The sequence below is a fragment of the Stegostoma tigrinum genome, chromosome 18, assembly GCF_030684315.1.
Source record: "Stegostoma tigrinum isolate sSteTig4 chromosome 18, sSteTig4.hap1, whole genome shotgun sequence".
NCBI lineage: Eukaryota > Metazoa > Chordata > Chondrichthyes > Orectolobiformes > Stegostomatidae > Stegostoma > Stegostoma tigrinum.
This window is the reverse complement of record NC_081371.1, coordinates 59252213-59396391: the sequence shown is the minus strand read 5'-3', so window position 1 is coordinate 59396391 and position 144179 is coordinate 59252213. Positions and strand designations below refer to the sequence as shown.

At 44.0% G+C, this 144179-nt stretch overlaps 3 protein-coding genes across 6 annotated transcripts; 1 reads left to right on the top strand and 2 right to left on the bottom strand.

Moving 5' to 3' along the window:
* Window positions 1–8293: 8293 nt before the first annotated feature.
* On the top strand, window positions 8294–31452 carry arl1 (ADP-ribosylation factor-like 1). Its single transcript, XM_059652574.1, has 6 exons — window positions 8294–8513; window positions 15601–15738; window positions 22373–22454; window positions 23757–23868; window positions 25441–25619; window positions 28606–31452. The coding sequence occupies exons 1-6, from the start codon at window positions 8510–8512 to the stop codon at window positions 28634–28636; spliced, it is 546 nt and encodes a 181-aa protein (XP_059508557.1). The 5' UTR covers window positions 8294–8509; the 3' UTR covers window positions 28637–31452.
* Window positions 31453–43554: 12102 nt separating this feature from the next.
* On the bottom strand, window positions 43555–120935 carry LOC125461130 (serine/threonine-protein kinase 38-like). Of its 4 annotated transcripts, XM_048549556.2 has the most exons (15): window positions 96503–96763; window positions 83572–83903; window positions 72069–72208; window positions 62276–62327; window positions 61187–61309; window positions 59319–59402; window positions 58225–58348; window positions 54772–54926; window positions 53522–53624; window positions 53357–53418; window positions 52543–52660; window positions 51133–51256; window positions 48512–48607; window positions 46019–46110; window positions 43555–43768 (listed from the first exon to the last, which is right to left on the bottom strand). In XM_048549556.2, exons 3-15 carry the CDS (start codon window positions 72200–72202, stop codon window positions 43641–43643), a joined length of 1395 nt encoding a protein of 464 aa, XP_048405513.1. In that variant the 5' UTR covers window positions 72203–72208; window positions 83572–83903; window positions 96503–96763; the 3' UTR covers window positions 43555–43640. The 4 variants fall into 4 exon arrangements, with proteins under 4 accessions (XP_048405513.1, XP_048405514.1, XP_048405515.1 ...); XM_048549557.2 differs by lacking the exons at window positions 83572–83903; window positions 96503–96763 and adding an exon at window positions 120862–120935; XM_048549558.2 differs by lacking the exons at window positions 83572–83903; window positions 96503–96763 and adding an exon at window positions 63018–63403 and having other exon boundaries at window positions 72069–72181.
* Window positions 120936–121945: 1010 nt separating this feature from the next.
* med21 (mediator complex subunit 21) lies at window positions 121946–143155 on the bottom strand. The gene is made up of 4 exons (XM_048549354.1): window positions 143054–143155; window positions 139847–139961; window positions 138058–138158; window positions 121946–123243 (listed from the first exon to the last, which is right to left on the bottom strand). The coding sequence occupies exons 1-4, from the start codon at window positions 143093–143095 to the stop codon at window positions 123067–123069; spliced, it is 435 nt and encodes a 144-aa protein (XP_048405311.1). The 5' UTR covers window positions 143096–143155; the 3' UTR covers window positions 121946–123066.
* Window positions 143156–144179: the final 1024 nt, after the last annotated feature.

The window sequence follows — 144179 nt, the reverse complement described above, 5'->3', positions numbered from 1 at the left end:
ATAGGTGGAGATGAGTTCGGTGGGGCAGGAACAGGCTGAGACAATGGGTCGACCAGGGCAGGCAGGTTTGTAGATTTTGGGAAGGAGATAGAAACGGGCCAAGCGGGGTTGGGGAATAATAAGGTTGGTTGATGTGAGCAATGTGGGTGTCGGAGCCATGTTCTTGAAAGAAGACAAAGAGAAGAGAGAAAGACCTATTGGGTATTTTTCTAGAAAGGTGAACATTTGTCAACAGAAATATTTCATAATTAAGAAGGAGACCTTACATTTGGTATTGGTGTTACACCTTCTCAATGTTATGTTGCCTGAAACGTATCTGAGACAATTGACAAGTGATCATAATCCCTCAAAGTTTTCTGAAAAAAACTGAAGATAAAAGTAGCAGACTGTTTAGTTGGAGTTTACTGTCACAGCCATTCAATTTGAAAAAAGGATGAGAGAATGTATTTGTCCATGTGTTTGTCAGGACTTTGATGAAAGAAAACAGATGTGTTCATCGACAGTAATAAACTGACTGAAATCAACTGTAGCATTGAATGTTTGCATGTTTAGAGTCAATGTAATGTACATGTGTTGTAATGTACTAATAACACTAAAGGGTTTTAAAATGGAGTAATCTTTGTATTTTGATGGTTAATTTTTTAAAGGGGAAGGAGTGATGATATTGCAGCTTTAAGAGGTGTATTTTTTCCTTTGTTTTGAAGAGAGGTTTTGAGCCACAACCTCTGAGTTATCTCTTCCAAGCCAGTAAAGTAAACAGCTTGGGAGGCCAATTGTTTCAGAGACAATGGGAACTGCAGATGCTGGAGAATCTGAGATAACAAAGTGTGGAGCTGGATGAACTCGTCAGCTGTTGTGCTCCTAAGATGCTGCTTGGCCTGCTGCGTTCATCCAGCTCCGCACTTTGTTATCTTAGCTTAGGAGGCCTTGTATTTTTTTTAAGTTGGAACAATAGAAGCAACAAGAACAGGCTGATTCAGGCTCCCACAGAACCAGGATATTAGTTTATATTTCAGTCATTGTTGGGGTTTAGAAGCTGGCTGGAGAAGCTGTTGTACCTCTTTCATGTACAACTAAAAGCTTGGGCTCTGTCTTTCTGCTTTGCTTTTGCAAATGCTGTGTTTGTGGGATGTTACTATATTGGAACAGTAGCTGTTTAGCAGTTAAATAATTTATTACCCTGTCAAGCTTTCTAATAGAGTTACAGCTTTACCAGTACATCTTTCTTTTGTTTGTATTTTATATCTAGGGTCAGAATGAAGTGTGTTTTGCTTACAACCAAGCAGTGTAACCAATTGAATTACATCTGGTACACAGCACCTTATACTTGCCTTTAAATGAGAAAAAAGTGAGGGTCAAGGCAATCTCCTCAGTATGTTTGAAGGGATTTTGGTCTGGTCCATAACAGGTTAGGTTGTAAAGGGAACTTACAATCTGTGGCAGCAAACAAGACTCTGAAATAATATCAAAAACAAAGTTGCTGGGAAAGCTCAGCAGGTCTGACGGCATTATGAAGGAGAAAACAGAGTTAACGTTTCGGGTCCGGTGACCCTTCCTCAGAACTGATGGTGGCTGTGAAAACATCAGTTTATATGCCATAAAAAGGGAGGAGGATGGGGTAGGGAGTAAACTATAGATTAGAGCCTAAAGAGAGAGAAGAGCAGTTGGACAGACAAAGAGTTGCTAACGATCAGGCTGGAAGGGTGAACAGTCGTTAATGGGGACTGTTAGTGACTAACAACAGGGGGTGTGTAATGGCAGGCCATGTGGTAACAAGGCCTGGTGTGTGGGGTAGGGGGCTGGGACACGGGAGAATTTAGATCCTAAAATTATTGAATCAATATTCAGTCTGGAGGGCTGTAGGGTCCCCAAGTGGAAAATGAGGTGCTGTCTTCCAGCTTGCATTGAGGTTCGTTGGAACACTGCAGCAAACCGGAAACAGAGATGTTGGCCAGGGAGCAGGGTTGTGCATTGAAGTGGCAGGCAACAGGCTGTTCAGGGTCTTTTTTTGCAGGCAAAACTCTGAAATAGTACATTGCCTCCCTGGTGCCAGGGTCAGGGATGTAACAGAGTAGCTGCAGGGCATTCTGAAGTGGGAGGGTGAGTTGCCGGCTGTCGTGGTACATGTCAGTGTCAATGACATGGGTGAAAAAAAGAAATGAGGTCCTGCAACAGGATTTGAGAGAGTTAGGTAGTAGATTAAAGAGAAAGACTATTAAATTTGTACCCTCCGGATTACTTCCAGAGGTACATGTTACTGAGTACAGGGATAGGAAGATAGGTCAGATGAACACTTGGCTAAAGGGATGATGTATGATGGAGAGCTTTAGATTTTTGGAGCACTGGGATAGTTTCTGGAATAGTGAGACCTGCACAAGCTCTATGGGTTGACCTGAACTCGAATGGATCCTTGCTGGGAGATTTGCTCGTGCTGCTGGGGAGGTTTTAAACTAATTCGGTCAGAGGATGGGGCACAGTGGAGAAGTTGGGAGCACGGTCCAATCAGATGTAGGAGGAATGTTACGACAGTCCAGTAGGTGGAGAAAGAGTGGGCAGGATCAAGCACATGGGAGAACAGGAAAGATATATTGCATTTATTTGAATGTAGGGAGTGTGACTGGTAAAGTGGATTCGCTACAACATTGAGCAGCCCGTGGGAATATGATACAATCACAAAGATATGTTGAAGAAAGGACAGGGTTGGCAGCTCAATATTCCAGGGTGTAGGTGTTTTAGGTGTGACAGGGGCTTGCTGAAGCAAGAGAAATGGGGGCATTGCATTATCGATAGGAATCTATCCCTGCATTAATGTAGGAGGCTGTCCCAGACGGGTCTTCAAATGAGGCCATCTGGGTAAGGCTTAAAAATAGAAAAAGGGGCAATCACTTTGCTCAGATCATACTACAGGCCTCCCAACAGCCAGTGGAGATAGAGGAGCAGATATGTAAGTCACAGAAAGGTATGGGAGGAATAGGGTTATAGTTGTAGGGAATTCCATCTTTGCTAACCTTCTTTGGGATCACCTGAGTGTGTAAGGATTAGATGAAGTGGAATTTTGAAAGTGCATCCAGGAGAGGTTTTGTGCCAGTAGAGAATCTGACTAGATATGGGGCAGTGCTGGACCAAATCCGAGGGAATTAGGCTGGTGATGTGGTTGAAGTTTCAGTGGGTGAGTTTGCTGGGAATAGTGAGCATAACCCTGTAAGTTTCAAAGTCATTTTGGAAAGCCATAAGGATAGTGCAGAAGTTAAGTGTCTAAATCTGGGGAAGGCATCAGACAGGGCGTGGGAAATATAGACTGGGAACAGCTACTTGCAGGTGAGTCTCCATTTGGAAAGTGAGAGTCTTTTTAAAAGCAATGGAATGAGATTTGAGGGCCAGCATGTTCCTCTAAGTGTGAAGGGTAAGTGCAGCAAATCCAGGGAACCCTGGATGTCAAGGGATATCAAGAGTTTTCTATAGGAAAGGAAGGATGTATATGTCAGGGACAGTGCATTAAAAACAGTGGAGGCTCTTCAAAAGTATAGAGAGTGTAGGGGATTGCTTCAAAAGGAAATTAGGGCAAAGAGGGGCCATGAAATATCTTTGGCAGATAGTAGTGTCAAGGAAAATCCCAAGGCATTTTATAAGAATATGAAGAGTAAGAGGATTACCAGGGAAAGAGTGCGGCCTATTAGAGACCAAAGTGGTGACCTGTGTATGGAGCCAAAGGATGTGGGTGAGGTATTAAATTAATATTCCTCATTCATATTCACAGAGGAGAAAGATATTGTAGTCAGGGATTTCAGTTGGGATGGTGGGGTTCTAGAATACACGAAGATTAATACGGAGGAGGTATTAGATGTTTTAATGGACAGACAGGTGCATGAATCCCCAGAGTTAACGTTTCAGGTCCGGTGACCCTTCCTCAAGTCTGTGGAAGGGACACCGGACCCGAAACATTAACTCTGTTTTCTCCTCCACAGAACGGCCAGACCTGCAGAGCTTTTCCAGCAAATTTGTTTTTGTTCCTGATTTACAGCATCCGCAGTTCTTTTGGTTCTTATAACTCCCCAGAGCTGGGTAAGATGCAAGGGAGGAAACTTCTGGGGTCATGGTGGAGATACTTAATACTTTGTTGGGGACCGGTAAAGTGTCAGGTGACTAGAGGACAGCTGATATGGGTCCTTGTTCAGGCAAGGAGTTGGGATAGGCTGGTAATTACAGAGCAGTTAGTCTGACATCACTTGACAGGAAATTTTCCTGGTTCATAGAATCTCTACAGTGTGGAAACAGGCCCTTCAGCCCAACAAGTCCACACCAACCCTCAGAGCATCCCACCCAGACCCATCCCACTAATCTACACATCCCTGGACACTACAGGCAATTTAGCATGGCCAACTCACCTAGCCAGCCTGCACATCTGCAGGAGGAAACCCACACAGACACGGGGAGAATGTGCAAACTCCACACAGACAGTCGCCCAAACCTGGGATCAAACCCAGGTCCCTGGTTCTGTGATGCAACAGCGCCAACAAGTGAACCACCATGCTGCCTGTTTTTTTTCTGAGAATTGAAACAAGTTGCCAATTTGGGTTGGAAAAGGTTGGAAAATATGCTGAAGGACAGGATTAATCTATACTTAGAAACCATGAGGTGGAGGTGCCAGTCTTGGACTGGGGTGGACAAAGTCAGAAGTCACACAACAAAAGGTTATAGGTCAACAGATTCATTTAAAATCACAAGCTTTCGAAGCGCTGCTCCTTCATCAGGTGAATGTGCAACGCTCTGAAAACTTGTGACTTCAAATAAACCGGTTGAACTATAACCTAAGATAATAAAATGTGAGGCTGGATGAACACAGCAGGCCAAGCAGCATCTCAGGAGCACAAAAGCTGACGTTTCGGGCCTGGACCCTTCATCAGAGAGGGGGATGGGGGGAGGGAACTGGAATAAATAGGGAGAGAGGGGGAGGCGGACCGAAGATGGAGAGCAAAGAAGATAGGTGGAGAGGGTGTAGGTGGGGAGGTAGGGAGGGGATAGGTCAGTCCAGGGAAGACGGACAGGTCAAGGAGGTGGGATGAGGTTAGTAGGTAGCTGGGGGTGCGGCTGGGGGTGGGAGGAAGGGATGGGTGAGAGGAAGAACCGGTTAGGGAGGCAGAGACAGGTTGGACTGGTTTTGGGATGCAGTGGGTGGGGGGGAAGAGCTGGGCTGGTTGTGTGGTGCAGTGGGGGGAGGGGATGAACTGGGCTGGTTTAGGGATGCAGTGGGGGAAGGGGAGATTTTGAAACTGGTGAAGTCCACATTGATACCATATGGCTGCAGGGTTCCCAGGCGGAATATGAGTTGCTGTTCCTGCAACCTTCGGGTGGCATCATTGTGGCAGTGCAGGAGGCCCATGATGGACATGTCATCAAGAGAATGGGAGGGGGAGTGGAAATGGTTTGCGACTGGGAGGTGCAGTTGTTTGTTGCGAACTGAGCGGAGGTGTTCTGCAAAGCGGTCCCCAAGCCTCCGCTTGGTTTCCCCAATGTAGAGAAAGCCGCACCGGGTACAGTGGATGCAGTATACCACATTGGCAGATGTGCAGGTGAACCTCTGCTTAATGTGGAATGTCATCTTGGGGCCTGGGATGGGGGTGAGGGAGGAGGTGTGGGGACAAGTGTAGCATTTCCTGCGGTTGCAGGGGAAGGTGCCGGGTGTGGTGGGGTTGGAGGGCAGTGTGGAGCGAACAAGGGAGTCACGGAGAGAGTGGTCTCTCCGGAAAGCAGACAGGGGTGGGGATGGAAAAATGTCTTGGGTGGTGGGGTCGGATTGTAAATGGCGGAAGTGTCGGAGGATTCCGCATGGAGATGGCCTCAAGGCCCTCCGCTTCTTCCTGTCCCGCAGGCCCGACCAGGCCCCCTCCACCGACACTCTCATCCGCCTAGCGGAACTCGTCCTCACACTCAACAACTTCTCTTTTGACTCCTCCCACTTCCTACAGACTAAGGGGGTGGCCATGGGCACCCGCATGGGCCCCAGCTATGCCTGCCTCTTTGTAGGTTACGTGGAACAGTCCATCTTCCGCACCTACACAGGCCCCAAACCCCACCTCTTCCTCCGGTACATTGATGACTGTATCGGCGCCGCCTCTTGCTCCCCAGAGGAGCTCGAACAGTTCATCCACTTCACCAACACCTTCCACCCCAACCTTCAGTTCACCTGGGCCATCTCCAGCACATCCCTCACCTTCCTGGACCTCTCAGTCTCCATCTCAGGCAACCAGCTTGTAACTGATGTCCATTTCAAGCCCACCGACTCCCACAGCTACCTAGAATACACCTCCTCCCACCCACCCTCCTGCAAAAACTCCATCCCCTATTCCCAATTCCTCCGCCTCCGCCGCATCTGCTCCCACGATAAGACATTCCACTCCCGCACATCCCAGATGTCCAAGTTCTTTAAGGACCGCAACTTCCCCCCCACGGTGATTGAGAACGCCCTTGACCGCGTCTCCCGCATTTCCCGCGACACATCCCTCACACCCCGCCCCCGCCACAACCGCCCCAAGAGGATCCCCCTCGTTCTCACACACCACCCTACCAACCTCCGGATACAACGCATTATCCTCCGACACTTCCGCCATTTACAATCCGACCCCACCACCCAAGACATTTTTCCATCCCCACCCCTGTCTGCTTTCCGGAGAGACCACTCTCTCCGTGACTCCCTTGTTCGCTCCACACTGCCCTCCAACCCCACCACACCCGGCACCTTCCCCTGCAACCGCAGGAAATGCTACACTTGTCCCCACACCTCCTCCCTCACCCCCATCCCAGGCCCCAAGATGACATTCCACATTAAGCAGAGGTTCACCTGCACATCTGCCAATGTGGTATACTGCATCCACTGTACCCGGTGCGGCTTTCTCTACATTGGGGAAACCAAGCGGAGGCTTGGGGACCGCTTTGCAGAACACCTCCGCTCAGTTCGCAACAAACAACTGCACCTCCCAGTCGCAAACCATTTCCACTCCCCCTCCCATTCTCTTGATGACATGTCCATCATGGGCCTCCTGCACTGCCACAATGATGCCACCCGAAGGTTGCAGGAACAGCAACTCATATTCCGCCTGGGAACCCTGCAGCCATATGGTATCAATGTGGACTTCACCAGTTTCAAAATCTCCCCTTCCCCCACTGCATCCCTAAACCAGCCCAGTTCATCCCCTCCCCCCACTGCACCACACAACCAGCCCAGCTCTTTCCCCCCCACCCACTGCATCCCAAAACCAGTCCAACCTGTCTCTGCCTCCCTAACCGGTTCTTCCTCTCACCCATCCCTTCCTCCCACCCCCAGCCGCACCCCCAGCTACCTACTAACCTCATCCCACCTCCTTGACCTGTCCGTCTTCCCTGGACTGACCTATCCCCTCCCTACCTCCCCACCTACACCCTCTCCACCTATCTTCTTTGCTCTCCATCTTCGGTCCGCCTCCCCCTCTCTCCCTATTTATTCCAGTTCCCTCCCCCCATCCCCCTCTCTGATGAAGGGTCTAGGCCCGAAACGTCAGCTTTTGTGCTCCTGAGATGCTGCTTGGCCTGCTGTGTTCATCCAGCCTCACATTTTATTATCTTGGAATCTCCAGCATCTGCAGTTCCCATTATCTCTGAACTATAACCTGGTGTTGTGTGACTCAGTACTTGGAAAAGCAGGGATTGATCAGAGATGGTCAACACTGAGTTGTCAAAGCGAGACCCTATCTGACTTGTTTAATTGAATTTTATTTTTTTAAATGGCTATGTATATTGATGAGGATCGTGGAATTGATGTGGTTTATGTGGAATTTGGATAAGGCCTTTGAGACGGTCCCACATGGAAGACTGGTCCAAAGGGTAAGATCCCATGGGATCCAAGGCAGGTCGGCAAAGTGGATCCAAAATTGGGCTTTCAAATAGGAGGCAAAGAGTGATGGTGGGGGAATGTTTTTTGTGGCTGGATGCCTGTGATCAGCGGTGTACCACAGGGATCAGTGATGGGACCCTTGCTGTTATGTACAGTGACAACTTGTGTGTGAATATATAAGAATTAATTAGTAAGATTGCAGGTATAAGTAATAACTAATCTTTGCATTTGTAAATAAAATAAGGCGGACTAAATTATTTCTTCCAACACCTGCTTCTAATTAATCCACAGGTACCTGGAACTGGAGCAACGCCACTGACTTTCTGCTTGTTCGGCCGCTGGCGGTGAAGCAGCGCCCTCTCCGTCTGGAGGACGGCATCGCGCGGGTCGCGTGGCACGCAGCCGCGGCGAATCGGCCGATGACGGTTGAATCTTGATGAAGAGCTGATTTTTCGCCAGTGTCGGGCACGAGGTAAATGGCTGGTATTTAAGCGGAGTCCGGGGGGTGGAAAAGGTTGCTTATTTTTCGCGGATTCCGAGGCGCGAATCTGCGGCGTCAGGAAACGGGCATTAGGCCTCAGGCTCTACCGGGGAGTGCGCGCGCAGCCTGGGGACGACGGCCACGTCGGAGCAAACAGCGAGATGGGTTAGTGAGAGATTTATTTAAATTATATAAAATGTACAGGGATGGGTATAAATATACAATGAATCGGTGAAGTGAGAAACGTGTCGGTGAGTGGTAGCTGTATAAAATATACGGTGTTTCCAGGGGTATACCTGATATACAGGGGGTAGGGAGGGAAATGTCAGTGAGAAACTTGTATAAAATATACAGTGGGATTTTATGTATCGAGGGGAAATGTGTCAGTGAGAAACTTGTATAAAATATACAGTGGGATTTTATATATCGAGGGGAAATGTGTCAGTGAGAAACTTGTATAAAATATACAGTGGGATTTTATATATCGAGGGGAAATGTGTCAGTGAGAAACTTGTATAAAATATACAGTGGGATTTTATATATCGAGGGGAAATGTGTCAGTGAGAAACTTGTATAAAATATACAGTGGGATTTTATATATCGAGGGGAAATGTGTCAGTGAGAAACTTGTATAAAATATACAGTGGGATTTTATATATCGAGGGGAAATGTGTCAGTGAGAAACTTGTATAAAATATACAGTGGGATTTTATATATCGAGGGGAAATGTGTCAGTGAGAAACTTGTATAAAATATACAGTGGGATTTTATATATCGAGGGGAAATGTGTCAGTGAGAAACTTGTATAAAATATACAGTGGGATTTTATATATCGAGGGGAAATGTGTCAGTGAGAAACTTGTATAAAATATACAGTGGGATTTTATGTATCGAGGGGAAATGTGTCAGTGAGAAACTTGTATAAAATATACAGTGGGATTTTATGTATCGAGGGGAAATGTGTCAGTGAGAAACTTGTATAAAATATACAGTGGGATTTTATGTATCGAGGGGAAATGTGTCAGTGAGAAACTTGTATAAAATATACAGTGGGATTTTATATATCGAGGGGAAATGTGTCAGTGAGAAACCTGTATAAAATATACAGTGGGATTTTATATATCGAGGGGAAATGTGTCAGTGAGAAACTTGTATAAAATATACAGTGGGATTTTATGTATCGAGGGGAAATGTGTCAGTGAGAAACTTGTATAAAATATACAGTGGGATTTTATATATCGAGGGGAAATGTGTCAGTGAGAAACTTGTATAAAATATACAGTGGGATTTTATATATCGAGGGGAAATGTGTCAGTGAGAAACCTGTATAAAATATACAGTGGGATTTTATATATCGAGGGGAAATGTGTCAGTGAGAAACCTGTATAAAATATACAGTGGGATTTTATATATCGAGGGGAAATGTGTCAGTGAGAAACTTGTATAAAATATACAGTGGGATTTTATATATCGAGGGGAAATGTGTCAGTGAGAAACTTGTATAAAATATACAGTGGGATTTTATATATCGAGGGGAAATGTGTCAGTGAGAAACTTGTATAAAATATTCTCCATCTACAGTATGTATTGGGGGGTTGTTTGTTCAGGCTGGAGGCCTGGGAGCAGTGCTCTGTCACAAGGTTTGGTGCTGGGGCCACTGTTGTCCCAAATCTTTTTACATAAATACATTGGGTGAGAAGGTAGGGACCATGGTTGGTATGTTCATGGAAGACATCAGAGTTGGTACCATAGAGTTGTACGGCAAGGAATCAGACCCATTGGCCCAACTAGTCCATTAGTCTAGACCCACTTGCTAGATGTGATAATGGGAACTGCAGGTGCTAGAGAATCCAAGATAACAAGGTGTAGAGCTGGATGAACACAGCAGGCCAAGCAGCATCTCAGGAGCACAAAAGCTGATGTTTCGGGCCTAGACCCTTCTGCCTTCTTCATCCTGTCTGCTTGTGACTCCACCTTCAAGGAACTATGCCCTTGTGCGGTCTCTTTGGCACTACTCTTCATGACCTCACCATTAAATGTATAAGCAACAGTATTTAACAAGCAAAAACAAAGTTGCTGGAAAAGCTCAGTAGGCCTGGCAGTATCTGTGGAGGAGGAAAAAAGTTAATGTTTTGCATCTGGTGACCCTTCCTCAGAACTCTTACAGCATCTGCAGTTCTTTTGGTTCTTTATTTAGTATTTAAGAAGTACCTGGATGCGCACATAATCAGGAAGGGAATGGGGGATATGGATCCTGTAAGTGAAGACTCTTCTAGTATGGAAGAGTAAAATGTGTTGGTGCAGGCTTAGTGGGCTGAAGGGCCTATTCCTGTGCTGTATTGTTCTTTGTTCTAAATCCTGCCCTGATTTGCCTTGCCAAAATGCAACACCTCTTATTTATCTAAATAAAACTCTTATCTGCTGCTCATGAGCCCAATTGATCAAGGACTTGTCATACTCTGATATAACCACTTTTGCTGCCCACTATACCACTAATGTTAGTGTCATATGCAAACTTACTAACAATATCTCCTACGTTCACCTTGAAATCATTCATATAAATGATAAAAAGCAGTGGACCCAGCACCAGTTCATGTGGCATACTGCTGGTGACAGGCCTCCAGTCTGAAACCCCCCACCACCCCAATCCTCTGCCTCTTACCTTACAACCAATTTTGTATCCAGTTTTAAAAAACAAAAGAACTGTGGATGTTGTATATCGGGACCAAAAACTAAAGTTGCTGGAAAAGCTCAGCAGGTCTGGCAGGATCTGAACAGAAAATCAGAGTTAAGGTTTTGGGCTCAGTGTTTTGAGGAAGGACATCAGACCTGAAACATTAACTCTGATTTTCTCTTTGCAGATGCTGCAAAACCTGAGCTTTTCTAGCAACTTCTAGTTTTGTTCTTGTATCCAGTTTATACTGTTAATGGTAGGGCCCTGGGGAGTATTATGGAATAGAGATACCTGGGGCCCAGGTACAGTTTCTTGAAAAATCATGTTGCAAGTTGAAAGAGTGATGAAAGTGTTTGGTATGCCTGTTTTTTTTTATTGGTCAAAACTTTGAGTACAGGAGTTGGGATGCCATGTTCAAGATGTTAACTGCACATTGAGTACTGCATGCAGTTCTGGTCACCCTGCCATAGAAAGGATATTGTCAAACTGGAAAGGGTGCTAACAATTTTTTTTACAAGGCTGTTACTGAGATTGCAAGTTTTTATTTCATGGGGAAGGGCAGGATAGGCTGGGACTTAGCTCCCTGGAGCTTTGGTGTCTGAGGGATGACCTTATAGAAGCTTCTAAAATCATGAGGGTCATAGATCAGGTGAAGTGCCAGGTCTTCTTCCCTGCATAGGGGAGTCCAAGACTAGAGCACATAGATTTCAGGTGAGAGGGGAAAGATTTAAAAGGGACCTGAGGGGGTAGCTCTTGCTTGCTTTCTGTCAGGGTGGTGAGTATGTGAACTGAGCTGCCAAGGGAAGTGGTCGAGGCAACTACGAGTACAACATCTAAAAGACAGGTACATGGATATGAAAAGTTTAGATGGATATGGGCCAAATACAGCCTGATGGGGCTGGTTCAGTTTAGGTAACCTGGTTGGCATGGAAAAGTAGGGCCAAAGGGTCTGTTTCTATGCTCTGACTGTATGCAGGAGGATATCGTAATATACAAGATACAGAGAAATGTATCAGTGGGTGTTAGCTGTATAAAATCCCCTAAAGAGATGGGGGAGGGATAGTTATTTTAAATACTCTTCTTCCCTTGTAGCAGAGAGGGGATTATGGAATGGTGGGAGGGGTAGGGGGAGTATGGAGGTGGGAGGGAGAACTGAAAAGTATGGGGGAGGGGGAGTAAAGATGGAGAGAAACTGTGAGAGGGGTGTTGGGTGTCAGAGGAGCTGGAGAGAGAAGGCAAGAGCAATGTCTTCAGAAAAACCTTGAAATGCTGTTTTCTTTTATCTTTTTAAGTAAACTCATTCATTGGATATGGGCATCCCAGGGAAGCTGTTTTGAATGCCAGGATTTTGATCTGGTGACAGTGAAGGAATGGTAACAGTTTCAAGTTGTTATGATTTTGACTTTAAGCAAGTGTTTGGAGATGATGGTCCAGTGTATCTGTTGGCCTTGTCTGTCTTGGTGTTAGAAGTTGAAGGCTTTGGGAACTTCCACTTGTGCACTATTTTTTTTTTTGCTCCTATAATCTTTACTTTTGTCTCGTGTGATGCATTCTTTTACCTGGAGTCCCCATAAACATTGGTAAATTGATATTCCCTTCAGCCTGTGGAAGTGCTGTGCAGTGTACTAGTGTTACTTAATGTTATAGCTGGATTCCTGAGGTCATTCCAGATTAAGCAAGCATGCACTGAATTAATTTGTCCTTGAATATCCATTGTTCAACTATGATTTTAACAAAATGAAGTTATTTCAAGAGTACAAACCCAGGGAGTCCATAGATATATATTTGCTGTTATGGTCTCTACAAGGTTTTTAGTTTGTGAAACACCAAAATATTATTTTGGTGTATGTGGTAGACTTTTCCTCTTTCATAGGATGTAGACATTGTTGGTATGACTAGTATCTGTTGCTCATCCCTAACCGCACTTCTAATTGATTGGTTCGCTCAGCCAGTTCAGTGGGTACAATACCGAGAGTCTAGGGTCATGTGTAGACCAGTCCTTGGAAATTATTATGGACACTTAGACATACAGCACAGCAGCAGACCTTTCACTCCAGCCAATCCATGCTGAACATAATCCCAAACTAAACTAGTCCCACCTGCCTGCTGCTGGCCCATATCCCTCCAAACTTTTCCTATTCCTGTACCTGTACCAATCCAAATGTCTCAAACGTTTGTAATTGTACTCACATCCTCTACCTTCCTTGAAGTTCATTCCATGTGTGAACCACCATTTTTTTTAAGAAACTCCCCTCCTTTAAATCTCTCTGCTCTCTCCTTTAAGTCCCGTAGTATTGAAATTCCCCCATCCTAGGAAAACAACTTCCATTAAGTCTCTATTCCTTTCATTATTTTATAAACTTGTGTCAGGTTGTCACTCATCAATCACTGTAGGATGGGGTAGTACCTTGGATACATAGATGTAAAGGTGAACTCTCTAGAAGGCAGCTGCAGTGATTGGACTACTAGAAAGGCATCTCCTACTGAGCACCATGGGAAAAGTTTGATGGTTACTGTCAGACTGCACCTCACGGCTGAACAAATTGCACCAAATCCTAGTACAGCTTCAGAACTGCCAGATCTACAATTATGATTTCCTCTGAGAGAGGCCAGTGTAAATGATCTAACAAAGATGCTAAACCATGTGAACAGTAGGGGTCTTGCAGCTTCTTGCAAAAATGAAGCTTCAGGACAAAAAGATGGTAAGGTCAGCAATGATGACATAACATGGGAATCCTTTGCGATCCGCATTGAGGTCAAAATGTTTTGCGCTTTGGCACTGACACAGGCATATTGTTTGCTGTTGTCATATACTTTCAGCTCATCAAGTGTCATCTTGCCTGAGGCCTAACAGGAGCTGATCAGCCCTGCTCATCTCCAATCCCAGTCCTCTGAGTGACTGAGCTGAGGCTTCTGCGCTGACATGCCATACACAGAACAGCCAGGTTAAGCAAATGATTAAACATTTTCACCTGCAAAGAGTTTGGCTCGTTTGTCAGCACCAGGGAGAGAAGCTTCCTTTTCTAAAAGTTGCCTATCTGCCTTCAATCAACATTAAATGCAGCTAATCAAGATTACTGTTTAGTCTAAACTAAAAGAACTGTGGATCCTCTAAATCAGGAACAAAAACAAAGTTATTGGAAAAGTTCAAGTCTGGCAGCATCTGTGGAGGAGAAAACAGTTTACATTTTGGGTCCGGTGACCCTTCCACAGAACTCAGAACAGTTCTGAGGATTAGATTACCTACAGTGTGGAAACAGGCCCTTCGGTCCAACACATCCACTTCGCCCCTTGAAGCATCCCACCCAGACCCATCCCCCTGAACACTACGGGCAATTTAGCATGGCCAATCCACCTAACCTACACAGCTTTGGACTGTGGGAGGAAACCCACGCAGATACAAGGAGAATGTGCAAAGTCCACACACAGTCGTCCGAGGCTGGAATCAAACCTGGGTCCCTGGTGCTGTGAGGCTGCAGTGCTAACCACTGAGCCACCGTGCCGCCCCCGTGTTGCCAGACCCAAAACGTCAACTGTTTTCTCCGTCACAGATGCTGCCAGACCTGCTGAGCTTTTCCAGCAACTTTATTTTTGTTCATCTTTGATCTGAACCTAGTTATCAGGTCAAAGTCTTTTAAAGAGGCAACCTTGTTTTACCGGTCTGTGTTCAGACTAAAACCTGTAGTTCATTGTGTCCTTGTGGTGAATTTTTTTTTCTTTTTGCAACTTCAGACACTTAGAGCTGTAGGTGGTGCTCCAACTGCTTCCAACCCATGGCTTGTTATTGTTTAGCGTTTTAGTAGAGGTGGTGTGCAACTTTGTGGGTACCTGCAGCCCTCGGACAATAGTGATTTGAGAAGATACTCCGCAACACCACCTCAAAGGCAGTAAGATGGGCAACAAATGCTGACTTTGACCACATCTCTCACCACATGACTGAATCAAACAAATTGATGTTAAAGATTCCTTCTGCAAAAGAATCTCACTGCACTCAATAGTAATGCTATCTCTAAAGAAGTTGCTAGACCTGTTGGCCTTCTCCAAAGATTTATTTCAGATATCCAGCATCCACATTAATTTGTTTTTTGTCAGTTGGCATTAAAGTTTTTTGTTTGGTAAACAGCAAATGCTAGAAATACTGAGACAGGTAGTCTCTGGACAGAGATGAGAGTTGATGCTTTAGTTCAATGACATTGTCTTCCTGTTCTTAGGATAAATATCTCCTGCCAAAATTGAGGCAGGAAAGGAGGGGGCAGAGAATGGGGGAAGGATGAAAATAAATGGGTTGAGTTGTGATGAAAGAAGGAAGGCAGGCATGATGAACAGCAAAGTGGTGAAAGCGCAAAACAAAAGGAGGTGGCAGTAGAACAGCTAAAGGAATAAAAGATGTGACGTATCTGAGCTAACTGTAAGTAGTAGTAATGGAAACAATATCGGCAGCTGTTACTCAAATGAATAATAGATTTGATCCGTTAAACTTGAGTGATGATAGAAGTTAGGTACAAATTTTAAATAGCTTTGTTTGCAGAAGAACAGTTATATCTCATCCATGCTAATATTGCTTTTCGATTACTGCAGGTCTGTGGTTTTCCACTTTGTTTTCCGGCTTGTTTGGGTCACGGGAAATGAGAATATTAATCCTGGGTCTGGATGGAGCAGGCAAGACCACAATTCTCTACAAACTGCAAGTTGGTGAAGTTGTCACCACCATTCCCAGTGAGTACTATGTCCTGATTCTATCTTGCCTGTACACACTCTTACCCCCCCCCCAAATCACCCCACTCTCAAAGTGTACATCTACCTGGCTTCCAGTGAAAGTAGATGCAAAGTATAATCCTTGCTTACCAATGTTTGTGTTGCGCCATTATCTTTTCAAATAAGCTTTCACAGTACATAATGATGAAGAAGAATTTGCCTGCGGGTAGTTGCTGCTGCTATAAAACTTTGGTTTTCTAATCTCTGGTTGCTACACCAATGAGGCAGCTGTGCTTAAAATTCCCTCCTATCGCAAAACAAGAGGGAAACCTGGAGGTAAGGCAGAGGTTGCCTGGCCTTTGATAGCTGATCCACCATTTCCAAGCTGCGACTGGAACACCCTGGCCTAAAGTCTAAAATTGTTTGCTGTGTTAATGGAATTTGATTGCTTATTGGGACTTTATCACGTGCCATATCTCCTTGTAAATGGACAAACTAAAAGTAAAAAAAATTGACTTCCAATAGTTTCTGATTTATAATGTTGAAAAACTTCTTCTAGAATTCAACACAAAAGCATGCAAGTTAGAAACAGGAGTAGCATACAGCCTTTTGTGCCTGTTCTGTCATTTTGTTTGCGTTCACAGCTGATCTGACCTCTGCATTTCAATTTATCACTGATAACCTTACACCCTATTGATTTTATTGAGGATCTTTCTGTCTCTGCCTTAAAATATTCAAGAACTTCACTTCCATCATGTATTTTTGGGAAGAGATTTCCCAAAACACTTGATCATTTGAGAAAACATGCTTCTTGTTGGGAATATATTTATGGATAATGGGAATTAGGAAATCAACATCGGGATATCATTGGGTTGCAAAGGATTAATCGTGATTAACTAGAATGATTAAAAGTCAGTGGAATTGACTGGGTTGTCAATGTGGTCTTTATTTTAGAAAGGCAAGTGACTTTGGAAAGCAGTGCCCAGGGTTCTAAAGGGACAAAGGTGGCATTCTATAGTTTTAATTGATAAGCAACCAGACTTGAGATGCCTCAATAGCTATTGCCTAGCAACAGCTTCTTGACTTGAGGAAATAATTTTTTTTCAGCCTTTACCTAGAAGCTGTGAGCAATTGCAGAGAAGTTGCATGGATGCAGTACTATCTGTATGTACAAGCCCAAGCTTGGAGCTGAAAGCATCCTGTTAGAAATAGTTTAAAAAGAACCTGAGTTTCATACATCAAGAGTCCTAACCATTTTTCATCTAAATCAGAAATGTAGTTTCCCATCATTCTGCAACCTTTACTGCCATGAATCTATCCTCCAGGAACTGAGAAATGAGACTTTTTTTGTTTGAACTCTTGTTTTCTCTATTTTTCCTGTTTTCCCACTTATAATTGCCCTGCAGAGCTGTGTATGTATGTCTTTGTTTTAAAGTGTGGATTGGACTAAGTAAATTTGGCTAATTCATGTAGTAGCTTAGTTGATAACCTGTCTGCCATTTCTTTGAAGAATACATTGCCTCTAATGCATGTGTTATTGAATTTATTGAAACTCACTTGTTCTAGTTAATTGTCATAAATAGAGCCAATTTAAGTTTTGATTGAATATGGCAATGCACTTTTTCAATTGTATAGATTGTAGAATAATGCGACTTTGACTTCCAATGTACTCCTCTTAGGCATAACATTTATCTCTGCTTTTAAATGGACAGCCTCTTTGTTTTGAAACAGGAACACTTGGTTGAAGAATCCACCCTGCCAAGACCCCTCAATCTTGTTTCAATTAAACTGCCCATCACTTTTCCAAACTACACCAATACAAATTTAGCATCTCCAGCCTTTCCGCAAAAGACCATGTTTAGCAGGAATGTGTTTGCTCATGGATGTTTTATGTTTGCACATATTTCCCTCTCCAAGGCACTATTTAAACTTTCTGGCTTTCAAAATTTAACTTGATAGAATCATAGAATCCCTACAGTGCAGAAAGAGGTTGTTTTGCCCATCAAAGTGGGTTGGGGGTGGGAGGGGTAACTCTCTCTCCATTCTTGAACTGGGGAGACAGCCTTACAAGTTAGTGGCTGACTCATCGAGAGATGTTAGGAAGCTCTTCTGCACATGAAGGGCGGTAAAGGTTTGGAATTCCCTAACAAATAGCAGATGCTAGATCAGTTGTTAATCTTACCTTTGAACAAAAATTTCAGATTTATGTAAGGAATATGGGCCACCCATCAGCCATAATCTGTTCGAATGGCAAGACACAGGTTCTGTGCTGAATAGCCAACTCATGTTACTGTGGTGAGAAATGCTCCTTGTTTTCACCACTGACTACCCTATGTCTAATTTTAATGTCTTTGTTCTGGATTCCCTGACTGAGGAAAAAGGGCCTCTGAAGTCCTTTTCAATGTGTCATTGGGTGTATTTTATTTAAAGGTAGCTGTTTTAATCTGCACTTGCTGCATACTGCGTGTTCCAAATCTCTCCATTATATTTTGACATGGCAGTAGCTTTCACGGAAAGCGATTTTGTTAAAAAAAAATGCTATTTAACAAGCAGACCACGCAATTTTAAAGGAGTATTTGGTTAGACTTGATATAACAGAGCTCCTGTGTAGTTGTAGTGTCCCTACCTCTGAACCAGGAGACCCAGATTCAAGTCCTACCTGCTCCAGAGGTGTAACATTGATGTTTCTGAGCAGGTTTAATGGGTAGAAAAGCCTTGATACAGTGGAACTCTCTAATCTTTGCACTCTGCATTTCTGTCTGTGTCCTAATTTCCTTCATTAATTGTAACTGTGAGGTGAGTGGTCTAAATCTTAAAGGCCTGAAATTCTATTCCTACACCTCATTGCCTCCCTACTTAGCTCCCTTTTTATTTAAAAAACAAAAAATCCTTAAAACCAAACCCTTAGAATAATGCTAGATAACAAAGTGTGAAGCTGGATGAACACAGCAAGTCAAGCAGCATCTTAGGAGCACAAAAGCTGACGTTCGGGCCCAGACCCTTCATCAGAGAGGGGGATGGGGAGAGGGTTCTGAAATAAATATGGAGAGAGGGGGAGGTGGACCGAAGATGGATAGAGGAGAAGATAGGTGGAGAGGAGCGTATAGGTAGGGAGGGGATAGGTCCGTCTGGGGAGGACGGATAGGTCAAGGAGGCGGGATGAGGTTAGTGGGTGGGAAATGGAGGTGCGGCTTGAGGTGGGAGGAGGGGTTAGGTGAGAGGAAGAACAGGTTAGGGAGGCAGGGACAAGCTGGGCTGGTTTTGGTATGCATTGGGGGAAGGAGATTTTGAAGCTTGTGAAGCCCACGTTTATACCACTGGGCTGCAGGGTTCCAAGCGGAATATGAGTTGCTGTTCCTGCAACCTTCGGGTGGCATTGTGGCACTGCGGGAGGCCCATGATGGACATGTCGTCTAAAGAATGGGAGGGGGAGTGGAAATGGCTTGCGACTGGGAGGTGCAGTTGTCTGTTGCGAACCGAGCAAAGGTGTTCTGCAAAGCGGTCCCCAAGCCTCCGTTTGGTTTCCCCAATGTAGAGGAAGCCACAGTGGGTACAGTATACCACATTGGTAGATGTGCAGGTGAACATCTTTCTGGTTACCTGTCATAATAGCTCCTAATGGCTCAGTGTCCCACTTATTGATCAGCGGTGCTACAAAACAATGGTTTAAAGAGCTATGTCAAAGTAAGTTTTTGTTTATTGCTAAATGTAAATGGTCCTACAAATGGCAACTTGCCGAATCTCTCAAATATGTCCACCACCGTTCTGGAGATGCTGTGCAGGAAGTTCAATATTTCAAAAAGCTTACTAATTTCAGGCTTAATTGCTGTGCCATGTGATATGGATTCCCTGAACAGTACATTTGAATATGTGACTAAAAAGCTGGTATAGGATGGAGGACTTCAGATGTGTGGATCGTTATAAAGTTTTCCAGGGAAGATTCAACCTGCACAGGAAGGTTGGGTTGCACCTAAACTGGAGGCGTGCCACTAGCTGGCAGGGAAGTTTGATAGTACCATTTAGTGGTCTAAACTAGTGTGGTGGGGGGTGGGAACCTGAGCAGCAAGTCAATAAGTATAAAGACTGGGGAAGAGCTTGAGACTAAGACACATCCTTGAGCAAGGGCAAAGAGGTTGCTGAGCTCAGCAGACTTGGAGGCTTGGCCTGTATTTGCTTCAGTGTATGTACAACATGTAAGATGGACGTGGTTGAAAGAGGGGCAGAATTGGGCAGCTTAATGTTTTTTAGATGAAATGGGGGAGGTGAAAGTGGTGGGGGCGTTGCATTACTGGTTATGGAGCATCAAAGCTGTTTAGGGAGGACACCCTGGAGGAATCTTGCAGTAAGGTGCTTTAAGTAGAGCTTGGGAATGGAAGGGTGCAGTCACAATGCTGGGATTGCACTACAGACCTCCCAGCTGCCAGTGTGAGATAGCAGAAGAGGTGTATAATCAGATTCTGGAAAGATGTGAAAATAAGGTGGTTGAGGGCAATTTTAACCTCTGCTTCATATTTACTGGGACTCCCTTAGTGCCAGGTGTATTGATAGGGAGCAATTGTTGGGTGTGCAGCAGGGTGTTTTAAACGGTATGTGGATATCCCAAGGAGGGAGGGGGCCATACAGGACCTGATGGGGAAATGAGTCTGGTTGGGTGATCCAAGTGTCAATAGGAGAGCATTTTTGGAACAGTGACTATAATTCTGTATTTTTTTAGATAATTATGGGTAAGGACAAGAGTGTAACTCAGATGAAGATGTTAAATTGGGGGAAGGCTAACTCAAACCGAATGAAGCAAGAATTGGAGGATGTGAATTGGGAGCAGCTATTTGAGGATACAGAAAGTAGGAAGAAGCTCAAATGGGGAGTTGAGGGCTATGGAATGTCTTTGGTCATCAGGCTTATGGAAAACCCCAAGGCATTTTATACATATATTAGGAACAAGAGGGTAGCTGGGGAAAGAGTAGGCCCACTCTAAAAGGGAGGGGGTTGTGTGGAGTTAGATGTATTCACTGAAGAGAGATGTCAATGTGAGGTTAGAGAAAGGTGTCGGTGTGTGGCCACTCTTGTAGGGGCAGCGTTGGGTGTCTTGGAATGTGTTATGGTTGACACGTCCCCAGGGCCAGGTGGGATCCCATGTTGCTGTGGGGGGTGGGTTCCTGGAATTCACGACCAGTGGAGGTGCTGGAAGCTGGTACATTAAGGGAGGAAATAGCTGGAGCCGCACCGGTTATCTTTGCATTCTCTTTGGCCTTGGGTGACGCTCCAGAGGACTGGAGAATGGCTGATTCGTCATCTTATCATTGAGGGAAAATCAGATAATCCAGGTTGTTGCTGGCTGGTGAGCCTGATGTCACTGGTGGGGAACCTGTTGGAGAAGATACTGGCACAGAATTTATTCATATATGGAAGTAAGTGGACTTGTTATTGATAGGCAGCATGGATTTGTACAGGTTTGTCATGTCTCTCCAACTGGATTGAGTTCTGTAAAGAGGTGACCAGAATGATTGAATGAACATGCAGTGGATGTTGTCTATGTGGACTTTAGTAAGGCATTTGGGAAAGACCCTCATGACATGCAGGTACAAAAGGTAGTCTCGTGGAATTTGGGGTGAGCTGGCTGGATGGATACAAAGCTGCCTTGGTCATGGACTGAGGTGGTGAAAGCGTGCTTTTTTAAATGGCGATCAATAATCAATGTCGTTCCACAGGGTCTGTGCCAGGACCTTTTCGTTTGTAATATATAAATGATCTCGAGGAAAATTTATAGATCTGATCAGTAAGTTCGTGGGTGACACCAATTAGCAGAGCTTCAGATAGTGACGATGACTGTCACAGGGTACAGCAGGATATAGATTGCAGATTTGGGCAGAGAAATAACAGATGGAGTTTAATCCAGGAAAATGAGATGATGCACTTTTAGAAGATCAAATTGAGGTGTGAATTATACGATACATTGGGAGCATAGGCATGCAGATCCCTGAAAGTGGTAACACAAAGTTGATAAGGTGGTCAAGAAGGCATACAGCACACTTGCCTTCATTGGCCAGGCTGTCAAAGTGGTTAACAAATAATGTTGCAGCTGTATAAAACTTGAAGCCACACTTGAAGTATTGCATGCAGTTCTGGTTGCCATTCTCTAGAAGAATGTAGGTTCTTCAGAGGGTTCAGAAGATTTACCAGGATGTTGCCTGGTCTTGAGGGTTTATGACAAATGTCTCAAACGTGTGGTGGGTTCCTGGAATTCACCTCCAGTGGAGGTGCTGGAAGCTGGTACATTAGCAACGATTAAGGCATATCTTGATGGATACATGAACAGGAGGCAAATGGTGGGAGGAAACTGCATATGGGCAGTACGTAGGAATTGGCACAGGCTTGGTGGGCCAGTATGCTGACTGTCAGAGTTGACCAGTTAACTGTTTGTTTGTCTCCACAAATGCTGCCTGATCTGCCAAGTATTTCCAACATTTTGTTTGTATTTCAAGTTTCTAGTTTCTTGCGTTATGTTTATATCTGACAGCTATTTAGCTTCTGTGTTAGCAGAATACAGAAATAAGATGGAAGAAAATGTATTTTAATGGAACAGATGTACCTTTACAATCAAACATAACAATTTATATTAAGTGGCTGAAATGATGTAATTGTTTTTCTTTTACAGCAATTGGCTTCAATGTTGAAACAGTAACCTACAAGAACCTTAAGTTTCAAGTGTGGGATTTGGGTGGACAGACCAGTATTCGGTATGAAAATGCTCACTTTTTGTTATTAACAACATCATCTTCAGTCTGTAAATAAAACCTGATTTTAAAAATGGGCTGCTTTATCTAATGAAACAAATTGCTCGACAGTATGCTACCGCAATGTTAATGTGTTGTTATAGCATGTGATTTCAAGTAGCTGAAAGGGATCGCATATGGGCGTCTAGGCAGCCCTGCCTTGGGGAAACTAGAGATGGACAATAACTGTTGTCCTTGTCAGTGCCACTCGCATCTTGCCCGTGAGCTTTTTAAAAAAAAGGACTGGCTATGAAAAGAAAGTAACCTGATCTTGAAGGTAGCCACTCTGCTGGCAAGTGCTGTTCCACAAGGATTGCTGCTGAGACCACTGTCCACCATTTGTATGGACAGTTAGGTAGGACTTGATATTTTTCAGAATTTGCAGGTGAATTCAAATTGGGAACTTGAAATAGCAGTGGAGCCCAATGATGCAAGAAGATGACAAAGAATTTACTAAATGGGCCAGTATGTTAGCAAACAAACTTCATTATAGATAAGTAGAAGGCAGTATGTTTTTGGTAAAGTGATTTGATCAGTGGGAGAATCAAAATTTATGGGGAAAAGGCAGGAAAGTGGATGTGAGGAATATAGGATCATTTAGCCTGTTGAATGGCAGTGGACGCTTGAGAGCCTGAACAGTCCACTCCTGTTTGTTTCTGTTTCTTATGGTCTTAATGACAAGGCTGTGCATACTCTGAAGATGCTGCGATCAGGATACAAAAGTGGTCACTGTATTTCCAGAGCACTATTCACTAAAAGTAGAGATTGATGTGAAGGTAGGCAATCTTGAAAACAAAACAACTCGTATCAATTTTCTAGGGTATGAAATTAAGTTATATGAAACCATATTTGAAAACTTTATTTTAACCACAGTTGCAGTGTTGTAAACAATCTAGCCTGTGTATTCCAAAAATGTGAGTGAGGCACTAGAGAAGATCCTTTTTCCCCATTTTAAAAATCTGGAAGGACTGAGGTTAAGTATCAGTACAGATTGAACAAGTCAGGACATTTCTGTAGAAAAGACTGAACACTTTAGAATATCCTGAAATTTTGAAAGCTGCTAAACAAATGCAAGTTTTTGTTTAAAAGTGTGTTCTTCTCTCCTTTTTTTCCCCTCCTACCTGGCACAGTTTATGCTGTTTGCATATTACTTGAATGTAACCATTTTACATTTTTTGGGTTTGCACAGTACTTTTAATTTTCAAGTATAAAGTGGTTTCTACTAAGATCAGTTCAGTGTATCAGTATATTCATTCTGTCTTTCAGGCCTTACTGGCGCTGTTATTACTCCAACACCGATGCTGTCATCTATGTAGTAGACAGTTGTGACAGGGACAGAATGGGAATCTCCAAGTCAGAACTTGTTGCCATGTTGGAGGTAAGAAAAGTGTCCTGTGGATTCCTTGAATATTTAATGATTGCTGAACGGACTTTAGACATTGAGATGAATTTGTAGAAGGGCCTTGTGATAATGTGCTTCCTAAACAAAAATGCACAGATGGAAAATCACTAGAGACATGTTAAATGCTGCACTTACACAGGCCACCAAAAGCTGTAACAGGAACATTTGAAGTTAATGCTTTGATGCATTATGCTGAGCGTTTTGTCGATGTGAGTTGACCTGCTTGTGTTTTTTATTTTCAGTGAGGTAATCAATGTCACCCCAGGGTTAATTCTCTGATTTATAATTACAATCCTCTCTTAAAGAGGCAGAGACAAGTAAATTAAGAATCTCTCTCAAAATTCCTTACGCTGAAGTGCTATGTCAGTGTGAGCATTATATTGTGGTGATAGGTTTAACAAGGAGCTTTGATCTGATTGGATAATTCTGTAACTGATTTTCTTGCTGTCAGTTGGAGGTTCATCTGCACTTCTAAAGAGGTGTCACTTTCACATTGTATCTAATTGTACAGAAGTTATTTAAACAGTCGCTCACTTTTTAAAATTGAGCATACTAGTCCTTCAAATAAAGCCATGTCGAAGTTGCCACTTGCATCAAAATGGTGTTCACGTTTTTAGCCTGTAGGGGGAAAAATTACTCCACCCTCAATGTGATGTTGATAGTCCCAGGCCAAGATATTTAATTCTCAGTAAAATCTATTTTTGTAAATCTTAATCTGCCATCATTAAAACTACACCTGAATCTGCCAACTGTCTAGCTGTCTAGACAATTAGCTATCTGCCCTACTGGGAGATCCTTGCCTCCCTTACAGAAGGATGTCAAGATCTTAGAGGATGCAAATAGATTTTCTTGGAATAAACATAGGATGAGGGATTTCAGTAGGAAGCTCACTCGCACGAGAGCTAGAAGGTCACGATTTCAAGTCTCAACCTACTTAGGAGACTTGTTATAATCTAAGTTTAACAAAACCAATTGGGAACGCTCAGCATGTCTAGATGCATCTGGAGAGATAGCAATTAACTTTTCATGTCTAGTGACCCTTTTTCAGAGCTGAATTTATAGGAAAAGGTTGTTTGAGACTCAGCATTGAATTCCATAACTTCAGGGTCTGAGCACCTTCACCCAAAACCTTACCCAACCTCCATACCCCAGGTCCTGCTATCACATGGGCTGCTACAACAACAAATGGTCCCCATTAGCTTTACTCTTATTTAACATAATCTAAATTGGCATGCTGAGTGCCAGTGCTGTGGAGGCTCCGCCATATTGGAGGAGCTGTCTCTGACATGAAATGTTAAAATCAGTACCCAACTGCTGCTCCCACCCCACAAAAAAAAATGTGAATAATATATCTGATGGTAATCTTATAAAGAAGATTAGGACAGCTCTTCCCATTATCCAGGCCAACACTCCCTGAAGTAGTCCAGGACTACTGGCCTTGTTTCACAATCTCTGAAATTTTGTGTGGGTTTAGTCTGCTTCATTTAATCGCCTTTCTATCCTTTACAAACCAACAGCCATTTAGTCAGTGTGTCTGTTTGCTTGCAGGAGGAGGAACTGAAGAAGGCTGTTTTAGTTGTTTTTGCAAATAAGCAGGATATGGAGCAGGCTATGACTCCCACAGATGTGGCCAATTCACTTGGTTTGCCAGCAATGAAGGATCGGAAGTGGCAGATATTCAAGACCTCTGCAACCAAAGGTTATGGACTGGACGAGGCAATGGACTGGTAATTATTGTGGTGATAAATAGGACAACCTTTAAGTAATGCTAGCTCAGCAGGTGGATCTTTTGTCTCTTGACTCCAATGAAGCGTTCAAAATCCAATGTAAGATTTGAGTATACAGTACTGAAGGAGTGCTGCACTGCCTGAACTACTGTCTTTTAATGAAGTGATAAGCTGAGGCTTTGACTTGCTATTATTTAGATTCTTTAGTGTAATATGCATAGCATTTGTATCAATATTAATTGATTTCTCAGACAGAAATCCATGAATCTTTTTTAAGAGGCATGCTTGCAAAGTAGCCACAGCCAGGTCTGAAATATTCAGTGGAGTTTCTGATTTCAGAGGACAGGATGAAAAGACGGGAGTGGCATAGATCTTGTAATGTTTTTTTAATATTAATTGATAGCATTTTGGTATCACTGACTAGGCCAGAATATATTGTTCATCTATAACAGTCCTTGAAAATGCTGTAGTGAGCAGCTGAAGCACATAGATAATGGGTGCAAATCCTCAGTGCAGTTTAGAGGTTGTTCCAAGATACTTGGTATCAGTGAAGGAATGGTCAGTAGTTCTGATTCAGTGGTGTGTAGCTTGAATGGGAACTTGCATGTGGTAGTCCCATTTCTCAGCTGTTCTCTTATAGATTTTTGTGGGCTTGGAAGGTGCTGCCTGAGGAACCTTTAATGATTTGCTACAGTCCATCTTGTAGATGGTACATACTGCTTCTCTGTCAGGGTGGGGGGGACTGAGGGAATGAGTGGTGGTGGTGGCAGTGATATCAGGAGTATGTTGCTTTGTCCACGATGCTGTCAAGCTGCTTGTATTATGCAACTGCACTCATTCAGGCAAATGGTGAGTATTTCACCGCACTCCTGACTCCACACTGTATAAATGTGGACTGGTTTTGGGGAGCCAGGAGTTGAGCTGCTATCTATAGAGTTCTCAGCCTCTGACCTGGACTTCTAGTCCTAGCACTTGTGTAACTGTATCAACGCCAGTATTTATAATGGCTAGTCCAGTTCAATTGCTGTCACTGATAACAACACCCAGGATTTTGATAGGGAGGAGGATAAGGAGGATTTGGTGATGTTGCCATTGAATATCAAGGGATAAAGGTTTGGGTTTTTGTTTGAGATGGCCATTGCCTGGTGCTTTGTGTAGTGCAAATGTTAGTTGCCACTGTTCATCCTAAACCTGGGTGCTGTCGGCCGTTCTGTATTGGGAGACAGATTGCTTTCGTACCTGAGGAATTGTAAATAGCACTGAACATGGTGCAAACATCAATGAAAATCTCCATCTCTAAACTTAGGAAGGAAATACAATTCCTTCTCAACGTTACTGTCTGTGGAGCACCTTTCTGGTGTGGACTGCAGTGGTCCAACAATGTAGCCCAGCAGCAGCACCTTGAAGTATGCTGAATAAATGCTGGCTTCATAAGCATGCCAACATCCTGAGTAGAATGCTTTTTCACACAGCTGTATTGTCTTCTCTGCCAACTTATGGCTTACAGAAGGTTTTATGTTCAAAGTTTGAAATGAACCGTGGGACCAATGAGTAAATGTGCTTTTCATTATTGAATCACTACTGGTGTTAACTCAACTTACAAAAGGTTGTTAAGCCCATCATCAGGCTGTGAATTTTTGTACTTCTCTACTGCAAAAATTTGTGAATCTTTTGTCATTGAATATATTCAAGACTGATTGATTGATTGATTGATTAATATACTAAGGGAGTTTAGAGAGGGGGAGAGAAGGTGGTGCTGACGGAAGGGTTCGTGCATGACTTTGCAGAATACAGAGCAGCTTGAGGGTATGTTCTTGCCTCATCTTCAGATAAAATATAATGTAGCCAACCTTTGATCACTGCTTAAGGGCTTGCATGTCTCTGAATATACGCCATAAGTTTCTGTCTCTGATGGCACAAACACCAGGCAATGACCATCTCCAATAAGAGACAATCTGACTGTCGCCCCTTCAACAATCAGTGGTGTTATCAATCCTGAATTCCCCCACTATCAACATTCTTTTGGGGGGGGGGGGAGTGGTGGTTAGCATTGACCAGAAACTCAACTGGACCTGCCACATAAACAGTGATTACGTAGCAGGTCCGACTAGTATTACTGAAGTGGGTGATTCCTCATTTCCCTGGGTGGGTTAGCTCCAACAACACACAACTTGACAGCATAGAGGACAAATTGCCTGCTTTATTGGCACAACATCCCCTCCCTCCATCACTGACACTCAGTACACAATTGCAAATATCTATAAGATGTTTTGCAGAAATTCACCAAAGCTCATTTTAAACAGCACCTTCCAAACCCACAACTGCTTCTATCTACCTGGACGAGGGCAACAGATACATGAAAACACCAGCCCTTGCAAGTCCCACTCCAAGCCACTCACCACCCTGACTTGGAAATGTATTGCTGTTCCTTCATTGTTGCTGGGTCCAAATCCTGGAATTTCCATCCCTCCCACTTCCAGGGACATTACAGGCTTACCTACAGCAAATGAACTGCAGCAATAAAAGAAGGCAGCTCACCACCACCCTCTCAAGGCCAACTAGGAACAAGCAAATACTGGTCCAGCCAGCATTCCCATGTCCTATGAATAAACTTTACAGAAAACTATCAGAAACCCTGGATAACAATGTTGAGCTGGATCAACACAGCAGGCCAAGCAGCACCTTAGGAGCAGAAAAGCTGACCCCTGCAGGGTCTAGCCCGAAACATCAGCTTTTTCTGCTCCTAAGATGCTGCTTGGCCTGCTGTGTTCATTCAGCTCAACACTGTTATCCAGGATTCTCCTGCATCTGCAGTCCCTATTATCTGTCTATCAAAAACTGTCTGCTTTAGCTGGTGCTTGCTCCATTGCCCTTGGGTGTTAGCACGTGGGCAAGTTGTAAGCTCATACAAATGAACTGGTCCTTATGCCAGGGCCTGTGAAGATAGTGCTTAATAGATTGAATTGGCACTTTTTTCCTTTTTCAGGTTGGTTGAAGCCTTGAAGTGTAGACAGTAAAAACAGCTGACTTTCTTTCTACTGCAAGAGATGCAACAGCTACAGCCACTGTTCCCAGCACCTCCTGAGGTCTTATTATACAAGAGCCACTTGTTCTCAGCGTGCTCCATTTTACTCCAGATTTTGTTTTTGCATTCTCTTTATTTATGTGGGTGTTTTTGTTTTTGGCAATAAATTAACACTTTTAATTAAGAGACTAGTTAAACTGTTAACTTCACTTTCTGGCTGCAGTGAACCTTATCTTTTAGTTGCTTCCATTTAACTTTGATTATACAAACACTAAACATTCCTTTCTTCACATGGAAGCATATTCTTGGGTGTGAGTTATGCTTTGCCTGAGTAATGCCTTTTAAGGTTTCTGAATCTAGCTTTAATATAAAAGTGGGCTGTTAGATTCTTGGCTTTTGAGCTAATTGTATTTAAAGTTGATTTAGAATGGGGTAAGAAATTCTGATATGTTTCCTTTTTAAGCCAGTGGCTTGAGTTCATTCTGTAAATACTTTTGTCTTTGTACAAAGCTACTGATTCACTCACTGGTCATTCTATTCAGGAACTTGTGGAAAAGTTTTTAGGAACTGAATTCTGAGAAGCAGAATGGGGGGGGGGAGGTGAAATGACTGACTATGGAAAGAAGCCATTCAGCCCATTATGCCTATGCTGGCTCTTTTGGACATGGCCAAGAGATGGGTGGCATGCACTAATATTGGTGAACTAATAATCCAGAGATGAGGATTCAGTTCCATTTATGGCAACTGCTGGAATTTACACTTTAATTCTGTGATAGAAAGCTAGTCTTGTAAAGCTTAATGTGAAGTTAGCATTGTTGCAAAACCCTGTCCCTGTCTGGTTCGCAGAAGGAAATCTACCATCCTTGCATGGTCTGGCCAGTATTGCTGTGAGTCAGGAGTTTGTGTTAACTCTTCACTGTCTTTGAAATGGTCAGGGCAAGTCACTCCTTTTTTTTTGAGCAATTGGTGATGGACAACAAATGATGGCCTTGTCACATCCCATGGAAAATTAACCACCACGCCCCCACCCCAGCTCTTTCTCTATGACCCTGCACACTTCCCAATTTGTCAACTATTGACTTGAAGTTCCAAGTTTGTTTCTGTGCTTAGGTAAGATGTAGTACAGAAACCTTTTATTTGATTCAATGTCAAGATGACAAATTTATTCACCACATCTAGCCTGCATTGGCAAGGGTTTAGATTTCTCTCTCCCTCGCTAATTCCTGGCTTTTGATTTTTGGGGACTCCCCCACTCTGAGCCCCACATTCCTGAGATTTAAAGGAGCTTCTTATGGACATAAGAATTAGCAGGAGTAGGTCGCTCACTCCTTGGGACTGTTCCTCCATTCAGGTAAGGTCATGGCTGATTTGATAATTCTGCATTCCCACCTCCCAGTGATGACCTTTTTACCCCAACTCTGCTCACCAAGAATCTCTCTACTGCTGTCCTCAATATCAGAAGACTGCTTTTACTAGCTACGAGGAAGATTTCCAAAGGTGCTTAACCACCTCTGACCTTTGAGGAAATGTTGAGCAAGTTAGGTCCATACCTATTATAGCTCAGAAGAATGAGGTGATCTTACTGAAAGAAACTTCCTGAAGATGCAGGGGTAGGGATATACCCCAGAGATTATGTCTGCTTGTGCAAGAGACTAAAGGAGGGCAGGGGGTGGTTTCTAAGTTTAAGAAAGTGAGGTCTACCTTTAAGGCAGGTATAAATATTTCTTCTTGTAAAGATTGCTACCCTGTACCATTCTCTTCCTCCAGTGGAAAGTGGGTCTTCAAGTTTATTCAAAAGTGATTTTCGAGATTTTTGTTGTCATGAGTTCTGGGAGCGGGTAGATGGGAAAATGGAGTGACAATCTCAACCCAGATAAGCCATGATCGTTTGGAATGGTGGAACAGGCTCAAAGGGCTGAACCACCTACTCCTGCCAAGATCTAATGGCTATGATCAAAGTACCCTGTTGTTTGATTACTAAAAAGAAACTAATTCCTGAGCCATGAAACACCTTATTCACCTATGGCTTTGGTACCTGTCACAAGCTTTTTCATCTCTTTTGGCTACAGCTTGAAAGGATTTTATTTTTTAAGGGGTTAGAATGAAGGGGGTCATCCTCAGATCCTGCTTGCAAGGGGACTTTTTAAAATAATTACAGCAACACCAGTCTCATTCCTACAATTGGAATAAGCATGGTAGGATGCTGACAGTCAACACTTGTATCACCCCAAGCTGATACAGGAACTCACTGACTTAATGTTGGCTCCTCTCCAACATTGCTACCAATTTAAAATTTGCCCCCTTGTTTTTTTAAGTCTCTCCCAGTAATCCATTTATATAAAACTTTTGTTCTACAACCTTCTGCAATCTGTGCTCTGCTGCTTTGTACACAACCAGCTCTACCATTTGGTCACTGTAACATCAGCTCCTTGGGCCTAATTCTGGAAATCCCTCTCTGAAATCTCCTGGCCTTTCTCCTTCCACAGTTCTGAAACCCACAACTGGGCCAATGTTTTGCTGTGTTGTAGGAACTGAGTAGCAAAACAGTTATTAAAAGCATCACAATTTCCCAGACTGCTTCAATTATTCCATCACTGTTCATCAACATTTTTTCAATTCTTCAATTTTACTTTTAAAAATGAATTAAAACTATTTCTGATACTGGTGAGAGCTATCATGTCTTGTTGTCTGTGACCTGTGTAAATAACTGTTGGTTCTGGTTTCCCCAGACTGTACCTTCTTTCAAAAAAAAATCATTTTGTTTTCTTTGGTCTAAGTGATTATAATAAAGCTGATTTTTAAAAACTATTTTTCTTTTATATTTTCCTGGCTTATGGAGCCTGCCTTTGTCCTGACACATTTTCTTTTTTGTCTATAACTAAAGTGCATTTGTACTCCATTCTTTAAAGACAGAAGCGTTGCTTTAAAGATGAGTTGAGATTTTCTGCCTTGCACTCAGCAGGACTAGGATACTAGAAACCAACCAAGTGGGGGGAAAAGGGAACTCATTGGTAATAATGGCCCAACAGTTGGAGATGCAGCAGAAACTAAGTCTCACTCTTAGGTCTCAGACTAGATTTTACACATCTAGTCTATGTGCTATGGTATGTGGCAAAGATTGCCAATCTCCATGACCCCATTCTTCCTTTATTGACTTAAATGTATAATTTTATGTACAAATGCCAGTTGTATTAGTATAAAAGATCTATAATAGTGTATCTCTCACGCTGACGAATCTTAAATTGTCTTCCAGTGTGCTGCTTAGTACAGTCTGGATCATTTAAGTGCTGTCCAATAAAATCACCACTAACCATAATTCTGAGACTTGTGTGCACTGGCTGGTTGTACACAATTGATTCTGCAAATAGTCAATGGACACGTTTGATATGGTCTCAGTCACTGCACCGTACAGATGACTGATCTAATATCTCTGACTCCAACTCCTTTCAGCAATGTTCAGAGTTCTAGGCATTTCCTAAACAAGCTGTTCAGATATCAGTTCCTGATCTCGGGAGCAGGCCAGACCTGAACCCAGGTCTCCTGGCTTAAAGATGGAGACACTACCACTGCACCACGAGCCCTACTATTAGCGCTGCATGTTCCTAGACAGTTGCTTAACAAGTTACTTTCGTCAGAGAAGATGGCACAATTTCTTTTTTAATTTGCAGATGTTGAAAACCAGCTCTAGACCTTTTTATACCCGATGCCATTTTGTAGATTTCTTACACTAGCAACTAGTTTTAGTGCCAAACACTACAGGGTCAGTAGAGAAATAATGGGAACTGCAGATGCTGGAGAATCCAAGATAACAAAGTGTGGAGCTGGATGAACACAGCAGGCCCAGCAGCGTCTCGGGGGCACAAAAGCTTAGAATTGTTTTTTTTAATTCAGGTGCAATCGTTTACTTCCAACCACTGCTTTTCAATCAATTTTGAATTTTGGTTAACTGTATGAAACAAATGACACTTTCCCCACACAAGAGCCTCAGTCCTGATTCTGTTAAAGTGAAGGATCATGTGTTAAGATAAAGTAGGTCAGTAATAGAGATCAGTCATCTTGTCTCAGGAGTATGCTGCCCCTTCCCACCAGTGTTGTTTTCTTTTTCTTTTAAATTCTGTCCTCATTTTGATCCATAACAAAAGTAAAGAACTCGTTTTTGGAAAACCAAGGATTAGTGCATGTTTTTGAAAGTAAGTAACTCAACGCTCGTTGGAAGCAGTGTTTACACAGCTGCCCGCTAGTTGAGTAAAATGTCATTGTCATCTCCTTGGAAATAGTGACTATACATATTGGAATTTAGCACTCTTTGTTTCCAATAGAATATCCACCCTCACAATGGGCTAAGCTTAAATAAGGCTGATTACAAAGGAATATAGGCCATACTGGATGGAGTGGACTGGCAAAGCAGTGTAGAAGCAAAATGGACAGTGTATGGATTTCAGCAAGGTGTTTGATAAGGTTCCCCACAGTAGGCTATTGTACAAAATGTGGAGGAATGGGATTGTGGGAGATATAGCAGTTTGGATCAGAAATTGGCTTGCTGAAGGAAGACAGAGGGTGGTAGTTGATGGGAAATGTTCATCCTGGAGACCAGTTACTAGTGGTGTACTGCAAGGGTCAGTGTTGGGTCCACTGCTGTTTGTCATTTTTATAAATGACCTGGATGAGGGCGTAGAAGGATGGGTTAGTAAATTTGCAGACGACACTAAGGTTGGTGGAGTTGTGGATAGTGACGAAGGATGCTGTAGGTTGCAGAGAGACATAGATAAGCTGCAGAGCTGGGCTGAGAGGTGGCAAATGGAGTTTAATGCAGACAAGTGTGAGGTGATGCACTTTGGTCGGAGTAACCGGAATGCAAAGTACAGGGCTAATGGTAAGATTCTTGGTAGTGTAGATGAGCAGAGAGATCTGTGTCCATGTACACAGATGCTTGAAAGTTGCCACCCAGGTTGACAAGGCTGTTAAGAAGGCATACAGTGTTTTAGCTTTTATTAATAGAGGGATCAAGTTCCGGAACCAAGAGGTTATGCTGCAGCTGTACAAAACTCTGGTGCGGCCACACTTGGAGTATTGCGTACAGTTCTGGTCACCACATTATAAGAAGGATGTGGAAGCTTTGGAAAGGGTGCAGACAAGATTTACTAGGATGTTGCCTGGTATGGAGGGAAGGTCTTATGAGGAAAGGCTGAGGGATTTGAGGCTCTTTTCGTTAGAGAGAAGGAGGTTGAGAGGTGACTTAATTGAGACTTATAAAATAATCAGAGGGTTAGATAGGGTGAGCCTTTTTCCTAGGATGGTGATGGCGAGCATGAAGGGGGCATAGCTTTAAATTGAGGGGTGAAAGATATAGGACAGATGTCAGAGGTAGTTTCTTTACTCCGAGTAGTAAGGTTATGGAACGCTTTGCCTGCAACGATAGTAGATTCGCCATCTTTAGGTACATTTAAGTTGTCATTGGATAAGCATATGGACATACATGGAATAGTGTAGGTTAGATGGGCTTGAGATCAGTATGACCGGTCGGCACAACATCGTGGGCCGAAGGGCCTGTACTGTGCTGTAATGCTCTGTGCTATGATTAATAGCAGACATTTATGAAAATAGTTCATGGCTCACAGCAAAGATGCAGTCCAGTCAGGCAGAAGGATTCTAGGAAGGGGTGAATGAACCATGGATAATCAAGGAAGTTAAGGTTGTTTTTGTTTTTATTGTTCTTAAACCCTACAAACTTAATCTGCGGTCAGAAAACATTCCATATGTGGAATCAGCCTACTGAACATTCAATGCCAGTCTATCTTTGCCTAGATAAAGTTTCAAACTCTGGTTGTAGTATTCCAGCTGTGGTTTGGCCAGTAACTTTTTTGTATAGTTTTAACAAAATCTCATCATTGGTATACTCCATTCCCCTTGAAATTAAGGCCACCATTCCATTTGATTTTTTTTGAGCTGTTAATCTTGGGTGCTAGTACTTTTGAGAATGAGAATTCCCAAATCCCTCAGTACTGCAGCTTCCTCTGGCCTTTCTCCATGTAAATAATATTCAACTCCTCTATCCTTCCTGCCAAAGGGTATTACCTCACATTTCCCTATATTATATTCTGTGATGTGCTTCTGCCCAATCTCACAACCTGTTGATATCGCCCTTCCTTTGTATTGCCCTCTGTGTGCCTTCCCACCTATATCTGTACTGAAATCAAACTTGTTAATGGCTGCAGAACTGGAGCAGAGTTTGAAAATTCTGTCCTTAAAATGAGGTAATAAAATGAGATCCCAAATGCCTGTTTTCAGTTTTGGAAAAAAACATTGTTCAGCAATGTGATGGTTTAAGGGATCTTGCAGTGCTCATGTTGACTGTCTTTAACACTGTTATGATATTGTTTGCACCTCAACACTCATACAGCCAGCTGACAGACTGAGGAATATACGTGATGTGGCGATGCTCCTGTTGGACCAGCCTGGACAAAGAAATTACACAACACCAGGTGCTAGTTTATTAGGTTTATTTTGAAATCACAAGCTTTCAGAGCACTGCTCCTTCATCCAGCGAAGAGTATTATCCAGAAAGGGACTATACTTTCCAGGCTGCTGGACTGTCACTTCTCCAGGGTGAAAGGTAAAGTTTTAAGCCCCTATTTGTAGATTCTCAAAGAATGTGCCAACTTTTAGTTGATATTTAGTAAATTCTGGAGATAAATATCAAAACTACAACTGAAGCAGTTTAGGGAAATGGAGCACAAGCTAATCAATAGCTATTCAATCCATTATCCTGAACAATCATTGTTTATAATCCAGTCAGCATTAGGAAAGGAGATAATGGGAACTGCAGATGCTGGAGATTCCAAGATAATAAAATGTGAGGCTGGATGAACACAGCAGGCCAAGCAGCATCTCAGGAGCACAAAAGCTTGTGCTCCTGAGGTGCTGCTTGGCCTGCTGTGTTCATCCAGCCTCACATTTTATTAGCATTAGGAAAGGTTAGTGTCAGACATCTCGCGTGTCTTGCATCGCATGGTGTATCCAAGTGGTTCTTTTTGGATGTGGTTAAATGTAGTTAAGAGAAGACTCCAGAATAGCAATTTGTTTAAATATGAACATTTACTGGGTAATAATAAAAGATGGAAAAGAAAGGCCCTCCCAATCACGTCCTGCCCATTGGGGGAACGGCTGGCCTGGAGGTTTTGGTTTGTTCCTGGCAGTGTTCAGAATCTTGGCCCAAGGTGGAGTCTGATGACTTGGAATGAAGCTCCTTCCCTTATACAGTGTAACAAACATGCAGTACAGAAAAGCAACTTTTGACTATGTCATCTTCAGCATGTACAGAATTGTTCACAGGACTCATTCAATGCTCCACAGCTTGTGGAATATCATCGCCAATTTTAGTCCTATACACCAAGCCACTTCACACATTTAGCACCACAGCAGCAGACATTAACATGTCATTCAAAGCTTAGTCAGCAAATAGGATTTTAAAAAGCATTTTGCATAATGCAATGTGGAAATTGCTTACTTGTTACCTAGCCATAATTGCTCAAACTCAGATTGCTGCCTGGAGTCACGTAGGCCAGACCAAGTGAAAATGTCAGAATTCCTTCAACTCAATGGCAATAGTGAAGCAGGTGGACTTCTATAACAATCAACATGAGGGAAGGTCATGAAGTGGCTGAAGGTTGCTGGGCCCAGGACACCACCCCCTGACGATCTGGGGTTGTTATGGTGAAGTGGTAGTGTAGCCCTTGGACCAGGAGGCCCGTGTTCAAGTCCCAATAGTTCCACAGGTGTGCAATTTCAGGTTGATTGGAAAATTAGGTTTTAAAAGAGAAACTATGGCTCTTATGTGGTGGTAATGTCCCTACATTTGAGCCAGGGAGGTCCATGTACAAGACCCACCTGCTCCACAGGCGTGTAAATAACATCACAGAGGCAAGACAGCTGAGCTTCAACAACCGCAACCATCTTCCTATGTGCCAGATACAATCCCAATTCTGCTGCTGTTGATGGTCCACAGTGTTTTGTGAATGCCCAGTCTTGAAGTTGTTAGATCTGCTCAGAGTCTCTGCGTTTTAGCACGGTCATAATACCTACCATCATGTTATGTGGTACTATCAACGTGAAGGCATGACTTCGTCTCCACAAGGACTGTGCGATGGTCACTCTTACCAATACGGTCATGGACAGATGCAACTGCAGCTGGCAGATTAGTAACTATGAGGTCAAGTGTGTTTTTCCCTCTTGTTGGTTCCCGCACCACCTGCCGCAGACCCAGTCTAGCAGCTATGTCCTTTAGGATTCAACCAACCTGATCAGTAAGGCAGTAATCCACTCTCGGTGGTTGACCCAAACTCCCACTGTCATTGCTTCCTCCAGGGATGGGATGGGATGGGATGGGATGGGATAAGCAGGAGGAGGTTTTGTTGTCCATGTTTCATCTACTGCAGAGGGTTTCAGAGTCAATGTTCAGAATTACCAAAGCAACACCCTCCTGACTGTGTATAACCTGTGCTGGGTCTGTGGGATAGGACAACATGGTGCACTGTAATGTACAAACTATTAGGCCATTGCATTAAAGGGCAGTAGGGAACCAGCCAGAATTTTGTGACAATGGTTTCATGACAATTAGATTTTTAACACCAGGTTTCACTTGAATTCAAACCCCACCATCTGCCAGGTTGGGATATGAATCCACATCCTCAGAAACATTACTGAGGTCTGTGGATTACCAGGCTAGTGAGAATACCACGATACGATTGCCTTACCTTTGTGACATCCAATCAGTGAGGTATATCTTTCAGAGGCGGTACAAAGTTCAAGATCAAATCCTGCACACTGCAGTTCTCTCCCTCTGATGTACAGCGCTCTGTGAAACTGGGTCCTCATTCGACTACCAGTAAAAACGACCAGAAAATTTTCAAATGGCTATAAAAATTCAGGTTGGTAACCTGTGATCCTTTCCTGGTCTTGGTTACAATGACTTCAATCCACACCAGCCTGGTTGTCATTTAAATACCCACCAAAGCAGCAGGAAGTCAGCTTTATGCAAGCTACTGGAGAGGGTAAGAGTATTTGGAGATGACATGATGGTATTATCACTGGACAATTAATCCAGAGACCCAGGAAGTGTTCTGGGAATCTGGGTTTGAGTCCTGCCACAGCAGATCGTGAAATTTGAATTCAATAAAATTTGGAAATAAGACACCAATGATGACCATAAAACTATGGCATGACTCAGTGGTTAGCACTGCTCCCTCATAAAGCCAGGAACCTAGGTTCAATCCCAGTCTCAGGGTAATTGTCTGTGTGGAGTTTGCACATCCTCCCCGTGTCTGTGTACTGCTGTTTCTTCCCAAATATGAACAAGTCGGGTGTTATCTTGCTCATAGTGTTCAGGGATGTGTAGGTTAGGTGCATTAGCCATGCAGGATTGGGATATTCTTTGGCAGGTTGGTGTAGACTGGTTGGGCTGAATGGCCTGTTTCCACACAGGATTCTACAATTCTAACTCCCTTCCCTCAGTAACAGCACTAAGATGGTGAAAATACACCACATAATAACAGGGTATTGTTTAAATTGTGCTGCAGGTTTCTGCAGTTCCCTTAAAAGGGACTTGGGAGGGTTACTTGTGGATGAAACACAGAGGCAACAGGTAACCAGGAACCCTAATGGAATGTTGGCCCTTAATTCAAGGAGGTTGGAGTAATGGGTAATGTTTACTGTAACTGGCCAAGGTGTTGGTGAGGCTACATCTGGAGATCTGTGGGCAGTTTAGGTATCTCACGAAAGATATCATTCATCTGCAGGCCATTCAAAAAAGGTTCTCCAGGATGATCTTGTGATCAAGGGCTAAACAGCTTGGGACTCTACTCACTGGCATTTAGAAGAATGGGAAGTGATCTCATTGTAATACACCAGATTCTTAAGGGGCTTGACAGAGCAAATGCTGAGGGGAGGTTTCCCCACATGGGAGAGTCTAGGACCAGAAAGCACAGTTTCGGAGTAAAGGAGCACCAATTTAAAAGACCGAGATGAGGAGCGATTTCCACTGAGCACCGAGAGTATTTGGAATCTCTTGCCAGTGAAAGCTGTGGAAGCAGACTCCTTGTGTATATTTAAGGCAGAAATAGATTCTTGATCAGGCAGGGAATCAAATGTTACAGGGAAAGGGCAGGAAAGTGAATCAACCATGGTACTCTTGAAGGGTGCGGCGGGCTCGAGGGGCTGAACAGCCTATACCTGTTACTATTTCTTACGGTCATGTGGCAGCTTGGAGGGACAGAGGGGTCTTGGGATGCTTGTGCACAGATACCTGAAGGTGGCAGGTCAGGTTAATAAGATTGTCCGAAGGCATACAGGACACTTCTTCAAGTGTGACAGAGATTATGAAAGTGCAGGGAGGTCACGTTGGAGCTGTACAGGACCTTTGGTGAGGCCACAGCTAGAGCACTGTGTGGGGTTCTGGTTACCACACGAGGGGAAGGACGTGTTTGCACTGGAGGAGGGTTTAGGGGAGATTCACCAGGACAGAGCAGGTTAGCAACAGAGAGAGGCTGGAGAACCTCAGGCTGTTTTCTTTAGAGCACAGCAAGTTGAGTGGGCTTCCTGATCGAGGTGTGTAAGATGATGGCGGGCACGGACAGCGTAGGTAGAAAGCAGTTGTTCCCCTTAATGGAAGGGTCAGTAACAAGGGGCATAACCTTAAGGTGAAGGGCAGGAGGTTTAGCAGAAAACATTTCTCAGCCAGAGAGTAGTGGGGTTCTAGAATGCACTGCCTTTAAAAAGCTGGCTGGGCACGAAGTGTCATAACATTTAAGACCACGGCCTTGCCTGGGACTAATGTAGATGGTAGGGTATTTTTGCCAGTACAGACTCAATGGGCTGAAGGGTCTCCATGCTGTTTGATTCCATGGCCATGATCTGATACTCAAGGACTCACTTCGTTTGAGGATTACACCAGAATTTTGCTTTGACGTTTAATGAAAAATATCCATTTATTCAATTGTGTTCCTGTTTTCAATTATAAATTTTAAACAATAAATATCTTGCAGGTGGGAGGAGCGTACTGCAGATTTTAACAATAGAACAAGGAAATGGATTAAAAAAAACATGGAACTCGATAAACATTGGGGAGGGAAGGAAGGAAATGCTAGTCATTGGGCAGAGGCTGTAGTGGGAGGGATATCACCACAGATGAGTCCAGCTGAATGGCCTGTTTCTATGCTGGGGACTGTGTGTCATGAGAGAAACACTAACTTCAAATAAATGATCTTGCTAATGTTGATCTTGTCTAGCACACATCCCATGCAGCGTACTCTGTCTAAGGTTTCTTCCCCACCCCCCACCCGATGACCTGTATGTCCTTGCTTACTACGATCTGCCTGCACTACTTACAAACAAAGCTTTTCACTGTATTTGGGTACATGGGACAATAAATTAAATCAACCTCTCTAAAAATGACATTACGTTTCAGAAATCAAAAAGTTTCTACAAATGAAGAATCATTCTATTCAGACAGCAAATCTTTCAGAGATTTTGTTTTAAAAAGATCTTCCTCTCTCCTGCATTCCACCTGGGAGTCACTGAGCCTTCACCTGAAGCATTCAAGACGGTACCGGAGAATTACTTTTATCCAAATAATCATCCAGTGTGTAAGGGTATTGGGGGAAAATGCAAGAGATCGGTAGCAGGGAATGATGCTCATTAAATAAGCTGGTGTTTCCTCCTGCACTGTTAAATTCTGGAGATTTTGATAAATATCCACTCATTTCAAAGACAGATCAACATCGTCCCCTGCTGGTGTCAAGGAATAATGCAACTTTTCCCACCCAAGTCCTCCAAGATGATATGTCAGGGGCTTGGCTGAATCCTGTACTGACTTCACTGGTGTTTCCACAGACAATGAAACACTGACAAAAGGCACAAATTGTATCTAGTTAATTGCACAAACCAGGGCCTGGCTTGGTGGACATTTCCTGAAGGTAAGGGAGCAAACTGCTCTTGGATGTCAATCAATCAGGGAGGCCTCACACAAAAATCCCCCACCTCTGCTCCCACTTGCACTGAAATAGGTCACTGCTCAGGTCCATCCTGCAGATGCCCTACTGTTCTGCAGCTAGTTTGGAAAGGAAAAGAATCACTGTTCATTGCAAACTGCCCTGTTCTCTCATCATCCAAATCATTTCTGGAACTAAAAAGCAAGAGAAATGTTCAAAGTAAAATGAACAAAGTTCAGAGTTGAGGCTCAAACTTGATATTTTCCTGGATTTCTAACAAATTTCCAGAAATCTAGAAATCAGTTTCCAGCTCTTGGAGACTGAGGTCAAACTGGAGGGTTGGCAGAATTTCCTTCCTAAGTGCATGGTCCATTGATCACCCCTAGTTGCTAGACAAATGAAGAAGGTAGCTCAGTGGTTAGCACTGCTGCTTCACAGGCCCAGGGACCTGGTTTCAACACCAGCTTTGGGCAACTGGGAGTTTGCATGTTCTCCCCTGTATCTGCGCGAGTTGCTTCCAGGTGCTCCAGTTTCCCCCACCCCCACCGCAGTCCAAAAAAAATGCACAGGTTAGGTGGATTGGCTATGGGAAATGCAAAGTTAAAGAGATGGTTGGAGAGTCAATGTGGACTTGATGGGCTGAATGGCCTGTTTCCACACTGTAGGGATTCTCTGGTTGCTTTTAGTGCTCATTGCAGGAGAGATCAGGCCACAGCAACCCCCTTGACTGGCACTACATCCAGCATCACTCCCACTCAGGAGCAGGATACAGGATACACTGCAGAAATTCACGAGAATCCTCAGACAGCACCTTCCAAACCCAAAGCCACTTCCATCTACGTGGGCAAAGGCTGCAGATGCATGGGAACACCACCTCCAAGCCACTCACCATCCTGATTTGGAAACAGGTCAACCTACAGCACGTGGGACAGGTGCGGTTCAAGAAGGCAGCTCACTAGCACCTTCTCAAGGGGCAGTTACACCAAGTGATGCCCACACCCCAGCAATAAAAATCCAGCTACTTCACGGGAAAGTGGAGGGGCACAGGAGGAAGGGAGGAGTTTCTTTTTTAAAATTTATGGGACATGGACATCACTGAGTCAGCCAGCATTTACTGCTTATACCTAGCTGCCCCTTGAGAAGGTGGAGGTGAGCTGACGACTTAAACTGCTGTGGTCCATATGCTGTAGGTTCCCCCACAGTGCCTTTAGGGAAGAAAGTCCAGGATTTTGACACAGCGTCAGTGAACAAACCCAGGTTCTGACTGCATCCCTTTCCACACCCACCCCCACCCCTTGTCTTTACTGTATGTATATGGAGTGCCAGAGGAAGAGAAGGGGAAAGAGAGAGGTGAGGGGCAGTAGAAAAACAAGGGGGAAGGAATTGAAAAAGGACAAAAGAAAGTGGTGAAATGTGGCAGAAAACAAGAGCTGTAGTTTATCACATTACTCCAAATAATTAAACAAAAAACTGTCAGAAAACAACTTTATTATTCAACTTTTAAAAAAGTACAACATCTCAGTAAAGAATGTTCCCAAAATTGATCTGTAGGATTCCAAGAACAAAGTCATCCTCAGAAATAAAACTTCATGTCTAACAACAAAGATCTTTGGTTTGCTTTTAAAATAAAAATAGAAGAAACAGGAAGTCTGCTATGTGAGAAAATGGCACAATGTCACACAGAGTAACAGAAGATACTGACTCAGTCTAAAGGGCCTGGCAACAAGACTTCTACAGATGACACACACACACTGGCATCTTTGCTGGTCTGTCTCTCTCTCACACACACACACACACACACACACACAATATATTCAGTGAGGGTTTCTTTGCAGTCCAACTTGGCTCTGGTAGTTTAATGACATGGGGGATAATATTGCAAAACTCCAGGGAGATTTGCAAACAGCAGCTTCCCTGTTGCAATTACACAAACATGGCAGGCAATGAGTTTAGTGTTGAGGTGACATTGAACTCGCTGCTGTTCCTCCACAGAAAGGGGGACAGAGAGAAAAGTTAATTGTGTGTTAGAGGGAACTGGCAGTGTGGGGACAGCCAGAAGTGGGAAACACAGTCTTGTATTTATATAGCACCTTTCAACTCTCCAGGACATTTCAATGAAGGATGGGGGGTACTGTTGTAATGTGGGTAGCATGCCAACTAGTCTGTGCACAGCAAGCTCCCACAAACAGCAATATGGCAAATGACCAGATTTGCTTTCTGCTGTGTCAATCAATAGATAAAATATTGATCCAGGATTTCAGGGGGAAGCACCACTGCTCTTCCTCAATGCAGCACCACAGGATCTTTATTGGCTAAGTTCAGAGGCCAGACTGGATCCTCCCGTGTAACATGTCATTCAGAAGATGGCACCTCTGAGTGCAGCACTCCCTCAGCAGTGCCCCTCTGGGTCATGGTTCAGGTCGAGCCCAGAACTCATCAGAATCGAAGGCAGACAAGGAATTTCAAAAAAATCAGTGGGGCTAGGTGGGGGGTGGGCAGTAGGGTTTTGTAGTCTATTCCTACAGGTGCTGCACAGCTTCAAAACAAAATCGATCAATCACAATCTCGCTAATGTACGCTCATGGTGTGGCATTCCACCAGATTTCACAACTCTTGGTACAAACTGCAAACCCTCCATCCTCACTGACACATGCAGCTTAAACAGCCACATATCAGAACACAGGATCCCAACAGCACACATGCTCTCACTCACACACGTTAAATTAAAAATATACAGTGGCCGCTGGTTTTAATCCATCATTGGGGGAGTGAATCCATGCAAGATGCAGCATTCTTTGTTCTACGAACAAGTTCAAATAAAAAAAGTTGATACCGAGCTGCAGGGAACTGTAATCCAGCAGAACTCTGGTTGACCTGGGAGTTTGGGGGATGTGTAACAGTGAGTCCTCAGGGTGGGGGTGGGAGGGGGGGGGGGAAGGGGGGGGGGGGGGTCGGTGGAAGAAGAGAGAGGCACACATGCACATACAGGTCATTGTAACCCTCCAACAGTCTTCAGGATTTCCCCACCTTCATGTAATATGGGATCGTTCCCCGAGCAGTCAAGCCCTCGAACCTCTTGTAGGTGTAGTTAATGAAGACCCAGTCTTTAGATTTATAATCTGTGTCAGTCATGTTGGGCGCTGAGATGACAACAAAAAGGAAGGAGACACATTTAGCCTCAACTAAAACGACTTTGCACCAAACACAACACTGAATGACAGAGCGGCTATAGCATTGAAGCAGGCCATTTGACCCATTATACCAATACTGGCCGTTTGTAAGAGCTCATCAGCTCATACCATTCCTCCTGTGCTGCTGACTCACATGTGGCCAATAGTAGGTCTAATGAGTTAGAGTTAACTAAATGAACAAATTTGTATTGATATGGCACCTTCCACATCCTCGGGACACTCCAAAAAGCCGCACAGCCAACGAACAGGAGGAGGAGGAAGTTACTTAGCCCTTGAAGCCTGAGCACCAAATGCTCACTGAGATACTAGTTCCACACGTTTAACTTCACTTACACGATTGGGCTCAGATTCAAAATTAATTACTGATATAGCAACAACCAATTATAAACAGAATCACAAACTCGGACTCGTCTCCACCTGAAGTAGTACAGGCTACAATTTCACAAACACCCACATTAGCGGCTGAATCGGCTGCAAAATAAATAAGAGCTCAACCACAGAGCCAACTCAAGCTGTTGTTTCTTCTCGACGAGGATACTGCCTCTTTTACAGTGACCTAACAGCGAGCCTTCTTTTGTAGGGAGAATGCCCTACGGCTGCTTAGCCTTCAAATAAAATCATTCATCCAGGCTGGGCCAGCACCTGAGAGTCAACCCCATTACTGTGGGTCAGGAGTCACATGGAGGCCAGACTCCCCTTCCTGAGGGACATTAGGGAAGCAGCCAGGTCAAATGGTCACCACTAGGCCGACCATTTATTTAAGATTGTTACTGAAACTGAAAAAGAAAAAAAAAAAATCACATGACACCAGGTTATAGTCCAACAGGTTTATTTGAAATCACGGGCTTTTGCAGCACAGCCCCTTCGTCAGGTGAAGTGAGAGAAGAGCACACAGGTAGAGAGTATACAGGCAGAGAGATCAAGGGCAGAGAGATTAATCAGTTTGGCATTTTATAAATTCCTGCTTTTGGAAAATAAAACCTGCCCGATTCCAGTTTCAAACTCAGACAGATTCTGAACAAGGCCTCACACCTACCATTCATGGCAGCTTTTGTTTATTCCTACCGCTCTGCCTGTGTGAAGTTTGAAGAGTTCAGCAGACACTGATAAAACCCTTCAATAACCTCAGGGCAGTGATTTGAAACAGATTCCAGAACTTGCACCTTAAATCAATTGAAACTTGCTTCTCCTTTCTAACAGAGTTCTCCATATCCTGCTTCCGCAGTTTCCAGAATGCAGGAGTGTACGAACGATTAAAGATGCAACAACAGGCAGACAGCTATAGAGTCAGAGTAATAGGGCATGGAAACAGGCCAAGAACTGCTCAAAGCTGTGAAAGTACCACAGATATCCAACCTTAAAGGCAACAGGACAGGTAAACAAGGTGGTTAAGGGATACCTGCCTTTATCAATCAAAGCCTTGGATACAAGACTCAGGGAGGTTATGATGGATCTGTCTATTACATTCATTAGCCCACAGCTGGGAGTACTGAGGGGTTCTGGACTGCACTAGAGAGGGTGCAGAGGAAATTCCTCACACTGCTGCCTGGGCTGGAATAGATGTATGAATTAGAGAGACAGAGATGGGCTGGGAAAGCAGGAAAGGCTGAGGGGATCTGACTGAGGTGTACAAAATTAAAAAGGGTGGGGGGTGTCGATAATGGGGAAACCTTTGCCCCTTGTAGAGGGGTCAATAACCAGGGATCACAGTTTTGAAGTCAGGAACAGGAGGTTTAGATGGGACTGAAGGGAAGTCTTTTTCATTTACAGTGTGGTGGCTGTGATGAACTCACTGCACAAAAGGGGGTGGTAGGGCTAGAACACTCAAACATTGGTGTAGCTTTCAGGTGAACATCTGAAACATGCCAGTCTACAAAGCCATGTGCTGAGAAATGGGATTAGAACAGATGGATATTTGACAACCAGCATGGACACAATGGGCCAAAGAGCCTCCTTCAAAGTTTGTAAAACCTCTGATGTACAGAAATAAAGTTGTTTTACTTGGTTTATAACTAATTCCTTTCTTTAAAAGGCAAGGACTAGTTGTACAAATATGCATATGACAAATCCCTAACAATTGTGCCAGAGATTCCTTCATGCTTTTAAAACATTTGGCCTTTAATTTAACATTTAAAACATGGCATGTTTCAGACTCCTGAGTGAAGGATTTAATGTGCAGTGAATGTGATTCCTTCATACCTGGCTGCAAGATGTCCGACTCAGGAAATTCGTCGAAGTTTGAAGTGTCATCAATGCTTCGGATATTAATGGGAATCGCTGCTGGCCTCTCCCTGTTAGAGAAATTGTGCACATCTCAGAGTCATCAACTTTCAATTCAAACCTCCCGTCTCAAGCACCTGCAACAAAAGCAACTTGCATTTGTACAAAAACCAAAGCAACTGCAGATGCTGTAAATCAGGGACAAAAGCAGAAGTTGCTGGAAAAGCTCAGCAAGTCTGGCAGCATCTGTGGAGAAAGAAATTGGTTAATGTTTTGGGTCTGGTGACCCTTTCTCAGAAGGACTGCTCATGAACATCGGTTCTGACGAAGGGTCACCGGACCTGAAACATTAATTCTGTCTTTCCCTTCGCAGATGCTGCCAGACCTGCTGAGCTTTTCCAGCTAAACTTCTCTCCAGTAGTGTTTCCACCCATCTCCAGAACTGAGTCCCCCAGGGGGGTGGGGGGGAGAAACCCGAGAGCGGGGAGCAGTGCCTCCTTGCTCTTGAGCAGTTAATTACATTGGTGCCTTTCTCCAGTTCTCGCACCAGAGGGCACCTTTTCCACATCTACACATTCCAATCATTATTTTGACAAGTTAAACAGACTTCCCTCTCCCTGCGCTTCGTATTCCAAGTCACCGCTGCCCCACAGGGGCATATGGTCTCTCTCACCAGAGAGGCAACTGGCTGTGGCTTAACCCAAGGCGCACCAGCTTTCAGGGGAGGGGAGACATTGAGTCTATAAACAGTAACCTCACCTGGAACTGAACCACTGCTTTGACATCACTGTCCGGCCAACTGAGCTACTTGACCCAAAACCCACACCCCGACTTTTGTCTTTTCACGGCAGTTTAAGAACCACTGGGGGGTGTTTCTCAACTCAGTTTGAGGCAAATAGTCAATCATGACTAGGGCCCCGAGGGCACAGCTTGAGTGTACAGGGAAGACCTTTTAGAACATAGAACAGTACAGCACAGTACAGGCCCTTCAGCCCACCATGTTGTGCTGAACTTTTACCCTAAACCTAAGGTCTAAGGTCTATCTAACCTCCACCCCTACCTTACACTATCATCCACATGCCTACCTAATAGCTGCTTAAATGCCCCTAGTGAGGCCGACTCCACTATCCTCCCCAGCAATGCATTCCACGGCCCTACCACTCCGAGTAAAGAACCTACCTCTGACGTCTCCCCGATAATTGACCCCCTTTCACTTTAAAACTACGTCTCCTCATAATAGCTACCCAAGGAAACAGTCTCTAGCAGTCCATTCTATCTATACCTGTAATCATTTTGTATACCTCCATCAAGCTGTTTTAGAACAGAGATAAAAGGAGAAACTACTTCAGCCAGAGAGAGGTGAATCTATGGAATTCACTGCCACAGAAGGCTGTGGGGGCCGGGTCATTGAGGACATTTACGACCGAGATAGACAGGTTCTCGGTTATCCGAGGGTTACGGGAAGAAAGCGGGAGAATGGGGTTGAGGAGCTTATCAGCCATGATTGAATGATGGAGCAGACTCGATGGGCCGAATGGCCCAATTTACGGTGATTCTGTCAGTGCCCACTACAGCCGGTGCCTCAATGGCTGTGTATAAATGCCAACAAGAGTTGGATTCCCATTCTCACCCCACTATACAGAGGGAAAGGGAATGACAAAGCACCACTGATGGGAACAAGCCTGCACTTTGCAACAGCGGAGGCGGAGAGGAGGCCTGATCGAGACATACAGGAGTATGACAGATATAGATAGAAAGGCCCTTTCTCCCTCTATTTGGAAAGGGGTCAGTAACGAAGGGCACAAACTGTAGGTCACAGGCAGAAGGCCAAGAGGAGACGTGAAATGTTTTCACTCGGTGGGTGAAAGGAGTCAGGTACTCACTGCCTGAAAAGAAAAAGGGTTGATCAAGTCAGAAACTGAAAGTATTCATGCAGTATTTAGATATTCACTGGCACTGTCATAGTCTTCAGGGTTACAGGCCACCAGCTGGAAACTGGACTGGTATTGTCAGGTCTGTGTTTGCCCAGTATAGATACAAAGGCTGAATGGCCTCCTTGTGTGCTGGAAACATCTTGGAACAGCTTTTGGTGGTGGGGGGGTGGAGGGGAGAGAGAGGAGGCATCTGTTTGGTGCCTACTTTAACAGACAGTACCTCAGACAGTGGGGCTCTCGGTACAGTAGTAAACAGATGGCCTTGACAGTCCAGCTTGGAGTGAGATTTGAACGCAGAACCTTCTTCGGTCAGGGGAGAGCATGCCATCCACTGAGCCAAGGCTGGCACACAGTGATCATTTCCACAATTCGGGTGATGGTGAAACTGGAATTAGGTGAAGGGCACAACTCGTAAAAACAAATAGGCCACCCCTCACCCAAACCCCCTCTCCTCCACATTACACTGGTCTCAACAGGTCCAGAGGGTGAGGCGCCCCATCGGCACCCATTCCCCCACCTCCCTCCCTGCTTCACTTACCTGGTGTGTTCCCAGTCTACCCCCTCGAAAAATGGGTGACTTTTAATTTCTTCCACCCCTCCAGCTCCAATCCGATTATCTGCTGCACAGCAAAATCTGAAAACGTACAGCACCAGGAGAGTCAGTCCATAAACAGAACTAGGAACAGGAGCAGGCCATTCAGCCCCTCAACCCTGCCCCACCATTTCATACATCATCTGATCTCATCTCGACCTCCATTCCACATTCCTGCCCACTGACTGTAACCCTTCAACCTGTTACTGTTTAAAAACCACAGGGCCACTTTTATCCAAAAAAACGAGGGAGAGATACACTGACAGCACAGATTATTTCAATCATGGGTGAAATTCCCTTTGTCCTTCCTCAGTGTCATTAGAACAGCCCATCAAACCTCTTTCACAGAATCCCTACAGAATGGGAGCAGGCCATTCAGCCCAGCAAGTGCCAACTCTCAGAGCATCGCACCCAGACCAACCTGCCTATCCGATCCCTGTAACCTTGCACTTCCCATCACTAAACCACCTAACCTGCACATCCCTGGGCACTACGGGCAATTTTCCACGGCCGTTCCGCCCCGACCTGCACAGCTGTGGACTGTGGGAGGAAACCAGAGCACCCGGAGGAAACCCACGCAGACACGGAGAATATTTGTGCGCAGCTTGCACAGTTTGCTCAGGGTGGAAACAAACCCGGGTCCCCTGGAGCTGTGGGGCAGCGGTGCTAACCACTGGGCCACTGTGCCGCCCTTCTGTCATTCAGTCACCTTACTGATCAGAATCTGTACCACATTCATCCTCCTGCGCTCTGGTGGCCACGCCATAAAGGAACGAATCCCAGCTTGTGAATATCAAACTGATCCCCTTATTGGATGGTGGGTGGGGGTTCCACATTTCTCCCTCGCCTCTGTGGGAAGAAGCTCCCTCAATGTTGTCATGGACAGGCTGGTCCTTCCTGGAAGCTTCTATTCTCTGGTGCTAGACTTACAACATCCCCAATCCCCAGAGGAAAGCATTCTGTGCCATCAAAACTTTTTGTCTAAAGTTCCAATTTCCCCTTTCGCTTTAAAAAAAAAAATCACGAGATGAACAGAGAGAAAAAAGAAGTTTTGGATTAAATGACGTCAAATTGATTTTATTCAGAACGGGTGCAGCAAAGAGTCAGTGAGAAATCTGAAAGAACGCAGAAAGGGATTTGTTCTGTCCTACAGGAATTCACCAAACCGACAACGTAAATGCAGTTGTTAAAGCAAAAAGGGTTCCAATAGTAAATTACTAATTGCTGATTTAGCAAGTTGAGAGATTTCAGTCACGTACTCCTTTCAGCGTCACTGGGTCAGAATCCTGGAATTCCCTCCCTAAGGGCCATCATGGGTAAACCCACAGCACATGGGCAGAGTGGTTCATGAAGACAGCTCACCCCGACCTTCTCAAGGGGCAACTAGGGACAGGGCAAGAAATACTAGCCCAGCCAGCGATGCCTACATCCGAGAGGTGAATGTTTCTTTTTAAAAACAAAAAGGGTCTAGTTTCAAAACCTTAAAAAGACTCTTTAGACAGCACCTTCCAAACACACAACCACTTCCATATAGAAGGACAAGGGCAGCAGATACATGGGAACACAACCCCCTGTAATTTCCCCTCCCAGCCACTCACCATCCTAACTTGGAAATACATTGCCGTTCCTTCAGCATTGCCCGTTCAGAATCTGGGAATTCCCTCCCTCAGGGCTTTGTGGGTCTACCTATAGCATATGGATTGCAACAGTTCAAGGCGGCAGCTCATCCCCACCTTCCCAAGGGCAATAGATGTTAACCAGCCTGATGTGCTCACATGCCATGAGTCAATGAACATAAAAGAAAATTATACAGATTAAAAATCTCCAAAAAAAATTTAACTTTAAATTTTAAACTTTGTGATTCATATACCAGGAGACCCAGATCCCTCTGTACCACTGAATTCTACAAACTCTCTCTATTTAAATAATTTGCCGTTTTTCTGTTCTTCCTGCCAAAAAGTCAACATGTTTATATTATTCTACATTATATTCCAACTGCCAAGCACTGTGAAGCTGGACGAACACAGCAGGCTAAGCAACATCAGAGGAGCAGGAAAGCTGACGTTTCGGGCCTAGACCCTTCTTCAGAAAATTGATGAAGGGTCTCTGCCTGAAATGTCAGCTCCTCTGATGCCGCTTGGCCTACTGTGTTCATCCAGCTTCACACAGTGTTATCTTAGATTCTCCAGCATCTGAAGTTCCTACTATCCCTGCCCAATACCACATGTCTCTTTACAGAAACCTGCAATCAATACACTAGAGTTTGTCAAAAAGAGTGAATGAGAAACAGTAACATAAAATGACGTGATTACACATAAATTCCATTGCCACAGGTGGCCGCCATTCAGTTTACTGCATCAACTGATGGTAGCCCTGTCACATGCTGCCTTCTATTCAATAACTGTCTCAGAGAGCCTGTCTCCCACTGACAAGTAACGCACAGAGGCCCCAGCAGCTGCTGGAAACTGGTCTTCACCCCCCCCCCCCCCCCACCCCCTGCTGTTTCTGCTCTTACCAAGGAGAGCTGAATCAGTGGGTGTGTTATTCACTAGCAGAAAGGGGAGTACCTGAGAATTAGGCTCTTTGATCGCTCAGAAATGGGAACTTCCGGAGGGAATACCAAAGTTTCCTTCCAGTTCATCACTTTGCGATATGTTTCCTGGGGGGTTTCAGAGCAGAACGGAGGGTATCCTGAAAAACATCACATCCAGCATTAGATTAATCAGTCTCAATTTTACATAAAAAAAAACTAAAGTGATTTTAAAGACTTTGCAGGATACACTCATGACCTTAAGCATTTTCAAAGCCAAGACCTTAAAAGTAAAGAATCACTTTTAAAAAACACAGATTGCGGTAACAGAGGGGCTGGGTGGGATTGAGATGGGAGAGTGGGCATGGTGCTGCAGGCCAGAGTTCTAGTCTGACTCAGCGAATGCAAGACCATTCAGCCCAATAAACCTGTTCTACCCATTTCACACCCTCTCCACTAACAAAAAGAGGAGGAGATGAGGTCAGTGCTTGAGGGGGGACACCTCAGGTAGCCCACAGAAAGCAACTTAGTGTCTTGTTCAAAGACCAACTGAACTACCTCATGTAAAAATCCTCATAAATCTTGGAGTTTAGAAAATGGCAGAATTCTATGCATTAAAAAAAACTTAATTTAAAAAAGATACGTTCATGGGGCATTGTCCTCACTGGTTAGGCCAGCATTTACTGCCCATCCCGAAGAGTGACTCCAGACAATGTAGTTGACATGTAGGCCACATTAGGTGAGGATGGCAGATTTTCTTGCCTGAACAGTTTCCGAGAATCCTCTGGGTTTTACCAGAATTAAGAATGCTTTATATGGTCAAATTTAGGCTAGTGTTCTACTCCATATTCTTAGTGAGATTAAATTTCACTCTTCACAACACAGGGGATTAAAAAAAAAAATCAGAGGGAGGGGGAGGGGGGGGGGAGAAGAGGGCTTTTTTGCCCAACGGGTAGTTAGGATCAGGAACATACAGCCTGGAAAATGTGGTGGAGCAGGCTCGGTGGGGGCATGGGAGAATTATGTGAAAAGAAATGGGATTGGCATTAGGTAATGGATGCTCATTTGAAGAGCTAGTACAGGCATGGATGGGCAGAATGGCCTCCTCTGGTATCAAAATAATTCTTTGATTACAATACCTGACATTTTTGCAATAAAAAGTTTTAGTATTTATATGGCACCACTCATATTTTCAGGGTGTCACAAACAATTATTTGGATCGAAATGGTGTGCAGGGAAGTGGTAGGAGATTGTTATTAGGTGATATAGCAATGCAGGCATCTTCGGCTGAATGGCCTCCGTCTGCACCATAATCCAGCCTACAGCATTTATCAGTGGCATTTTCTATCCCAACCAGAGTTTCAGGCAGTGGGGTTTCACGGCAGTAATTCCTGTCAGAAAAACACAATCTCTAACCCCAGAACTTTGCAATTGGTCCCGGACATACCTATCAGCATCTCATACATGATGACTCCCAGAGACCACCAATCACACAGCTTGTTGTATCCATTCTGCATGAACACCTCTGGGGCAATGTAATCAGGAGTGCCAACTGTGGAGTAAGCCTGAAAAAGCAGAACTTCAAATGAAAACACTCAAGAAAAATAAAATAAGATCGATCCAAAACCCAACCCCCCCACCAGGTGAGAGCAGGTACGACAGGCTTCAAGCTCACATTCTGTTTCCGATCACATGAGATTCCCAGAGAATGGGGGGGAAAAAAAAGAGGTCAGCGACTGTGTATCCTGCATTTCCCTGGCATCAAACTAACCACTCACTTTCAGTGACTAACAAAAACTTGCATTTCGGTAGCAGAGGGTCACAACATCCCACTGAAGCCAGCAAAGCTCTTTTTTGTAACACAGGGAAAGCAACAGACAATTTACTTAGTTCCAGCTCCTGCAAACAGCAATGAGACGACGGCCAGATAATCTGTTGTTTCGGCAAAGTCAAAAACCGAGGGATAAATATTGGCTGGAACCAGAAAAGGTTCTTCAAAACAGTGACCACAGGATCTTGTGCATCCATCTGAGGAAGCAGCTGGGACCTCTGTGGAATCTCCTGCGTCACATCGAAAAGTGAGCAAACGCAGATTATCTGCTTAGGTCTCAATTTACACATGGGGCTTGAAGCCTTAACTTTCCAATTCACAGGCGACCCACTGATATTCAGCAAGCAAAAGGGGAAGGCATGACAGAATGCTTCAACAGCACAACTATCAAAACAATTAAAAGACGATGAAGGAACAAGATAAATCTCACCAATTGCCGCCTGTTCTTCTTCCACGTTTCAGCTTTTCGTTTGGAGTTCATATTCTGAAACGCTGGTGAGGAAAATAAATGCAATCAAAAAATTTAACTCTCTCTTCCCTGGGTTTGGGAGTCCCCAGTAGCGTAACCCAATACTTCACTCACAGAGCAACTTACTGAAATCACTGGGAGGACTGCAGGTCAGATTTCGGTAGAACTCTGTCCTGTGAGCTTTCTTTAATCCTGTGCACAGGCCAAAATCAGACAGTTTCACATGACCCTATCAATCAAAAAACACCAAACAGATATCAGTGTCACAGAGCCTTTGCGGCACTGAACTGTCACAAGAACAAATCACCTCTCACCACAATTGAAAACACGTTAGAGATATCTCAGCCATACAGTATTGAACTAAAACTAAATGATTACCTCAGCCACACGTTTTACTCACAAACCTTCTGTGCAGAGGAAGCCAGCAATAGCCAGATACAGAAATACACAATGCTCCACCATTCAAATCATGGCGGATATGTTTCTCAACACCATCCTGCTACGTTCGCCCCCATCACCCTCGAGGCCGCCTTACCAATCAAGAACCTCTCTCGGTCTTAAGTACGGCTTGGCCTCTGCAGCAATGAGTCCCACAGAGTCTTCACCCTCCGAGTAAAAACATTCCTCCTCATCACAGTTCCAAAAGGGTTATCCCTTCACCCTGAGGCTGTGCCCTCATCTCTCCACGTCCACTCTATCCAGGCCTCTCCATATTCTGCAAGTTTCAATCAGGACCCCCCACTCATTCTTATAAACTCCTTCGAGCACAGACACAGAGTCCTCAACCACTCCTCACGTGACAAGCCCTTTATCCCAGAGATCATTCCTGTAAACCCCCTCTGGATCCCCTCCAATGCCAGCACATCCTGCCTTCGATATGAGGCTTGAAACCACTCATAATATTTCCAAATGTGGTCTCAGCAGTACATCCCCGCTCTCGTATCCTATCCCTCTCAAAAATGAATGCTAATATTACATTTGCCTCGCTAACTGCCAAATGAACCTGCATGTTAGCCCTGCATCCTCAACGAGGATTCCCATATCCCCTTTGGACACACACGATTGGTGCATATCAATACGATAATACAGCAATGCTGACAAGGTGACATGAGGTAACAGGGACTGAGAGTGTTTGTGTGAGGAGTAAAGGCCTGTACTGTTCAGTCAAACAGATATTGGTGCTGCATTTTCTACAGAGTGCATCAGCGGCTTGGTAAAGGCACTTTGCACAGATGTAATAACAGCAAAATAAAATCTTCAAGCACAGGAGGCATTCTGCCCAACCAGTCAGTGCAGGTACTTACCATTAGCTTTACAAATTTGCAGGAAGGTCAGTTTACAAAGCCGAGCCTTCACTTGGGAGAGAGGAAACTTACCCTGCTATCTAACAGGAGATTATCTGGCTTAATGTCGCGGTGAATGAAACCCAACTGATGAATGCAGTCAATGGCCAAGACAGTCTCTGCAATGTAGAACTGAGCCTCTTCCTCAGACAGCGTGTCTTTTTTCATCAGCAGGGTCATCATATCACCTGGGGAAATGCACAGACACACACAGTCAGCAGGGGGCAATCACCTCCCAGGCACATGGTCAGCAAGGTGCAGAGGTGGAGGGAGGACCAACATCCTGGGCTCACAGCACGCACACACACGCACACGCACGCAGTGGGCTGAATGGCCTCCGTGTGCTGCATCAGAGTGCGTGGGTAGGCCGTTCAGCCCACTGTGTCGGCACCGGCTCTTTACAAACTGCTCACTCAGTGCCACCGTCTCACCTTCTCACTCACCCTGCATCTTTTTCCTTTTCAAATTAACACATAATTCTCATTTGAATTAACAATGAAACGATCTGGGGCAAACTGGGTCTGTATTCTCCAGACTTTTGAAGAATGACAGGAGATCTGTGCGACATCTGCAAAGTGCTTTTTAAAAAGGGATCCACAGGGCAGATATAGTCAAGACGTTTCCGCGCGCACTGCACCCCCCCCCCCCCGCCCCAATCGGCAAGCCTACAACCCATGGTACAGAGTTTCCACATAAGGAGCTGATAAGATAGACTGAATAGCCTCCTCCAGTCCAACATTCCTATAAAAGCCTCAATAGCCCCTGGCCCCGCCATACTCTCCTGGCCATGAGCCCCAAATGCTAACCACTCACTGCATGGAAACATTTCCCTTCATGTCCATTTTTTCCATCGTTTACTAAATACTTTTATTCCTGTGCTGTCATGCTTTTAGTATTTTCACAAGGGCGAATACTTTCACCTTATTCATCTTGGCCAAAGCAGATTGTGAAGATATTAAGCAGATCTCCTCTCAGCCTTGCCTTGTCTAAAGAGGACAGCCCCAGCTTCTCTCAATGAGTGGAACCTCCTGACTCCTGGTCTGGTAAACCTCTACCGCACCCTCTCGTGTCCTCCCTAACAGCCAGATCCCAGAAGTAGGTGCAAAACCCCAGAGCAGGCCAAAATGGTGCCTTATTAAAAAAAATCCCATCATTTCCTGCCTCCAAGCCTAGTCTCTGCAAAGCTCCTGATTATCGAGATGGTATTTAATGCAGAATTTGTATTTGAACACGCCCCATTCACGAGTCCTTATTAACTGAGTCAAGATCAGAGGAACAGGGACCAATACCACAGCAGCTAATGAGCCAGCAATTGAGGGGGTAAGGAGTTCAAATTCCACTTTGGCAGCTAAGGAATTTAAAGTTAATACATTAAAAAGAATCTGAAAGTTAAGCTGTTGGGTGAGGTATGCTGAAGCTAAGTCTGGAGAGACGGTGCGAGAGAACGATCTCTTTCCCCTTTTCTGTATTAAAAGGGATGAGGGCATCGCCGACCAGGCAGCATTTATTGCCCATCCCTAATTGCCCAGAGGGCAGTTAGGAGTCAACCACACTGCTGTGGGCCTGGAGTCACGTGTAGGCCAGAATGGGTTAAGGATGGCAGTCTCCTTCCCTAAAAACAGATATTAGTGAACCAGATAGGTTATTCCTGACAAGTGGCAATTGATTCACAGTCATCATTAGATTCTTAATTCCAGATATTTTTATGGAATTCAAATTCTACCATAGTGGGAGTTGAACGTGAGTCAACAGAACATTATTTGGGCCACAGTTAACATCCAGCTATAATACCACTAGGCTATCGCCTCCCCCTGGAGAGAGAGTGATAATTTAGCTCAGGTGTTGGTTAAAGGCTATATGTTGGCCAGAATAAAATAGTGAACCCCTCTGCTCTTCCTGGATCTACTGGCTATGGGATCTTCTTTTATATCCACCCTGGGGGCAAAGATAGCCTCGGTTTAACACCTCAAATCAAAGACAAAGACAGAGAAACCATTACCCACTTAACCTCCCCAGTTCCAATAAAAAGCGATTATCCCGAAACATGGAATTCTGTTTTTCTCCCTCCACACATATTGCCAGACCTGCTGAGTATGTTTTCTTCAATATTTTCTGTTTGCCTTTCAGATTTCCAGCAGGATTTCACTTTGGTAAGGGGTTAAAGATAGACCCCACTTTCAGAGCACAGTTCAACTCTACCCGCTCATCCAGGAACAACGGGGATGAACTGCAGGACTTTGGAAACAAGTTAGCATAAGAAGACAGGTTGGATCTCTGGGGCCTGTGTTCCCTCCAACAGTGGAGGACGAAGAGATAAAATAACAGCGACATTTCAGATAATTTAAGGGATGTGATAAAGTTGCCAGTCCACTGGAGAGAGGCATTCATCCCAGAAATCACGATTGTACAAAATGCTAGTGTGGCCTCATTTGGAATATTGCGTGCAGTTCTGGTCGCCCCATTACAGGAAGGATGTGGAAGCATTGGAAAAGGTGCAGAGGAGATTTACCAGGATGTTGCCTGGTCTGGAGTGCAGGCCCTATGAAGAAAGGCTGAGGGACTTGGGTCTGTTCTCATTGAAGGAGGCCAAGAGGAGATTTAATAGAGACCTACAAGATAATCAGAGGGTTAGATAGGGTGGACAGTGAGAGTCTTCCTGAGGATGATGACTTCAGCTTGTACGAGGGGGCATAGCTACAAATTGAGGGGTGATAGATTTAAGACAGATGTCAGAGGCAGGTTCTTTACTCAGAGAGTGGTAAGGGCGTGGAATGCCCTGCCTGCCAATGTAGTTAACTCAGCCACATTAGGGGCATTTAAACAGTCCTTGGATAAGCAGATGGATAATGATGGGATAGTGTAGGGGGAGGGGCTTAGATTACTTCACAGGCCGGCACAACATTGAGGGCCAAAGGGCCTGTTCTGCGCTGTATTGTTCTATGTTCGACATGATCCAGCGGTGTTGTCAGGAACACCTCTGCACACAGAGAAGCAGAGTGGAAAATCTGGAATGTCACTTCCAGTTCTGACACAGCAAGATCCCACAGACAGTGTAACAGCAGCCAGATTGGTTGATTTGAAGTGAAGTGATATGGTGGACACTGGTTAAGACGCTGACAAAATTCACGCCAATGTCTTTTACAGTATCACCATGGGATCTTTCTAGTGACTGCCCGAAGTGCCAGACAGGACCACAACTTTTTTTTTTAAAAATGCCTCATGGGTGGTGGTGTTGACAATCATCTAGTAATCCAGTGGGTTAAAGCCTCAACTTTTCAGAGTTTAGGACACTGCCCGCCTAAATAAAGATCTGTCAAAGAGAAAAAGAATGCAGATTGTGGGAAACTTCTGCTGATGTTTTGTCAGTATCTCCCCACCCCAACACAAACAGGGCAACAGTGAGCAGAAACGAAGGGGTGCACCAGGGGTAAAGCTACAGTGTCAAAAGGGGGTTCCTGTCAGGCAGCATTGGTTTATGGCACTCACCACCCGGCAGAAACTCCATAATTAAATAGAGGTTTCTCTTGTCCTGAAAGCTGTAGAACATCTTCACCACCCACGCACCATCTGCCTCCACCAGGATATCACGTTCTGCCCGAATGTGAGCCACCTGAGAGATTGAATACTGGAATTACGTGATGAAGAAAGTATGTCATCTTGATCTTCTACCACTTTGGTAGCCTATGGTGAATACAGCTAGTATAATCAACTCTCAAAAAAAGGTCTCTCATTGGCATCCGCTTGCTGTCATCTTTTACTGCCTCAGTGTCCACCCTCCTAGCCTGTCCCTGTCCTTCCGCACCCTCCCTGCTTCCTCAACACTACCTATGCCTCCTACATTCTTTGTGTCATCTGCTAACTTAGCAACAAATGCCCTCAGTTCCTTCATCCAGATTGTTAACGTACAATGTGAATCATTCTGGCCCCAACACTGAACTCTGCAGAACTCCACTAGTTTCTGGCTGCCATCCTCAAAAAGACTTCTTTTCCCACACACTGTCTTCTGCCAGTCGGAGAATCCTCTATCTATGCCAGGACCTTGCCCCTAATGCCATGGGTGTTTATCTTACTTAGCCTTCTAGAAATACAAATAGATCACCTCCAATGGATCTCCCTTGCCAAACTTTGTTACCTTTTTAAAATATTCCAACTGATTTGTCAGGCATGGCCCTCCTCCCCTGCTTTGATAGCTCAGCCTTACTTTTATCACACACTTCCAAGTACCCTGCAATCTTGTCCATTGTCCATGCAGGAGATTAGAGTGGAGATGCATACTAACATTATATTCACCATTTTACCTGCCAACTGAACCACGATGGTACTGAACGGTACCCAAAGGATTAATATGGTGACTCCAGCTCCTCTCGCTGATGTTTTTACATGGTCTTGTACCCATCCTGAACTCCCCAGAGCTCAACCTGCTGATCACGTCAATGTGGTGCGAAATTGGGAGGCATGTACTCAGCACCAATTTTAAACAGAGCACATGCCCACCTCCAGAGATAAGATTAAAATCAATGGCTCTGGGTTTGATCAGTTACATGCAAAAGAGATTGTTACTGGTTTAGCCAACTTCCTACCTGTTCTTTCTCCAACATATCCGACTTGCGAAGGATTTTCATAGCATAGATGTGACCAGTGTCCTTCTTCTGTACAAGGCGTACCTGAAGAAAAACAAAGTCCCCAGAAGTATTTCAAAGAAACAGAGGATTCATTAAAAGATTTTCCCTTTGGGATGCTGTGTTACTGGAGAAGCAATACTGACAGTGAAAGTTAAAATATCACAGTACAGAGTTGGGAAATAGATTCACTTGGAGTTGGCGAGGGAAACGTGCCAGATTTGTTACTGAAACCCCAAATGACATATTTCAGCGGTGGAACCCTTCCTAGAAGTAAAGCTTGAACACAAATTGTGAGAATATTTGTAAAGGGATATATGGTAGACACAGTTTAAAAAACCTTAACTAAACCATGGGAGTCAATGGCTCAGTGCATTCTTCATGGCAACTCCCTATCCAATCACAGCTGGCCTGTAAACCAACCAACATCTTTTTCTCATGCCTTATAGGCTTGGTCCTTTTGCAATTTGGCATTCTGGAAACAGAGAGAGAGCTTTTGCGCTCCTGAGATGCTGCTTGGCCTGCTGTGTTCATCCAGCCTCACATTTTATTATCTGAGAGTTTCAACAATGTAGTTTTTCACGCCCCCCCCCCCCACCCCCCCCAACCAACAGGTTAAAGAAGTAGACAAAAATTTGGCAGATGGAGTATAAAGTGGGAGAATGGGAACCTGTTGACTTTGGCAGGAAGGTGAGAAAATAAGTGTTTTTTTTTAAAAAACAGACAGACTGAGAGGGGTTACAGAACTTGACGGCTGGCAGGGTTCTGATCTCCCTGTACACAATTTATTGAAAATTTAGCCTGCATGTACAGCACATAATGAGGAATGTAAGTAAAAAGGTCACTACAGCAGAAAATGGCACTGAGCAAGGAAAAAGTAGTGATAAGTCTTGCTGCATCTGGAGCATCGGGGTATGTGTACAGTAATTGTCTCCTTGCCATAAGAAATATTAACAGGAGGAGTAGTCCATTCAGTCCTTAGAGCTGGCTCTGTCAATCATTCATTAGGATCATGGCTGATCCAAAAATACTTTACAAGGAAGAGACTTTCATTGGAAATAGTTCACAGAAGGTTCACTTGGCTGATACCCAGGAAGAAGGGTTTGGCTAATTCCACAGCCTCCTTGCACACCTCAATTCCCAGCTGTTCACAGCAATGTGGTCTCCCAGGTTCTGAACCCGAATCATGGGTAACGCCTGTCCTGCCTAATCCCGTTAGCATTTTAAAAGTTTCTACGAGGTCCCCTCATTGTCCTAAACTCCAGTGAATACAGTCCTAACTGGTCCACTCTCTCTTCACATGTCAGTCCTGTCAAAGGAATCAGTCTGGTAAACCTTCATTGCACTTCCTCCATAGCCAAACCATCCTTCCTCAGGTAAGGAGACTAAAACTGCACACAATACTCTAGGTGTGGTCTCACCAAGGACCTGTACAATCGCAGCAAGACATCCCCAGGCAAGATTTTAGGAAAGAACACAAGCATTTTGCTTCTGTAACACTGAAGGAATGGCAATACATTCCTAGTCAGAGGTCGTGTGTGACGTGGAAGGGAATATGGTAGCTGGTGCTATTCACATGCACCCTCTGCCCTGGATTTTAGACGTGGAAGCTGTTGGAATATTAAAATAAGCACGACCTTGTATATAACCCGGCTTAAATAATTCACCCAAAAAAAACGACAACACATTTTCAGAAACAGGAACTTTCAACACTGCAGTACTGTTCCCTAATACAGATCGAGAATAAAATTGTCCACACCTAACATTTCAAGTGACTTATTTTGCAACATCAGGTTCCAAGAAGTTTATAAAGCAAACACCAGACTCACCTCCCCAAATGCACCTCTTCCAATAACTTTTAGGGATTCAAAGTCATCCAGACCTAACCTTGTTCTCTTGAGGCGAAGAAATTCTGTCTCTTTCTGAGCGTGTTGTGTTCTTCGCATTTGTTTCTTTGCAAACACAACAGAAAGAACATATCAATCGATGTCATCATGATTAATATGAACTCTGCAGACTGTTGCCAGTTTAACCAGTGGAAACTGTACACAAAAACAAACTCAAAACATCCCAAAATAACATCAGCAATCACATCCCACTTGATTCCCTAACAGAGACCCTTATTTCCTCCCCTTTGTAATTACACCCACTATGTTCTGAGGGAGAGAGTGAGTCTCAGGATTTTTGACCCAGTGACTGGAAAGGAACGGTGATATATTTCCAAGTCAGGAGCGTGAGAGTGGCTCAGAGGGGATCTCGCAAGGAGTGGGTGTTCCCATGTATCTGCTGCCCTTGTCCTTCTAGACAGAAGGTGGGTTTGGAAGGTGTTGAAAAGGAGTTTTGATGAGTTGCTGCAGGACATCTTACAGTTGGTACACTGCTACTACTGAGAATCCGTGCAGGCGGAGGTAGATGGGGTGCCAATTAAACAGAGCGAAGCCGGGATCCTACCCGTCACCTCTGGTGGATCTGAAAGATTCCACAGCCATTATTTTGAATAAAAGCATAGCAGTTCTCCCTCGTGCCCTGGTCAATGTTTATCCCTCATTAAAAATAGATTCTCTCATCATTCTGGGAGCTTGCATATTTGGCTACTATGTTTCCAGCAATTACAACAGACTGCACATTGACATTATTTCACAGGCTTTAAAACATTTTGGGATTTAGAAATCAGGAAATACACAATTTAATTAAAGTCTTCGGCATATTTTTAAGATTGCCCCATGAAGACTCAACAGTATACAACACTACAATTTAAAGCTATTTTTACAGCTTTTCTTGTAGAGGAAGTTGTTAATTGACATCAAGGCCAATATTAAACGCCATCTGTCCTGAGAGGTGATGATGGAAATTTACAGTAGTTACAAAACCAGTTAGAATTACTGGCAAAGCCATCAGCTCGTTGAGGAAGGACTTACATCTTCATCGGCTAATCCCTCCTGCTCCATGGCTTTTTCCAATTGTACTTGCCTGGAAGAGAAACAAGATAGATATCTCATTAATCACGAGAACAAATTGATTTTGGAAAGTCAAGTGTGAGGGGTAGCAGTTCAGGAGGCTGTGGAACGAGTGATCCAGAACGTAGCTGTGATCTCTGCCCGATTTGAGAATGGGTTTATCAGCTAGTACTGGGAAGGGGAAATAAAAGAGTCTGAGATTAGCACTACCACAGACCAAGGATTATGAACAATGTGGACTGGCTTTAAGCATCATCCAGAGGACAACTCTGGAGACAGTGCGGCACTCCCCCAGTCCCACATAGAGGTCAGGCTTGAGGTTTTGTACTGAAGTACTGACAGTCCTTTATTCCAAATTTCGGAGACGGAGAGAGATGCACCAATCATTTAGCAAATGGCCAAGTGGCAAGAAACAGAGTAGGGATCATTTGCGGGTACTGTCCACTAACAGGTAGGATAACACGAGTCGTATCCATGGGGATACGTACATCTAACCTCCAATTATTCACTGTATTTATGAACAGTTTATGTAATAGAACAAAGCCACAAATTGTAAAGACATGAAGCCAGGCAGTTTTATAATTATTGAAGACAGAAACACGGCTCGTGGACTCCCTCTATAGGGCACTGCACGCCTACCCACAGCAGGAAAATGCGCATTTCAGTGTGAAGAATACAAAGGAAGATGGGCCAGATGGCTTACTCTTTTGTTGTAGATGGATTCTTCAGCGTAGCAATATCTTCCAAAGAGGATCACAGCAGCGTAATCAAATCAACATTGGTGACCATGCCACATGAGGAGATGTTAGATGATGGGAGCGAGGCGGATGTTAAAAACAGGCGAGGACAGGTGGAGGGACCGAGAGAGGAAATTCCTGACCTTGGTTCCAGATGGCAACTGAAGACAAAGCTGTTCACAGTGTACAGAATGAACAGGCTGGAATTCTTCCCAATATTCCTTCATGTGATGTGTTGCTGGCTGAGCCAGCATTTATTGCCCATGTGGAATTACAGGTCAGTCAACCATATTACTGTGGATCTGGAATCTCATGTCGGCCCGACCAGGTAAGGATGGCAGAATTTTCTTCCCTAAAAAGCGGCAAAAAAGTGAACTAGGTGGGTTTTTTCGACAATCGACAATGGTTACACGGTCACCTTTAGACTAGTTTTTACATTTTTCCCCCCCCAGAACAGTTGAATTTGGGGAGGTGCAAAACTTTGAAGGGAATTCAAATGCAAGACGCAAGTTGTAAAATTAAATCAAGGTATCACCAAACCAGAAGCTACGAGCAGCCAGCAACCATGAGGCTAAGGTTTAGACGGACACAAGTGCTCAGATTCTTTCAAATCTAAGACATGCTGATATCTCCCACATTGTTTGTTTGAACAAGGATCATTTTCAGATGTTTCGTCACCATTCTAGGTAACATCATCAGTGAGCCTCCGACGAAGCGCTGGTGTTATGTCCCGCTTTCTATTTATCTGGTTAGGTTTCCTTGGGTTGGTGATGTCATTTCCTGCATTGACATCATTTCCTGTTCTTTTTCATCAACATCAATGCAGGAAATGACATCACCAACCCAAGGAAACCTAACCAGATAAATAGAAAGCAGGACATAACCCCAGCGCTTCGGAGGCTCACTGATGTTACCTAGAATGGTGACGAAACGTCTGAAAACGAACCTTCCAGCTCAGCGAGCAAACTCGCATCCAGAACCTCAACCTGAGCTACAAACCTTCTCAAAACTCGCAAACAAGGAACACTTCTGAGCCCTTCACAGTCCCATTGAGCAATTAGCACACTGTGCTGTCTGGAGTCACAGGAACCATCTCCCTGACGTTCATACCTAAATGATTCCATTGTGGAAACTGTTCCACTAATCCCATGCAAAACACCCAGAGGTCATTAAGTGATCCCAAATCAAAATTCAAACCAGCTCCAACATGGCACCATGGTGGAAAATGGTAACAGTCACTGAACTCAGCAACATTGACAATTTAACTGTTAAACATAACAGGTTAAAAAGATGACAAAGACAGACTGGGGCACAGTGAATGCACGAGAGAGCGCGAGAAAAGGCCACATCAGGATGAATATCAGAGAACAGGAAGATACCAAGCTGCAGCTCATTCCCAGAGATAGAAGTGGTGTATTTCAGGGAGAAAGTGGTGCAGTGGCTTTGTCGCACGACAGGTAATCCAGAACCCCAAGCAAATGGGGAGCACGGTGGCTCTGTGGTGAGCACCGTTGCCTCACAGCACCAGGGACCTGGGTTTGATTCCAGCCTCAGGTGCCTGCCTGGGTTTAATCTGTGTATTCCAGTTACCTCCCATTGCTCAGGTGTACAGTTTGTGTGGGTTGGCCATGCTAAATTGCCCATTGCGTCCACAGATGTGCAGTTCAGGTCGATTAGCCTTTGGGAAATGCGGGGTCGCAGGGGTTGGGTCTAGGCAGGATGCCAATTGGAGGATCGATGCGCCACATGGTCTGCCTTGACACTGTAGGGATTCGACGATTCTAAGATTCTAAAAATGTTCTTGCACCATGGGTTCAAATCCCACCACAGCCATTGGAAGAATTTAAATTCAATTAATTTATCTGAATATAAAAGCTAATCAGCGATAGTGACCATGAAACAACTAAGTCAATTTCATTAATACCCTTCAGGAAGAAAAATCTGCCATCCTCTTAGCTAGCCTGGCCTACATGACTCCAGACCCACAGCAATGTAGTTGACTCAACTTTTTTGTTTTAATTATTTATTCACTAATAGGACATGGGTGTGGCTGGCTGGACCAGCATTTATTGCCCATCTCTAGTTACCCATTGAGAAAGTGGTGATGAGATGGCTTCTTTGTGCTGTAGATAGACTACCCTCCGAAATGACCGAGAAATGGCCACTCCGTTCAAAGGACAACAGTCACAAGCATCTGCTCAAACATTCCTAAGAGCTGGTAAGGAAAAAGAAAACCATTAATCACAGCATGAATTAAATGAGTTTTGTTTTAAAAGAAAGGTTAGAATTGGGAAAAGCAGTGACAGATTCTAGGAATGAACTTTCGAGTACAGGAACAAACATGTCTTAGCACAGTTACACAGGGCTCTGGGGAGCCCACACTCAAGAGCGTGGTGTGCAGTTTTAGTCTCCTTATCGGAGGATAGATGTTATGGCGATGGAGAGAGTACAACAAAAGGTTTATCAGATGGATTTCTAGGATGGCTGGACAGACGTAAGAAGAGAGACTTGGATCAGTTAGGGCTGTAGTCACTGGAGTTTAGAAGAATGAAGTGGGAATCTTTAACCTGTAAAATTCAATCTGAACTGGACAGGGTAAACATAGGAAGGGCATTCCTAACCATGGTGGAGTCCAGAATCAGGGGTCATAGTTTAGTTCAGCGATAAAGGGGGATATCTTTTTGGAGTGAGATAAGGGGAACTGGCTTCACCAGAAGGTGGTGACCCTTGTGGCTAAAAGGGTATTGAGGAAGGGTGGGATTAGAGTATTGAGCTGGGTGATCAGCCACAATTATATTGAAAGGCAAAGCAGCCTTGAGGGGCTAAATGGCGTAGTCCCATTCCTATCATCTATGAAAGATCAAATATACTAAGCTGCCACACCCAACATCATTCAGAAGACAAAAACAGCAAAAAAAAGACAGTGAACGACATGAGGTGACAATGAGGAAGATAGCGACTTGGTCAAAAGAGCCTCAACACATCTTAAATGAGGCAAATCTGCTAGAGAAAAGTGGAAGTGGAAGAGGCTTATGGGACAGAATTCCAGAACTTTGGAGTTTACTCCCTCCAAACCACAGTCAGTTGTGCTACAGCACGGTACTTCCGTTCTCATGCAATTTTGGGTTGAGAGAAAAAAGAAACACAATAGCCACACCATTTGGGACTGGAATCTTGCCATAGCAATACAGGGAGTGTGCAGGTCCTACACCAATAGCAAACGTGTGTTGGAGAAACACATGCTATATAGTGGAACTGCCTGTACTGTGGTGCACAGTTTAATGTCTCTCCTGACAGGAGGTACATCCAAGAGCACAGCACTTGCTCAGTGTGGCAGTGAAGGGTCAGCCTGGGCTGAGAGTTCAAATTCCCAAAAGGGGGATATGAACCCACAACATTGTTAGGGACAGTTACACAGCCAGCCTTGAATAGCATTGTTTGATTAATCATCCCAAATACTAACAATGCTGTTTAAATGCACAGGCACCTTGCCAATAACCAACTTGCCTGGTGAGGTAAGTTTGACATCTTGAGCTACCAGGCTCACAGTGGATAAGAGTGGCAGACAACAGACAAAGGTAACAGTTTGAGTGTAAAACTGCAACTTGGAGTCCTCATGCCCTTTTAGCTTTTAAACTTCTTCCTCGCCCCCACCCCACCCCATTCATACACATGCTCCATTTGTTCTCTACGAGGCCCCTGTCCCTGAATGTGTTTAAAACATTTTTAATGTTCTCCAAGATAAAGTGTGGAGCTGGATGAACACAGCAGGCCAAGTAGCATCTTAGGAGCACAAAAGCTGACGTTTCAGGCCTAGACCCTTCAGAGCATTTAATGTTCTCCAGTTCTCTGGAAGGTCATTAGCCAAACCAATCAATTGTGTCTCTCTTCCCTCAGTCACCACATGAGTACTCTTTACCCCATTTTCATTTCAGAGTTTGGTTTCTCATGCAACAAACCAGTCATTTGCACAGGCTAGAATCTTCTCTCCTTTGGAATTCTTTAGGTTTGATTCCAGCTTTCACAGTGTCTACAAGGAGACTGTGTAACAGCAGGGGGTCCTGAGGATAGGGACAGGCTGGACACATTAGGTATGCAGTGGTTCCAAATACTTGATTAGTGAGATGTGGGGATCCCTGGCTGGGCCAGCAGTAAATGGCCATCTTGAACTCCCCTCCAGAATGTGGCTATTAGGTAAACTAAAAATGGGGAACTCCAGGATTTTGACACAGCGACAGTGAAGGAACGGCGATATATTTCCAAGTCAGGATGATGGGTGGCTCGGAGGGGAACTTGCAGGGGTGGTGTTCCCATGTATCTGCTGCCCTTGTCCTTCAAGATGGAAGTGATCGTGGGTTTGGAGGGTGCTGCCTGAGGATCTTTGGTGAATTTCTGCAGTGCATCTTGGAGATAGTACACACTGCTGCTACTGAGCGTCGGTGGTGGAGGGAGTGTGATGTTTGTGGATGTGGTGCCAATCAAGCGGCTGCTTTGTCTTGGACGGTGTCAAGCTTCTGGAGTGTGTTTGGGGTTGCACTCATCCAGCTAAGTGGGGAATATCCCATCACACTCCTGGCTTGTGCCTTGTCGACAGTAAAACTGCGTTGGACTAGATGGAAGTGGCACTTGTACCTCAGTAGTGCTGGCTGTTTACCAAGTAAAGACACACTCGAAACCTCAAACCGTCATTAACATCAACTAAAAACCTCAGGCTAGAGACCACTCCCCAACATCTGCTCCCACGGGTACATTCATCTTCCTGTTCCTCAAAACGAGCCAAACCACAGGCAATTAGATAGGGGCACACACACCCCTCGATACTAACTAACTGTTTGAGATCCACCCACTTAAAAGAACTTGAGAATATCCAAACACAGCGTATTCATAGGGAAGTGAAAGACTGTAGTGAAGTACAAAGACGGAGCGAGGAAGTGTGCAAAGGAACAAAATAAAAAAGGGGAAAAAAAGGAGAGGAGGAAGAGTTCCACTGAAGTAGGACATCCTAAAATACTGCACAAGCAAATCAACTTGACAGGCTTGTCAGGTTCAGTCAGTTCTGTAGGAAGACATGTTGTGCACAGCAAGATTCCCTCAATGTTGACACATGACCAGATAATCTGTCTTTGGCAAAGGGACAAATATTGATCAAAGTGGTTCAGAAAGACTTCCCAGGACTTGATGTGACGCAATGAGATCTACAACATCTACAGGGTCTCGATTTAATGTCTCATCACAAAGCGATCACCCTCCTGAGGGAGCAGCTCTCTCTCAGTGCTGCCCAGGGAGAGCCAACACAAGAGTTTCTGCCCAAGGCACCACTGGGCACATAAACCCAAAACTCGATGAAATAAGGGCAGAGGGGAAAGAGAGGACAGGGAGCTAATTACTGAACCAAATGAAGATATCAAACACAATGGTAACTTGATATCTGGGCAACCCAAGTCCCAGTGGCTTCAGGCTATCGATATCCGGCTTATCTAGAAAACTGGAGGAGCATAAATCTCCCGGAACGCTGGGATTCAGCCCTACTGAAACAGTCACATCCCAGCCACTGGGAAAGCATCTTCAACCACCCTGAGCTCTCGTTGCTGAGATCACAGCTATATACTCTCCAGCAACACACTTTTTCGAATATTCATTCACAGAATATGGGGATGTAAGGAGAAGGGGTGTCACTGGCTAGGCCAGCATTTATTGCCCATCCCTAACTACCCTCAGGGCAGCTAAGAATTAGCCACAATACTGAGAGTCTGGAGTCACAAGGGTTTTTCAAAATTCGTTCACGGGGGGGGGGGGGGAGTCAGATGTCACTGGCTCGGCAGCATTTACTGCCCATCCCCAATTGCCCAGAGGACAGCTAAGAGTCAGGCACACTGTTTTGAAAGCCAGACCAGGTAAAGATGGCAGTGTCCTTCACCAGGAGACATTGGCGAACCAGATGGGTTTATCCCGACAATGGATAACAGATTCACAGTTCGTCATTGTTAGATTCTTAATTCCAGATATTTTATTGAATTCAAACGCCACCATCTGCTGTGGCGGAATTCGAACCCAGGCTCCCAGAACATTATCTGCGTCCCTGGATTAACAGTCCAGCAAGGATACCACTAGGCCATCGCTTCTCCTTAAATGGCAGGTGACAGATTTTCTTCCTTAAAAAGGACATTAATGAAGCGGAGGGTTTTTTAAAACTGCATTCAATAATTGTTATTATTAGACTGGCTTTTTGGCGGGGGGGGGGGGGGGGGGGTGGAAAGAGGGCAGGCGGGGAGAGAATGAGATTTGAACTCACATCCCCAGAATGTTAACCTAGGGGTCTGGATTACAAATGGTGACATTACAACTGCACCACTAGCTGACCCCTCCTGTGGGGGAAGGCAAGTTGGTGGTTGGGAGGGTCTTTAAGTGTTCCCCCTCTTTCCAATTGGTGGAATACCACTCTACAGCTATTAGGACGATTGCATAGAAGAAATCATTCTGTCTGGTGGAGAAAATATCAAGAACAAGGAGGCATAAAATGAGCATTAGGCCTTCCAGAAAGGAAGTCAGGAAGGATAGTGGAAAGCTGTAGCTCCAGTTGGAATCAGTGCCGAAGTTTGGAGTTCCATTTTGTTTTGTTAGGTAAAGAGATGAAACATTATGGAGCGAGTGTCACTGGGTCAAAATCCAGGCCTTGCATCCCAAGAGCATTGTGGGTGCCCCTACCCTACATGGACTGCAGGGGGTCAAGAAGGTAGTTCACTGCCACCTTCCCAATGGCAAGTAGGGATGGGCAAGAAATGCTGCCCACAGCTTGTGGATTAATTTTTAAAAAATATATACTTGGACAAAAAGAATTTTAAGTGCTGACCCATCCAAATGGTGGAGCAGGTTTAAGGGGCTGAATGACCACTTCCTGTTATGAGGTAGAGGCTGTGCACCAGGCGTGTTCCTCCAGCTCCACACTGTCTTGTCGCAAACTGGAACCAGCTTCTCAGCTTGGAGTGGAGTTGGGTAGCGCAGGACAACGAGTTTCTGCACGTGTCTGAGGCCCGACTCCTGCGGAGAGACATTCGCTGAGGCATCACCAGGCTAAAATCGGCTCATTCAACTTCAGCCACCGGCCTTAAAATTTACCTGCCAATGGCATTGGCCTGCTCCATATGTCCATTGCACAAAGCCACACACTGTGCTGGCAGAAGCAGTGGTGACGGTGACAATAGTGATCACAGTAATGGTGATGATTATTATGATGGCAATGCGATTGCAAGAATGGGAGCAACGGCAATGGTGGGGACATCAAGATATTACAAACTACAGAATGGACAATAAAATAGAACAGAGCGCATTAAAATGGTAAAACAGTTGAAAGTACATGGCAGGCGGGAGGCCTGTGGTCGAAGGTTTTGGTCTTGTACTCATCAGGACCAAACGCAAGAATAGCAAATTGCAATCACGATAATAATGTTACTGCAAAAATCTGTAAACCAATCAGTACCTGTCTTCCCTGCAGTGTTATGTTGTTGTGAATATTTAAAATTTTCACCATCTCCCGCTTGTCATACAATCAGAACAATTTACGGAACAGGAGAGTTTTCTACATAGCAACGTGTCGGCCAATCAGGGTTGACTTGCAAACTGGTCAGCAGCTTTCTGCCTGTTGTATAAATTGTTGTGTTTAAGAGTGATCACGGGAAGCAGTTTTTACACTAAGGCCATTGGCCATCTAGAAATTTCTCCATCCAAAAAAAATGGTGTGATGCAGCCCGCAAGATCCAATCCTTGTTTGGTAAAGTGTATCAACAGGAATAATGCAAATTCAACAAATAAAAAAACAAAAAAAGGGTCACATGGAGAGAGGGCAAGTGATAATGTTCCTGGACTAATAATGGTCTGGGGATGACAGTTTGAGTCCCACCTCAGCAACCAGTGGAAACAACACTGAATTAACAAATCAGGAATCGAAAGCTAGCCTTGATAATGGTGAACTAGGGAATTAGACAATTCAGGAGAGATGTTAGGTATGTAAAAATACATAGAGGGAGGGACAGGTTTTCAACTCTTCCATAAATGGCAGCGGATGCTGGATCAGTTGTTAAATTTTAATTCTGATTTAGATAATACCTTTTGCTTAACAAAAATCTAAGGGATATGGGCCAAAAGTAGGACCTATGTAGATAGGCCACAGATCAGCCATGATCTCATTGAATAGTGGAACAGGCTCGAGGGCTGAAGATGATCTACTCCTGTTCCCAGATGAAACTATTATTGAATTTTAGTTACAAGAGTGCGTCCAGGAATGAGAAACATTGGTGATGTGGATAGGTTGAAGAAATTGGGACTCTTACAGAGAAGGTCACCAACAGGAAAGACAATAGAGATTTTCAACATCATGAGCAGGCTGGATAGCGTAAGTAAGGAGAGACTGTTCCTGCTCATTAAAAAAAACACAAAAATGGGGAAGGCATAGACTTAAAGTGCATTGCAAATGAAGCAAGGGTGGCACTAGAAGAGAAAAACAACAAACACTCATACAGGAATGCAAGGCCTGGAGGTGTGATGGAGGCAGGTTCAATAGAGCCATTCAAAATGGGCACTACATGATTATTCAGATCGAAATGTTGCCATGGGAATGGAGGGGAAAAAAGGAGGGGAGATTGGCAGTCAGGTAATAGAACTAGCACGATAGGCCGAATGGCCTCCTTCCGCAACGTAACAATGCTATGATTTTGTTGTAAAATCCTGTCTGATTTGTTAAAAGGGAGGAATTCTGCCTTTTTTAAAAAAAAAAAACACCTAGTGAACGTAGTCCAGGCTCACTGCACTCTGCCTTTTGGCTTGCTGGTGCCATTTCAGTCAGTAAAAAGTCATCTGGAGAGCTGAGCAGTTCCAGGGAAAAAGGACAGCTGGCACCAAATGTTGGCGCTGTCCAGACCCCAAGAAAAAGAATAATGAAAATTAGAAACAGTGCAGGTTAGTAGCTACCTGGCAGAACAGGAGTGAGGATCCAAACAAACACCCAGAGATTAAAAAGTTACCTCATTTCTCTCTCTTCGTGCTGTGCAATCAGGTTACTGTAGAAATTTTCCAGTGTCAGTTTAGCCACGGTTACTCTCTCCCTTGTGTGATTACTCATTGCAAAAGATGCCGTGGAGTCTCCAATCATTGCCATGGTAACCTGCCAGAAGAGAGAGTGGAGAAAAACACTATCAAGCAGAGAAAGTGCTCAAGGAGAACAGATCGGTTTATTACAGGCATGCAACTGAAAAAAGGAGACAGACAAGAATTAACCAAAGATGCAACAGGCTTCTGCTTCACACAAGTTGTTTAGACCACAAGCTGGAGATAGAAATCATACTCTCAGATCTAGCTCAGAGAACATTCTCATGTTTGTACCTTCTAATTCACTGATAAGAATAAAGAATAGGCCACTCGGCCTGTCAAGCCTCCTCCTCCATTCAACAAAAATCACTGCTGATCCAAAAATCAACGTCACCTCTACTGAGTAGATGCCCCTAACTGAGGCTTCAATGGATATTCTACATTTAATCTCGCTGGTGGAGATGCTGCGGGTCTAACAAACCCAAAAGTTGGAGGCTGATGATCTCATCATTGTCTGAACAGTAGGGAATTCCTCTGGTAAATCTGTGGGTTAGGGGCAGAAGATGGCTATATCCTTTCACTGTTTGCAGGATCTTAGCCAACAGAGACTGGCCGTGACGAACAGACATAATTCTCAACAAAGGAGCTATTTTGGCACACCCTGTGATTACATACAAAACAAATCAAAGGTCTGGCTTTGGAAGATTTGATAACTGTTATTCCTAAAGCATCTACTGACTTGGTTTAATTAATAAAACCTGATTGTTGATAACGTCACACAGTGAGCTACACAAGCAGTGAACTTCAAAAAGCTTATTACAAATCACATCTTGACTACTGTCCCAAATCGATTTGGATGCAAGTGCCAAAGAAGTTTTATTAAAAATTACTTCTTTTAAAAAATAAAAGCTTCAGAATCAAGAGCACCATCGCAGATATAGAGAATTGTGCTCAGATTTTTAAAGACTGATTCTGTCAGAACAATGAAAAATCTAAAAACTAAATAATCTGCAACATTTTTCCTTCTGTAACTGAATCGGAGCCAAAATGTTACAATTTCCTTCTCTGTTACTACTGCCCGAGAGTGTTTCCATCAGTTTCAGTTCTCTCTTCAAGATTTCCAGCTTGTGTGCACTTGTGTTATATGAAACAAAACCAAAAGAAAGGGACTGCTAATGAATTCTTTACTTTGCCATTAACTTGTCTTAAAATCCGCATGTGACATGAAACTGCAGAGTCACAAGGTGTTGTCTTTCATCAATAGAGGGATTGAGTTTGAGCGCTGTGCAGTTATGCTCCAGCTATACAAAAGCCTGGTTCAGCCACATCTGGCTGAAGGGTCTAGGCCCGAAACGTCAGCTTTTGTGCTCCTGAGATGCTGCTTGGCCTGCTGTGTTCATCCAGGCACATACTTCGTTATCTGGAGTATTGAGTCCAGTTCTGGCCACCTCATTACAGGAAAGATGGGGAAGCATTAGAAAAGGTGCAGAGGAGATTTACCAGGATGTTGCCTGGAATGGAGGGAAGGTCTTACGAGGAAAGGTTGAGAGAGCTAGGGTTTTTCTCGTTAGAACGACGAAGGAGGAGAGGTGATTTGATAGAAGTGTACAAAATGATCAGAGGTATAGATAGCGTGGACAGCCAGAGACTTTTTCTTAGGGTGGAGGCAGCTATTACGAGGGGACATAGTTTTAAAGTGAGTGGAGGTAGATATCGGGGAGATAGAGGCAGGTTCATTATTCAGAGAGTGGTCAGGACATGGAATGTATTGCTGGAGAGGGGAGTGGAGTCGACCTCATTAGGGGCATTTAAGTGGCTATTGGATGATAGTAAGGTAGGGTGGAGGTTAGACAGACCTTAGAATTAGGGTAAAAGTTCGGCACGACATTGTGGGCCAAACGGCCTGAACCGTGCTGTACTGTTCTATGTTCTCATCACAAAAGATCCTGCGGGGCTATTTCCAAAGGCACCCAAATATTACAGGATGGGCCTTGAACCTGCAACTTTCTAAACTCCAAGCGTTCTGCCCTGACTCACACCCAATGTCTATTTAATTCCTGGTAATTTTAGCAGGAATATCTCAGGAAGTCAGGATATGGACGCAGAGCAGGGCAGTCCATATAACATTTGGGTTGACGATCTATCAATTGTAAAAGAAAGGTGTTGTGGATGAACAGTTGGTTTCCCCATATCCCGGTAGAATTGGGCATGGTATTTTTTTGCCTCCCCCAAAAAGACAACTCAGAACTCCATTCTTTGACAGAACTGTGGCAATGGCCTTAATTCTGCCACTTTCCTTTTCCTCGAGCAAGAACATAACACACCCAAATGAAAAACTCACTCTGGTTTGCTGTACTAGATTACAACAAAACAAAACTAGATTACAACTGAAGCCTCCAGGCAACTTTAAAAAAAAAACAGGAAACAGATGCCTTCAGATTAAATTTTGCAGGTGAAGATAGATTGATCTAGGCACAATATGTATATTTTGCAGGCTAGTACACAGCTCCTTAATTTGTTAAGGATTGTGTATTTACATAACACCCTATACATGCTTAGGATAGACTGAAAGATTTTCACAGCGATGAACCTACAGTTTTGTATGTGCTTTCTGCTGTGGTATATACAAGTGTTTCTACACTGCAACTGCTGGACATTGTCCCAGAACAGGCAAGTGGTTCTATAAATGTGAACAGCACCATTCTACCATCAAACACACAGGAACGATCACCCCTCCACAATCCAGTACAGCCAGGTTAGAGGCTGAAGTTGCATCGTTGACAATCTAAACTACAGTTTAGCCAACTGAGCTAACCAACCAGGTGCTGTGACTAAGTCAGTGCAGACAGACTTTATGCTGCACTGGCTCTTTGCTGCAGATCAACCGTATGTTGTGGTGCTAGTCTCCCCATAAGGCTATTTTCCAGGGTTACCAGGTTAGTTCATTAACTTAATCCCTCCTAGCTCTGCGAGTCACCTTTACCGAGTACAGTAACTACTGTGATAAGTTGCCTGATGAAGTGAATGCAGTTAAGGCAGCAGGGTGACTCCGTGGTTGGGGACCCGGGTTCAATTCCATCTTCTGTGCAAAGTCCACACTGACAGTCACCATTCTCCACCCCCACCCCCCCCGGTGTCTGCGTGGGTTTCCTCCAGGGACACCAGTGTCTTCCCACAGTCCAAAGATGTGGGAATTACAGTGGGTTGGCCATGGGGAAAGTGCAGGGTTGAAGCCATTATGGAGTTGTTGGGGGGCTCGCTCTGTGTGGGATGCTCTGAGGATCAGTGCAGATTTGATAGGTCAAATGGCCTCTTTCCACACTGTAGGGATGCTCTGATTCTACACCCTTGGTACTGTGATTTTAAAAATGCAGGCTTCTTGCAAAGAAGCAACATCTACTTTCCTGATCCTCTGATGCTGCCTGGCCCGCTGTGCTCCCCCAGCTCCACACTGTGCTATCTCAACCTCTTCCTTAGTTAGGTCTATTCTTGCCCCTGCAGTCAGAAGGATTAAGATTCAAGCTTTCATTAACAGGGGGATCGCGTTTAAGAGCCGCAAGGTTATGCTGCAGCTCTACAAAACCCTGGTGAGACCACACTTGGAATACTGCGTCCAGTTCTGGTCGCCCTATTATAGGAAAGATGTGGAGGCTTTGGAGAGGGTGCAAAGGAGGTTTACCAGGACGCTGCCTGGATTGGAGGGCTTGCCTTATGAGGAGAGGTTGACTGAGCTCGGACTTTTCTCTCTGGAGAGAAGGAGGAAGAGAGGTGACCTGATCGAGGTGTACAAGGTAATGAGAGGCATGGATAGAGTCAATAGCCAGAGACTTTTCTCCAGGGCAGGACTGACTGCCACGAGGGGTCATAGTTTTAAGGTTTTACGAGGAAGGTATAGAGGAGACATCAGGGGGAGGTTCTTCACCCAGAGAGTTGTGAACGGTTGGAATAGTTTGCCAGTGGTAGGTGTGGAAGCGGAGTCATTAGTGACATTTAAGCGACTGCTGGACAGGCACATGGACAGCAGCGAATTGAGGGGAATGTAGGTTAGGTTATTTTAGGATTAGGATTAATCCACGGCACAACATCGTGGGCCAAAGGGCCTGTACTGTGCTGTACTTTTCTATGTTCTATGTTCAAGCTGCACTTCAGAGGCACTAATTTGCACTGTCAGGAATATAAACATAAAACGGAGGCCCCACTAACCTCTCAGGGGGATGTTAAAAGTTCCTGTGGCATTACTTTGAAGAGATGCAGGGGATATTTCCCAGCAGGAAGCGGGTAGGGGTCTTAGCCAATATTTATCCCCTCAGTCAACATTACCTTAGAGAGAGTGTGATGCACCTCAAAAAGACCGTGACAGGAGCAGCAATACTCTACTCCAAGGTGGACTGCAGCTCACCACCTTCAAGGGGCAACTAGGGACAGGCAATAAATGTTGGTCCAGTCAGCAATGCCCGCTTCCCATGATTGATACAAAACAAACAGCTACAACACGCATTAGTCTGCCACGAATGTGGGAGTGCCAACTCTCTTTGCTGGTCCATGCCCCCATCCTGCCAGATTCCCAGCTCAGCCCACATAAGCTTTTGTGCTCCTGAGCCTGCTGTGTTCATCCAGTCTCACATTTTATTATCTTGGATTCTGCTGTTCCCATTATCACAGCCCTCCCACAAGAGGAGAGGGGGGGGGGGGGGAGGGGGGGGAGGAGGGTCACAGAAAGCAGCAACATCAGGCCACAGGCCAGAAACTTAGTGTGGGTGGGAGAGAGACAGGACTAAAGACAGCAGAAACTTTTAAAAAATTGGCACGGTATTTTAAGTGACTTCAACCCTTTAAAAAGGGGAAAAAAAACACAGACGATAGTTTTGGCCTCTGGAGCTCTCACCACCCCAACCAAGGAAACACCACCCAGCTCCAAGACAATACCGTCCGATCAGTATTCCATTATTTGGTTGTTAAAGAGAGTGTAGGCCTCACCCAAAGTGAAATATTGCCACATTCTTCATTCTTAAAGGAGCACCAGGCAGACTGGAAGCCGATCGATCAATCAACAGCAAAGTTTGTGAAGATGGTGTCGTTTGATCAAACGGGTTACTGTGAGATTGACACAATGGCGACTAACATTTTTGTTTGAGGGGAGAAAGGAGGTGTTGGTCAAATTAAATGCTAAACCTCTCTGAAAGGGATGAAATACAGAAGGACAGGGAAATAAAAATGCACCTCATGGGGCAATGATGAGCAAGACTCTCAGACTGGCACAGTGGCTGATGTTTCTTCGCACAATTGACACATGGATGGAACTTTAGACTGAACCCTCGAACAGAGGAACTGTGAACCAATCTCATGCTTTTCTCAAATACACTCATGAAAGATCACACCTGTGGGAGAGTCTCGGGTAGAATCTCAGAATCAGGGTCACCCGTTTACAAAGAGACAGAGGAATTTCTTCTCTCGGAGCACAGAATCTGTGGAATTCTTTGCCACTGGAGGTTAAGGCAGAGCCAATGGGAACATTCAAGGTTGAGAGAGACAGATTTCTAATCATTAACAGGACAGAGTGATTATACATAGAGCATAGAACAGTACAGCACAGGCCCTTCGGCCCAAAAATGTTATGCCAAACTTCTACCCTAATCCGAACTCTATCTAACCTCCACCCCTACCTTACACTATCATCCATATGCCTACCTAATAGCCGCTTAAATGCTCCTAATGAGGCCGACTCCACTACCCTCTCCAGCAATGCATTCCACACCCCGGCCACTCCGAGTAAAGAACCTACCTCTGGTGTCTCCCCTATTATCTACCTCCACTCATTTTAAAATGATGTCCCCTCGTAGTAGCTACCTCCACCCGAGGAAAAAGTCCACAATCTATACCTCTGAACATTTCGTACACCTCTATCAAGTCACCTCTTATCCTTCACTATTTGAGGAAATTGCAGGATCATGTCCAACATAACCTATTGTTTGGGGATGAGATAGACACGGATTTTAAAAATCACAAAAGGAAATCAAGCAATGTGGGGAAGAGGCAATAAGGCAGGGTTAAGGATTATCAGATCAACCACAATTTCATTAAATGGCAGAACAGACTCAATGGGCTGAATGGCCTACTTCTGCTCCTACATCTTCTGTTATTTCTCACTTTATACGTTGACAGAACAAAGTGAGGTATGGACACAGGAGTGAACCGGATTCTGTCATTTCTCCCAGACCTGATAGGAACGCTAACTTGGAGCGAGTTAGCAGCACCACTTTGCCCCACCCCCACCTCAGCCCAACTCCATCAGGCAGCCTTTCTATTTAAAGGAGTTATAGTGAAATCTCTGGCAGTCCAGAACGGTTCAGCTAATCTTAGACTGTGGGACTGGACTTTTGCCTCTCAACTGAAGCATTAGGAACACTTTCCTCTGGGTCATGTATCTACAAATTGTTACAGTGCTGGCAGACTGCCTTGGACACGGCAACGAGTCTGGGGACAGGCACTCCAGTGATACAACTGAAGGCCACAGGCATCCAAACTAACATCCCAGCCATACAGAATGGTCCTGCACTGCAAAGTGAAGGACAGCTCAGCTCCATTTCTCTTCCCAGCCAGGTACCATAGCCCAAGAGGACATTGCTGATCACTAACTCAATCTTTTGGTGTTTTTTTTTTAAATAATTCACTCATGAGACATGAACATTGCTAGCTGGGCCAGCGTTTATTACACATCACTACCTGCCCTTGAGAATGTGGTGTCGAGCTGACTTCTTGAACCACTGCAAGCCGTGTGCTGTAGATAGATCCACAATGCCCTCAGGGAGGGAATTCCAGGATTTTGACCAATGACAGTGAAGGAGCAGCAATATATTTCCAAGTCAGAATGGAGAGTGGCTGAGAGAGGAAGTTGTTTGGCACCAGGAGACTTAGTGCCACCCAGGTTAGAAAGATCTGCCCAGTGATCACGAACCAGTTTGTTCAGGTTCACAAAACATGGCCAGTGATCCCTGCAGTGGTCATGGTGTCAAAGCATCTGGCATTGAGGCAGGAACACTAACCAATATGCCACTTGGTCCTAAGCCCTGGAACTCCAGCAACCACGTCCTCTCTCCTTCGCACAGCTGTTTAAAAGCTGCTCTTTGGCCAAGCTTTCAGTCACCTATCCTAACACCAACTTCATTCCCGACATTCAATCATTACACAACACAGTCTGTCACAAACATAGGAATTCACAAAAAACCATCACAGGTGCACTGGGCTGAATGGCCTTTGATGCTAAACAATTCCAACTTCCCAACTCAAATCATCAACAGTTTGTGCATTTTAATGTTCTCTATAAATTATATGGAGATTTTTTTTATGGGTTTCATCCTAAATAGATGAAGTCAAATAAATGAAATTTAAATTATCTGAAATTAGTCTTCGCATAAAATACTTGCCAATTTAATTCATAAGTAGGGCAGAAGACGACTAAGGTTCATGCTCACTCTAATGTAATCCACCTTTAGAAATAGGAAGAGGCCATTCAGCCCCTCTGGCTTCATGCACAATTCAATGATCCTTGATCCTTGCAAAATCTATTAATGTCAGTTTGAAAATTAGCTGTCATGCTGCAGGCTCAGCATGTACAAGAAGAAAGTTCCAAATTCGCATGCCCAGGGCAGAGACACCTGACATGACCTGGCTTTGGTTTTATATCTATTACCCCACAACCTGTCGTTTCTCGGGCCAGCTACTGACTCTTGATCAGATTCACAAAAATCAGATCACCCCTTAATCTTTCCTAACATCCCCAAACAGGCCGCTTATGGGACATCTCTGCAGCAGGTGGGAACGTGAACCCAGGCCTCCAAGCTCAGTGGTAGGGATACTACTACTGCACCACAAGACAGCCCTTCCCTAAATCTTTGGTATTCAAGGGAATACAAGCTCGGTCAAAGCTGGAAAGATTCAAGCCATCTGCCTTAGCTAAAACCTGAAGGGAATGTGACCAGGCAGCTCGAGTGGCCGGTGGAAACATCAATCCAGAAGGGAACTGGATAAATACTTAAATGAGATTTGAATTTGGCTAGGCAATGGTGAAAGGGCAGGGGAGGGTGAGATTGACTGAGCAGCTATTTCACAGTGAGCTAGTACAGGTACAAAAGGCTGAATGGACACCTTTGCTGCAGTATTGAAGATTGGGAAGTTTCAGTGCAATTCCCATTGCCCCGACAGCCATGAATTACAGTTGTCTAGTTCGAGCAGGAGTCACTGACTGTTTATGGTAGCGTTTGCAATTACAACTCTCGAACACCCCCCAATTTTAATTGCTCCACCATCAATAGCTGCACCTTCTGTTGCTCAGGTCTCAAAGGTCTGGAATTCCCTCCCTATTGTTCTCTGCCTCTCAAATCACCCTTTTCATCATTAAGACACTCAAAATCATTTTTTTGATCAATTGTTGGATAACTGCCCTAATATCTCCTCGTGGGACTCAGTGTCACACATTAGCCATGGTTTCTGTGAAGCACCTACAGAAGCCTCATTACTTAAAAGCCCTCTACAAGTTATTGATGCAGATCCATCCTGTAACAGAGGGGTTTACACCAAATGCCAATTGTGACAGTGCTTCCTCTTCAATCCAAAACCAACTCCACTGCCCTGCTTGCTCCCTGCCTGTGGCCTGGGTGTCAAACGTGACATTCTTCCAGCTTCCATCACCCTCTGTACCAGTGCATTCCAGCCTTCAGCCTGTGTGTGACATTAACCGGTGATTATGTTGTGGAAAGTGCACAGGCCGTGTGGTGTATTATATCATTACAGTCTGCCAGTAAAACCATAGCATAGCTTACTAACTGATGCTCTTTACTGTTATCTAAATAATGATTGAAAAATTATCCCTGATCTACCCATGTCCCTTCCCTCCCCGCCTCACAAATGGAAGGGCAACATTTAAAACAGCCAAACAATTCACAAAAGTGCTCTGAAGCACAGAAATCACCATGATCTGACCCATCATGTCTATGCCAGCTCTGACAAAGTTGCACTTCATGGAATCCCCACAATGTGGAAACAGGCTCTTCAGCTCAATAAGTCCATACTGCATCTCAGATGAACATCCCTGCCAGACCCATCCCCCAGCCTTTTCTGTAACTCCATTTCCCACGGCTAACCCACCTAGCCTGCACATCTTCGGACTGTGGGAGGAAACCCAGCAGACGCAGGGTAAACATGCAAATTCCACACAGTGGCCTGAGGCTGGGATTGAACGCAGGTCCCTGGTGCGGTGAGGCAGCAGCGCTAACCAGAGCCACCGTGCCATCCTTGTCCCACTCCACTGCTCTCTCCTTTACCCTAGCAATTTTGAGTCTCTAATTATTTACTCACTTCACGTCTCAAAGCTCCTGTTGAATCGGTATCCACTGTCCTTGCAGGCAACGTTCACGTTGCAGATCACAATGACTTACCGTGTAACAAAATCTCTCCTCAACATTCTTCTGATGTTGACCCCTCCACCTTCAGTCCCATTGCTTTTAAACTTACCAACCATAAACAGCCAGAACTCTACTTTAAACAACAACAAAATCTTGTATTTATATAAACACCTTTAACATTGTAAAATACTGCAAGAAACTTCAGGTGTGTATGGTTCTGGAGACAAACAGTGGCTACAAGAGCAGGCCAGAAGCTGGGAGTACTGCAGTGAGTAGCTCACCTCCTGACTCCTCAAAGCCTGAACGTCATCCACAAGGCACAAGTCAGGAGTGGGATGGAATACTCCCCACTTGCCTGGATGAGTGCAGCTCCAACAACACAAGCTTGACACCATCCAGGACAAAGCAGCCTATTTGACTTGGCACTACATCCACAAACATTCACTCCTTCTACCACACTAACAATATGGTGTGTACCAAATACAGGATGCACTGCAGAAATTCATCAAGGCTCCTTAGGCAGCACCTTCCAAACTTGTGACCCTACCGGCCAGAACAGGAAAGCAAATGCAGTGGGGCACCACCATCTGCAAATTCCCAAGTCACACACTGTTTTAACTTGGCCTCCCGTACCAGTGGTCCTTTCCTGGCTTTGGGTCCATTCTGGAACTCCCTAATAGCATTGTAGATGCTCCTACAGCGCACCCACTGCAGTGTTTCGGATTGACAGCTCAATGCCACCTTCTCAAGGGCAAGAAATTCTAGCCCAGCCTGTGATGCCCACACAGAAATCATTCAGTACAGAAGAGGCCCTTCAGCCCATTGAGTTTGCTCAACAAACAACTATTCTAAATCTGCAATAGTCCCACCTTCCAGCATTCACCCATAGCCCTGAATGTTGTAGCATTTCAAGGGCTCATCTAGGTACTTTTTAAAAGAAGTTGTGAAGTTTCCCACCCTCAACTACCCTCCCAGGCATTCCAGATCCCCAGCAGTTTCTGGGTGAGTTTTTAATACTCAAATCCTGTGCCTTTCACCTTCAGGTTATGCCCCCTTGTTACTGACTTTTGAACTAAAGGGGGACAGCTGCTTTCCACCCACCCTCTCTGTGCCCCTCCCCATCTTATACACCTCAATCAGGACCCACTCAAGCTTCTCTGTTGCAAAGAAAACAGCCTGAGCTTATCCAGCTTCCCTTCGTTGCTAAGCTGCTCCATCCCGGGCACCATCCTGGAGAGACTCCTCCACACCACCCTCCATTGCAATCTCATCCTTCCTATCATGTGGTGACCAGAACAGCACTCAGCGCTCTAGGTATGGCCTAACTAAAGTCCTTACCACTCCAACATGACCTCCCTGCTCTTAGAATCCAATGACATGAAGGTATAATAATAAAAAAAAAAAAAAAAAAGAGTACAGGGATCTCAGAGTATGTTTCACAGTTTTCGTAGAAATGATGTCTCCCTTCTTGCAATGTAGTGAGACTTTGGACTAGGAATCCAGAGAACATGAATTCTAATCCAGTCCCAGCAGTTTGGGAATAGGAGTGTATAAATTCACAGCCCAGAGGAGGCTATTCAGCCCAACAGCGTCTGTGCTGGCTCTCCATACTGCAGTCCCATCATCCCATCCCCACTATCTCTGTAGTTGTGCAAGTCACACGCCTGTCCAAATTTCTTTTGAAACCGGCAAGATTACAGAAGAGTAGGTAAGCCACTGAGAGTCAGTACGAAAGTCATTAAACCAAGAAAGGAATGATTGATACTCCTCCTCCTCAAAAACAGCACGATCTTTGGCAACAAGGCGCCTGCCCTGGGATAATGCCATAAATGGTCTGAAGGAGGGAACCGAGGCTAGAGCAGCTGTGAAATGTGCAAGGAGAGGGAGCCCGGAGACTAGTCCCAGCACCTGTGCCAAGAGATTGCCAGGAAGTGCTCCACTAATGCCATCAAACACCACACGAGGTCACAGTGAGGTCATGGTCTGCTTGTACAGGATATGCATTAGACAAACACTGAGTCAGTTTATCATCAATCACCTTGTCGATAACACGAGTGCCTCTGGTTGGCTCGACTGTAACAGCAGGGAGATCTGACCCGCGTTACTTTATGGCTCTGTTCTCTCAGGTTATGGGCGTGGTTGGCATCTTCTGCCCATCCCCTATTGAAACAACCAGCCACTTCAAACTGGCATGTGCCACAATCATGTGGAAAGCACACAGGGGCAATGACAGCTTTCCTTCTCATGAAAATAGGATCTGTAATTGTTACACCAAACCAACGGCTTCAGGCCACACTCAGTACGGGGAAAACGTTGAAGTTAGGAACAAAAACAGAAGTCGCTGGAAAAGTTCTGCAGGTCTGGCAGCATCTGTAAAGAAAACAAAGCTCAGTTAAAATAAATTATCGGGTCCAGTGACCCTTCCTCAGAAACATTAACTCGTTTTTTTTTCTTCACAGATGCTGCCAGACCTGCTGAGCTTTTCCAGCAACTTCTGTCTGTTTGATTTACAGCATCTGCAGTTCTTTTGGTTTTTATTGAAAAAATGTGAAGTTGTTCATTTTGGAAGGGAGAACAAAATAATATTTAAAAATGGAAAAAAAAAACTGCAGGAAGCTATAACACAGAAGGAACTTGGGGTGTTACTTGTACAGGAAACACAAAGCCAGCACACAGGTGCAGCAGGTAATCAGAAAGGCTAATGGCATGTTGGCCCTTATTTCAAGGTAGCTGGAGTACAAGCATAGGGAAGTCTTACTACAACTGGACAAGGTGTTTGTGTGACCACTTTGGAGAACTGTGAGCAGTTTCGGTTCTTTTTTTTAAAAACACATATTTCATTACAGGCAGTTCAGGATCGGTTTGCTAGGAGAATCCCTGGGATGAAGGGAATGTTTTACGAGCCAATGTGATATGGTTTGGCTCTCTACTCACTGGAGTTTAGCAGAGTGAGCAACGTATTGGATTCTTAAGGGGTTTGACAGAGTAAAATGTGGGAGGATGCTTCCATTCATGGGAGAGTCTAGGACCAGATGGCATAGTCCCAGAATAAAGGAGAGCTATTTTAAAGACTGAGAGGAGGAGAATTTCTTCTCAGAGGGTGAAGAATCTTCCAAACTCCAAGCCACAGGGGGATGTGGGGATGAGGCAGAGTCCTTCTGTATATTTAAGGCCGAGACAGTTCGATTCTGGATCATTCCGGGCTTCAAGGGGAAAGGGCTGGAAAGTGAATGTGAGGAATGTCGGATCAGTCATGATCCTATTGTAGGGTGGAGCAGGCTCAGTGGCCTATTCCTGTTTGTTATAGTCTTAATGACACCAGTTTCTCTCAGCCAGATTTCTGGACACCACACTTCAGGGAGAAGGCGACGGTCCTCGAGGGGGCATGGAGGAGATTTCCTAGAACAGTTCCAGGGATGAGAGAGACTTGAGCCGTAGCTCAGGTTGAAAGAGTTGTGATCAATCGTTCATAAAAGGGTTAACGGGAGATCTGATGGGAGATGTATGAGAAAACAAGAAGGTAGACATAGAAGGCTGTTCCCCAGGTGATGCTAAAAAGACAAGAGTGCACAGATTTGAGATTCCAAAGATCTGTAGGGCGGAATGTGAGGAAATTTGTTTTATGCCATGGCTGATAATGAGCTGGGACTCTCAGCCTGTGAAAGCAGAGGACGTAGAGACAATCAATTAGTTCAAGAGGACATTGCGTAGGATAGAATAGGGGAATGGGACTGACAGTGTTGCTGTACAGAGAGCCAGCACCGACACAATGGACTGAATGACACCCACCCCCACAGACTGGAAACTGTCTATTAAACTCAAACTCCCAAACTGCTGGGATTGGTTTGGAATTCATGTTCTCTGGATTCCTATTCCAAAGATATTAACCCTTCTCATTGAATCGTCAGAAGGCAGACACCATTTATCTTCTTAAGTAATGAAAGGCATTTAGCTTTGTCATTTTAAAAGTTCTCCAATTTAAAAATAATCCAAGCAATCAGAAAGGATGTGAAACTCAGGGTGTGAAGTATTCTCAGGCAGCAGCGCTTTGTCTGTACCTGTTCTATTAACAGCAACTTAACTAAGATTACTAGAACTACAAAACTCTAGTTAAAATCCTGATGTGAAAATTGTATTTACACCAGCGCCTTACAGAATCTGTGCAAGCTCAAATGCTTCACTGTCAGTGAAGCATTGTCACTGTTTTGACGCCAGAAACATGGCTGCCAAATAATACACAGAAAGATTCCAGAAAAATCAGTTGATCCCTGGAAGGAAGGATGAACAATGAGACATTAGGAAAAAAGAAAAAAACAGCCCAAGCCACCAACGCAATAAAAACAATGAGATGCCACATAGGAAAGATGATGGCAGAGTGGTTATGACAGTAATCTGGGGACCCAGGCTTGTCCTGTGTCGATAGTTTCAAACACCACCACAGCACTGGCAACACTTGGACTTAAAAGCTAGTCTCAATGACCAGGACTAAAGACCCATTTGCTTCATTTCACATGACTCCAAATTCACAGAAATGTAGTTAGCTCTTAACAGGCCCTCTGAAGTGAGCAATTAGACAAGGACAAATTCGGCTGGTCTTGCTGCCAATGTTGAGTTACAAGAAAGTAAAAAGGCACGAGAGTCCCTGACACTACATTCTTTTTACGAGATGACCGAAGCCAGTTGGAGCCACTGTCTATGGTGCTATTCTCACCACCCTACACACTTCTGATATTCCTACAGCCTTCCCCACTTCAAACGCTCACAATGGACTCTGCTTGAACACCTCTGGTACAGCACATTGTCCAAAAGTTCTCCACTTTAACACAATAATTCTCCAAAACATTCTCGTCCTTTGCTTTAAATGACCACTTTGAACCGTTACAAAGCCAGAAACTCTATTCCAGCCTCATTCGTGGTCAATGAGCCAGATTATTCACAAATTCCACTTTCTGATTAAAGCTGAACACAGTTTCTGACTGTTTCCTCTCCTTCACAGGAGGTAGCTAACTTGGAATTTTAACATGACCTGACTCCAACTCTGCCTCAAGCTTTTCATCACTTAGCTCCAAATGCAACCGTTGCATATTGCTGTGCCGCACAGCTGCATAAGCATTTCTTTGAATAGAACATGGGCCTCACTGGCTAAGTCTGAATTTATTGCTCCATTCTTAATTGCCAGATTGCAGTTGAGAGCCTACTACATTTTGCTGTGGGTTTGGAGTACCATGTAGGCCAGACCATGCAAGGATGGCTGTTTCCCTCCCTAAAGGGCATTTAGTGAAGCAGAGGTTTTCCCAACAATTCACAACAGCTGCCCAGTCATCGTTAGATCAATCTTGGGTTTTTATTGAATTAAAATTCAACCATCAGCCATGGTGGGGTTGAACTTAGGACCCCAGGACATTACTTGGGTCTCTGGGTTAATAGTCTTGTTGATAATACCACTAGGTCATCACCTTCCCCCAAATCTTTCACTGCTCATATTCTAACTTGGACCACTTCCTGGTCACCAAATCCCTGCCCCTTTAACATCCAGCAGGTAGACAGGATAGTGAAGTATTAGATATGCCTGCCTTTATTGGTCAGAGCATGGAGTGTAGGAGTTGGGTGTTCACGTTGCAGCTGTACAGGACATTGGTTAGGCCACTTCTGCAATTCATTCAATTCTGGTCACCCTTCCATAAGAAAGACGTTGTGAAATTTGAAGAGGGCTCAGAAAAGATTTAGAAGGATGTTTCCAGGATTGGAGGGTTCAAGCCGTAAGGAGAGGCTGGGACTATTTCCCCTGGAGCGTTGGAGGCTGAGGGGTGACCTTTATAGAAGTTTATAAACTCAGGAGGGTCCCAGATAGGCTAAATAGTCAAAATCTCTTCCCTACGATGGGGGGTGTCCAAAACTAGAGGGTAATGGTTTAAAGAGAGAGGGGAAAGATTGAAAAAGTTGTCCCTTTTTTCACAGGGGGTGGTGCGTGCACGGAATGAGCTGCCAGAGGAAGTGATGGGGGCTGGTACAATTACAATATTTATGAGGCATCTGGATGGGTACATGAATAGGAAGGCTTCAGGAGGGATACAGGCCAAATGCTGGCAAATGGGACTAGATTAATTTAGGATATCTAGTCAGCATGGAGGAGTTGGACCAAAAAGGGTCTGTTTTCGAGCCGTACATCTCTAGGACTCTAATACATCAAATTTGAAATGCTCGGTTTTTTTTTTAAAAGTAAAAAAAAGACTTCCTTGGCACGGCCTCCCCCAGCGTACAACCCTCCGAATAGTCAGTATACTTCCAATCCTGGCCTCTTGCACATCCCTAACAACGGTGGTCAGACCCTGAGTTATCTGGGTCTGAAGGCCTGAAATTCCCTGCTGAAAACTCTTCACCTCCTTCTCTCCCTTAAAGATGCTCTTTAAGAACTATCCCCCTCCTTGACCAAACCTTTTGGTTGTCTGTTCTCATACCTCCTCAAGTAGCTAGTGTCAATTTTTGTTCCATCAATGCTGCTTTTTGGGACATTTCACTGGTGCCATCAGGTAAGAGTGTGCTACAAGTTAATGCTAGTAATTACTCATCATTTTCTCTGGAATCAGCCCTCCCCATTCACTCCATTTGTAAAATAAAAAGTTAGTGAGCTTCCTCTCAAAACCTTCTCTGCTTCAATTATGAGTAGCAGAAAATGTTTCATGTCTCTCCTCAGTGTAATTCCTCATACATTGTTTTATGCTGAAATTGACAATTTCTGACAAGTATTCAATCTGAGTAACCTTTTGGGACTTCACACACAAAGCAGGCTCTCTATTTAAAGATCATCACCACTCAGAATCCTGAAAACGTAGGAGATATGTCTCCATGCAGTACTTAAAAGAAAAAAGAAAGCTTGGTTGTTCTCATACTTTAAAGAGATTGCTGATTACCAGTGCCACCACAAAAATTACACTGAAAAATACTCATGAGTTATAAATTTCTATCAGAACCTTTTTAAGAAAAGCACTAAATTATTTAGAATAGCAACCTGAAGGGCGTCAAAGTAGATAATGAGGAGAAAATCCCCCAGACACTAACATTCCAGTCAATGTGAGCAACATTGGAGGCAAAAGATAAGCATAAATGATGCTAAGATCGCATCTATTTGGGGCTGAGGTAGCCATATTTTTGATCAGTCGGGGACTCAAGGGAGATGGAGAAAAGGCAGGAAATTGGAGTTGAGGATTATCAGATCAGCTGTGATCTCATTGAATGGCAGAACTGAGAAGCCTACTTCTGCTCCTATGTTGTATGATCTAACCACTATTCACAGCAATCTCACCACATTTAGATGTCTGACTGGCACAAAACAGATTTCAATTTGTCTCAAGGAATAAAACCCTATTAAAACATCCCATAAACCACATCCTCCTGTCCCGTACTCTTGCAAGTGACTGCTAAGAATGATGACGACGACGACGACACTTGAAAGAGTAATTCAGAGAATATTTTACAGACATGGGCAAACCCAGCTCAGTTTCTCACTCAGGGAATGTAGGTTATTGAAACTCCGCAGAAGCAAGTCAAAGGTGACAGCTTTCCCACGATCGCAAGGATCGACAGGAGAGTCATTTTAAGAGAAGTTGCTGGAAACGGAGTGGACCAGGGAGTGACAGAACAGCATTCCCTCAGACTACGGGTCTTAATTGAATGTGGACTGTCACAAAGCAGCTGGTCACCCAGCAGAAACAGAGCTATGACAGTCGAAGTGGAATTCATTGGGAAGATGGCCAAGTATTTACAAAAAGGGTACCAGCTCGTGATAGATTAATACCAATTACCATTAGTTTCATGAATCCCTGCAGTGCAGAACCCATCCAGTTCACACTGAACCTTTAAAGAGCATCCCACGCAGACCCACACCCCTAGCTTATCCCGCATTTCCCATGGTTAACTCACCTATCCTGCACATCCCCAAACCCAACCGGCAATTTCCCCACAGCCAATCCACCCTAACCTGCACATCCTTGGACAGTGGGAGGAAACCAGAGCACCCGGAGAAAACCCGGCAGACACGGGGAGAATGTGCAAACTCCACACAGACAGTGATCCGGGGGTGGGATCAAACTCAGGTCTCTGGCACAGTGACGGAGCAGTGCTGCCCCACTGAGCCACCGTCTCACACGAAGCTATTGCATTCCACCTTTCTCTTCCCCACTGTGTGGCTGACACACACACAAAATACCTGGGCCCGTATAAAGTTTTTAAATGGACCCCAGTTCAAGAACCACTGTCATACTGCCTGACCGCAAGTTACAGTGAAAATCTGGAGTTAGGAGCTGTCTTGACACAGCAGAGAGATTCCTGCTGGAGTCACCTTGGGCCAGAACTCCAGATCTGCTCTACTTTCTGCAGTGTCAATTCTTTTTTGCCTTCATGTGTAGTCATGGGGGTGGGTGATCGCTTTTTCCCCTGACCTTATCAAGCCTCCCTCAACCCACATCGTCACACCAACTACTCAATGGCAATCTCACTTGGATACCAGATGTGTCCTGCTTACATTGGTTCCGTGGGAACCAAACATAAATATTAGGAATGGGCATGAGGCCCATGGAGTGCTGTTCTGTAATTCAACAGGATGGGCTGATCTGAAACTCAAACTGTACTGACTGGGCCAGCCAGACACACAACAAATTGCAGCTTTAAAACTGCATAAAGAATGGATTCACGTGAAGGTAGGGAATTTACAATTACAATGTGTGGAATAATCACTGTGACAATGAGGTCATATCAGTTTTCAAGCGAGCAAGGGCTAAAGCCACTTTGCCACAAAAGTGGCAAATAACATTCAGGTCACACAGTGCCAGGCAAGGGCCATCTCCAATAAAACACAATCACTCCTTCACATTCAGTGGTGTTACCGCAAACCCCCATCACACCCCTCACACCCAACCTTGCCATCAAAGAGGGATTACCATTGACCATAAACTGAACTGGGCTCACCACAAACACGGTCGCTACAACAGCAGGTCAGAGGTGACGAATACTGTAGTGAGTAACTCACTTCTTGACTTCCCAAAGCCTTTCCACCATCTAGAAGGCACAACTCAGGAGAGTGATGCAATACTCACCACTTGCCTGGATAAGGACAGTTCCATTAACACAAGAAGCTTGACACAATTCAGGACAGAGCAGCGCGCTTGATTGGCACCACATCCACACGTACCCACTGCCTCCACCACCAGTGCACATTGCTGCTAGTATCTACTAGATGCACTGCAGAAATTCACTAAAGATCCTCAGACAGCACCTTCCAAACCCACGGCCATTTCCATCTAGAAGGACAAGGGCAGCAGATACTTGGGGACACCACCCTCTGCAAGTCACTCACCATCCTGACATGGAAATATACCGCTGTTTCTTCACTGTCACTGGGTCAAATCCTGGAATTCCCTCCCTAACAGCATCGAGTGTCAACCCACAGCACACAGGCTGCAGCGGCTCAAGAGGCCAGCTTACCACCACCTTCTCAAGGGCAACTAGGGATGGGCAAGAAATGCTGGCCCAAGTCCTGCGAGAGAATCATGAACCAAAAATTCAACCTGCTTCCATTGCCCCTTCAGTCAGTGTGTTCCAGATCACAATCACGCACTCAGTTTAAAAAAAAACACCATTTACTCATCTCCTCCTCTGGTTCTTTTATCTATTATCTGAAACTTGTCCTCTAGCCCTCTGCTGATTAATTTAATCTCCTCTGGCCCCCTCTGCTATAAAGATAACAGCCCTAGTTTCAGTACATAACCGAAGTTCTCATCGCTGGTCAGAAATATGCAAATATTACTAAGGCAAGGAGGCTCAGCGTTTCAAATCTGGTTTACAAACCACCAACACCACACGCCCCGCCCCCACCAAGATTCATTGCCTGGACGAAACATACCACATGGTTTAGATCGTGGACTGCACAGAGCATGCATCCTGTGCTTACTCACGGCAGAATTAGCTGCTACAACATGGACATCACAAACCACCTCCAAAGCCCAGGGCTTTACATCCCAATGACTTTGCAGTGATTCCTGCTGAGAGCAGCCCACACGATGGGGCAACGCTGACCAGAGATCCAACCATCCATTGTACACCTGGACTAAATCTTTCTGGGTCTTGTTTGGAGACTGGACAAACATACACATTTGGGATAGCAGTAGGCTATTCAGCCCCTTGAATTCGAGATAATGGGAACTGCAGATGCTGGAGAATTCCAAGATAATAAAATGTGAGGCTGGATGAACACAGCAGGCCAAGCAGCATCTCAGGAGCACAAAAGCTGACGTTTCAGGCCTAGACCCTTCATCAGAGCCCCTTGAATTCTCTACGTTTGTGGTTGCTGTGATCATTCCACATTTCCACCTTCCCCAACTACCTTTAGCACCACACCCCCCACCCCCCCAACCACCCTACACAGGGTGAGGAGACCCCTTATAGTTGAACAGTGACCCTTAATTCTGGATTATCTCATAAGAGGAAACATCCTTCCCAAATCTGTGCTGTGAAATCGCCACCAGGGTCTTACATTATTTCAAATCAAGTCACTTCTTTACTTTTCTAAGCTCTAGTGGACACTAGCCCAGTCTGTCCAACCATTCCCCCTGAGACAACCTACCCAATCTAGCAATTAACCTGGTAAACTGTGTAGGATGGGTCTGGGTGGGATGCTGCGAGGGGTGGTGTGGACTTGTTGGGCCGAAGGGCCCGTTTCCACACTGTAGGGAATTTAAAATCTTAAAAACCTCTGAACTGCAACCAATGCATTTAGATCGTCCCTTGGAGGAGGAGGCCAATCCTACACACAGCAACACTGCGAATACCAAGCTGACTGGCCAGTTGCATTTCTTCAAGTGCAGTATGAGAGATGGGACCTCTGATATGCCACAATTCTCTCAACTGGATAGAGTTCAGACAAAATTTACCATGATGTTGCTAGGAATGGAGGGTTGGAGTTTGGGTAGGCTTGGACTCTTTCACTGGAGCACAGCAAGTTTAGGGGTGACTTTATTGAAGTTTATAAAATCATGAGGAGCATAGACGGGGTGAATAGCATGGGTCTTTTCCCCAGGGGCTGGGAAGAAGGTGTTCAAAACTAAGACATTTTAAGATGAGAGGAGAAAGATTAAAAAATAGATGCGAGGGTCACTTTAGTTTTAAAATCACAATAGTTTTTGTGGAATGAACATCCAGAGGAAGCGGTGGATGCAGGTACAGCATTTAAAAAGACATTTGGATAGGTACACAAAGAGGCAAGGTTAGGAGGGATATAGGCTAAGTACAGACAGGTGGGACTGGTTTAGTTTGGGAACATGGTCAGCATGGACTGGTTGGACCAGACGGTCCGTTTCCATGCTGTATGAGTCGATGCCCCTGTTGTTCGTCTGCAAAGGTGCTGCTGCTCTCGGCACTAGGGCAAGGAAGAACCTGCATTCATACAGCACCATACACAACCTCAGGATGCCAGAAAACATTTCCCAACCAGTGAAATGCTGCCGAATCTTGGATAGGCAGCAGCAAATCTCCCCACCCGATAGTGACCAGATAACCTGTTTTATTGCGGTCAACTGAGAGATAAGCATCAGAGCAGGGCATTAGGATGCTCCCCCGCCCCATTCTTCTTCAAAAGAATGGCAGTGGGATTTTTTTTAAGATCCACCTGACAGAGGTTTATTGGAAGAATAGCTCCGAGCAATAATCGCACTGAGAACATCAGCCTGGAATTTGCACTCAAGCCCCTCAAGTAAGGTTTGAACATTCAATCTTCTGACTCAGAGACAGGAGTGAAACAGACAGATATTCTGCCTCAGATAACAAAGCGTAGAGCCAGATGAACACAGCAGGCCAAGCAGCATCAGAGGAGCAGGAAGGCTGATGTTTTGGGCCTAGACCCTTCATCAGAAATGGTCTTCAGAAGGGTCTTCTTCATTTCTGAAGGAGCGTCTAGGCCCGAAACATCAGCCTTCCTGCTCGGCCTGCTGTGTTCATCCAGCTCTAAACCTTGTTATCTCAGATTCTCCAGCATCTGCAGTTCCTACTATCTCTGACATTCTGCACCTCAGTAAGTGAAACACAATTATTTCACTTATAGTAAAAAGGTACAAGCTATTTAAAACAATTGTAAACAAACTAGAATTAGTAAGTTGCCCCTCACATCACTAAGCTGCTGTTTGTGGCTCCTTAAGTCGGAATCAGAAGGTCATGGTTTCAGACAGCACTCCCTCATTGTCCAAAAAGTGTGGTCTTTTAATTCAGATTTTAAGCTGAGGCCCTAATTGCTGTTGAAAAGTCTACAACCACCAACCACCCCCCACCCCTCAACTCCATAACCAGGTCTATTTTTATCCCTCACCAAAAATAAAAAAGTTACCCAGCAATGTTTTGTGGGGGCCTTGCTCTGCTCAAAATTAGTACGTTTTGACTACAACTGTGACTGGACTTTGAAGAAGAAAGTCCTGGATTGGCTGTTAACCACTTTGTATTGTCCAAATGTTTTCCACATTTGTTCCTTTCCCTTCTGTATCAGCAAAGTCTTAATTTGGTTTCCAAGAAATGGATTGTATTGAATGGCAGAACATGCTCAAGGGATCAAGCAGCCTTCTCCTGTTCTTAGGACACAACAGCATCATTCACAAGGTGCATAGACAGGGGAGAAAAACCTTCTCCCTCTGGTGAAGGGATCAACGACCAGGGGGACAGTTAAGATAGAGAGCGGGAAGTTAACAGGGGATGTGAGGAAAGACCTTTCACTCAGAGTGAGGTGGGAATCTGAAACGCACTGCCTGAAAGAGTAGTAGAGTCAGAAACACCCATAACATTTCTCATGATGCCAGGGTCAAGTACTGGAAAACGGAATTACAATAGTTAGGTGATTGTTCTTCATCAGAGACTGAATGGGCTGAAGGGTATCTCTCTCTCTGTTGTAGACCTCAATGACACAATGAATGGAAAGGCAGGGAAAGAAGCAGGGAGACTAGTCTCCCTCGGTCACAGTTCTGGGCTAAATAGGGAAATTACTTCAGTACAAAGAAAGAGTGTGGAGTTAACATGATACCAGCATGTTAGCAGAGTCCTTGAGTCCAGGAGGTGGAGGGCTAATGTAAAGTGAGGGGCTTTAAAGTTATAACAGGATGCGAGAGGACAGAAACTATCTCCTCTGGTGCAGGGTGTCCTGAACAAGGAGGCAGAACCCTAACCCGAGAGTCAGGCCAATCGGCAGATAAATCAAGAAGCAAGTCTTCAACCAATTCAAATCGCAGTCATCCCAGAAGGGCACAGACATTTCACGGGAAATCAACTTTAAAATTTCCCCAGCACAGGTGAACGGGATGGTGTTCAAAGTGACGCAAGGAAGAGTAACAGAGCAGGACCAGGTAGATACAGACCAGAAATGAGTTAAAATGAATGGCAGAGCAATGTCAAAGGGCTGAATGACTTAGAACATAGAACATTACAGCGCAGTACAGACCCGTCATGTCACACCGACCTGTGAAACCAAACTGAAGGCCATCTAACCTACACTATTCCATTATCATCCATGTATTTATCCAACTCTAACTGTTGGAAATTTGAATCTTTAAACCAAAAACCCAGAAAGTACAGGAATCACACAGGCCAAGTCAGTAAGCAGACAAGATGCTGAGGTATCTTTCCAATGGGCTCTTTGTACTCAGGACCCAAAGCATTGGCACACAGCCAAAGATGAACAACAAGCACCAGACCCTTCAGTCCAAGCAGACCACGCCAACCAGAAATCTTAGATAAATCTAGTCCCATTTACCAGCATTTGGCCCACATCCCTCTAAAGCCTTCTTATTTGTATATCCATCCAGATGCCTTTTAAATGTTGTAATTGCACCAACATCCAGCACTTCCTCTGGTAACTCATTCCATACACACGCGCCATCCTCTGTGTCTAAGAGTTGCCCTTTAGGTCCCTTTTAAGTCTTTCCCTTTCACCTTAAACCTCTAGTTTTGGACTCCCCTATCCTGGGAATATTCACCCTGTCCATGCCCCTCATGATTTTATAAACCTCTGCAAAGGTCACCCCCTCAGCCTCTTCTCTCGCAGGTTATTGCTGTACAACAACCGCCTACATTTATAAAGCGCCTTCAACAAAATAAATCATCCCAAAATGACGTCAGGAGCAGAATCTGATATTTTCCCGCAATATCTAACACTGAAGCACAACAGGGGATATTTAATGAACTATAATCCCACACTCTTTCACAACAGGCATGTGGCGGGATTTAATCCTGTCCAGTATGTCAAACAAAATGTCGAAAATTTCCCCTCAACCGAAGTGTAACTTTTGATTAAAATGGTCACTTTAAGAAGAGAGCTCTGTGGGGGAGGGAATGGAAGGATTTTGGTATCAGTTCCAACCTGCTGCGAAGTTATTTTAGGAATTGCAATGGTATTAATACACCCAATGAGGATGAAATTTACACCTCAATCATGAATGTCTCGCCTCCGGTAATTACAGTGAATGCGAGTAAATCACCTTGTTGCATTCCAAGCTCAAAAGCAGTGAATTGGAAGATCGAGGCACGGAGGACAGCACTTGTGGGAGCGCTAGACAGCGGAGGCTGTGCTCTTTTGTTCAGAGTGAACATAACTTTCACAAAAGAAAAAGCTGAGTGCTCACGTTAGAGGGAGATGACATTGAAATCAATCCACTGCCTACACAGCCGCACTCTGCTAAAAGATCCAAGCCAACAATATTACTTACACGCAAACACACACCAAAACAGTCCACAGCAAGCTAGACATTCGCCGATTATTTACCCCATCGGGAGGTTTTATCCAGCTCTGAAATTGCTATCCCAAATCTGCAATTAACTTGCGAATTCACACTGAAAACAAAACTTGCCCGAGGAACCTGGTTCATAGTTCCTTGTACTACTGCAGACTTGGATTCAATTGATCCGGTCAAATTGCTCCTACCTCCAGCCCCTGGGACACTCACCTGTTGAGTCTTCTTTTGGTCCTTAACCTTCCCCTAAACGAGTTCACTTATTGCTCCTTCGTTTCAGATTGTTTCTTTGAGGCAGACTCAAGTTCCAGATGGTGCCCCTTCAAATGCCCCCAGTGACTGGCACCCCAACCACAGAGCAAGACTGTTGTGCGACCTCCACATCGGTGTGGATATTGCCCCTGGGCAGAAGCAGCGTTCCCACTTTGCAGCCTCACATCAAGGCAACATTATCTCACTCTTCCGGGCTCAGCCACAAAGCCCAGCAGACAAGGGGGAGCAGCCAAACCTGGAGAGCTAGCCAATCAGCAACAGGACCGCCCACTTGGCAACAGCGCAGCCAATCGGAGCCGTGCGACCATAAATAACAACATGGAAATAGTGCTTCCCCCCCATTGGCTGAAGTAGCCGAAAGGCTGAGCTCTATTGGCCAATAGAAAAGCCGCTGGTGGGAAAAGGGGCGGGGTTTGATTCCCACTTCTACAACCCCACCCACACCACCAATTTTTCAAAAGGCAAAGTTGGGGGAGTTACAGAGCGACAGTCTATACGTGCATTATAAAAGATAAATATATTAATAGCATGACTAATGTAATGGGGTTAAAATTGTTTCAGAGATAATGGGAACTGCAGATGCTGGAGAATCTGAGATAACAATGTGTAGTGCTGAACGAACGCAGCAGGCCAAGCAGCATCAGAGGAGCAGGAAAGCTGATGTTTCGGGCCTAGACCCTTCCTCAGAAATGTTTCTGAAGAAGGGTCTAGGCCTGAAATGTCAGCCTTCCTGCTCCTCTGATGCTGCTTGGCCCTGCTGTGTTTTCATCCAGCTCCACACCTTGTTATCACTGACTCGTGTAATGTTGGCTTTTGTTGCAAGGGGGATGAAATCCAGCAGGAGGGCAAAATAGAACAAAGAACTGCAGATGCTGAAAATATGAAACAAAAACAGAAATTGCTACAGAAACTCAACAGGTCTGGCATCTGTTCCGAACAATGGTCACCAGATTCTAAACATTAACTCTGCTTTCTCTCCACAGAGACTGCCAGACCAACAGAGTTTTTCCAGCAAATTCTGTAACAGTAGGAAGGTCTTGTGACATCCGTACGGGGCATCAGTGAGACAACACTGTGGCATGCTGTGTGTGGTTTTGGATTCCTTATTTAAAGTCCACTTCTCAAAGTCACCAACTCAAACAGTACAAAGTGGGCCCAACAAGTCTGTACTACCAAGTGACATTTTGATTTAATGTTGTATGTTTCATTTGTGGTTTGGTCTCTTGTTCCACTAAGCTTCAGGAGCTGCAAATTCTGATTTTTGTTTAAATTGGTGAATTGGTTATTCTTTTAAAAGAGCCTGAACAAATAAAAACAGAAATTGCTGAGAAAACTCAGCAGGTCTGGCAACATCTGTGGAGAGAAAGCAGAGTTAATGTTTCAGGTCCAGTGACCCTTCGTCAGAATCAGTTTAGAATGAGTTGGGTTTGCTGCTGTTCCAACACCTGCTTGTGAACCTCACTGGAAATCAAAACAGAAAGGACTAGAGAAACTCAGCAGATCTGGCAGTACAAAGGTAATGCTTCAGTTCAATATGACTTTTCTTCAGAACTGAAGACATAAAACATTAACTGTCTCTCTCTCTCTCCACAGATGCTGCCAGAATTGCTAAGTTTCAATGGTACTTTTTGTTTTTTTTATTTCAGTTTTCCATTGAACATAGAACAATACAGCGCAGAACAGGCCCTTCAGCCCTCAATGTTGCGCCGACCTGTGCACTAATCTAAGCCCCTCCCCCTACACTATCCCATCATTATCCATATGCTTATACAAGGACTGTTTAAATACCCCTAATGTGGCTGAGTTAACTACATTGGCAGGCAGGGCTTTCCACGCCCTTACCACTCTCTGAGTAAAGAACCTGCCTCTGACATCTGTCTTAAATCTATCACCCCTCAATTTGTAGCTATGGCCCCTTGTACAAGCTGAAGTCATCATCCTAGGAAAAAGACTCTCATTGTCCACTCTATCGAATCCTCTGATCATCTTGTATGTCTCTATTAAATCCCCTCTTATCCTCCTTCTCTCCAATGAGAACAGACCCAAGTCCCTCAGCCTTTCTTCATTAGGGCCTGCGCTCCAGACTAGGCAACATCCTGGTAAATCTCCTCTGCACCTTTTCCAATGCTTCCACATCCTTCCTGTAATGGGGCGACCAGAACTGTACGCAATATTCCAAGTGAGGTCGCACTAGCGTTTTGTACAGTTGCAGCATGATCTGCAGTATTATGCTTTTAGAGAAAAAAAACTCAGAATACGTTTTAAATTGAGAGACAGAAAGATACAGTACAGAGAGATCTGGTTGACCCCATAATTAGCATCACCCTAGAGAGAAATGACTCATTTGACAGAGATGACTGGTGGCGGTTTAACCTGAAGGTCACTGCCTCAGGTGAGGCTGAGAAGGAGAGTCCCCCCCGTGGTAACCTCAGCTGGTGTGAGAATTGAACTCTTGGCGATGCTCTTGGCATCACTCCTTATCACAAACCAGCCATCCAGCCAACTGACCTTCAAATGTGACTCCATACCTGAATCATAAAGGCTGAGCATGCAATTTGGATGCCTAATGTAACATTGGCTTTTATTGAGAGGGGAATGGAACATAAAATTAGGAAAGGCTTGTGACAACTTTACAGGTCATTGGTTAGACTGCCCTGGGTTACTCTGTACAGTTTTGGATGCCCTATGTCAGGAGGGATACTCTTGCAGTGGAGGCATTTCAGAGAAGACTCACTCAGCTGATTCCTGGGTTTGTAAGGAAGGATTAACAGGTTGGCTCAATACAAATTGGAGTTTAGAAGAATGAGAGATCATCTTATTGAACTTCATAAGGTCCTGATGGGACTTGACTTGGGTGGATGCTACAAGGAACCTCCTTTGTGGATGCATCTAGAACGAGGACACTGTTTAAACCAAGGGTCATCTATTTAAGAAAGAGCTGAGGAGTAATTTCTTCTTCCAGAGGTTCTGGATGAGTATAAGACATAAGAGAAGTAGACCATTCAGCCCATCAAAGTAGCTCCACCATTCAATGAGATCACGGCTGATCTGATAATCCTCAACTCCACTTTACTGGCTTTTCTCCAATAATCTTTTATTCCTGTTCTGATTAAAAATCTGCGTGTTATTATTAACAACTTGCCTTGCACAACCCTCTGTAGTAAGGAATTCCACTGATTCACCACGCTCTAAGAAATTTGTCCTCATCTCTGTCTTAAATGGGCAACCTGTTATTGTGAGGTTATGCCCTCTGCTGCTGGGCTCTCCCACAAAACAAGCAAACTTTTCACTTCTTTCCTGTCGAGCACCTAAGGAATTGTTGGTGCCAGTAATTCTCTTTCACAGAAGAGCAGTGGAGCCTGGGTCATTGTTTGTAGTCAGAGCTGGGTGAGAGGGATTTGGATTGGCAAAGGAACAGATAGGAAAGTGGAGTTGTGGCAGAGCATGAGAAATGGACCAAATGGCCTCCTACTGCTGCTATTTCTTATGATTCTTGCAGGGCAACAAGCAGAGAAGAGCACAAGGACAATGGGCTCTGGGCTACATTGTGACCTTTGTGCCAAAGGTTGTCAGTTTGAGTCCCCCGAGAGAAACCTGAGTACAAAATGCAGGCCGACACACACACAGTGCAATACTGAGGGAATGCTGCACTGTCAGAAGTCTGTTTTCATAAAGCTGAGATCCCTTCAGCACCCTGACTTGGATCTATGCACCATGCTGAAGAAGGGCGAGCAAGGTTTCCTGTGGTCTTGACCAATATCATAAAAGCAGATTATTTAGTTGCTATCATTGATGTTTGTGCTTGGTGACTGTTTTTCTCAATTACAGACAGGTCTACACTATTAAGCAGTGCTTTCCAATGGCTGGAAAGCACTTTGGGATATCCTTAAGTGCTATTCAAATGCATGTTCTTGTTTTACTTCTTCACCCCTCTAAAGAGCAGTGTTCTTTTGTCTTGAGTACTTGGGTTGAAAGGCAGTTTAAAAGTATGACTGAAAAGCAGGTTTAACAAATGATCTAATGCAAATTGTCAGGTTCAAATCCTGAAAGGGCAGGTGTGGGATCTGCATTTAATTTATTGAATAAATCAAGAATAAAAAAAACTAATCTCAGTAACGTTGACATCAAATGACTGGATTGTTGTAAAAACCCACCTGATGTGATTAAAAGAAAGTAGGAACTTTCCATTAGGCTAGGATGCCTGCCATCTTTAGCTTGTCTGCTTTTGAAGTTGTCCATTCAAAAACTAAGGCAATATATCACCTCCACCTCAATGGCATTTGGGGTAGTTAGCAAATGCTGGCCTTCCATGAATGCCCACACCCCATGAATACATAAAAAAAAATCTCCAAATATCGAACTTTGATGATTGCAATCTGTGTTTAGGGGCTTCAGCAGGAACACACCGTAGTTCAAGTTCATTAATCATCGGCTGCGGTGAAAAGAATGAACTATTAAACACATTTATCCGAGTAGCACAGAAGGAGCAAGCAGGTTGTTTGGCGTATTTAACAGAATCATGGTGTGAAATCGGGTCACAGGCGGGGAAATAGAAACTAAGTTAGATTTTTTTAAAAAAAAACCTCTGCCTAAACCTGAGGTTAAGTATTTTCTTTAGCGTTCAGAGACAATTTTTTTTACAAATAAAAAGCAGAAAAATTGGAGCCCATTCAGCCCACTGACCGTGTTCTCCCATTTGGGTAAATTATGGCCTTTGTGACCTAGCCCCAACTTCTTACCAAATACCCTTTGATCCCTTTGGCTAACAAAAATTGATCAATCCCAGATTTAAAAATCACAGCTAATTTGGTACATCTAACATTTTCCAGTTTGGATGAAGTATCAACCCAAAACACCAATCGCTGCTTCTCATTCCACTAATGCTGCAGGGACATGCTGGGCGTTTCCAGAGTCTTCTACCCGTAGTTTGTCTTTTATTCCACTCAGCAGTTAGCCCTGATTAAAGGCATCATTACACCAGCCTTTTCTGTTTCAGTTTCTTTTTTAATTCACTCATGGTCTCTGTTAAGAACAGCATTTATTGCCCATCCCTAACTGCCCTTGAACTGAGTGCCTCGCTTTGTTATTTCAGAGGGCAGCTGGGTGTCTAGATTCAGTGTCACACACAGACCATTAGAAGAGGTTTATTGTCACATGCACTACTTAAGTACAGAAGTACAGGAACAAAAACAGATGTTGCTGGAAAAGCCCAGCAGATCTGGTAGCACCTACGAAGAAAAAATCAGGGTTAAGGTTTCAGGTCTGGTGACCCTTCCTAAGAAGTACAGAAGTACCATAAAAAGTTTAAAGTACTTAGACACAAATCTGAGACACAAAATAGAGATAAAATAAAGTTACATTACTTTACAGTTATTCATACTATAAGTTAGAAAAATAAGAACATAAGTCAAAAAGATAAACATTACAATCTTCCTCTAAAGGGCCTGCAGTAGATCAATACAAGGGCTTCCACACAAGGTCTGACCGAGTTCACAAGCCACTGACTGGCCACACCAGTACCTACTCCAACAACCAACCCTGCTCCAGGCACACTGGCCGTCCTGCTTATCCCAGACCAGGTTAGGAGGCAGATTTCCTTCTCTAAAGGAAATTAATGAACCGGATGGATTTTTACAACAGTTGTTCCAATGCCCCTTCTTTTTAATTGAACTCAAATTTCACCATCTCCCACAGTGAGATTCAAACTTACATTGTCAGGATGTTAGGCTGGGTGACGAGACCAGTGACATTACCACAGTGCCACTGCCCCCCTGTTACACAGGCTTACACAAACTTCCTTATCATATTACAGCCATATAGTTACACACTCAAACAGCAAGATTATCAGGCTTCTAAAAGCTCATCAGATGGGACTGCCTTGTTCACAACTCATTTAGGTTTTGTTTTCAAAGATACCTTCAGGTAAATTTTACCCATTTTTGGGGAGCAGAATGGAGATGGGGGGATGTGGTGGAAGGATTCTCTGATGATTATCAGCCTGTTAACTGTTATGAATGGTCCTTCTGTGGCTAACAAGTCTGCTGTGGCACTTGAACCTGATGCTTCTGGCCCAGAGGCAGGGACACTGCCCACTTTGTCACAAGTTTCCCCCTAACCATCTTGGTCACCAAAAATGATCTCTTGCTGATTTTTTGACTTGGTTGAGTGATCTCATGAGAGGTCAAACGACTGGTTAAGAGGAAGGAGGAGGCTTCTGTAAGGTTTTGGAAACGTGGAACAGACAAGGTTCTAGAGGGATACAAGTTAGCCAGGAAGGAGATGAAGACGGAGCTTAGGAGAGCTATAAGGGGGGCATGAGAAAATCTTGGCAGATAGGATCAAGGAAAACTCCAAGGCTTTTTACACATACGTGAGGAATAAGAGAATGACCAGGGAAAGGGTAGGGCTGATCAAGGATTGTAAAGGGAATTTGTGCACAGAGCCTGAAGAGACAGGACTGGCCCTTAATGAATATTTTTCTTTAGTATTCACAACTGAGAGGGACCTAGTTGTAGAGGAAGACAGTGTGAAACAGCCTGGTAGGCTAGAGGAGGTCGATGTTAGGAAGGAAGATGTGCTAGGAATTTTGAGGAATTTGAAGATAGGCAAGTCCCCCGGGCCTGATGGGATTTATCCAAGGATTCTGTGGGAAAATAGAAAGGGCTCTGAGAGACAGGAGTCATGATCACTTGGAAAGGCACAGTTTGATTCGTGATAGTCAGCATGGATTTGTGAGGGGTAGATTATGCCTCACAAACTTTATTGATCTTTGAAGAGGTGATCAAACACATGGATGAAGGTAGAGCAGTGGATGTGGTGTACATGGATTTAAGTAAGGCGTTTGTTAAGGTTCCCCGTGGTAGGCTGATGCAGAAAGTAAGGAGGCATGGGATAGGGGGAAATGTGGCAGATTGGATTCAGAATTGGCTGACCCTTAGAAGACAAAGAGTGGTAGTGAACAGAAAATATTCAACATGGTGCTCAGTTACAAGTGGTGTACCACAAGGATCTGTTCTGGGTTCTCTTCTAAATATGATTGTTGTAAATTATTTGGATGAAGGCGTAGATTAGTAAGTTCGCAAATGATATGAAGGTGGGTCGCATTGTGGACAGTGCGGAGGGCTGTTCTGGGTTACAAAGGGACATTGATAGGATGCAGAGCTGTGAAGTGGCAGATGGAGTTTAACCCTGAAAAATGTGAAGTGATTCATTTTGAAAGGACAAATTTGAAAGCAGAATACAGGCTTAATGGAAAGATTCTTGGCAGTGTGGAGGAGCAGAGGGATCTTGGGGTTCATGTTCACAGTTCCCTGACAGCTGCCACCCAGGTGGATAGAGTTGTTAAGAAGGCATATGATGTGTTAGCTTTCATTAATAGAGGGATTAAGTTCAAGAGCCATGACGTTATGCCCCAGCTATACAAAAGCTTTCCTCTTTAGAATGACGAAGGATGTGAGGTGACTTGATAGAGGTGTACAAAATGATCAGAGGTATAGATAGAGTGGACAGCCAGAGACTTTTTCCCTCGGGTGGAGGTAGCTACTACGAGGGGGCATAGTTTTAAAGTGAGTGGAGGTAGATATAGGGGAGATGTCAGAGGTAGGTTCTTTACTCAAGAGAGTGGTCGGGGCGTGGAATGCATTGCCAGAGAGGGGAGTGGAGTCGGCCTCATTAGGGGCATTTAAGTGGCTATTAGATAGGTATATGGATGATAGTATAAGGTAGGGGTGGAGGTTAGATAGATCTTAGTTTAGGGTAAAAGTTTGGCACAACATTGTGAGCCGAAGGGCCTGTACTGTGCTGTCCTGTTGTATAAAATTGATTGCCTTGGCAGCTACTGGCATCAAAATTGACAAAAACAATTACTCATTCAAAGCTGTTGAAACATCCTGTTTGGCAACATTAAAATTTGTAAGAATAATGAAGGCCACTTCTGGTTTGTCAAGACTAATTACATCCAAACAATATTAAGGACAAAAACAGAAGTTGCTGGAAAAGCTCTGCAGCATTTGTGGAGAGAAATCAGAGTTGATGTTTCGGGTCTGGTGACCCTTCCTCAGAACTGATGGTATCTAGGAAAATGTTGGTTTATATGTGGAAGACTGGGTGAGGGAGTGGGTAAGGAGTAAACAACAGGTGGGGATACAGCCCAAAAGAGAGAGAAGAGCAGTTGGATAGACAAACGAGTGGATAACAATCTGGCTACGAATGTGAGCAGCTGTTAATGGGGACTGTCAGTGGCTGATATTGGGAGGTATGCAACAGTAGACCACGAGATAACAGGGACTGGTTGTGGGGGTTGGAGCACGGACACGGGAGAGCTCAAGCCTTAAAGTTATTGAACTCAACATTGAGTCCAGAATGTTGCAGGATCCCCAAGTAGAAAATGAGGCACTTCTCTTCCAACAGGCGCTGAGTTTCGCTGAAGCTCTGCAGCAAGCCCGAGATGATGTTAACAGGGAATTTAACGACTTCCATTATTAAAGCACTTTTCATTATTTCGAGATAATAAAATGTGAGGCTGGATGAACACAGCAGGCCAAGCAGCATCTCAGGAGCACAAAAGCTGACGTTTCGGGCCTAGACCCTTCATCAGAGAGTCCCCGAAACGTCAGCTTTTGTGCTCCTGAGATGCTGCTTGGCCTGCTGTGTTCATCCAGCCTCACATTTTATTATCTTGGAATCTCCAGCATCTGCAGTTCCCATTATCTCTTTCATTATTTCGAGCTGTCCCAAAAGGAACTCGAAGCCAACAGAGCATTTATGAAATGAAATCACTTCTTGTCATGTAAGAAGCACGTCAGTCAACTGTGTACAGCAAGATCCCACATGTTGACCAGATCATCATTTCTGATCTGGATTTTGTGGTGAACAGTATTTGGGAGGCCAGGCAGGAATTCCCTGCTCTTTGAAGGAATAGCTGTGAGATCTTTAGTGTCCACCCGAGATGATACATAGGGCTTGGTTTGGCATCTCATCAGAAAGACAGAAGAGAGGCTAGGGGAGAATGAAAAGCCCAAAGGAGCAAAGATAAAAAGGTGACCAGCAGAGTTAGACAGGTTAATAGTGAACCACTCCTGCAAGCCAACTTTGATTTTATTCAAGGTACTTATCCAAAAGGAATACTCCCAGCCAAAATATTCCACAGGCTATGCAGGTTGAGCCTGTACTTATTGGAGTAGAAGAATGAGAAACCTTATTGAAACACACAAGATCCGCAGGGGACTTGACAGGACAGATGCAGAGGGGCTGTTTCCACTGTTGGAGAGACCAGGACCAGAGGGTATAGTCTCAGAATAAGGAGTCATCCAGTTGGCTCAGAGATGGGGAGGAATATCTTCACCCTGTGGAAAGGACTGAATAACATTGGCTAGATCAAGCTGTTTCACTTTGTGAATCTGTGGAGTTCTTTAACGCAGAGGACTGCGGAGGCTGGGTCATAATTACACTCGAGGCTGAGACAGATTGTTAATCGATAAGGAAATCGAATGCTACGGGGAAAAGGCAGGCAAGTGGAACCGAGAATAAGCAAATCAGAACAGCCATCATTGACTGGTGGAGAAGACTTGATGGGCTGAATGGCTGACTTCTGCTCCTACATCTTATAATGTTGTGATTTTCTGAATGTTGAGCGAAATGACAGGAGGAAACGCATTTCAGGGCTGAGTAGCATCCATAGTGAGTTTGAATTTCTTGCTAACTGTGCCTCTGAAAGAGATGAATGATCAGCCTCCTGTTAGCATCGCTGCAGAGATCCAATTCTGGCCACTTGCACATCCCCAGTTTTGACTTTCACACCACTGCTGACATGCCCTCCAGGTGTAGGCCTAAACTCTGCAATTTTCTCCCCAAACCTCTTCACTTCTCTGTCCTCATTTGGAGCAGTGGTCAAAACATTCCTCTTTAATCAACACCTGTGTAATCTTTACTTGATTTGTGTGAAGTCCTCTGGACGTGCGAACACTCCTGCGACGTACTTCACCACCGACGCTCAGTAGCAGCAGTGTGTATCACTTACAAGGTGCACTGCAAAAATTCACCAAAGATCCTGAGACAGCACCTTCCAAACCCACAACCACTCCCAACTAAAAGGACAAGGGCAGCAAATACATGGGAACACCACCCCCTGCAAGCTCCCTTCCATGCCACTCACCGTCCTGACTTGCCATTTCTTGGCTATCACCAAGTCAGTCATAGAACTCCCTTGATATCAGCCTGACGGATATAGCTGCACCCCAAAGCCTTCAGTAGTATACCACCATTTCTGAGGGCAATTAGGACTGGGCAGTAAATGATAGTCCATATGCCATAACTGAATAAACTAAAGGTGATCAATTGGACAGTTTTTATTTTAAAATGTGAAGGTTGTGAGGTGTTATGATTTCTGAACTGTGAAAGGACTGAATAACATTGGCTAGTTCAAGCTGTTTCACTTTGTTCAGAACTGCAAGCCCAGATGCTGCTTGGGGAAAGAAATTCTCTGCTAACAGTTCTGCTGAAAGATTAGAATAGATTCCCTACAGTGTGGAAACAGGCCCTTCAGCCCCACACTGCTCCTTGAAGCATCCCACCCAGACCCATCCCACTATAACCCACACACCCCTGAACACTATGGGCAATTTAGCATGGCTGATCCACCCAGCCTGCACATCTCTGGACTGTAGGAGGAAACCGCAGCACCTGGAGGAAACCCACGCAGACACAGGGAGAATGTGCAAACTCCACACAGACAGTTGCCCGACGATGGAATCGAACCCGGGTCCCTGGCGCTCTGAGGCTGCAGTGCTAACCACTGAGCCACCGGGCCGCCCTCATTGAGCTGAAACACGGCAACTCATAGTTTCTTTCCTCAGAGTGGCTGCCTGGCTTTTTCAGTATTTCCAGAGATTCCTCAAATTTGTTTCAAAACTAATCTGTGGAGACAATATTTCCAATGTCTGAACAGTGAGTCTGAGGGACAGTAAATTAGTGAATTTTATATCAGGGTATTCATGAAGCAGATGGGCTTTATTAACAATTCATAATAGATTCATGGTCATCAGTAGATTCTTAATTTTAGTTTTTTTTAAAAATAAGTGAATTCACAGTCCACTATCTGCCACAGTGAGATTCAAACCTGGGACCCTAGAACATTATCTGGGCCTTTGAATTAACAGCCCAGTAATAATAGCATTAGGTCATCACGTCCTCTAAACGAACCTTGGCTGGTTTTGAATCTAACATTGCCTCTGTTCCAATGGAAATATGTTTCAAGGTGTTTCACATCAAATAAATGACTCGCTGCTTGAGAAGCTGAAAAAAATTGACACATTTGGACAGACCCAGTAGGAGAATGCAGATGGAACATTTCATTGCTCCTTCAAGATTTCTCATGAGTCATAATGATGTAAGGCAGAAGAGGAAAATCACTTCTTCATCAGCTGCTTGTCTCATGAGTTTCTGAACCAATCCCTTCAAGCAACTTAGTTCTGCAGATAAACAGTTGCACTGCAATTTAACTTTTGTGAATGAACCAATGCCAACCTTGTCTTTGCTTCAGCATGTTAAGAATTGCAGTTATTCTCTGCTTTATTTTTCTTTTATCGCTTGTCAAAGGAAAAAAAACAGAAAGTATGAGCCTCAGAAAGTTAAGTCCATTTCCCTAGAATCAGAACAGATGATCAAAGAAAGCGAAATGTTGCAACTATTGCTAGTGCATAATTCACCAGCTAAATATCCATTAATACCATCAATACAAGTATTCAGGCCTTGTTACTCGCATTACAACTGTGACGAAGACTTAAACTCACTTCACTGGCTGTGGAATGACCTGCAATCATGAATTTTACTTTTACTTACTCATGGGACATGGGCGTTGCTGACTGGCATTAATTGCCTGTCCCTAGCCGCCCCTGAGCTGAGCAACTTGCCAGGCTATTTCAGAGGGCAGTTGTAGGCCAAATCAGGTAAGGATAGCAATTTCCTTTCCTGGAGGACATTAGTGAAAAATGCTACATAAATGCACATTCTCCCTTTCTTTCCAATAGTACTTGTTTTTCTTTGACATTCAAAGAAGCCAGCTCCTCAAATATGTAACAAGTGCCATTAAAGTTGCAACAGCTCTCTAGACAATGTTGGGTGTGACTATTGTCAAAACACCTACACCGAGATACATTCAGTTCAGGGTGAAGTCAATCCTTCAGGACTGGATGAGCAGCAGTTTGGGCTCTGTTTCATCTTTCATCAGATGTGGTAAACTCCCACGTTTGCGGTGTGGAAGACAGATTCAAATGATTTTACTTCCCCATTTCAGTTTCCTGCAGCACACAATTCAAAGAACAGGAGAAGGCCATTCATTCTGCTCAAGCTTGTTTCCATTTTCTATCGTCCTGGTTGGTCAGCAGCTCAACTCCAGCAAGTTTCAGAGCCAGGAAGGAAAAGAGAAATGCCTTCTGGTGGGCAGGCCACCATCGTACATGGCGCTGAGTCAAAACAGAGGTTAGATCCATTGGAGGCAAGCCTTTTGCAAAAGTGCCCTCAGATAAACACATGGGCTACTCAATAGGTGAGATGTGACAACAGAATGTGATACAGATCAGCGACACAGATTGCTCGAAGTAATTTTGAGAAGATGAAGGAAGTGTTACTGAGTCGCATCAAAGAAAAAAAGCTCAAAACTCATTCATCCACTTTCCTGTCTACCTTGGAAACCTAGACAATAAATAAAGATATGTGGAAGAAAGTAGAGACCTTTGAAACGAAGACACTCGGACTCATGTGAAAAATTCCATGTCCACACCACAAGATGTTTAAAAATGCAACAAAAATAATTGTAAAAAGTGATATCAGAAGAAGGTTAGTAGTTCAGAGTGGTAAATCTGAAATAACAGCATAACATGCAGTGTCGCATCTCCAAGTCACCCTTTATTTAATAGCTTTGGCTAGCCAGCACCGAGTCAGGCCTCAACTGAGGAGATTCTAACCTCCTGGTTATATTGGTCAGACAAGGCTTTCCTGAATGGGGTTGTTAATCTGGGCCAATCAAGGGCCTCAACTAGCAAGGTCTGCCTGGTTCCAATCACTGCAAAATTGACCGCAATCTCTCCTAGAGGGTGAGTGGAGGCAGTAAAAAGAGGGGTCGCCCGCAGCATACTTGAATGATGGATGTCACGGTGTGTCTGGAGGTGAGCTATAGTAGATCTGTGAAGATGGCACTACGACAGCAGAAATCCTGGCAAGAACAGCTACAATAAAAATGAAAGTACTGGGGGATGATGGCTCAGAAGCAAAAACAGAAGTTTAAGTTACTTGGTTAGATTTATTTGTGTGGCTGAATAAAAATTAGAAGCAGTAACTTTCAGCAAAATACTGATGTTGCAGTATTAGTAAAACATCATGTTTTCACAATCAACAGGACATTTGGGAAAAAAATTGAAACTTATTGGTGAATGTAAGTGACATGGATTTCAGCTCTGCTTAAATTTATAACATTTCTGCCATTGATTTGTTTCAGCAGTACATGCCTCTCAGCGATATCTAATCTATCAAATTCTGACACATTGTGTCACTAAATTAATTACCGTTGGATCTGAGATAGCGCTCATGTCTCAAGTCAGAAAGTTTTGGAGCTTCAAGTCCCACTTCAGCAGGTGACTCTCCCAGCGCAGCACTGAAAGAGTGCTGTACGAAGTGTCACCTTTCAGAGATGTTCAAATGAAGGCGCAATTACACTCTCTGATATCTGCAACATTTATCATGGTACTATTTCCAGGACAGATCCTCCTGGTATCCTGGCCCAATGTCTCTCTCTTAACCAAGATGACTAAAGCAGATTAACTGGTCACTACCATGTTATTTGTTTGTAAGAGCTTACTGTGGGCACATTGGATGTTGCACTTCCTAAGTTAAAACAGTAGCCATGGTCTGGATTTTAAAACAGTGGTTAATTGGCTGTAAACACTTTGGAATGTTCAAGGTCCTGAAAGACATGACACAAATGCATGGTTTTTTTCCTTCCTTACTCCTACTGACTACAGCGGTTGATTATAATGCTTTAAAATACTCTTCCTGTTCCCAGCAGAATCAATCTTCTCTCCAACAAAAACCAGCCCACTTAATTTTACAGAGTGGCTGAACCTGCTAAGTCATTGTTAACAATAAACTGGTGTAAACGTACTTAGAAAGCTGGCAATGCTTCAAATAGTTCTTGTTAAAAAGGATCTCAGTTCCACCACCATTAAGCTCTCCTGAAAGTGGATTTCCCCCCCCTCTTGAAGATGAAGATTTTTTTAAAATCGATATTGCTCAGTCACAACCTGGATCTCACCAATGATCTCTGGCTTTGGTCGATAAACAAAGCAACTATTAATGATTTAGACCAGGTACTGTGTTTGCCTGTAACTCTGGAAGATTACCAATCAAGAACTTCACAGACAATACCTCCACTCTGTGGCATTCACTTTTATCCCATCTTCTTCATTGAAACACCTCGCCAGGGTAGACAGAGATAGAATGTTTCCCCTACCGAGGGAAGTCTAGAACACTGGGCCGTAGTGTCAAAATGCAGAATCAGTTACGGGGCACCAAGATGAGATGAGGTGAAATCTCTTCATTGAGGTTGCGAATCTCTGGAATTTTCTATTTCAGATACATTTTCTCAGCTCCAAACATACTAAGAATGTTACATGAATCCATTAAACCATTGCTCGTCCCTCTAAACTCCAGGGAACATAGGTCTAGATTACCCTAAACCTACTCAATTGCTCTTCAAGGAACAATCCCTTCTTCCCAAGAGAGAGTAAAGGGGGGGGCCCCGACTTAAGAATGCTCATACTTATGAACAGAATCACACCCGACATATAAACATTTCCTGTATTTACAAACAGCTGCATTATATTGTTCTGCATTGCATTTTGACATGCATACAAATCGACGTATGACCAGAACAAAATCTGCTTGCAACCCAGGGACTACTTGTATAGTGAACCTTTGTTTAACTTTCTCTGCAGCAAGTATGACTTTGCCTAGACAAGACCACTGAACTGCAAAGACGTCCAGGTGTGGATCTGTGCAATTCTGCTATGTATAATCACAAGACTTCTTTACTGTTGAATTCCAAACCCTTTGTAGCAAAAGCTAAGTTGGAAAATAGGTGCGGAAGTAGGCCATTCAGCCCTTCAACCCTGTACCACCACTCAATACGATCATGGCTAATCATGCAATCCCAGTATCCCATTCCTGCCCTCTCTGCATACCCCATGATCCTTTTAGTCGCAAGGGCTACGTCCAGCTTTCTCTTGAATATACCTAATGGGCTGGCACCCAAAAGCTTCCTTTGGGAGAGAATTCCACAGGTTCACAACTGAGTAAAAAAATCTTCTTCACCTCAGTCCTGAATGGCTTACCCCTCATTCTTAGACTGGTGACCCCTAGTCCTGGACTTCCCCAACATCAGGAACATTCTTCCTGCATCCAGCCTGTCCAGTCCCATCAGGATTTTATATGTTGCTGTGAGACACCTGCCCCCACCCCACACCCAAATTTTCTAAATTTCAGCGAGCACAAGCCCAGTCGATCCAGTCTTTCCTCATGTGTCAGTCCTGCCATCCCAGGAATCAGTCTGGTGAACATTCCTCGGACTCCCTCAAAAGCAAGAACGTCCTTCCTCAGACTAAGAGATCAAAACTGCACTCAACTCTCAAGGTGTTGCCTCAGCAAAGCCCTGTATAACTGCAGCAAGACATCCTTACTACAATACTCAAACCCTCTCGCTATGAAGGCCAGCATGCCATTAGCTTTCCTCATCGCCTGCTGCACCTGCATGCCAACCTTCAGCGACAGTTCCATCATGGCACCCAGGCCTCGTTGCACCTCACTTTTTCCTAAACTGCCATCAGTCTGCTAACATACTATTAGTTTTCAAAATGTTGAAATTAATTGGGTGGTAATGTACTGATCTCAGTTTGAATCTTTTACACCTTCAACATCTGGCTGCGTGTTTGAGACAACATACTAGAATATAGGGCAAACAGAGTGGTCTTTTCCCATCCTGGAACTTCCTGGTCAATATGTATCCCTCAAACAACATTCATGAACGCTCTGTCAGGTGCTCTGTAAACGTAAGCATTTATCAACTGAAAGACAACTACTGTATCTTTCAACATCCAAAACAAAACCACACCCATACTTTGTGGTTATGTGTTGATAAGTACCTTACAGGTCGACAGACACAAAGCTCAATTTTAATTGCGCTTGTCTTTTCTGCTTTGAACACTGTTGGTTCACTGATGAATAAATCCTAAACCAGAACTCCCAGTCAGCTGGTTAGCATTTATTGGAAAATTAATGGGGATATTCACTGCCTCCAAATTTTTTTTTAGTCTTTATAGAACATAGAGCATTACAGCACAGTACAGGCCCTTCGGCCCTCGATGTTATGCCGACTTGTCATACCGATCTCATTATTCCATGTACGTCCATATGCTTATCCAATGACGCCTTAAATGTACCCAAAGTTGGCAAATCTACTACCGTTGCAGGCAAAGCGTTCCATTCCCTTACTACTCTGAGTAAAGAAACCACCTCTGACATCTGTCCTATATCTTTCACCCCTCAATTTAAAGCTTTGCTCCCTTGTGCTCGCCGTCACCATCCTAGGAAAAAGGCTCTCCCGATCCACCCTATCTAATCCTCTGATTATTTTATATGTTTCAATTAAGTCACCCCTCAACCTTCTTCTCTCTAATGAAAACGGCCTCAAATCCCTCAGCCTTTCCTCGTAAGACCTTCCCTCTATACCAGGCAATATCCTAGTAAATCTCCTCTGCACCCTTTCCAAAGCTTCCACATCCTTCTTATAATGCGGTGAGCAGAACTGTACACAATACTGCAAGTGCGGCCGCACCAGAGTTTTGTACAGCTTCACCATAACCTCTTGGTTCCGGAACTCGAACCCTCTATTAATAAAAGCTAAAACACTGTATGCCTTCTTAACAGCCCTGTCAACCTGGGTGGCGACTGTCAAGGATCTGTGTACATGGACACCGAGATCTCTCTGCTCATCTACACTAAGAATCTTACCATTAGCCCAGTACTTTGCCTTCCGGTTACTCCTACCACAGTGCATCACCTCACACTTGTCTGCATTAAACTCCATTTGCCACCTCTCAGCCCAGCTCTGCAGCTTATTTATGTCTCTCTGCAACCTACAGCATCCTTCGTCAAAGTCCACAACTCCACCGGCCTTAGTGTCGTCTGCAAATTTACTAACCCATCCTTCTACGCCCTCATCCAGGTCATTTATAAAAATGACAAACAGCAGTGGACCCAACACCGACCCTTGCGGTACACCACTAGTAACTGGTCTCCAGGATGACCATTTCCCATCAACGACCACCCTCTGTATTCTTTCAGCAAGCCAATTTCCGATCCAAACTGCTGTATCTCCCACAATCACATTCCTCTGCATTTTGTACAATAGCCTACTGTGGGGAACCTTATCGAACGCCTTGCTGAAATCCATATACACCACATCAACCAGTTTACTCTCATCTACCTGTGTGGTCACCTTCTCAAAGAACTCAATAAGATTTGTGAGGCACGACCTTCCCTTCACAAAACCGTGCTGACTATCCCTAATCAATTTATTCTTTTCTGGATGATTATAAATCCTATCTCTTATAACCTTTTCCAACAATTTACCAACAACTGAGGTAAGGCTCACTGGTCTATAATTACCAGGGTTGTCTCTACTCTCCTTCTTGAACAGGGGAACCACATTTGCTATCCTCCAGTCATCTGGCACTATTCCTGTAGACAATGACGAGTTAAAAATCAATGCCAAAGGCTCGGCAATCTCCTCCCTGGCTTCCCAGAGGATCCGAGGATAAATCCCATCCATTATAGGCATGTAAATGTCAGAACGAAGCCACAATCCAGTAATCTGCTGGAGGTAGTCTTTAAGGATCAGAAAAAGACAGCATTCACCATTTGCTTTTGCATTAATTCATCAATAGGATGCGAGTGTTGCTAGCTAAGTCAAAATTCATTGCCTGAGCTGGTCATATCACTGTCCTGTCAGAAACACTGCACTGATAATTAAGTCCTACTATTCCACGAGCTGTCACAGATGTAAAAATGCCCAAATGAATTACAAAAATGGTGCATTTGCCTGATATTGACCGCAGTACAAGACAAAAGAAATTTAGCAGGTTTTAGCAACAAACGAAAATAAACAATAAACAAACTGACCTTTAACAGTGGAAGAGTACTTAGCCTCTAAGACTTAGGGGATCCCAGTCAATATTGAGGAAATTAAAATCACTCACTACAACAAACTTGTTGCTATTACATCTCTGCTTGATCTGCTAACACGTGTTCCTCTAATTCCCGCTGGCTATTGGGAAGTCAATAGTATAAACATACCATCGTGATTGTACCTTTCTTATTGCAGAAGTTCTACCAATATGGCCTCACTGGATCACCCCCTCCAAGATGACCTCTATTAGTGCAATTGTGACGCTCTCCTCAATCAGTAATGCAACTCTCTCACCTCTATTACATCTCTATCTTGCTTGAAATATCCAAACCACAGAATGTTGGGCTTCCAGTCCTGCACTTCTCTTAACCAAGTTTCTGTAATAGCTGCCACATCATAGTGCTACACATTAATCCAAGCTCTAAGCTCATTTGCTTTATCGGTTATACTCCTTGCATTGAAATAAATACACTTCAGACCACTAGTCCTGTCATGTTAATTAACCTGACACTGCCTGTTCTTCCTACTAGACTTATTGATTTAGTTACTCTTTTCTTTTCAAACACTCCACATGCTGACCTACTGCTCTGGGTCCTGTCCCCGCCACACTAGTTTAAACACCACCCACCCCTGAAGGGGTCGAGCAAACCTCCGTGCCAGGATATTGGCACCCCTCCAGTTTAGGTGCAGCGTGTACTTCTCGTACAAGTCCCATCTTCCCTAGAAGAAATCCCAATGATCCAGATATCTGAAGCCCTGCCTCCTGCACGAGCTCTTTAGCCATAAATTTAACTGTTATTTTATTTCTGGCTTTACTAGCGCATGGCACAGGGAGTAATCCCTCGGAGGTCCTGCTTTTCAACTTCCTAACTCTTTTTAAATTCCCTTTGTTAAAATTCATTTTTGGGATTTGGCCATTTATTGTAACTGAACTAATTTACTTGATTAACAAAGGTGAGAAAGTGATTTACTCACTTAAGGCTAGACAACTTAATCCCTTATCTCTTATAAACTTCCATACACACAAAAGAGAAACAAACAAGACAAATATTGAGTGCCAAATAAGCAGGTTGGTGAAACACAATTCTGTATCACCATTCTAAATCACAAAACTAGATGGGTTGCTTTCACAATCCTTTTCATTCCTTATTTTTACCACAATGTTAACTGTAGAGCAGTCACCAGAGTTTAATTCACTCGTTGATTGGTTGCATGTTGGTCTTTCTTGTTCCTTTGGCTTTAGAATTATCCTTTTCAGCATCCCAATGAGGTGTTCCTGCTTTTTTGACAGAAAATTGGACAGCCAGCAACTTTCCAGAGAAAGGAGACAGAGAGAGATATTCTAATGCAGCCCACTTGACAGTTTCCTTCCTTCCTTCCTCCTGGTATTTCACTCACAGGGTGTATGTTAAGTTGCAGCTGGATCCATCAGCAGGTTGTTGAAATGCTGAGGTCTCCTGAATCCAGAATAAATAGTGCAAGCTTGTTTTAACCCGACCTCTCCAACAAGTAAAATTATCTTTCATGCATACGTTAGCTTCACCTGTTTTTCCAGGTTCCCAACAATTTCTTGTACATTCACCCCTTCTGTACATTTTCTCATTTTTGGTCCTCAATCCAAAAATTTTTAAAATGTAGTCTCTTACACATTCTACACATGCATCAGGAGATAGCAAGGACTGTAGCGTCAATAAAATATGGAGCTGGAGGTGTACAAGTCAGACAGCAGAGGTACAGTCGATGTTTCGAGTTGAGATCCTTCATTCCTGATTCATTTTCCCCTAGATAAAGAAACTTGGCTCCCCTTCAGGTTAATTACAAACAGTTCAGAGGTTTTGCAATTCATCAAATTGTACCTTCACCAAGCAGTTACAACTTTCATTCCTTTAAGGCGTTACAAAATTGGCTTATGAAACCATCTATTAAAAAGTAACTCTAATTTAAAATACAGGATACGACACATTATCCAGTTACATCTATCATTGTATGGGCTAAACCAATGTACAAGTTCCAATGAATTCTTGCACTGTTACAGCTCACTTAGCTCTCAAATTTCTGGGGTGTTTTTTCAACCTTGAATGGATAATTAATGATGGGCAAATCCCAGCATTATTTACATAAAAGGAACTGCTCTTAGGAAGCTGATACTGTGATTAAATCCAACTAACCTATTCAAAAGAGCCACGATGAAATCATATTTCTATTCATGGCTATGAGGTAATATTTACTGTATGAATACAACTAGTAAAAACAAGTCTGGAAACTTCATGAAATACTATTTGTGCGAACAACCCATGTGCAAAGTTGCCATCACCTCCAAAGACCACAGCTGTTCTCTCATTAGATACAGACAAGACTAGCGGCTCAGGCAAGGAACAAGGTTGAAGAGAGTGGGACTTCCGAGGTGGCCTGTGCTGTTGGCATCACTCTGCATCACAAAACAGCTGTACAGCCAACTGAACTAACTGACTCTCTATAACCATACGTACTAATCAGTGTGCTTATCAAACAACAGTACTATATGACAAAACCTACCAGTTCCTGCAAAGTGGGTGTGGGACAAATTTACTTCAGTTTCCAGCATCATACATTTCACCAAATTTTGGTTTAATATCGTACACTAAGCGTGGTCACTTGGCAGTGCAACACTGCCTTGACAATGAGCTTAAATATCAGTCAATGTTATCTGTTGGCAATGTTAGCTGGGTACAGGGAGTGACACTTTCGCTTTTGAGTCATAGAGTTAGAGGTTCAAATCCCACACCAGAACTTGAACACAAATTCCAAGGTAAACACTCAGTACAGAACTGAATAAGTAACTTGTTGGAGGTGCCATCCTTCAGATGAGATATCTAACCGAATGGCACATCTGCCCACGCAAGTAGATGTCAAATCTCTCTCTCCTGTGGTCCCTATGTACAAGACTAATGTGGGAGTTATCCCTGGTGTCCTGGCTAACCTTTATCCCTAAAATCAAAAGCACGAATGAAAAGCAGATTATCTGGCCGTTTAGCTGTCATTTTTGAGGGCTTGCCATGAGCAACTTCATTGTTACATTTCCTACACAGCAAGTCTGAATACATGCACTTTGAAAGAAATTCATAGGTGGTAAGACATATTTCATGGTTGCAAAAGGCACAATATCAATGCAAGCCTGTCTTTGTTTCACATTTTGGCAGTAGAGCTCAAACTGTTGGCCATCAGCTTATGGCTGAGTGTGCTGTTTCCAGACTCATGTTAAAGTCAGAAAACAACTCCTGTATGAACACAGAAATAACAAGGTGTAGAGCTGGAAGAACACGGCAGGCCAAGCAGCATCAAAAGAGCAGGAAAGCTAACGTTTCGGGTCCAGACCCTTCTTCAGAAATGGGAGAGGGGAAGGGGTTTCTGAAATAAAGAGAGGAAGAGATGGATGGAAGATGGATAAAGGAGCAGATAAGTGGAGAGGAGACAGACAGGCCAAAGAGGCAGGGAAGGAGCCAGTGAAGGTGAGTGTGGGTGTGGAGGTAGTGAGGGGATAGGTCAGTCCAGGGAGGACTGACAGGTCAAGATGGCTGGATGAGGCTAGTAGGTAGGGTATGGGGCTTGAGGTGGAAGGAGTGGACAGACAGGTTAGGGAGGTGGGGATGAGCTGGGCTGGTTTTAGGGTGCAGTAGTGGGAGGGGAGATTTTGACGCTTGTGAAGTCCACATCGATACCATAGGGCTGCCGGGTACCCAAGTGAAATATGAGTTGCTGTTCCTGCAACCTTCAGGTGGCATCGTTGTGGCACTGCAGGAGGCCCAGGATGGACATGTCATCCAACGAGTGGGAGGGGGGAGTTGAAATGGTTGGAAACTGGGAGGTGCAGTCATTTGTTGCAGACCGAGCGCTACATACAGAACATTCAGATCCTTCAAAAACATTTCTCCCTGCGACATAAGGATTCTTATGAATGAAGCAAAAGTGGCATAGTTTTATTTATTAACCATCACTAGTTGCCCAAGGGCATTAACTCAACCACATAGAACCCACTGGAGTGACAGACCATAAACCAAGCCTCACTATTCCGAGAATCGTACCAAATGTTAAAATATTCTTTTAAGGTATGCACAGCACTCCAACGTACCTGATTTTGAGACCAAGACTGACAGAAATCAGACCGGGTTTCTGTACTAAGCAAGAATTACTTACTTACTATCAGTAATTAGACTATAGCTATAAGTAAGAGATATAGACCACTTCCAAAGAAATACTGAATACAATCTGTAATCCCCTTATTAAAGTCCCCTAATAACACACAGACACACGGCAAATTAGGAAAATACAATATTGGTGGAGGTAGAAAAAAAAGAAACTGGAAAGTTAGTTCAGTACCTTTGCTTCTCGATTCCGATGCTGTGATGATCAATCACTGACTAGCAAAACCTTAGTGCTCAGTAGTCTTTACCTGCAAGTGTCCACTAGTTTTAAGATGCACATCATAATTCACTCATGTTATATGGTGACAGTAATATCAGCTGTGGCACAGAGAGCAGTGTCTGATTTATCAATTCAAAAGTTACAGAAAGAAAGGTAGCAGGCTTTCTTCAAATTTAAATGGAGTTTATTTTTACTGCAGAGAAAGCCTGCTTCTGCTAGGAGAACAATAGCACACCCTAATCTAGCATTGACTGCCATTTGTGGAAGAGTTCCAAACCTCTACCATCCTTTGTAGAACTATTTCCTAACATGTCTCCTGAATGGCCTGGCCCTAATTCTCAGACTATACCCCCAGTTCTGGAATCCCCAATCAGTGGAATTAGTTTATTATCTACCCTGACTTTTCCTGTTCATGTCTTGAAGACTTGAAGGCAGCACGGCTACACAGTGGTTAGCACTGCTGAATCACAGCGTTTGGGACACTTTTTTTCCCTCATGCCGGCTTCAGGCATCTATGTAGAGTCTGCACATTCTCCCCATCTGTGTGGGTTTCCTTTGGATGCTCTGGTATCCTCCCACAGTCCAAAGACGTGCAGGATAGTTGGACTGGCCATGCTAAGTTTCCCCACAGTGTCCAAGGACGTGCAGGCGAAATCGGTTAGCCGTGGTAACTGTGGAGTTACAGGCATAGAGTGGGGGCGTAGTTCTGGGTGGGATGCTCTGAGGGTCATTGTAGATGTGATGGAGCAAACGGCCTCTTTCCACACAGAGTATTCTGTAACAGCTAAGCAAGGAGAACAGTCCTAATCATCTTCAAAATTCTAGTTTGGAGACTACGCCCAGTCAAGGGGTCGGAGGGGTCCTTAGTTTAATGTCACATACAAAAACAAAATTGCATCGTTTCCTCGACTGCAGGGACTATCAAACTAATTGGGCTCAACTCTCTGGAAGGTTGCACAGATTTCTTTTTGGGGATGGAGACAGATTCCATCGGGACTTACAAGACAGCAGGACGTGTACTTAAACAGAAAATGTTGAAAATAGACTGGCATGTGGAATTACTTTGTACAGTTCTTTCAAAGATCCAGTATATACATGACAGGCCTAAAGGCTTCCTCTTTGAGGTTCTTTTTTAATTCTGAGCAATGACTGAGAGAACCTCAATCTATGTAACTCTGGATTAGACACTAAACCACCAGCTGCCCTGGTAGGATAAGAACCTGTGTCCTCACAGCATTAGTGTGGACATCTGCACGACTAGTCCAATGACATTAACACTACGATTTCTTTCTGAAGATACATTTGAGCTAACCATTGAAAAAGGCCAAAAATTCATACAGTTATACTGACATTGCTCAAAATGTGCAGAATTTACATTCTAAAACTTGTACTGCAAGTATTTTTACATTTAAATTCAAATCAGCACAAATATAACAAAATATCCTGTAGGCATGAAAGAATCCCTTGTCTTTTGTGACTAAATACTCAGACAATTGTACTAACAACCCTGAGTTATAAACAGGCATTCTCGCCTTACTGTGAAATCATGAATGAAACCCCATAATTTTAGCAAGTCATATTCCTTTGTACTTATCTTCAAGAAGTCAGTGAGTCATGCACAGCCTAAATAAAAGCAGCTTTCCTCCCAGCAAAGACACCACACCTGTTAGTTAATGCAGAAAGATTTCAGGTTTCCTGGTACATGCTAAGTTAGCTGCTCAGATCACTGCTCGCCCTCATCACGGCTAAAGGCAAGTGCTCAATTCAGTACTGTGTTTGTGCAATGACCGCGCTGCATTACAAACATACTGATTGACCAAGGAGTGACTCAACCTTCCTGATCTCTGCAACAACCTCAAGCCTTGTAAACCACTGGTATCTCTGCATTCATCAAGTTGTGGTTTATTATTGGTTAGTTCAGGTGGCTACATACGATTCAGAATGACAAAAAAGAGGGTTAGCCTTATTGAATACTTCACAATCTACTCAAATAATATTAAAACATATATTGAAAACATTTGAAGTTGAATACAACATTTCTGATCTAGAAGCATGGGAATAGGGTGCAGGAAAGCAGAGTTAAAGCCAATCAGATCAAGCTGGTTCCCTGACACTCCTTAGGCCAAGGAAACTGCCATCCTTACCTGGTCTGGCCTACATGTGACTCCAGACCTAATGTGGTTGAGTCTTAACAATTTGGACAGGTAATAAATGATGGCCTAGCCAACAACACCCTCATCCCGTGAATAAATTAAAAACAATTTTATTGAATGACAGAGCTGGCTAATTCCTATTTCTTATCATCTAGATCTTTCTCGAGGTGTATTCCCCCTCATAATCATTTGTCTCTCACTAATGGAGACAGGTGTCTAAGTTTTTTTTGTGGACAGCATCTAATTGTACTTTCCTCAGTGATTATACATCCATTCTGCAATACGGAGACTAGAACCATACCCAGTTCTCCAAATTGGGCAAGGTTTTCTTTTTGCATTGTTCTTCTAGTATATTCCCATTGAATCAACTTGATGCAGGGAGGCTGGATTTAAATCGAGATGGTATCTAGAGCCAGGTTATTCAACTGTAGCTGGGAGAACAAATGAGTACATACAGTATTGTGTTGTCATGTACAAAGTATTCCCAGTAAATTATGTTGGGGAGTTAAATCTATCTTGACATGTGAATGCAGCAAAAACCAATTGAGTTTGGCCCACACATCACACCATCCCATTAAAAAAAAATGCCAAGTGTAATTTATAGCATTGCACAATTTCTTTAATATTTAACTTGTATTCAACAAAATGTCAATGTGCCACAAATATTTCCAACACTGTGACCACAAAATAAATACTTTCGTCATCTGGGTAATGTAGCCCAACTGGAACTACGCTTCCGCGTGACAACAGTGAGGGAAGGTGAAGGAAGTATCAGTCCAAAGAGCTGCACACTCCCATCCAATGCACACTTACAACCCGATTAAAGCCCCCACTTAATCAGCAAGCCCACTTTAAACAAAACACAAAGCACGCAAACAAAAGAGCAAACCAGTAGCTGAGAGAGATGCGGCCCTGTGGCAACCTCAGACCAGCTCAGGTCACCAGTTTTTGTCACATGTGGGTCTTCAGCCTGAGAGAGTTACTCTTCTCACCAACAGCAGAAGCAGTTTTCACTGCGGATGCAAAATGCAGGGCTTTTGTCTTCAATCTCCTCGGTGGTAGACTGTCTTTAGGGTCACTGTCACTCTCATACACCCGCACCCTGGCCTCCCCATCTCACAATGATAGCACAGCTAGTGCTCAGGAAGGTCATTAGACAGAACTCTTGACAGTGGGTTCGTGAGCTCCCTCTCCCCAGAATCACACGGCAATTTTAAAATAGCTGTGCTCCTGGCCACATTGAGCATTTGGTTTCCCAGATACTGTTTCAGAGTAAATGAATAGCAATGCGTCTCCAAACACAGGACACAACATCTAGAAGGCCACCCACTGTGGAAATACAGTGTTTATCCAAGCTCAGTCACAGGCCTGGGCCCAGAGCAATTGGAGCAACTCAAGTCATTTAAAGGCCAACACATGCCTTTGAATTTATACAAGAACTCAGCACTGACCAAAATGGGGAGAGCAAGGGGAAGACATAGTGTACACGTACTGACTTGGAACTGTGTAGCTCTAGGTTAACTTTCAAAACCAAAAACTTTTTTTTGAGCTTCGTGGAATAAAAATTAATTTTAAACCCCAGTGCTGATGTTTTAACAATTTTACCAAAACTCTTTTCCCTACGTGCCATCTTACAAAATAAAAATGTTGCAATTATCTTTGCACAAAGTGTAGATCACACCACCAGTTTCTGAGTAGAACAGTGCCTCCGGCTGCTAGGATTCAGAGACGTGCTGAGAGCGGCCACTGCTTCTTGTCCCAAGCTGGGACTGGGCAATGTCTGCTAGCGCACTCTGTATCTTCTCCAACAGCAAGTCACCCCGGTAAACAACTTCTTCTAGTAGAGCTGCAGCCTCATGGTTCTCCTCTTCCAGCTGACGTAAGCTTGCAGCCTAGACACCAGGAGACACAGCATAGTTATCATCGTGCACCAGGAACATTTATGATATTTACTCCATGCAAACACTTTGAAACAAGGTGACCACTCATGAGCAAACAAGACATAAATCTAGAGTACAGATAGTAGGAACTGCAGATGCTGGAGAATCTGAGATAACAAGGTGTAGAGTTGGACGAACACAGGGGGCCAAGCAGCAGAGGAGCAGGAAAGCTGACATTTCGGGCCTAGAGCCTTTAAGTCGTCTTTCGGGTCTAGGCCCAAAACGTCAGCCTTCCTGGTCCTCAGATGCTGCTTGGCCTGCTGTGTTCATCCAGCTCTACACCTTGTTATCATAAATCTGGACTAGACCATTAAGCAAAGCAAATTAAGCAGCACCAAGGGAGTGCTGCGCTGTTACATAGGTCTCATTGACTGAATCAAACTAAAGCTCTACCAGCTGTCTTAGATGGCATTAAGAGATCCCATGGGACAAAGTGAAAAGAAGGGGAGTTCTCGCAGTGCCATGTCCAATATATATCCACCAAATTCTTTAAAGGGAGCTTTCTGTGCTTAATCTGCCATATTTTCTAAATTGCAACAACGATTACACTTCAAAAGCCTTTACTGGTGACGTCCAAAGGTTGTGAAAGGTGCTAGATAAATGCAAGTTCTAGCCGCCTTTGTTCCCTACATAATATCTTACCATAATACCTTTGCTTCACATCAGCCTCGAAGTATATTGCTTAATTGCTGACATTATGCAACAGTAGAGGTTGAACCACTTTGATCTTCGTATCTGAAATGTTTAGCTTTTATGAAGCAAGGAGCGCTACATATCTGTTTATGGCAGTAGAGCTTTAAACGTTTTGTCTAATATTGGTATTACTCATAATCCTCCTTTATCAATCTATAGCCAGTTTATACAGAACATAAGTAGAACTTGCACGAGATTTCCTTACATTCAGTTTGCCTCCTGGCTGATCTCCACATTGCATTATCTATACGACAGAGTATCAAAATTACACACAGCCTAACACAGCAACGACTGCTCACCTATTATTCTTGTAGTCTCCGACCTAGATAAGTATGCAGCTCAACAATACTGCAATTTTAAAATAATCACTTTGGTTTTCAAACCTTCCCAGGTTTGAATGAAAGAAGTTAAAAAGCCTCCATTTTTCTCTTGTATTTCTTATTAATCCTGGAGATGTCGAGCTAATTCTGGGAAGTTGGTAATGCTAAGCATTGACAATAGATTCTCTCTGCAAATCTGATTTGTGGACAGGGATAATGGGAACTGCAGATGCTGGAGAATCCAAGATAACAAAGTGTGAGGCTGGATGAACACAGCAGGCCAAGCAGCATCTTAGGAGCACAAAAGCTGACGTTTCAGGCCTAGACCCTTCATCAGAGAGGGGGGATGAGGAGAGGGTTCTGACTCTCCCGAAGCTCAGCGCTCGGTCGCAGAGGATGACCCCCTAGAAGAGGACCGCTCAGCCGGTCTAGGGTATATGACGTAGCTACAGTCCCCTGCTAGGCCAAACCTCCAAGACTAGTTGTAGGATGACGTAGGGAAGTCAAGCTCCAAGACTTCAGACACATCCAAGTCAGGCACTGCACGAGGCAGTCTGCCGTTCTTTTGTTTTCATAATCATCTTGCCGCACCTCCATTTCCCACCTACTAACCTCATCCCGCCTCCTTGACCTGTCCGTCCTCCCCAGACTGACCTATCCCCCTCCCCATCTACACTCTCCTCTCCACCTATCTTCTCCTCTATCCATCTTCGGTCCGCCTCCCCCCCTCTCCCTATTTATTTCAGAACCCTCTCCCCATCCCCCTCTCTGAAGAAGGGTCTAGGCCCGAAACATCAGCTTATGTGTTACTAAGACACTGCTTGGCCTGCTGTGTTCATCCAGCTTCACACTTTGTTATCTTGATTTGCGGACAGGGATAGGTTACACTCAGCTACACGACAGGTGTTTTCTTTTAAAGGGACAGACAGCTATTACAACAGAAAATTCTGTTTGAGGGACAGCATCTTTCATTTTTCAACATTTAATCATTGGTCCTTGGTCAAAGCATGGATTTAAACACTCCGTTTTGGTCCCAGCCCATGTTGAAACTCGGAAATTGCTGCAAACAACAAGTGCTCTGTTTACAGATGCCCCACCATAGTGATTGGATTGAATCAATGTCCTTTGTGCAGTCATGTGCAAAGATGAGTTAGGATCGGAGGAGGGAGGTGAAGAATCTGTTCTTTCTGTTCCATATGCAGTTCATTTACATTATGTGCACTTCCGCACACAGCCACGTTGCACCTTCACCTCCAAAATACGTATACAGGAGGTTCTTCATCTTGTGAGTAACGTCAAAGCCAAACCCTTCACCACCTACCATATGTCAAGGAGCACAAATCTCTTGCCTACGGTCTCTTCAATCATTCTGGCTGTCGTCTCATTACTTGCAGAAGAACTTTTCACAAACAGTGATACACAATTCCATCGTCTCCACTTACATTTCCTCTTGTATATCACAAAATCTGAAGACAGGGAACATTTCAATGCATGCGCAATCTGCACCTTCCTTCTTTGCCTTGGGCTCGACCATTATGCATCAGCTCTATCCCTAGGATCTGTTTCTGCACATCTCCCAGCACTCTACGTGATGTCAGGAAACCGCTGAGCTTCTACCTGGCAATGTAGAAAATTGCCCAGGTATGTTCTGTACACAAAAAAAAGAGCAGGACAAATCTAACTCACCCAATTACCACCTCATCAGTTTACTCTTGATCATAGGACAAGTGATGGAAAGTGTCATCAACAGTGCTATGAAGCAGCACCTGCTCAGTGATGTCCAGTTTGGGTTCTACCAGGGTCACTCAGCTCTTAACCCCATTAGAGCCTTGGTTCAACATGGACAAAAGAGATGAATTCCAGTGATGAGCTGGGAGTGACAGCCCTTGATATCAAGGTTGCATTTGACAAAGAGTGTGACATCAAGGAGTCCTAGCGAAACTGGAATCAGTGAGTATCAGGAGCAAACTCGTGGCCTTCAAGTTCCCCTCCAAGCCACATGCCATCCTGACTTGGAAACACATCGCCATTTATTCACTGTCACTGAGTCAAAATCCTGGGAGTGCCTACCTACAGGCATTGTGGATCAATCTACAGCAGGTGTATTGCCACCACACAAGATTGGCAATAAATGCTGGCCAACCAGCAATGCCCACTTCTCTTGAATGAATAAAAAAAACTCAAATTTCTGCAGAATATTAAATTTAGATGACACCTTTAATTATCTCAAACAATGAGGATGTGAAACAGAAATGGGTCTTCAATGTTATTGTGTTGTGAGGTGTATCAGTTAAGAAAATGTAACAGTACAGATTACACCGATAAAATACAGTGGACATTGTATCTGAGTGGCTTCCCAAGCTAAACTCCACAGCCCACAGTGAGGGCCACCAGGGACTAGAACAGTACTCTCATTTGCTTCTTTAGTAAAGAATGAGAGCCAGGTTTTTGCAGTGTGTCGTTTTTCTCTTTAGTAATGCCACAAAATCTTTGAACAACTACTGAATAAGTGGGCTAGGCCTTGTTTTGTACAAATTAACCAAAAAGGGACTGTCGTGACTCTCAGATAAAGGGTTCCTGATGTGGGTCTCCTCCCCAAGAACAAAGATTTTCTCATCTTCATCATGCCAATTCCTTTCATAATTCTAAAGGTCATTAACATGCCACCTCTCAGTTTTCAGTTTTAAAAAGAAACAGAAAAGTAAAAGCAGGCCCAGTATATTCAGCTTTTGCCAGTAAAGATCTGAGCCTTAGCCTGCACCATGAACTATAAACCTGCTGCTTGCAACTTGATTCCCCTTTTGCTTGCACCGTGACAAACCATACAGCAACTTTACGACACTTTCTTTTTCCTCTTAGCCAGGAATTCCCTACATCCCAAGAGAATCAATAAATTACAGAAGAGTGCCATCCAATGGTCTGGTGAGGAAGTGCCAAGCCTCAGGCCCATTAGCTCATTTACCAGTTACTACAAACTGATTTCAAGTCAGGACTCTATTTGCAGCACCCAAAATGCCTGGCACCATCCAGGACAAAGCAGCCCACTTGACTGACACTACATCCACAAGTATCCACTCCCTCCACCACCAACACTGAGGAGCAGCACTGCATACTATCTACAAAATGCATTTGCACAAATTCACCAAAGATCCTCAGAGAGCACTTTCCAAACTCATGACCGCTTCCATGTAGAAGGATAAGGGCAGTAGATACATACCCCTCCGAGCCACTCAACTTCTGGGCTTGGAAATATATTGCTGTTCCTGGATTGCTGGCTCAAAATCCTGTAATTCGCTCCCTAATGACACTGTGGGTAAACCTACGGCACATGGGTTGCTGCAGTTCATAGTGATGGCTCATCACCACCTTCTCAAGGGGTAACTAGTGTCAGGCAATAAACGCTGGCCCAGCCAGCAATTCCCATATCCCACAAATTAATTTAAAGAAAGGAGTTTATTTTGGTCTTCGCGTGTTTTCTCAGACAACTTCTAGTGAAATCAAAACCCATCAAAGTAGCGAATGCTGTTTTAAAATATAGCCTTGCAAATGAATTTTGAGACCACAGAAAGCTAGCAGGTAACATGGAAGACAAATGGATGAATAGCCATGACCAGGAGGCTGGGACTAATATCCAATCCCAGAATCAGGACCAGCTCAGCTAAGGAAAGGTGACAATTAATTACCCAGTCATACTCCTCAACTGGAGGGGAACATGGGAAGATGGCAGGATGACCACCTGAGGCTCTGGGAACTTCACAGACATCACTACCTGCAAATCCTGAAGTGTAAAATTCTGTCCTTGCTATTTTACAACAAACGTAGTCTGCATTTGTGAAGTAAGAACAAAAACTCAGCAGGGCAGACAGCATCTGTAGAGGGAAGCAGAGTTAGCATTTGGGTCGATAATTTTTTTTAAAAACCAAAGCTAATGAGCAGCTCATTATGTAAGTTTGATTTTTTTTAAATATAAGAATGGAATAGTGGAAACATCAAATCCATACAAGAGCAAATACTTGAGAAATTATGAAAGGCCTTTTCAGACTAGGCTCTCCTGATCCAGATCACCATGGCAGGTGACTTAATATAAAAATACATCCATTCGCCACATAGGCAAGTATTTTTTAAAAATCAAATAGCTGTAAAAAGATTACAGAGATTGACTTGATAGCGGTGTACAAAATGATCGGAGGTATAGATAGAGTGGACAGCCAGAGACTCTTTCCTAGGGTGTAGGTAGCTATTACGAGGGGGGCATAGTTTTAAAAGTGAGTGGAGGTAGATGTAGGGGAGACATCAGAGGTAGGTTCTTTACTCAGACAGTAGTCAGGGCGTGGAATGCATTGCTAGAGAGGGTAGTGGAGTCAGCCTCACTAGGGGCATTTAAGTGGCTATTAGATAGGCATATGGATGACAGTATAAGGTAGGGGTGGCGGTTAGATAAACCTTAGGTTTAGGGTAAAAGTTCAGCACAACATCTTGGGCCGAAGGGCCTGTACTGTTCTATGTTCTATAATCTGTGGTTTATCCATATGCAAAAGAATGATGGAAATAAAGATGTGCATTTCTATAGCAAGCTCTAGAGTGTGAATATGACCTCCAACATGAGAATGTGCCCTCAGGCACTATGTTACGGACTAGCCACTCAAAGTCGGACCACAGCAAGCAACCAGTCAAGGCTTCGGCATAGGGTAGAACTGAAAATGGATTAACTCTTAAGAGATGTGGCTGGATAGTGAAACTAATCCGAATGCAAAATGGAAAATGGATCACCTTAGCCAAGAACGCCGTCTGCAAGTTAACTGACATCAACGTGGTAGGACAGATATCAAACAATGACGAGTCAGGATACGGAAAGGAGATAAAGGGCTTGGGTGCCATGGTGCAATGATGACAAACTGTCTCTCAATGTCAGCAAAACTAAAGAACTGATCGTTGACTTCAGATAAAAAAGGAGAACACACACCCATCTATATCAATGGAACTGAGGTTGAGAGTTTCCAGTTCCTTGGAGTGACAATAACAGAGGGCCTGTCCTGGACTTGCCACATAGATGCAACCGTCAGAGCAACAAAACAATGGCTCTTCCTCAGTTGGTTCAGGAAATTTGGCATGTCCAGAAGGTCCCTCACCAACTTCTATAGATGCACCATAGAAAGTACACTGTCTGGGTGCATAATGGCCTAGTATGGCAACTGCTCTGCCCGGGACTGTAAGGAACTCCAAAACGTAGTGTGCACAGCCCAGGTTATCACGGAATCCAACCTCCCTTCCATGGACACGGTTCACCTCTCACTGCCATGAAAAGGCTGCCAACAAAGACCTATCCCACCCCAGTAACGCTCTCCTACAACCGCTTCCATCAGGAAGAAGATACAGAAGTTTGAACGCACATTTATCGGATGAACTGCCAGAAGAGGTAGTGAAGGCTGGTACAATTATATCATTTAAAAGGGATCTGGGTGCATAAATGAATAGGAAGGATTTAAAGGGATATGGGCCAAATGCTGGCAGATGGGACGAGATTAATTTAAGATATCTGATTGGCATGGATGAGTTGGAATGAAGGGTCTATTTCCATGCTCCAGATCTCTCTGACTCCAAGTTATTACTTTTTTTCAAGCGGAAGGAAACTGAAGGAAATTGCTGAATAAAAACAAAGTTGCTGGAAAAGCTCAGCAGGTCTGGCAGCATCTGTGAAGGGAAAAACAGAGTTAACGTTTCGGCTCCGACGATCCTTCCTCAGAACTGCTGTTCCAAGGAAGGGTCACTGGGCCTGAAACATTAACTCTGTTTTTTCCTTCACAGATGCTACCAGACCTACTGAGCTTATCCAGAAACTTTGCTTTGGTTTTTGATTTATAGCATCCACAGTTCTTTCGGTTTTTAATGAAGGAAATCGCTGTCTATAATTGCAGTTCCTGAGTTGGCCACTTGATGTTGCACCACGACAGAGCTTGAGTTAACAGCCATTAGCTCCTGCCTGACAGAGGGATCTGGTGCTCACTCATGACAGACAGAAGCTCACATTGAGGCCTGGCATGGTCTACACACTTCTGTAAGAGGCAAATATACATCACCACCACAAGTGGCATTCAGGGGAGAAAAACCACAAAACCTCAAAAACAAATGCTGCAATTGTAGTATAGCCACCCACACAAAAAAAACCTCAAAAATACTGCATAGATGAGAAATAGAAAATTCTAGAAACACCAAGTCTGACATCTGTGCAGAAAGGAGAACAGTTTCAGGCATAATCTCTTATTAGAAATTCACGTATGACATTATTAAGATTAAAAAATATGGTTTTTGATATATAGTTAACTTGAAACATTTGGTTCAACCAGACTATACTGGTGTTTGCATTCCATGAGTCGCTTCTCACTTTGCACTGTTTACCCTATCAATATATCCAACTCCTCTCACGGTCATCTAGCTTCACTGCTATTCATTCTGGACCACTCCCCGAGTGAATACATTTCTTCTCTTTCCCACTTGGCAACTTACTGGTTTGGTTTCCCCTACAAATGGAAACATTATACTCTAGGCTACTGAACTCTCCTGCAATTTCAAAGGCATCTATCAGATCCTATCTCAGTCAATTTTTTTAAATCAAACAGAACCACAGCCAATTATCTTTCCTGATTGTTATAACCGCCTGGATTTCTCTAATGTACCAATCCTATAAGTGACTGCAATGTTATTTGTGGGAACTCTGATTTAATAGCCTCAAGCATGGCAACCAGCTGTGTGACCCACTTCATTTGTCATAATCCCATCAACTGCAGAGAAATGGAGATGCGCCACCTGCTTCAGTTCCTTGTTTGACCCAGTCACAAGACCTGAAGACACAGGAGAAGTAGTGGGCCCTTTAGCCCATTGAATCTGTTCTGCTATTAAACGAGAACATGATTGAACAGATAACTGTCAACTCCACTTTCCTGACTTTTCCCCAATACCCTTCATTCCTTTATTGATTATAAATCTGGTTATCTCTGCCTTGAATATTCTTAACTAGCCAGCCCTCTGACATAGATTCTCTACCTTCTGAGAAGTAATTCCTCCTCAGAGTCTCAAATGGGTGACCCCTTATTCAGAGATTACACCCTCTGGGTCATTGGCTCATCCACAAGAGGAAACAGCCTTTCTGCTTCGAGCCAGTCAAGTCTCCTCAGAATCTTGTACCTTTTAAAAAGGTCTCTTCCATCACTGTAACAAGGTCAGGCACGTGGACCTAAGAGTACGAGTTCCCTGATTGGACCAGGTTAACAGTAACAATCAGGGAGCCCTGGCTGACAGATATAAACATGAATGTCAGAGATCCTGCGGAGCTGGATCAATGTCAAGACCTCTCTACGTGTAAATAAAGGGCGAGCTGATGATAGGCTACTGGCTTCTGTAGAGTTATTTCAGTCTCCTCGCAATCTTCTTAACTCCATTGAGTACTGGCACAACCTACTCAACTCCTAAGAGAATCTCTCTATGCCTGGAAGTGGCCTAGTGAACGTTCTCTGGACTGCCTCCTGAAGGCAACAAACCTGCTCATGATATCAGACCACTCCTAGGATAGGGCCTTATTTAGTTCTGGGAAGACTTTGCGAGTTTTATATTCCCTTCCTTTTGAAATCAAGGCCAACAATTCATCAGCCTTCTCCGTTACACACTGATTTTACATTTGATTTGATTTATTGTTAAGTGTACCCAAGTACAATGAAAAGCTTTGCTTACCAGCAGCACAGGCAGATAATGGTAAGCAAGCACATAGAGACCACAGGGTGTTTGGACAGAGTGAGACATACAAGGCTACACTGTACAGGGGTACGTAAAGTGAGATCAACATTATTTGAGATAATAAAGTGTGAAGCTGGATGAACACAGCAGGCCAAGCCGCATCTCAGGAGCACAAAAGCTCTTGAGCTCCTGAGATGCTGCTTGGCCTGCTGTGTTCATCCAGCTTCACACTTTATTATCTTGGATTCTCCAGCATCTGCAGTTCCCATTATCACTCAACATTATTTGAAGTTAGAGAGTCCATTCATCAGTTTAATAAGGGTGGGGTAGAAGCTGTTCTTGAACCTTCTGGTGTGTGCATTCAAGCTTCTACATTGTGTGCCTGACAGAAGAGGTTCTGGAAAATATTACCAGGTGGGAGGGGTCTTTGATGATGTTGGCAGCCTTTCCACGGCAGCGGGCCATGTAAATGGAGCCCATGGATGGAAGTTGGCTTCTGAGATGGTCTGGGCTGTGCACACCACTTTCTATAGTTTCTTATGGTCCTGGGCAGACCAGTTGCTGTACCAATTCACCATGCACCCCGGCAGTGTGCTTTCTATGGTGCATCTGTAAAGGTTGGTGAGGGCCCTTACAAATGTGCTGAATTTCCTGAGCCGCTTGAGGGAGCAGCAGCATTGTCATGCCTTCTTGATCATCACATCTACATGGGAAGTCCAGGACAGGTTATCAGCCACTGTTATTCCTAAGAACTTGATGCTCTTCGTCCTCTCAAACCCCATTTTGTTGATGTAGATGGGGCAGTGTCCTCCTCATTTCTTTCTAAAGTGAATGATCAATTCTTTTGTTTGGCTGGCGTTGATACATGCTGTCTTTCTGTGATTCATGTTTTCATGTGATACTAACTACATTCTGCAACCCTCACAGAAGCGGCTGGGAAAATCACTTTGTAGTTAATTAACGAGCAACTCTCACTTAAATTTTCGGTACTCACTAATACTGTCTCACTTCAGTGAAGTGTTCCAGTGGAAAAGTTTGCGCTTCGGTTTTTTGTTTTAAAATTGCAGTTCACTGTGGCACTTATTCAGCAGAATCTTTACTAATGTTCAGTCAGAGGAACATCACAAGCGGCTTGCCTCTTTTAAATTGTTCTCAATTTGAATTTAAGAGCCGGGCTGTCATCCTGCTCTCCACATGTAGCTGCTGGCCATAAACCAGGCACTTCCGTCGGGCCAACCAAGTACAAAAGCCTGGAGAGGCAAGTCACTAGACTGCTTGCTGAGTTTGTAGTTGCAGGCTTGGCCTGCACTGGCACAGGCAACGAATGGGTATAATGCTCAGCAGGGCAAGAAGAACATAATGGTGCTTTCAGTAAAACAAAGAATGGGTGAGGGCCCCTCCAAAGCACTCAGACAAACAAACAAGGGACAGGAAGGTGCACACCTGGAGCATGCAAGTGAGAAAGTATGTTTCTCCCATCAGCCAAGTGTTAATTCTGTTTCTCAAAGCAAGCACACATTGCATCATACGTTTTAACCACAGAGCCGATTTGTTATGAAACAGGATGCTCTCTGCACTGTTTCAACTGTTTTTTAACAGCCAGGACAAAAGGAAATTCATATTACTTGCCTTACATTTGACACTTTCTACTCGCTTATCCTCTCAACCACTGCATTTTGTTTGACCTTTATTAAAGTTAACTTGTTGCTACCCAGAATTTTCACACTGAATGTACACCAAAAATAAAGTAAAACTTGTTTTAGATATGGCATCTTAAGGTTTACCATAACGACTACAAAACTTCAGTGTGCACAAAAATTATCTTGTGCTAAAGACAAGATATGCAACAACTGAAATCAAAACGTACATCACTCTCTACTAATGCAATCATCACCCAAGATGTTGCTGGAAACAATCTGAAATATGGTCTCATTAAGCAAGCATCAGTGATCCAGATACAACTGCTTAACTGCATCCACCAAGGCCGGGGGGAAGGGGGGGGGGGGGGGGGGGGTAAAGAATTGTTTCATTTATACTGTTTCACCGGCTAGTCTAACAATAGCTGCTCAGCCCTAGGGGCCTGAAGGGGATGGTGAACTGCCTTTAAGAACTGCTGAAGTTCATTTGGTGTAGAGGCACTCAGAGGCCAGTTAGGCAGTTTCAGGATCCAGACTCCGTGACAGTGAAGTAACAGTGATATAGAATCCTTAGCATGGAAGCCCATCAAGTCCACACCAACCCTCCAAACAGCATCCCACCCAAACCCACTCCCCTACCCTACCCTATCCCTGTAAACCTGTATTTCCCATGGTTAATCCACTTAGCCTACACATCCCTGGACAATGAGCAATTTAGCATGGCCAATCCATCTAACCTGCACATCTTTGGACTGTGGGACGAAACCGGGGCACCCAGAGGAAACCCACACAGACACCAGGAAAATGTGCAAACTCCGCACAGACAGTCCCAAGGCTGGAATCAAACCCAGTTTCCTGACGCTGTGGGACAGCAGTGTTAACCCCTGAGCCACTGTGCCGTCCCAAGTCAGGGTGACACATGGGTCATAGAGGGCAAGTTACAGGTGGTGCTCAAGTGTATCTGCTGACTTTGTCCTTCAGAGATTGCGGGCTTGGAAAGTGGAAGCCAAGAACCGGTGAGTTCCTGTCGTGCACTGGATAATCACAAGCCCATGGAGGATGCAAGATGGGTGATGGGCCAGGAAAGCCTAAGAATAATTAGGATTAGAGGTAAAACAATGGATGACTGACAATGGGTTAGTGCTGAACTTGAATTTAAGAGTCAGGCTGTTATCCTGCTCTCCATATAGAACCATGATGACAGAGCAGATCAGGACCAGACAACCCAAAGGTGGCAAAGGTCTGGCTCAACTTCAGAGAACTGTCAGGAGAGATGGAAACACTGACTGGAGAGCAGGGATTGTGATAGACACTGCAGTTTGGTTTTAGCCCTCACAAAACAATGTCAGGACATACTTTCTCATCAGAAACAATCAGAGATGATGGAAGGGTAAGGGCAAAGGTTGTAAGATAGAGTTATGAGCAGCTGGTTACACGTGGAACATGCTGTGTTTCCACGTGATATCCCTGGGGTGAAACAGACAGAGGAACAGTGTCAATACTGTTACTGGAAACTCCAAAGGCAACAGTCATGAAGAAGTTTCATAATACATTACTTCCAATGGAATGTGGACTCACAAGTGGGGGAAGTGGGTTTTAGCTTTCAGTTCTGTAGACGTGACTTTTTAAAACAGACAGCCAGAGAGTAATTTGGAACAGTGAACAAAAGACAATCTTTCCAAGAAAGCTCGTGACTTAAGTTAAATGACTGAGTCAGCCGCACAGGGAGTTAATCACTGAACGTGTACAAACTTGACTTCTACGATCTATAGAAACAGATGGTTAGGTGCTGTTAGCAGGTTAAGTTCAGAAGAAGTCATACTGACAGATTGGCAGCATTTAATTAAGTAGAAGTCTCCAAGCTATCAGAGCTGAAAATAAATTCAGAGTGGGTCAGCAGTTGGCGGTTTGGACTGGGGATGCCAGCGGCAGCCAATGAGAAGGCCACCCATACTGATCTGCGGTGGACAGCCCTCGGAGAGACACTGCGATGTTTGTCTTTCTAACGTTGTTTCTTGCTTTTCTGACCTATGGTTAAACTGTGTGGCTGCAGTGTGAGTTTTTTTTTCATTTCTCTATACTGTAACTAAGAAATGTACCTAGGCACCTTTGTACCCAAGATGGTGCTGTAAGTGGAAACTTATAAACTTTTCACTGTTTTCACAATAAAGCTAATTCTAGTCAACTGTCTTAAATTATTTCAGCAGTCCAAGGAAGAGAGCTGGAAAGAGTCAGTGAGTTAAACTTGTATTGGGCATGCATTTGACAGAGCAGCACCTGGTAAATGTACAGAAAGTCAATCGAGTATGAGATCTAAAAGTGAAGATACTTCCCTGGGGTTAAGTATCAGCCAAAGATATTGCTGGGATAATGATGGAATCTTTATATATACACCTTTTCCCCTCTTTCGAGTAACAAATTTACGTTCATTTGTTAAAGTACATGAACAAGCCCTTATGAATATGCTCAGTGATGGATCACAGTAAACAATGCAAAAATCAAAATGATGACCTCTCAAGCAAAGTTCCAGTCTAGGATCTGACAGCTCATACGTAACCTTCCAGTGGGATCTTTAAATTGTACGAGTTGGCAGGTGCGTCTTCACCATGAATCAATAGAGAGGAGTGGAACTGAAGGAGTGCACTTCCACAGAGCTGGCCAACAGATGGGCAAGTAGTGAGGAAGCTGGTGTCGCCAAATACGTCCAAAAGGAGGATGAGGTATAGTTTACCATGACCACTGACTTCGGTAAGACCACAAACTCAGGATCACAAATATGAGAACCAGGAACAAGTGCAATTGACAATTTAAGGGAAACTTGGGTACCCATATTGTGGTTTGGCTGAACAACAGATCATTTTAAGGTGAAGCAGCACAAGCACAATGGAAGGACTAGAAAGATATGCTGATGGGTCAAGGTAAAGAGGGGGTGAGAGGAGACTCACATGAGATGTTGGGCATAATGGTCTTTTGCTGTGCTGTAAATTATGAGCAATGACCTACTTCAGCACATACAATTCAAGATGGAAAAGTGCAAATCCTTCCTATATCTTATTCCTGGAACTGACTAAATACACCATGTCCACAAACACTGTCTGTACCCCAACAATAGCTTTCAAAGACTGAATGAAACAGGCAGCTCTTATTGTGATATAAACTGTGGAATTTAAATGTATAATATCTTAATGTTATTTGATGAGTTTGAATCTGTTTTTTGTGTACGTCTAAAGTTAATAGTTAATTTGAAGTATTTTTGTAACCGTGGAGAGTTCTAGAAAACAGTTTTTGAAGCCTGGCTACAGAACAAATGAGCTGTTTATGCAGATATGGACTTTTGTTTATTTTAGATTGTGATCCAGCAGAGTAAAAATGGGGCCACAAACATTTATCAGAGAATTCTGGAATTTGCGTTTTTTTTAAGCTTGGAGATACACCCATAACAAGAAACTTTTAGCTTCATTTTTGACTTTGTGCTTTTAAGGTTTGATAGATCTTTCAACAGCATAGCTGTACAGAGCAGTGCTCCTGAGACACGAATTACAAGAGTTCATGAAATGGATGACCTTTGGGTGAGAAGTTAATGTTAGTCTTGACCAGAAATGTTGGGGTAAAAACCCAGAAGTGTTTATTTAAGCCGAGTCCCCACAATTCCAATCTAAAAAAGTTGAAGTCATACAGGGCTAAAGAACAACATGGTAGCTCAGGGGTTAGCACTGCTGCTTCACAGCATCAGGGACTAATGTTCAATCCCACCCTCGGGGACTGTCTGTGTGCAGCTTGCACATTCTTTGTCTCTGCGTGGGTTTCCTCGGTGTCCTCCGGTTTCCTTCCACAATCCAAAGATGAGCAGTTTACGTAGATTGGCTAGGCAAATTTGCCCATGGTCTGCAGACTAAATGGATTAGCTGTGGGACATGCAGGATTACAAGGATAAGGAAGGGGTGTGGGTCTGGATGAGATGCTTTTTAAGAGGGTCGGTGTTGACTTAATAGGCTGAATGGCCTCCTTCCCTTCCATAGGGATTTTATCATAATGTCTTAAACCTATACAAATGTTAAATAACGTTTGCATTGTGTATATTTTAGGAACTGTATCAGGAGAAGTCTTTTGGGAACCTTGTAAAAATTGTTTTGTTTCATTTGCTAAAAAGAAGTGTTTTGAGACTTCTGGGATCATATTTTCACTTTGCATTTTAACCTTTTGAATTCATTAAAGTTAACAGCTTGGATTATTATATTTTCTCTTTATTCCTTGTGTCAGTAAAGCAAAATTGCAAGCATATTTTCTGGCAAAAGGTTATATTTTGTTAAAACCAAAACAAATAACAAGCTAACTTTGTGTTTGTGATCGGATTTGTTCAGGAATGACATCAGCTGGAATCACATTACCTGCAATGCCGCTGTTGATTCTTCACTCGGTAACGAGTCGACGAGTACATCAATATCTTTTGCAGTCCGTGCTATCAGTGCAGCAAAAAGTTGTGCATATTCTGGAGGTAAATTGTAGAGCAGGTGAGAAAAGGATTTAAAAATCACAGCCTGACAGGAAAGACCAAATGAAGGGAGGTGGAGGTAGGGAAAGACTGGAATGATCAAACTGTGCTATTAGTGTAGTGATTTGCCTCAGACAACAAAACTCATGTCCCCCAAGTGACCTAACAATAAAAAATACCAAATGATTTTATAACCACTTGACTACTTACTGGGAAGAACTATGTAGAATCTTACAGCAGAGGCGGCTATTTGGCCCACTGTGAATAACTATTTTAAAGCACCAACACAGACAAAGTGTTGAACAACCCTACATATTGCCCACGGGCAAATGTTTTCCGTCAATTATTTATCCAGCCCTATTTTGGGCAGTGCAATTCAAATCATGACATTTAAAAAAAACATGTTCCCTGCTTTCTTTTGCCAAGTACCTTCTATCTGTGCTTTTTGATTATTGACTAACTTGTAATCTCCCACATTTCACTTAGAGAGATGGACCTTGATACAATATCTCATTGAAAAACAATTTCTCTGACACGGCTCCGCAACTTATAAAAACTCAAGCAAATATGTCTCCCAAATGAGCTGACATTAATGCACTTTACGATCTACAGAGGGACTATTCGGCAATGTAACTTTTTTCTTCCAAACAGGAGTTAACAATACAGATGCTAAGGAATATTCTGGAGTAACAGAGTTAGGGTAGATGAGCAAAAGAAAACCCAGAAAGGCAAATTTGAAATGGAATGCCAAGGTCAAAGGAAGACAGTTTTAGGTACAAAATTGGTAACTGACAGATCTCCAAAAACATCTTGCATTTTACAAAGCAAAGCTTCCTCTAAGTATAGCTTGGTTCCAAGCCAGGTGGTGAAGTATAAAACTCGTAACTAATATTTTTTTATTGATGATGGATTTATTCAAAGATTGCAGCATCACCTATGTCCACTTCCTACCGACAGACCCGACATCCCAGCAGTCTCTAACGATTTTACACTACGAGTCAAACCAAATTAAAACCTGACAGGCCCTTAAAAGGGACACAGTATCTCTTTTTAAGCAAAGTAATTAAAATACGCCTTGTCTATTTTAATAGATTTACATACCATAAACACCAAGGCACTTTATACTTAACATGATCAAATAAAGGTACAGTGAGTCATTAAGGAGACATTGAGGCAGGTGGTGAGGTAATTTAGGTTATTATTGCTGGGGGAAACTGGATTTCAAGTTAAGTTGATCAGAGACGCTGGATTCAGAGACAATTCCAATAGCTTATTTTGGCAAAATAAGGACAATTTCAGACATTCAAACGTCTGGGGAAATAGTGGCATAGTGGTCATGAAGTTGGACTAGTGATCCAGAGGCTAAAAAGTTATGGGTACACCAGTTCAAATCTCACCGAGGCAGCTGGTAGAATTACAACTCAATTAATTAAAATTGGAATATAAAGCTGGTCTCAGCATGCTATCTAGTACTGTAAAAACCCATTTACTATAAATAATTCTGCTATCATGACGTGCCTGGCCTACATGCAACTCCAAACCAATAGCAAGGTCGGAAACTCTTAACTGCCCTCTGAAATGATATGCAAGCCACTCAATTCCAGGGAAATTAGGGATGGGCGACGTATAATCAGGCCTTCCTGTGACACCCACCGCCAATCAAACAATAAATTTTAAAAACTAACCTTCAGTTGGATTAGATGGCTGGTCTTTGTTTATGGCAGTCTGAATATTTGTGAATGAAGCAGGAGGAGCACACTGCTGTAAGACACCGATGGCATTACAGAACTGGTCTGCTAACTAGAGAGAAGAAAAGAAGGCTGATTTAAAACAACACAACTATTTTTGTTGGGCAACGGTATTTCTCGTCAAGGAAAAAGATGCAAGAATGGGGCTTTTCTTTAATTCACTCATGGGATTTGGACATCGCTGGCTAGTCACATTTATTGCCTGCTCCTTGAGAAGGTGGTGGTGAGCTGTCTTCTTGAACGGCACGTGCTGGAGGTAGACCCACAATGCTGTTCAGGAGGGAGTTCTCCAATTTCAAACAAACGACAAGGTATTTCCAAATCAGTAGGTGCGCAGCATTGAGGGGAACTTACAGGTGCTGGTGCTCCCGTGCATTTATTGTCCTTGTCCTTCTAGGTGGAAGTGGTTGTGGGTTTGGATGATGTTAAGGATCTTTGGTGAATTTCTGTAATGTATCTTGTAGACAGTATATACTGCAAAGCAGTCCATATCCAAATACATCAAGATCTAGACAATATCCAGCTTGGTCTGACAAGTGGCAAATAACATTAGTGTCATCGAAATGCCATGCAATAACCACCACCCTTTGACATTCAATAGTGCTGTAGTCACTGAATATCCCACCATCAACATCCTCGACATTATCATTGATCAGAAACTGAACTGGACTGGTCACATAACACACTTGCAGGTCGGAGGCTAGGAATACTGCAAAGAGTAACTCACTCCCGACTCCGAAAAGGCTGTCAACCATCTACAAGGCACAAGTCAGGAGTGTGATGGAATATTCCCCACTTGCCAGAATGAGTGCAGCCCTAACAACATTCAAGATGCTGGACACCATCAGTACAAAACAGCCGGCCTGATTGGCACGACATCCACTCAACCAATCATCCTCTTTGGTTATTTCATTGAAACTCATGCATAAGCATCTCTTCTATCATTTAATTAGACCTGCCTTTCAGACTATCACAAGCATTTCTTCCTTTGTTCCCTTCTCTTTTACCATGCCTCTGAAGTTGCCTGAAATCGTTTACATCTCTCAACTTTTGACAGCTCTGGTGAAATGTCATCAACCTGAAACACTGACTTAGTTTTTCTTTTTAGTAATGATGCTGGGCATTGACAATCTCCAGTATAAGAGAGGGTTTTGTTTATGTACAGTGATGACCTAATTCAATGGTGGAATATTCTCAAATGGATTTTTCTATCCCTAGCAAATTATAAAGCATAGATCAAGGCAAGCAGTGCAAATTATGAACAAGTTTGACAGTCTAATCACAAGGTTGGCTCCTACCCTTCATACAAATTACATAGGTTATTTGTTGACAGCACACTGATGTGTGAAAGATGGAAGACAAATTTAAAAATGAAACAGAACATGTGGGCGTGCAAAGATTCTAAACAGCAAACTGTTCAGTAAACAGTGTTTACTCTGATTCAGTTTTGTAGCTCACCTGAAAACACATCAGAGCTGAGTGGAAACAGACTAAATTACACTTACTTACAGACAAGGAGCAGACCATTCAGCCCCTCAAACACGCTCCACCATTTAACATGATGGCTAATGTGATTGCAACCTCAAACCCAACTCCTACCTCAAGCCACCAACCTTTCACCCCCTTGCTTATGAAGAATTTAATGTCTTCTGCCTTATAAACTATTCAAAGACTCTGCTTCCACTTCTTTTTCAGGAAGCGATGCTCAGAGACACTCCACCTCAGGGAAAAATAATTCTCATCTTTTGTTGAATGGGACACCCCTTATTTTTAAACCGTAACCCCTAGTCTAGATACTCCCACAAGAAAAAACATCATCTTCACATCTACCCTATTAAGATTAAATATTTGATCAAGTCACATATTCTTCAAACCTCCAGCTGGTACGAGCCTACTGTTTCCAACCATTCTGCAAAACAACCTGCCATCCCAGGTATCGGTCTTGTGAACCATCTATAAAATGCTTCCAATGCATTTGCACCCTACCAGAAGTAAGGTGGCTAGTGATGAGCACAGTACTTCAGATGCAGTCTAGCTAGTGCCCTGAATAATAAGCATAATCGCTCTACATTTGTTATGTTCAGTATCCCTTGCAACAAAAAGAAAATTCTATTAGATTTAATTACTAAATTAGCCATCGTTAAATGCTGAAGCATGCTTCAGTAATTGACATTACAGCCTTTTGTGATGCATACACAAGGACACTTAAGTCTTCTGCAACCTCATGCCACTGAGATACATCTATTTCTAAATATTCCTTAAAAGGGACAATTTTCATTCCAAGGTCTTTACCTTGATACTCACATCTGAAAATTCTCACCATATTTCAGAATCTGATTAGAACCCATCACATTCAGCAAGATCTCAAACACACAATATCTCGCTGCGTTGAAAATAGCTTGACAGCGTGCCTCAAATAGCCTGTCCAATTGAAGGAAGGGGAGCACCACACCGTCAAGGGACCGCTGCTGTGTATTTTATAAAGACTGATCAGGGCGGCACAGTGGCTCAGTGCTTGCACATTGTGTGAGTGTCGAGAGAGACAGACAGTGAGAGTGAGAGTGGGGTCGTCCTCCAGCAGTCCAAAGATGTGCAGGTTAGCTGGACTGGCCATGGGAAATTGCACGTAGTGTCCAGGGAAGGGTGGAATAGATGGGTTGTCGTGGGGGTGCGAAGACGGTCTGAGGGTCAGTGTGGACTTGTTGGGCCGAAGAGCCGGCTCCCACACTGGAGGGAATCTATGATTCTAAACGCAGACGCTGCGAATCAGGAACAAAGACAGAAATTGCTGGAAAAGCTCAGCAGCTCTGTGAAGGAAAAGGCAAGAGTTAACGCTTAGGGGCAGGGGGCCCTTCCTCAGAACTGGACCCGAAACGTTACCCTGCACAGACCTACTCAGCTTTTTCCAGCAATTTCTGCGTATTTGATGCTGTATTAAACGAACCCCAGGCTACAGGAGGGGAGCGGCCTTCAGCCGTTGCGGGTGTTTTGGCCCTGGTCGGCATCTTGGTGGGCACGAAGACTGACCGCCCCGCAGAAGGGCGCTCCCCCGTCCCCATAACCCGCTGGGCGGGAGCGGCGCTATCACATCGGGCCCACTGCTAACCCCGGCCTCAAGTCGGGACTCTGGCCGCTCGCCCTCACCGAGTTCACGGCGTCCTGCAACTGCGTGAGGCGGTCCGCCATCGTCCAGCAAAAAGCCAACAAACCGCCCTGGCATTGGAGGAAGCTCGGGTCTACTCCCAACCAATCGTTCTCCGCTTTACTGCTAGGTGGTAGAACTGACCAATCAAGTGTCAGGCCACCACGACGAGCGGCGCGGAGCTACCCAGTCAGAGCGGGCGACCGGATAACGTAGCCAATCATCTGGGGAACATTGCGGGTAAGACGACCAATCAGTAGCTAGACTTCGATTCTCCAATAAGAGACGGGGACATTAAACCAATCACAAGGGCTATATTCACAGTCTACCCAATCAGAACCACGGGCAGCCACAGGATGGTGTTCGCATTCCCCCAATCAGCAATCAGCTTGGTCAGGTCTTATTAGCCACAAATGAATCACTGAAAGGATTGAGAGACTATCCCTGAAGATTGAATGATTGATGATTGAGTTGTTGATTGATCGATTGTCACATGCACCGAGATACAGTGAAAAGCTTTGTTTATGAGTACATGCCGATCATAGCAAGCAAGGGATGTACATATCCTAAAGGCTCAGATAGGGGTCTACAGGGTACATTGCGCAGAGATAATGGGAACTGCAGATGCTGGATGAACACAGCAGGCCCAGCAGCGTCTCAGGAGCACAAAAGCTGCTTGACCTGCTGTGTTCATCCAGCTTCACACTTTGTTACATTGCACAGGAATGTGCGCTGAGCGAGATCAGCGTTACTTCGGGTTAGAGAGTCCGCTCATCAGGCTGATAATGGCAGGGAAGGAGCTGTTCCTGAACCTGCCCATTGGTGTGTTCAAGGCTTCTGTACCTTCTGCCTGAGATAGTGGGAACTGCTGATGCCGGAGAATCTGCGAATAACAAGGTGTGGATCTGGATGAACACCGTAGACCAAGCAGCATCAGAGGAGCAGAGAGGCTGACGTTTTGGGCCTAGACCCTTCTTCAGAAAGTAATATCTGCTGCCTGATGGTGGAGGCTGTAAGAGAACATTACCAGGGTGGGATGGCTCTTTGATGATGTTGGCTCCCTTTTCGTGGCAGCAAACCATGTATTAATGGTGTCCATGGATGGAAGGTTGGCTTCTGTGATGGTCT

Coding starts and splice junctions, on each gene's coding strand:
- LOC125461130 (XM_048549557.2), bottom strand. CDS start 72,202: ATGGCAATGATTGGAGACTCCACGGCATCTTTTGCAATGAGTAATCAC. Junction 53,419..53,521: donor CAGTCCTCCCAGTGATTTCA/GTAAGTTGCTCT, acceptor TTTCCTCACCAG/CGTTTCAGAATATGAACTCC. Junction 43,769..46,018: donor GTCGGACATCTTGCAGCCAG/GTATGAAGGAAT, acceptor TTGTCATCTCAG/CGCCCAACATGACTGACACA.
- med21 (XM_048549354.1), bottom strand. CDS start 143,095: ATGGCGGACCGCCTCACGCAGTTGCAGGACGCCGTGAACTCG. Junction 139,962..143,053: donor TGCAGGACGCCGTGAACTCG/GTGAGGGCGAGC, acceptor TCTTCTCTCTAG/TTAGCAGACCAGTTCTGTAA. Junction 123,244..138,057: donor AATCAACAGCGGCATTGCAG/GTAATGTGATTC, acceptor CCTGGTGTCTAG/GCTGCAAGCTTACGTCAGCT.
- arl1 (XM_059652574.1), top strand. Junction 15,739..22,372: donor AGTTGTCACCACCATTCCCA/GTGAGTACTATG, acceptor TTTCTTTTACAG/CAATTGGCTTCAATGTTGAA. Junction 23,869..25,440: donor AACTTGTTGCCATGTTGGAG/GTAAGAAAAGTG, acceptor GTTTGCTTGCAG/GAGGAGGAACTGAAGAAGGC.